This window comes from Martes martes (genome assembly GCF_963455335.1).
Source record: "Martes martes genome assembly, chromosome: 9".
In the NCBI taxonomy this organism is placed as follows: domain Eukaryota; kingdom Metazoa; phylum Chordata; class Mammalia; order Carnivora; family Mustelidae; genus Martes; species Martes martes.
Window position 1 is genome coordinate 100,259,588 of NC_137896.1, and position 143,796 is coordinate 100,403,383.

General features: G+C 42.4%; 3 protein-coding genes across 8 annotated transcripts in view; 1 reads left to right on the plus strand and 2 right to left on the minus strand.

Moving 5' to 3' along the window:
* Nucleotides 1-21,903: 21,903 nt before the first annotated feature.
* RMND5A (required for meiotic nuclear division 5 homolog A) lies at nt 21,904-81,860 on the plus strand. 3 transcript variants are annotated; one of them, XM_080813826.1, is made up of 10 exons: nt 21,979-22,311; nt 43,140-43,282; nt 58,921-59,055; nt 60,582-60,682; nt 73,916-74,082; nt 75,074-75,239; nt 77,733-77,835; nt 79,753-79,907; nt 81,030-81,117; nt 81,597-81,860. In XM_080813826.1, the coding sequence occupies exons 1-9, from the start codon at nt 22,170-22,172 to the stop codon at nt 81,091-81,093; spliced, it is 1,176 nt and encodes a 391-aa protein (XP_080669952.1). In that variant the 5' UTR covers nt 21,979-22,169; the 3' UTR covers nt 81,094-81,117; nt 81,597-81,860. The 3 variants fall into 3 exon arrangements, with proteins under 3 accessions (XP_080669951.1, XP_080669952.1, XP_080669953.1); XM_080813827.1 differs by having other exon boundaries at nt 22,033-22,311; nt 81,601-81,860; XM_080813825.1 differs by having other exon boundaries at nt 21,904-22,311; nt 81,030-81,860.
* Nucleotides 81,861-93,674: 11,814 nt separating this feature from the next.
* On the minus strand, nt 93,675-127,389 carry CD8A (CD8 subunit alpha). Of its 2 annotated transcripts, none has more exons than XM_080813828.1 (7): nt 127,153-127,389; nt 99,534-99,903; nt 99,079-99,444; nt 98,379-98,489; nt 98,034-98,144; nt 97,345-97,375; nt 93,675-94,991 (listed from the first exon to the last, which is right to left on the minus strand). In XM_080813828.1, exons 2-7 carry the CDS (start codon nt 99,580-99,582, stop codon nt 94,940-94,942), a joined length of 720 nt encoding a protein of 239 aa, XP_080669954.1. In that variant the 5' UTR covers nt 99,583-99,903; nt 127,153-127,389; the 3' UTR covers nt 93,675-94,939. The 2 variants fall into 2 exon arrangements, with proteins under 2 accessions (XP_080669954.1, XP_080669955.1); XM_080813829.1 differs by lacking the exon at nt 127,153-127,389 and adding an exon at nt 100,124-100,176.
* Nucleotides 127,390-137,807: 10,418 nt separating this feature from the next.
* CD8B (CD8 subunit beta) overlaps nt 137,808-143,796 on the minus strand; it is a 15,701-nt gene continuing 9,712 nt past the window's right edge. Inside the window, exons 4-7 of one of the 3 annotated variants that reach the window (XR_013967439.1) lie at nt 142,163-142,252; nt 140,643-140,679; nt 138,186-138,646; nt 137,902-138,129 (exon numbers count right to left, since the gene is read on the minus strand). Coding sequence is in view for 1 of the 3 variants with exons in the window: in XM_080813951.1 (XP_080670077.1) it covers nt 138,634-138,646; nt 140,643-140,679; nt 142,163-142,252 (140 nt within the window). In the remaining 2 variants the exon portion in view is untranslated. Of the gene's footprint in view, nt 138,647-140,642; nt 140,912-142,162; nt 142,253-143,796 lie in introns of all 3 variants that reach the window. The other 2 variants (XM_080813951.1, XR_013967440.1) reach the window with 2 other exon arrangements.

Consider the following 143,796-nt stretch of genomic DNA (forward strand, 5'->3'; position numbering starts at 1 on the left):
CATGGCTACTATCAAAAAGATAAGAAATAACAAGTGTTGGGAAGGATGTGGAGAATAAGGAGACTCTCATGCACTGTTGGTGGGAATGTAAATTGGTGCAGTCACTGTGGAAAACAGTATGCAGATTCTTCAAAAAATTAAAAATAGAAATACTATACAATCCAGTAATTCCTTTACTGGGTATTTACCCAAATAAAATGAAAAAAAAAAAAACATTCAAAAAGATAAATGCACCCCTATGTTTATTGCCACATTTTTTACAATAGTCAAGATATGGAAGCAACCCAAGTGTCCATTGATAGATGAATGGATAAAGATGTATATTATACATACATTGGAGTATTATTTAGCCAAAAAAAAGAATGAGATCTTACCATTTGTGACAACATGAATAGACCTAGAAGGTATTATACTAAGTGAAATAAGTCAGAGAAAGCCCAATTCCATAAGATTTCATTTTATGTGGAATCTAAAAAACAGAAATGAACAAACAAAAACAAACTCTTAAATGCAGAGAACAAACTGGTGTTTGCCAGAAGGGAAGTAGGTGGGGGTGGGGGGAAAGGATGAGATAGATAAAGAGGATAAGAGGTACAAACTTCCAGTTATAAAATAAATATGTCACAGAGATGAAAAGTACAGCCAAGGGAATATAGGTGATAATATTGTAATAATGTGTAGTGACAGACGGCAACTATACTTATCATGGTGAGCACTGAAAAAGACATAGAATTGTTGAATCAACACTTTGTACACCTGAAACTAATATGACATTGTATGTTAATTATGCTTCAATTTAAAAAGATCAGAAATCAATTGAAATGACAATGAAACACATGATACATTCTGATTGGGTGTAACACTCATGTAAAATAAAGTGTGCTTGTTTACAATTCTTTTTTTTTTTTTAAGATTTTATTTACTTATTTGAGAGAAAGAGACAGAGATGGTGAGAGAGAGCGCGCAAGCTAGAAGGAGAGGGAGAAGCAGTCTTCCTACTGAGCAGGGAGCCCAATGAGTGCCTGGATCCCAGGAACATGGAATCATGACCTGAGGTGAGGGCAGACACTTAAAGCACTGAGCCACTCAGGCGCCCCTCCTTGTTTGCAATTCTATGTATGTATTTTAAAAAATCATGTTTTTCAGATGCTGAGCAAGAACCACCCAGGTAAGCCACTCTTGGATTTCTAAACCTCAGAAACTATGTGAGATAACTAATGTTTGTTGTTTTAAGGTGCTAAGTTTGGGGATAATTTGCTATGCACAACAGAAAACCAATATAACAACTCTGTCATGACATTTATTCTCAACTAATTCTAGGTTCAAAGGGTTGGATATTGAGAGAAGAAGACCAGCTCAAGAAACTGTTAAAGAGTTTTCATTCTTGGGAGTTGTTGGATCAATGCTTTATCACTTCTTCTATTCTATGTTGAGTCATGGATTTTAGGCACTCCATTAATTAATTTTTATTTTTAGGCACTCCATTAAGTCTAAAGAAAGAACTGGGGCTCAGATCATAGCAAGAACATCGGTTGTCTGAGAGACAGCTTTTTTCTCTTTTTTTGTATGTATAGGGCAATATGTTAAGAAATTAAAGAGCATCACTGCCTTGAACCCTCATTATCAGATATTTAAAATGTAATTTGTCAAATTGCTAATTATACATTAATCTTAAAATTAAAAATTTCACTTAGAGCAAATGAAATTTATAAAATTATGGTTAATATTAATTAATATAGGAGAAGACACCTAAAAAGTTCTTTTTAGAAGATTTTGTTTTTTAAGTAATCTCTATATCGAATGTGGGGCCTGAACTTACAGCCCTGAGAACAAGAGTTGCATGCTCTACCAACTGAGCCAGGCAGGTGCCCCTAGAACTTTTTGTAATAGTCAGTACTCTGACATATTACAATTTTTGTATTACAAACAGAGTATTAGTTCAGTACTACTGTACTACTTAAACACTTGTGCTAAGTTGGGAGAGGTGCAGGAAAGAGAAAATTAAAGAGAAACCTACAATTTAGTCATGGAATGTGATAAAACCAGCTATTTTTCTCTTCCTCTGAAAGGGAGACTGTCACTTTAAATTTAATATGAAGCAAACTACTGAACCAAGATACACACTCACACACACACACACACACACACACACACACACACACTAATTTGCCAGGGGAAACTGGCAAAAGTTGTTAAATTGGTAACTTAGGTCAGTAAATAAAAATTGCCAAATTGGCTCCCTGCCTGAGATGGCCATGGGGGAGGGTAAAATTAAGGTGGATTTTCCTAAGTGGCTTAGTACTATCTTCTGTTTGGTGGAAAATAGACAAGCAATTTTGGCTGCTGACTATAAAAGTGTTCTGTGTATTTTATATGGAAAAATAGATGGAGAACAAAGTTAGAGAGATTGGAAAATTATGTGAGAAGCCGCCCAAGGTAGGGTGAAAAAAAACCTGTCACCCTTAGTGCAATTTAGTTCAGAAGCACGTAGCTGTTAACTTCTGAGCCTCAGGAGTAGCTGCATAAAATTCTTGCCAGAAAAAGTAGCAAACTTGACAAACTGACCAGAAAAGTACTTAGTTTTAGTCAGTATTCAGGAAAATTTGAAAGTTAAAGAGGTTTAGAAATAAAAACCATGAGGAAAAGAATCCACATATATCATGAAATACAAACATACAGATCACACACACATGCTCTAAAGATATATCGCCTTTAGGCAACGTGTAATTGCAAGTTGTTTTAGTTTATTTAGGTACTCTGATTTGAAAGTCTGATTTGATATGAGGTCATGTAGAAACCCACCATTTAATTCGGGAAAAACATACTCTTCGGCTCCTGGACCTTCCAATGTCAAGAATATGCAGCACTGTTTACCACCATTTGGTAGCACTGTACAGCATCTGTGGGAATAACTGACACTTCAAAACCCATTCATCTCCAAAGGTCTAAAATTGCATAACAAATATCCTGAGGGTACAGCTTTATGATAGATGCTCACTCATGAAAAGGTTATATGTTAACTAAAAGGAGGGTATTTGGTTAGGAAACAAATTAAGCACTGAGCATTCTGTCTATAGGACATCTCTCATGATGTGGGGTGGCTTTGAAGAAAAACCATCTGGGCTCTGAGGCATAGGATCAGACATTAGGGGATTGAGAGAAGGGCATTAGATTAGCAGAGGGATGGGGACAGGAGCAACAACAGTGTGAACAGAGGAAAGGAGGGGACTGATTTAGATTAGAACTGAAAGTTCATGTTAGGAAGTAGTTCTGAGAATAAATGGGTCAGTAGTGAGCAGCATAAGAAAGGTTACTAGATTTAATAAGTGGGCCGTGCAAGGAGATCCCTAGAAATGTTATTTCAGGAGACTGGTGGCCCATGGACAGACTATTTTTTCTTTAATACCTTGTTTGATTTTTTTTTTGTGAATAATATCCTTCGTAGTTTCTCATGCAAAATAATACCAGTATCCTAAAGATCCTTACAGGTTTTTTTTGTTTGTTTGTTTGTTTTTTTAAAATAACCTTTTGGGGGCAGGAATAAATAAGAACAGGGTACCAGGATCTTCAGCCTGATAAATGAGGTAGTTTGAAAACCTCCTGTTATTTAGATAATTTAAATCTAAAAACTTAAGTTAAAATCCCATAGTTTTTAGAGAGAAAAATGTGTTTTCTGGCCCACTGGACTGGGAACAAGAAAACTGATTTTAATTATTTTGCCATCCAAACATACACCTTGTTGCCTCCAGGTTCAACTCCTTTGGTTTTCCTCACGGTGTTGAATCCAGCTCTTCATAAAAAAATCCCCTTCCCCTGTCCCTTCTCCAAAAGTCCTGCTCCAAAAGGCTGCTGAGGGTCGAAGGAAAGGCTCCAGGGCAAGGCAGTTGGTTCTGTGGCTTTTGCTTATGCCTCAGAAAAATGCGGATGATAAGAAGAGGGATAGAGACAAAGAGTCACATGGTATGGCACATACCTACTGTGTTCCTTCCAAAAGGAACCTATAGTTGGAGATTGGAGAAGTGCCCTAGATATGGCTGGATGAGAAAAGTTCTATTTCAATGCAATGATGTGTTTTAGTTGGTATTTACCTTACTGGACATCCACGATCAGGTGCTGATTTGGAAAAAGGAGCTTAAAATATCTATATTCCTTGTGTGACCCGAGCCAAAATCAAGAGTCAGACACTTAACCAACTGAGTCACCCAGGCGCCCCCCAAAATCTTGTTCTTTATTACATTTTTATTTATAGAATTTTATTTGTATAGCTTAAGTTTTAGTGACATAAGATTCTCCTCTTTCATTACAAAGAAGCATATTACCCTTTTTCCTTTGATCAAATCAGTAAAAAAAAGCGGCTGTAGTTACAAATATGAATAAGATATAGTCCCTGCCTGGGGCGCCTGGGTGGCTCAGTCATTAAATTTCTACCTTTTGCTCAGGTCGACCCAGAGTCCTGGGACTGAGCCCTGCATTGGGCTCCCTGCTCAGCAGGAGACCTGCTTCCCCCTCCCACTCCCCCTGCTTGTGTTCCCTCTGTCGCTGTGTCTCTCTGTCAAATAAATAAATAATCTTAAAAAAAAAAAAAAAGAAAAGAAAGATATAGTCCCTACCTATACTGAGATGAGACTTTTGGGAACTTTGGGAGGTAAAGAGTATATTTTGCATGTGGGAGGAATGAGAATAATGGGAATAATTGGGAGGCAGCCTCTAACATGGCTCCTAATGATCCTGCCTCCTCTTATTCTTGCTCTTAGATAATCCCTTCGCCTTTACTGTGGGCTGGACCTAGTGACTCATTTCTAACAAACAGAATGCAGGAAAGGTGAGGGATGAGGTGAGGTTATTAAAATAGGGTGACTTCTGTCCTGCTCAACCTCTCCTGCTTGTTCATTCAAGGGAAGCCAGCTGCCATGTTGTGAGGTACCCTATGGAGAGGCCCAGTGGCAAGAAACTGAGGGTAGCCTCTGAGCAACTGGGGTCTCAGTCCAACAATCCATGAAGAATTTAATCCTGCCAGCAACCGTGTGATCCTTCCTTAGCTGAGTCTTCAGATAACTAGTAGCCTAGGTAACACCCGGATTGCAGTTTTGTAAGAAACCCTGAACCAGAGGACTCAACTAAGTGATCCTGGATTCTTGACCCACAAAAACCATGAGATGATGTTTGCTGTTTTAGTCATTAATTTTGTAATAATTTGAATACAGCAATAGATAATTTATACTGCCCTTAAGTAGTTTATGGTCTAATTAAGTGACATAAATGTAAAAATAAAGATAAGAGTTAATACTTATGTAGTGCTTATTATATGCCAGGTACCTTTCCAAGCATTTTACATATATTAATTTAATCCTTACAATAAATCTATGAAGTATTATTCCTATTGCCATTTTACAGATGAGGAAATTGAGGGAACAAGAGATTAAATAACTTTCTCACTGTCACACAGCCAGTGGAGCTGGGATTCAAACTGTTTGGTGTCAGAGTTTAAGATCTTTTCTTTTTTTTTTTTTTAGAGTTTAAGTTCTTAATCACTATATTGTACTATTTCCTTCCATCTTATATACCATATACCATCTTATATACCATAATAGAATTATATACTCTTCATAGAAATAGTACAGCAGGGCGCCTGGGTGGGTTAAGTGGGTTAAGCCTCTGCCTTTGGCTCAGGTCATGATCTCAGGGTCCTGGGATCGAGCCCCACATCGGGCTCGCTGCTCAGCAGAGAGCCTGGCCTGCTTCCCCCTCTCTCTCTGCCTGCCTCTCTGCCTACTTGTGATTTCTCTCTTTGTGTGTCAAATAAATAAATAAAATCTTAAAAAAAAAAAAAGAAATAGTACAGCATAGTGAATTATTATTTATCTGTAGGATAAAGGGCTCTGAAGGATTCACAGACACCTAAGCAAAATTTGAAACATGGAAAGAAGGCACTCCAGACAGATGGAATAGCATATGCTAAGGTATGGGTGCTATAAAACAACATTGTACTTGCCAAGGACATATGCTACTATTCCTTTCAGATGTTTGTAATCAATTATGTGGTCTTCTTCATATTCTGACCTTTATTTCTATTGGTAAACACTATACTCTCTGAATTCTAATAAGCCACAACTCTTTTTAGAAAAGAGTAATGCCTGATTCTCAACCAAGGGCAAAGGCAGCTTTGAATGAGTTGAGCAGAAAAATCTCCCCCCTCATTTCAACATACAAGGTGATTTAGAGGATTTGTAATGGGGGCATTTGTCTTTTGAAGCAAAAAAGCACGCTCCTTACACACATTTTATGTGCTGTCCACTAGAGAGTATCCAAAATCCATAATGCTCTTTCTGCCCTTGGGATGATGAGGAAGACCAGTCGTAGGTTTGAGAAACACAAATCTCTATACTGAAATGTAAGTCTAAATAATCTTGCATCAGACCAAAATAACCTATTGATTATTTGATGGGAAAAATGGAGAGGAGAGAAAAAGGGGGATTAAACATAAGTTAGAATTAATCACTAGAAAAAGTAAACCAGGCAACCCTAAAAACAAAGAGAAGTGACTGTAGCTATAATAATTATGGACATAGAAGGAGTGGTTGCCTTTCCCCCTTCATTATCATAATTATCCTCAAAAGGCCAATTAAAAAAAAAACAAAAAACCTTTTTGGGACGCCTGGGTATCTCAGTTGGTTAAGCCCACTGCCTTCGGCTCAGGTCATGATCCCAGGGTCCTGGGATGGAATCCTGCATCAGGCTCCTTGCTCAGTGGGGAGCCTGTTTTCTCTGCTTCTCCCTGCATCTCTGCCTGCTTGTGGTCTCTCTCTGACAAATAAATAAATAAATAAAATCTTAAAAAAAACACACAACTTTTTGAGACAACTGGAGATTCACATGTGGAGAGATCCTGCATAGTGCAATATTGCACCGAGAAAATTAACATTGGTACACTTCATTGAATTTATTGTTTTCACCAGTTCCACACGCACTTGTGTGTGTGTTCACACAAACTTTGATGCAATTTTATTACATATTAGAATTGCATGGCCACCACAATCAAGATACAGAAGAGTTCCATCACAAAGATCCCTCATGTTATTCTTTTGCAGCCACAGCCAGCCTGTCCCTGCTACTATCCCCAATCCCTGGCAATTTTCAATCTCTTCTTCATCTCTATAATTTCATTATTCAAGAATGTGATATAAATGGAAAGTTTTGAGACTGGCTTTTTTCTTCCACTCAGTGTAATTCCCCTAAGATTCATCCAGGGCACTGTGTATTAGTAGCTCATTCCTTTTTATTGCTGAGTAGCACTCTCTGGTATGATGTACCAGTTTTTTTATTTTTTTAAAGATTTTATTTATTTATTTATTTGACAGAGATCACAAGTAGGCAGAGAGGCAGGCAGAGACAGAGGAAGGGAAACAGGCTCTCTGCTGAGCAGGGAGCCCAATGCGGTCTCGATCCCAGGACCCTGGGATCATGACCTGAGCTGAAGGCAGAGACTTTAACCCACTGAGCCACCCAGGCGCCCAATGTACCAGTTTTTTAAACCAGTCACCTGGTGAAGGACCTTGGTGCTGTTTCCTATTTAAGGCTATCACAAATAAAACATCCGTGAACGTTTGTGTACAGGTTTTTGTGTGAACGTTAAGTTCTCATTTCTCTGGCATAAATGCCCTAAAGTGCACTTTCTGGGTTATATGGCAAGTGCATGTGTAGTTTTGTATAAAACTGCCACACTCTGCTCCAAAATGGCTGTATCTTTTTACATCCCCACTGGCAATGTATGAGTGATCCAGTTTCTCTGCATCCCTACCTGCATTTGGTATATCACTATATTTTATTGTAGCCATCTTGATAGGTGTGTAGTGATACCTCATTATTGTTTAAATTCTTGGGGCACCTGGGTGGCTCAGTGGGTTGAGGCCTCTGCCTTTGGCTCGGGTCATGATCCCGGGGTCCTGGGATCGAGCCCTGCGTTGGGCTCTCTGCTCAGCGGGGAGCCTGCTTCCTCCTCTCTCTCTGCCTGCCTCTTCATCTGCTTGTGATCTCTCTCTGTCAAATAAATAAATAGAATCCTAAAAAAAAAAAATTTTTTTTAAATTCTTATTTTGCTAATTGCTAATGATTGTTGGTAAGCTTTTTATGTGCTTATTTGCCATCTGTATACCATCTTCAGTGGTAAGTATGTTCACATCCTTTGCCTTTTTCTGGTTAGATTGTTTAGTTTTTTACTATTGAGTTTTGAGAGTTCTTTATATATTCTAGATACAAGTACTTTGGCAGATCTACGGTTTGCAAATTTCTCTGTCTATGGTTTGCCTTTTCCCTTCTCTTTACAGGATCTTTCACAGAGCACAAGTTCTCAATTCTGATGAGGTTCAACTTACCAATTTTTCATTTTATGGACTGTGTTTTTTGGTGTCAAATCTGAAAATTCTTTGCTTAGTGCTAAGTCCCAATGATTTTTGCCCATTTTTAAAAATTTTTGTCCATTTTTTAAAGTTTTTAAAAAAGATTTTATTTATATGACAGAGAGAGAGAAAGAGTGAGTACAAGCAGGGGAAGTGGTAGGGAGAGGGAGAAGCAGGCTCCCCGTTGAGCAGGGAACCCAATGCAGGACTCTATCCCAGGATGCTGGGATCATGACCTGAGCTGAAAACAGATGCTTAACCAACTGAGCCACCCAGGTGCCCCAATTTTTGCCTACTTTTTAAAGCTTTACATTTTACTTTACCTGTTGAACATCTAAGTCAGTAATCTATTTTGAGATAATTTTTGTAAAAAGTGTGAGACTTAATGTTGTTTCTTCCCCCCCCCACTCATGAACACCCAATTATTTTATGACCCTATTTCTTTTTTTTATAAACTTTTTTTTAAAAAGATTTTTTATTTATTTAACAGACAGATCACAAGTAGGCAGAGAGGCAGGCAGAGAGAGAAGGGAGGAAGCAGGCTCCCTGTTGAGCAGAGAGCCCGATACGGGGCTCGATCCCAGGACCTTGGGATCATGACCTGAGCCGAAGGCAGCGGCTTTAACCCACTGAGCCACCCAGGCGCCCCTATGACCCTAATTCTTTAAAAGGCTATCCTTCCTCTATTGGTTTCTTTTGCACCTTTGTTAAAATCACTTGGGCATATTTCTGTCAGCTTATTTCTGGGTTCTCTATTCTATTCCATTGAGCTATATGTATATCCCTGGGCCAATACCATACAGTGACCACTGTCAATATATATTGAGATTTTAACTGGATAGAATGATTCCTCCTATTTTATTCTATTTAAAATTTGTTTTAGTTATTAGAGTTCCTGTACCTTTACACATAAATTTTATAGTAAAATTGCTTATGTTACAAAATACCTTACTGAGATTTTGATTAGAATTGCATTAAATCCATAGCAATCAATCTGGGGACAATTGACATCTTTACTGTACTGAGTCTTCCGAATCATGAGCACAGTATATTTGTCCATTTATTTAGGTATTCTTTTTTTTCTTTCATCAGTATTTTGTGATTTTCAGAATACAGATCTTGAATATGTTTCATAAGATTTATATCTATGCATTTTTCTTTGGAGCAATTATAAATACTGTGTTTTTATTTTCAGTTTCCTCTACTAATGTTGTTACCATATAAAAATATAATTGGTTTTGTGTGTTAATCTTGTACCTTGCATCTTGCTGAACTCATTTATTAAGTTCTGGGATTTTGTGTGTGTGTGTGTGTGTGTGTGTGTGTGTGTGTACACAGATTCCTTGGAATTTTCCACATAGCCACTACTGTCATCGGTAAATAGGGACAGGATTATTTCCTCCTTTCCAATCTGTAGGCCATGCCTTTTCTTTCTTTTTCTTGCTTTACTGAATGGCTAAAACTTCCTGCCACTTCACTAGGTAGTGAGAGTAGACATTCCAGGACATCATAGGGAAAAGCAATTAGGATGGCACCAGTATTTATGACGTTAACTGTAGGTTTTTGTAGATATTCTTTAACAAGTTGAGGAGTACCCCCTTATTCCTAGCTTACTAAGGTTTTTAATCATGAATGGATGTTGGATGTTATCAAATGTCTTTTCTGCAACAATTGATATGTTCATATTCTGCAACAATTGGTATGTTCATATGATTTTTCTCCTTTAGCCTGTTGATATGATCGATTACATTTTTGACTTTTGAACATTGAACCAGCCATGTATTCCTGAAATAAAACCCTCTACATTATGATATATAAATCTTTTTATATACTGCTGTAATCAGTTTATGATTCTGTATTTTTGCAACTAAGTTCATGAGATAGATTGACCCATAGTTTTCTTTTGGCTTAACATCATTATCTGGTTTTGGTGTCAGGGTAAGACTAGCTTCAGAGAATGAATTGTAAAGTAGTCTCTCATATTTTAAACTGGAAGAGACTGTACAGAATTGGTGTTAATTGGTCCTGAAAGGTTTGGCAGAATCTCCAGTGAAACTATGTGAGTCTAGAGATTTCTTTTTTGAGAGTTTCAAAATTATGAATTCAATTTCCTTAATAGCCTTAGGACCTTTCAAATAACCTGTTTCATATTGAGTGAGTTGTAGTAGTTGGGTGTTTTTTGGGAAACCAGTTCATATAACTTGTTGAATTTATATGTATAGAATTGTAGTAGTATTTCCTTGTTATCTTTTTGATGTCTGCAGGGTCTATTGTGATATTCCCTGTTTCATTATTGGTATTTCTAATTAGTGTCTTCTTTTATACTTTGTCAATCTTGATAGAGGTTAATTTTCTTTTATAGATTTTCTCTGTTGTTTTCCTATTTTCAATTTTATTTCTGTCTGCTTTTATAGTTATTATTTCTTTACTCTGCTTGCTTTGAGTCTGTTTTGCACTCATTTTCTGAGTCTCTTGACGTGAGACTTTCTCTTTGACCCATGCATTCTTCAGAAATGTGTTGTTTAATTCCAAGTGTTTGGATATTTTCCTATTACCTTTCTGTAATTTATTTCTAGTTTGATTCCATTGTGCTTGGATGACATACTCAATATGATTTGTTTAAGTGAGAATTGTTTTATGGCTCAGGAAATTATCTGTCTTGGTATATGTCCATGAGCACATAAGCATGTGTATTTTGCTGTTATTGGGTGAAGTATTTGATTCCATTGTGCTTGGATGACATACTCAATATGATTTGTTTAAGTGAGAATTGTTTTATGGCTCAGGAAATTATCTGTCTTGGTATATGTCCATGAGCACATAAGCATGTGTATTTTGCTGTTATTGGGTGAAGTATTCAATAGATACAGACAAGATCCTGCTGGTTGTTGGCATTGAGCTCTTTTATATCCTCGCTGATTTTTTGGCTAGTTGTTCCATCAGTTGCTGAGAGAGGGGTGTTGAAGTCTCCAACTATTATTGTGGATTTGTCTATTTCTTCCAGTTCTTTCAGTTTTCGTTTCACATTTTGTTTGCAGCTCTCTTGTCTAGTGCATACCTATTTTGAATTGCCATGCCATCTTGGTGGATTGACATTTTTATCACAATGTGGCCATTTCTATCTTTGATAATTTTCTTTGCTCTTAGGTCTTCTATATGTAATATTAATATAATATCAGCCACTCATGTTTTTCTTTGTTTAATGTTTGTGTGCTAGATCTTAAATCCCTTTCATTGCCTATATCATTATATTTGAAATGAGCTTATTGTAGACATCATATAATTAGGCCATGGTTTTAAATTCATTCTGCCAATTTTATCTTTTAAGTGGCATATTTAGGCTGTTAATATTTTATGTAATTGCTGATATGTTACAACTTAAGCATGCTATTTTATTTATTTTCTCTGTGTACTCTTTGTTTTCCATCTGTAGTTTCTTTTTCCTGCCATCCTGTGAGTTACTTGAAAATTTTTGAAAATTGTTTTGAAAATTCTATTTTATTTATAGTGTTTCCCCCCAACTTTATTGAGATTCAATTGACATATAACACTGTGCAAGTTTAAGGTGTACAATGGTTTGATTTGATTCAATTACATATTGCAAAATTGATTACCATTTCTATAATTTTTTTAACTTATATATTTTTTTCCATTTTGGTAAAATAAGCATAACATAAAATTTACCATTTTTGAACATTTCTAAGTGTATAATTTAGGAGCATTAAGTACATTCACAATGTTGTGTGAACATCACAGCTATCCATTTCTGGAATCTTTCACTTCAAACAGAAATGCTGTACCACTTGAAAGAATAATTCCCCACATCCCCTTATCTGTGGTACTTTTAAATTTTACCTGTTGTATAGTTTTTTTAGTGTTGCTCTAGGTATTACATTATGTATATATATCATAGTCTATTAGTATCATTGTTTTACCAGTTCACGTTAAATATAGAAACTTTAACTTCCTTTATGTCTCTCTCCTTCCTGTTTATAGTATAATTGTCTTAAATATTTACATACATTTAGAACAACATAGTGTTATAATTTTTGCTTCAACTATCATTTTAGAAATTTATAAAACTCAAGAAGAAAAAGAGTCTGTTATATATACCAATATTTTTGCTTATTGTGTTCTTTCTTCCTGATGTTCCAAGTTTCCTTTTTTTTTTTTTTTAGTCATTTTCTTTCTGTTTAGAAAATATGCTTGGGGTACCTGTGTGGCTCAGCTGGTTAAGCGTTCCACTCTTGATCTCAGCTCAAGTCTTGATCTCAGGGTTTATGAGTTCAAGCCCCATGGAGTCAACTTAAAAAAAAAAAAAAAAAAAGCTAGGTGTGGATTCCACTTTAAAAAATGCTTTTTGGTGTGACAAATTCTCTTGGTTTTCCTTCATCTGATAATTTCTTGATTTCCTTTTTATCATTGAAGAATATTTCACGGGACATAGGATTCTTGGTCGACAATTCTTTTAATACTTGAAAAATATTGTGCTACTTCCTTCTGGCCTGCATAGGACATTAGGTGATTCATAATGGTGTTCCCCTATAAGTACTGTCATTTCTCACTGGCTGCTTTCAAAATACTTTCTTTGTGATTAGTTTTCAGAAGTTTAATTTTTGCATATTTTGGAGTGGGTTTCTTTGGGCTTGTCTTTTTTGTGATTTAATTTCTTGAATTTGCAGGTGTATGTCTTTTGCCAAGTTAGGGAAGTTTTCAGCTATTATTTCTTTCAATATATTTTTTTTAAAGTTACATTCTTTTTTTTTTTTTTTTAAGATTTTATTTATTTATTTGACAGACAGAGATCACAAGTAGGCAGAGAGAGAGGAGGAAGCAGGCTCCCCACTGAGCAGAGAGCCCGATGTGGGGCTCGATCCCAGGACCCTGGGATCATGACCCAAGCCGAAAGTAGAGGCTTTAACCCACTGAGCCACCCAGGTGCCCCATCTTTCAATATTTTTTCAGTTCTTCTGTCATTCTCTTCCAGTGACTACAGTGATACAATTTTACTTTTTTTTTTTTTTTAATATCCCATAGTCTCTGAGATTCCATTCATTTTATTTCAGACAATTTTCTCCTTGTTCAACTTGAGTAAGTTCCACTGGTCTGTTCCTCAAGTTCAATGATTCTATCATCTGTTATCTTCACTCTATTATTGAGCCCTTATGGTAAGTTTTTAATTTTACTAATGTATTTTTCAGTTCTATAAGTTCCATTTATTTTTTTTGATAATTTCTATTTCTTTCCTGAAGTATTTATTTCCAATTTGTTTCAAGAGTATTTGTAAATGATTGATGAAGTATTTTTATGATCTCTGCTTTAACACAATTATCAGACAATTCCAACATTTGATTCATCTTTTTATTGGAATCTGTTGATTATCTTTTCTCATGCATGTTGTGATTTTCTTGGTTCTTGGATTAGTAATTTTTTGACAGCTTGGACATTTTAGATATTAGATTATGAAGCTTTGGATCCTATTTAATCAATCAATCCATCCATCAATCATTTATTTATTTTTAAAGCAGGAAGTCTCCTGTTGAGATTTAGCACATGGGCTGCTGGGTATGTATGTTTAACTTCTCTCTGGGCCCTGCCAACACCACCTGGCAAAAGTGGAGCACTGACTCAACCTGCCTTGTTGCAAATGGGTGTGGTGGAAGTCCAGCTCCCCCCTTACTCCACTAACAACTTCACAGTGAAAGTGGGGTGCCAACTTCCTCTGTCTTGTTGCATCTGAGTGAGGGTATAAACTCAGTTCCTCTCTCAATCTGCTGATACCACCTGCTGGGGGAACTGGAGCACCACCTGCTTTCACCAGGCAGAAGATGGAAGGTCAGCTCCCTACTCAAGCCCTGCCAAAACCATTCTGCAGGGGAATTGGAATGCTGCCTCTCATGTCCATGGATTAGGGAAGGTTGAATGGAAAATTAACTCCTTGCTCAGCTCTGCTGAAACCATGCTGTGATTAGAGGGTGCAGTTTTTCTGTAGTTGGCTGGAGTAGAACAGAATTGCCAATAAGCTTTCCATTGTTAGGTCATTCTTTTTTCCATCCTTTGGGTAGGAAAAGCAGACTTTTCTTTGAGCTTTTATTATCTGTGCCTGTTTGTACTGGTGAGTTGGAGGATTTTGCATTGCCTGAGATATGAGAAGAAATAAGGAAACCTGGAAATTTACCATCATGTCACTCAAGTCTCCAGATTCCTATGTAGCCCAACTTCTTTCCTTCTTCCAAAGTATTACTATGCTTGTTTTTTGTACTATGTCTAGGGCTTTTTAGGGACAACTTAAAAGAACGGGATTAATTTATCTTAGTTGAACTGGAAGTCTCCTTAAAAGGCCATTTTAAACATTAGTTTAGTTTACTACCTGGAATCTCCCCAGGTTGTCAAAAGTCATGAATCTTCTATTTTAGAAATTTACAACCTAGACTCTGCACTGAACAGATGCACAGAAAGATCCATAAACAGATGACTCAAATGCATACATAGTAAGAGGAAGTAAGAGCACCCTAAGTTTTTATAGGGCTTAATGGTTTACAGAGCACTTTGTATATATAATGTACATACACAATGCTCTTATATATTTACTAATTAAATATATACATTTATTATATAAAGCATATTCATATTACTTTATAAATATATATGTATATATTACTCTCAACAATGTTGCAAGGTAGGTGGAGTAGATACTGTTATTTTAAAAAAATAAAGTCTGGGGCGCCTGGGTGGCTCAGTGGGTTAAAGCCTCTGCCTTCGGCTCAGGTCATGATCCCAGGGTCCTGGGATCGAGCCCTGCATGGGGCTCACTGCTTGGCAGGGAGCCTGCTTCCTCCTCTCTCTCTGCCTGCCTCTCTGCCTACTTGAGATCTCTGTCTGTCAAATAAATAAATAAAATCTTAAAAAAAAAAAAAAAGTCTGTTTGGTTAAGGTTCTTGCCTAAGGTTGAAAAGCTGGTAAGTAGAAGTGTTATAATTTTTGTGAATCTTAGCCCTGAGCTCCTGATACCAAACCACACTACCTAGGGTAAATAACCTTCTATTCTAGTAGAAATCCCATGCTTAACAAGTAATCACAAAGCATAATTTTGCCTTTTTGAGGGTTAGTGGCTTGTGAGTTAGAGAGTCAGATTCAAATTCAAATTCTAGCTCCACCATGCTGTATTTGTGTAATCTTGGAGAAATTACTTAACCCCTCAATATCTCAGCTTCTTCATCTGTAAAATGGGAACAACTATTTACTTCAAAAGGTTGCTTTGGATAATCACACATTTAAAGCAAAACGCCTGGCATATTGTAAGCACTCAATAAATACAAGTAGCTATTATTATAATTAGGGATAAATAAAGCAAAGCAAAACAAAACAAAACCCCAAACCAAAACAACACTGCATTTCCCTGAGGAAATAATGATTCAGATTCAAAGCTTTCAAAAGCAGAGAGGGTGCATCTGTTCATTCCTGTTTGGTTGGGTCACACCTCACATGTTGCTTAATAAACATTGGCATCTCTATCATTTTAAAACTGGAAGGACCTAAAAGATCATCTATTTCAAGCTTCTCATTTTATAGACAAGGAAACTTGGGTTGGGAAGGGTTGAAAGAATTACTTCAGTATTACCACCCTTCTTGCTGCACCTAGTAAGCACACAAAAGAGTGAGCAGGAACTAAACTATAGGAAGACACCCCAGATTCCAGAAAGGAAAAGATTTGAGTCCATAAAACCTGGAGAGGTGGGGATTAGGTCCAAAAGGTATAAATACTTCCCTACAGGTTGGGTACTATATATGACGGCAATGTCTGCATATCATCCTCATAGAAATCTCTAAGGGGGTAGCTTGATGGCCACTTAAATGCAGATTGCACTCTGCATTTAGGTGCAGTCTGCCCCAAACCACACAGGAGACATAAATGAAGGGGAAAACATTCACAACAATATTTTTTGCTTGTAGTTGTACTTTTCCTCATTTGTTAAACCAGTCTTAGTAACAATTTCCAGAAAGTATGGAGATTTTGTTTTGTTTGAAAATGATGAAAACTGACTTTTTTAAGTGATGAGAAGGAATGTATTTTGTAATCCAGTATTTCATTACACAGTTTTTCAGTTTACTCTTATTTTATATTAGCTATGAGCTAGAACAGTCGTTAATTAATAAGCTCTTTTCCACAAGGTCTTTTTAAATAAAGTATTTTTTAGCCTTATCAAGAGTATATTTTGCATAAAAGTACATTTTAAAGGCAGTTTTAAAAAATTGATTATGAAATCTGAAAGATGAAATTTTGAGTTTTTCTATCTTCCCTCTGTGTAGTTTCAGATTTCTAAGAATAAATGAAAGTAAAAGGTATAAACATGCAATATGTTGAATAAGGGTGAGTGCTAAGTTCTAGTAATGTGCAACAGCTATTAAGCATTTCAAAGGATGTCCAAAGCAGTTCTAGGGGTGCCTGGTTGGCTCAGTCAGAAAAGCATGTGCTTCCTGATTTTGGGGTTGTGAGTTCGAGCCCCACCCTGGGTGTAGAGATTACTTAAAAAAAAAAAAAGCAGTTCTAAAGACTTTTTTTGTTGTTGTTAGAGAAAAGTTGTTAAGCGAACAACAACAGTTTACAAAATGTATATAAAAAGAGCTATATTTTATGAAAATGCACATAGGGGTATATGTGTATACACAGGAAAAACTCTGGAAATTCACCCCAAATGTTAAAATCCATGAGATTATTACTTCTTTATGTACTGTTTCTTTTTTTTTAAAGATTTTATTTATTTATTTGTCAGAGAGCACAAGCAGGCAGAGTAGCAGGCAGAGGCAGAGAGAGAAGCAGGCTCCCTGCTGGACAAGAAGCCCGATGTGGGACTCAATCACCAGGACCCTGGGATCATGACCTGAGCTGAAGGCAGAGGCTTAACTGACTGAGCCACCCAGGCATCCTTTTTTTCTAATTGCCTTATGATGAATGTGCATTTTAGTCAGAAGACAAAGAGTTTCCTCTTTCCTTTCTTTCAATTAATATTGGTTAAATGTTACAAAGAATCTAACTTAAAGTTAAGGGAAGGACCAGAGCAAAGACCAGAATGATTACAAATTGAGAGGTTCTCCAGATTGAATAGAATATGGGGGAGTCCATTTGATACTGGAGTGGGGTTTTGTGTTTGTGTGTGAATTTTTTGTTGGATAGTGAAAATACAATAATTTGTAGTTGTTCTGAAAACTGATTTTTCCCCCCTTTTGCTTCTAGTGACCCTCCTCTGGGAAATCAAGGTAGGAGCTTAGAGCAATCATGTACTAGATAGGCAGGGCCAATACAAACTAAAGAGGGAACATAAAGATCTCTGCCCTTATAAGCACTACTTTTCTCTCCTCTGTTAAATTGAAAATCTCTTCTCTCTCTCTTTTTAAGATTTTAAGTAATCTCTAAACTCAACATGGGGCTCAAACTCATAACCTCGAGATCAAGAGTCCCCCATTCTAACTACTGAGCCAGTCAGGTGTTCCGAAGTCTCTTCTCTTATTATGCTCTTTCCTTTAACAATTACCTAAAGCAGTTTTTCTATGCTGCTTAAATCCCCTGAGAGAAAAAGAACAGTCACCCCAGACCTAGGAGCTAACAATCTAATCGAGTAAACAAACTAGAAAAGTTTACCAAGAGAGCACTATGCACTTCAGAATTAAATGACTTAACGCAGAGAAGTCCTATAGCAGGTCAAGGAATGGCTGGTAGCTGAACTTTTCAATTTAACTTCTCAGTGATTGTTTAGCATAGTAGCCACTAGTCACATGTGGTTAATGAGTACTTGAAGTGTGGTCTGTACAACTGAGGATTTTAATTTTTAATTTTATTTAATTTAAAAGGCTACATAGAGTTGGTGACTTACCATATGGAAGAATGCAGGCCAAGATCTAGAAGGTATCAAAAAAGTAGGACTTGTCTTGTTACTTGAAGAAAGGGGAGGATTTGAATGGCTTTGGACAAAGAAAGGCATTCCAGAAGAGGAAAAATCACATATGAACTGTGCTCACTTCACCCTGAAAATGTGAAAGTGTCTGGAGTTTGGATGGGGGATTATGATGGGTTGCTACACTGGGGAGACCATGTAGCTGAGAGTTATGATTTGAAGCTGTTTGTAATGGGGAGTAATTAGTTTTTTCTTAACTGAGGTATAATTGGTATATAACATTACATTAGTGTCAGGTGTACAACATGATTTGATATTTGCATGATTATCTCTGATCAGTGGATAATAATAGCTCTTACCATGTGTCAGGCATTATGTTGAGTGCTTTAGATGGATTATCTCATTTAATTATAACAATCTTTTGAAGGGAATGAAGATTTATTTGGTGCCACGGTAGGGGTAAGAGAAGCAATTATAATCCTGGAAATATCTCAAGGTACTGATGATGAGGATGTAGAAGTTAAAAAGCCTCATTAGGACATGAAGAAGTCATACTTAATAGAACTTGATGTCTGACTTCATGTGGAGGATGAATGAAAAAGGGACAAGTCTGCATCTCTAGGGATACTGCTGAGGACAAAATCCTGGGGAACACCAATGATTCTGGGGTGAAGGAAGGCAGTTGAATTAGTAAAGGGATCTTGGGAAGGATGTAGATGGGTGGCAATGGAAACAAGTTAGTAGAATTGAGGAATTTGATAAAGGCTTTTTGAGAGTCCTTTAGTTAAGTTAAAGATGAGTATGGAGGAGCATCCAGCTTTAGTTGATGGAGCATGTGATTTTGATCTTAGGGTTGTGAGTTTGAGCCCCATGTTGGGTGTAGAGATTACTCAAAAATAAAATCTCAAAAAAGATAAGGATGGAGAAGTGGCAGCTGTGGCTGGGAGTTAAGGTAATGCTGACAAAAATAAAGGAGTCAAAGGGAGGAAAGTCAACTTTGAAAAAAAATATGAACTTTTTTTTGACACGGTGACTAGAGGTAATGATGAGTCTCTGGATGATAATGTCTTACTAGTAAGAGAGAATGGGAAGCTAGAGCTTATGAGGCAGATCAAGGCTGGAGACGGGTGATTGTAAAGTGCTGTCCCAGGACAGCAGGTAAAGGGAAAAGAGAGGTTGAGGATAAAACCTGGAGCAAATGCCCACTCACATAAAGGGCTTAATAAGAAGAGCCAGCAAGGGAGAAGGGGTGACTAAACTATACTAGGGCAATGTCAAGGAAGAATTTTACAGATGAAAGTGAGTCAGAATTTTCTCCTGTGGCAGTGAGGTCAAGGAAAAAAAAAAAAACAAGACTGAGAAAAGAATGAGTCTATCAAGGAGATCAGGGAGGAAAAAGTATAAAAAATTTGGGCAGTCTGGCAGTGAAGGGACTGAGAGAAAAAGGGAAACAGCTTGAGAAGGGATAAATAAAGATCATCTCCAGCCCAGGTGGTCTGGAGGGAGGTGACATGAAGCCAGCAAGCCAAGGGTTGGCAACTTAGAAGGGGGAAGAGACTCTTGGTCCTTTAGGTACTTGACAACAGTTCATGGAAATGGATGGTAGGGACAGAAATACTTTAAGAGTGGCGGAGGATGCTGGAACTGGATTTTTTTAATCTTCTCAGTGAAAAAGCAATCAGGGCCATCTGCCAAGGAAGAGGAGAAAGGAAAATGGGTTAGATGGGGAGGAAAAAGGAGATTTATTACACCAACAGCTAGGGCAGCCCTTGAGAATCACGTGAATGAAAGGGTTGGGGACTAGACCAACGCGATTCCACTTTAGGCAGCCATCTCAGAAGTAAATCTGAGAACAGACAATACTAGGAACAACCACCACCCTTTATCATGTGGCTATTTCCTGCTTGCTGTGAAAGTTAACATATATTATCTCACTTAATTTCCCAAGAATCCAATGAAGTATTATTATTCGCAATTATTTCCAAATTATAAATTTGGAATATATTTCCAAATTATAAAAAAGGAAATTGAGACTCAAAAAGATTAAGCCTTAATTAAAAAAAAAAAAAAAAAAGGCTACGTCGCCGGGCACCACTCTCGGGCACGGCATGAGACAGGCAAAGGGCTTGAAGTTATGGAGATTTACCGAAAAGTAAACGAATAAATGAACCAGATCACTTCAGCTTTTAATAAATGGTGTGAAAATAAGAAAACTGGTGATATGGTTATTATAATAAATATGACACGACACTGGAGTACGGCAAGATAGAGGCTCTGTTAGTGTGGTCAGGGGAGGGCCCTCTGAGGGGACTAGTGAGCTCAGAACTTCAGGATGAGAAAAGTGGATGGGTTTTCCAGGCCCACGAAAGGCTAAGTGCAGAAGCCCTGAGGCAATTACTGATGTGGCCTTTGCAGGAAAGCTAACATTAGCGCAACTGAAGCTTAGTGAGCAAGGGGATATGGGCCAAGGTTGGAGGCACCACGGCAGTCCGGGAAGAGTTTACGCAAAGGAGGTAACTTAATTCGGATCAATGGAATAAGGCTCCCGAGAGCAGGAGGCATGCTATGCCGCTCTCCCACGCGGGTTTCCATTGCGTGAAGCTGCCCGCACTTGGCGCAGAGAGGAGCTACCGGTCGGGAGAGGTTCCAAGCCCCGAAGCCATGGGGCTTGAGGCCCGCGGCGGGTGGGGAGGGTGACCTCACCGCGGCGCCAGCGTCCCGGGTACACGGACCGTCGCACCGGGCCCGTCCCCGCCCCGGCCCCGCGCTGCTCGGAGCAGCCCTCCTCCTGCGCCCTCCAGGATCACCCCCGCATGGAATTCTCGTCACCGACCCCCTCTCGCCGCACTACCCGCCCCGCCGGGCTTGGTTTTTCTTCTGGGGCGGCGTGTCCGTCTTTCAAAACTTCGGAATGACACAAGTCTCAGGAGTAATGGGGAGATGACATCAGTTATGACCAGGGCGAACTCCTACAGAGAACACACCTTTTAATCTCTGCCTTGTTTTCCCTCAGGGCTTTCCAGAAATAACTTGCTTCCCAGTATGCACTCTAAGTCACCCCCTCCAACAGCGAGACTGTTGGTTTGGCCCCTAGACTCCGATTGGCTGAAGGTTTACGCCTCGGTCAGGGATTGGAGAACGTTGGTTCCTTACGTATTCCCCGCGCCCATTGGTTCTTTTCCCCCGTTTCTGGGCGGAGTGGTTAGGGACAGTTTCCACCCTCTTGTTTACGGAGAGCGTAGTTGTAGCGCTCTCCGAGCGCCGGGGCTGTCTCCAAAGTTCCCTATTTAGCTCCTCGGACCAATTGGATTCTTGCTCCACCCTCACCCTCTCCCTTGCACGCTTCCCGCGTGGTACTGCCCACACCTTTAGAGCGGCGGCGCGCTCGTAGGGCCGTTGCGTTCCTCCGCCCGCTCTCGCCAGGCTGCTCCCCCTCGAGGGCGCGCTTGGTACGGCCCGCGCCGCCTCTTTCCCTTGCTGGGGTGGCTGCCCCCCCCCCCTCGGGTCGGCGGCGCTTGGTGCCGCCCGGGAGAACCAGGTCATCGGTCGGTTCCCGTGAAAACAAAAACAATCGGCGGCGCCGCCGCTGGCAGCCGAACGCGGCGAGTGAGGACCAGGGGCGCGGGACCGGGTGGGGAGAGCGAGCGGGAGCGGCGGCCAGTGTCCTGGGGCCGGGGGGGCATGGGGCAGGCGGGCACGGGCTGCGCGGGGCTCCCCCGGCGCCGCGGCTAGGGCGCCCGCTGTCTCGGCCGCTTCAGCCACCCGCGCCGCCCGCCTGGGGGACGAGGAGCAGGACGCGGCCTCGGCCGGGCCCGGGCCGAACGGCTGCGGACACCCGGGCACCAGGGAGCCGAGCGCCGCCGCCGCCGCCGCCTCCGGGATGGATCAGTGCGTGACGGTGGAGCGCGAGCTGGAGAAGGTGCTGCACAAGTTCTCGGGCTACGGGCAGCTGTGCGAGCGCGGCCTGGAGGAGCTCATCGACTATACGGGCGGCCTCAAGCACGAGATCCTGCAGAGCCACGGTAGGGCGGCCCGGGTGGGCGCGCGGGGCAGGGCCCGGTCCCTCGGGCCACGGCGGGCCAGGAGTGGTGTCCTCGCTCCTCCCGCGAGGTGCGGAGACCCCCCTCCCCCGCCCCAGCCCCCTGTGACTTTTCCTCCTCCCGATTTGCCTCGAACCTGTACCTACTTCGTTGTCGATTAAGAGTGAGCGCGATCCACCCGGAAACCGAGCCCGGAACCACGGGTTCCAGCCGGGTTAAACGTGCGTGAGGGCCGGTCGGTGGCACCTGCAAACTGCCGCCGCACCGGGGTGGGCGCCCCTCGCCCCCGCCCGGCCCGGTGCTTTCTGGTCCCTGCGGGCTGAAGGTGCGCTAATTGCGTTGGACGGGAGGGTCTGGGCGATAAGAGGGTCAGTGCAGGAAGCCCCTTTCTTTCTCTCCTGCCCCAGATCCTTGGCCCGGGGACTGACTTTCCAAGTCTTTCTTTCTTTTTTCTTCTTTCCGTTCTTTTTTTAAATTAGAAAGTCGAGTGTTATTCTTAGCTGTGGATTAACAGAACAGCCGCTGCTGCAACTTCACGATTTGACTGCTGTGTGGAAGCAGCTCTTCCTCAACTCCGCAGCCGCACACACATGATTCCTAGGAAACCAGCTGAATCGAACTGTTCAGCTCTCCTGGTGTAGCCTGAGGAAGAACAGGCAACTTTCCTGAAGCAAATTGTGGCACAAGTAGTTAGTTACTTGCCTTACCTGGCCAAATTTTTACTTGTTTTCCTTTCAGAAGACAGATTTTTATAGAAGGTGCTTTACCTAGATTATTTCATGATAGCCCAAGGACCTGGGGGCAGATGCTCTGCTGAGGTTAACTTGTAGAAGCTGGTTGGGAAGGGGTTTTGGTTTTGTTTTTTTAGTAACATTTGAAGGTCTTGTATCCTCAGATTAACGTATTCATATTGGTGATTCCTCCTGATCAAGAAAGAAAAGACTTTATTTAATGGATTTGTTCAAGTTTGGGGAAGCCTTTTAAGCTCCTAGGCTGAACCGCAGTTTATGGAAAGGAAAGTTTGGTAGCTGGGGTGAAATGTGGTTACTTGGGCAGGTGAGGTGAAGGCAGGGCCTCATTGGAGCTTCTCCTCTCTTCTCTTTCTCCTCCTACACCTTTCTTTCCAGATGCCCTTCAGTGGGGAATAAGTGCTAGCCAGTAATCGGGAGTCTTAAAACATACTATTCTGAACGTGGCAGTCACTTTTGAGCTCTGGGGAAGAAGCAAGCCTGCAACCGTAGTGGGAATAGGAGTTAGAATATTAATATGGAAAAATCAGCAGACCTAGATGGCTGCCTGTGAAGGGGAAGCGGAGGTGGAGTTGGATGGGAATCCTGGGAACGCTCTGGTGAATTTGGTTTTTGGGCATGCGAGATAAAGCTGAAGGACTATGTGTACTGGTGGCTAAAGATGCAGTTTGAATTGGGGGGAAAAATAAGGTCTCAGATGGTTTCCTAGTATAATTTCTACTTAGGAGAGTGAAGGAGATCCCATGGGCTGTAGGGAGGGAACAATGTAGGGTCTAACCACACCTTGAACCTCCTCTTGGAGAGTGGAGGGCCATGGAGGAACCAGCCAAAACAGAAAAGGCAGGAGCTTAGGAAGAGAGAAGTTGGTTAGCTGGTTGGGAGTTAGTGACCCTCTGCTTACAGCTTCATGGAGTTAAAATAAACTCAGTTAGTGGGAATTAAGAAAAATAGGCAAACTGAAGTGTAAGGAGGCACAAGGCTGTTTAAGTACAGGGGTAGGAGGTGTGTGTATGTGTGTGGGGAATGTGTGTGTGTGTGTGTGTGGGTGGGTGTGTGTCTCTCTGTCCCTGTTTCTGCCTGCCTGTCCACCCACCCTTCCGTTCCAGGAAATCTATGTCTTGTTCAAGGCTGAAAGAGAAAGAATGAGTGAAGGGTCTAGACTTGAAGAGGTGGACGGAGCATATCCTTTTTAGGGACCAGGTCAGAGATTGAGGGGTTAGATAGGCAGAATATGAGAGAAAATGGAAAGTAAAATATCTTCTTAGAAGAGAGCAGGGGGTATTAGTTGATGGGGGAAGTGTGATTGCAAGCCTCATTTTAGGGAATTTGGGGCTCATCTCTGATGGATAAAATAATTGCCAGAAATTGTTGAAGCATGAGTTTGCTTTAGACAAATTGTTTTTGCTCGGTATCGGGGAACTTTGCAAGGAATATATGGTGTGAGGGTATTAGCCACAGATAATGTCATGCTATTCAAATGATCTGACTTGGTGAATTGCATATGTTTCTTTCTCAGCCTCCTATTTTTTTACCTTCTGGTCTACCAGATTGCAGTTTGATATTGGTATTTCTTTGATTTTCTTTAATTCTTTAATAATAGGATTAAGTGACTAAAGGCAGTTGTGAAACGTGAAAGAAAAATAAATACCAGAAGTGCCAGGTCTAGTTTCCCAAGTAAATTCTTTTCTCTTACGGTGTTCTTATGTGTGGAGGCAAACATCATGATTTGGTATCTAGGTTATGGTAATTTTCAAAGCAGATAATTTCTAATGTTCTTTGCCAGAGATGTGGTGGGTATTACATTTGTATTTTAAATACACCCTTCCTAAAGTTGTTTCTCCTGAAATCTGAGTTTAGAGCTCCATTTTCAAGTTTGAATGTACTTGTTTGGGCAATTGATCTTGTGGCCTCCTGTGACTTGAGAGAGGGGCTCCAATTGGGACCATCTGTCAGGGCTTTGGATCTCATTCTCTGGGGTTATTTGTGGTAATAGTCTTGTAAGAATGTGATGTGAGTAAAGTAGAATCTTGGGAACTGTATAGCTCTCCAACATGGCATCATACTGATGGTAACTGCCTGATTCAGAAGTATCTTTTTAGCTAGGGTCAGGAGATCAGTTTTGGGGGATGATTTACATTTTCTTATGTTTAAATATCTCTTTTCTATTTTTTTTTATTTAAGATTTTACTTATTTAACAGGTGGGGGGGGTGGGGTGGGGTACAGAAGCAGGGGGAGTGGGAGAGGGAGAAGCAGGCTTCCCGCTGAGCCCGATGTAGGGCTCAATCCTAGGACCCTGGGATCATGATCTGAGCTGAAGGCAGATGCTTAACGACTGAGCAGCCTAGGCGCCGGAAATATCTTTTTTCTAAAGTGAGTGAAGGACTATACTAAATGAGAACGGTTAGAATTGTTTGTGGTGGAAACATCATATGTAAATGAAGATTAGTTGGTAAGCCTGTTGACAACCCATTTCCAGTCTAACTACTTTTATTCCAGATTGTGAAACTGCTCAAAGGGGGCTTGCCTGGCAACTGACCTGGAAGTAGTCCTGTAGTGAGCCCTAACATTTCTTTCATCTGCTCTGAATTGCCTCTGTGTAGCCTGAAATTCTTTCGTATAAACTTTCCCTAATTATTTCATTAAAAATGCATTTTTCTTAATTCAAATACCTTTGGGAGAATGCAGGCTTTGACTAAGTCATGGCTAGGCATGGAGTTTTGGTGATAAAGGGGCAGCGTAGCAGAGCAAAGGGGCGGTAAAAATCACAGAAAATACTAAACAGAAGTTCTGTGGAAGGCTGATTCATTCCTCTTCTGGAGACTGACTTAACTGCTTTCTTCAGGTCGGAGGTTTAAGGTCTTCAAGGCCTAAGGTTTGCCTGGGAAACAGGGTGGTAGATTAGATGATGGGAGAGTGATCTGAGCCTGATCTGAGGTAAAAGGGATTAGAGATGACTGTCCACAGTTAATGAAAGGTCTGTGCTGAGGTGTTTGGGCTGGGAAAGGAATACCATTTTTAAGCTTAATTTGCCAGAAATTCAAGGATTGTACCAAGCTCTGAGTCTTACCCTTAGTTATTCTGATTAAACTTCAGGTTCACTTGATTTCCTCAACTCTTAGGAAGGAGGAGAGCACTGTTGTCACTTAGTTGTACCAGCTTTTCAGTGAGTTTCCATGTGCACATGAAGTTTGGTCTGATTTAAGATTCTGTATGGTTGATGCTGTTTGGTGATCATTCCTGGTGTGCCCTTGATCAATTTGGGTAATGCGCTAGTGCTTCTCAGATTTTGCTCACGCATGTGCGCTCTTATTTTTTCAGATGGATTCATGATTTCGCTTAAGTAGATTTATCCTTATGGTAGGCACTCATATCTGTGAAATCATAAGTTTGGTGTATTAGGTATAATAAACTATTAAAAGCAAATTCATAACTATTAAAATATTATTTCACATACAGCTAAAAGCACTATTCACGTCAGTGATGTGGGAACCAGACCTTGGGTAACCCTCAGTTAACAGGCAGATAGTATGGGTAAATGTTCCTGATTTGACTTGTGATTGTTTATATGCTTTTTAGCATATTTTTTTCCTATTGGCAAATATATTTTGTTTCCCATTAGCACCTCTGTGGTGGGAGGGAGAACAGAAAAGAACTATATATCACGTATTGCTGATACTCTAATTGCACATTTGGTAAATGGAGATTAGACTGAAACAATAGGGTAGCATTTATGACATGTTTGACGAGTACTGGGAAAATTAAAATTTTTGTAGGAGTCAAGGGTATGCAGTATTTTTTAATACTGATTTCTCTGAAATCTTGCCATTTGCAACGATGTGGATGGAACTAGAGGGTATTATGCTGAGTGAAATAAGTCAGTCAGAGAAAGACAGTTAACATGTGATCTCCCTGATATGAGGAATTTGAGAGTCAGGGTGGGGTTTGGGGGCAGGGAAGGAAAAAATGAAACAAGATGGGATCGGGAGGGAGACAAACCATAATATACTCTTAATCTCACAAAACAAACTGAGGATTGGTACGCGAAGGGGAGTAGGGAGAGGATGGTTGGGTTATGGACATTGGGGAGGATATGTGATGTGATGAGTGCTGTGAAATGTGTAAGCCTAACGATTCACAGACCTGTACCCCTGGGGCAAATAATACATTATGTGTTAATAAAAATAATTAAAAAAAAAAAGAAAAAAAATGTGATTTCTAGGCTAGGGGCCTCTGGGTGGCTCAGTCAGTTAAGTGTCCAACTCTTGATCTCAGCTCAGGTCTTGATCTCAGGGTGGTGAGTTCAAGGCCCATGCTGGGTATGGAGCCTCCTTTTAAAAATTTTATTTTTAGGCTGTTATAGGGAGTACGGCTCCCTGATGCGGGGCTTGATCCTAGGACCCTGGGATCATGACCTGAGCCAAAGGCAGGTGCTTAAACGACTGAGCCACTGGTTCCTCTGTATTGTAGTTTCTGAAAATGATCCTCGGTGACTTTTTTAAAATGGATTTTGTAAATTTAAATTTTGTTTCGAGTAGATAATTCGTTCAAATGGTATAAATTCAAATGACAGAAAAAGGATACCCAGTAAGAAGTCTCCCTTTTATTCTTTCTTATTTGTGGGCCACCTAATTGTCCACTTCACAGACAAAGATGCTAGCTTCCAGGAAAATTTTTAAGAAAAACCAGGTAAATAATAATTTGTCACTATTCATTTTTACTTTGAGGCATTGGACATGTAGTTCTACTTACTTCGATTTAGGTTTAGTATTATTGCAATTTACAAGTTGGTAAAGATAGCTTAATTTGTAGGAGTGGTCAACACATGCATTAGCTTCCAAAACTCCTTTTTCTGTGTGTGTTTGTGGTCTGACTGCCAGTCGTAAAACTCATTTAAACCATAATCCTCCATCTTTTTTTGGTGAATCAAGGAGAATTTAGTTACTAGTTGCACAACTGCTTCCAGTTTTTAAAATTTGAAGGTAACAAATGATAAGGTAAATAGGCAATTAAGCACGGAAGAGAAAGCAAATTGTGGCCACGTTTTAAACTAATTTCTGTGGTATGGTTTTTATCAGTAGACAGAAAACAGAGATTCAGAGTCATATGGTATGTACAACTCTTCATTATAGAATTTGAGTTGTATATATTATATATACTTAGTGAAAAGTATGCTTATTTATATATATGAATCCTTGTTCTTTTCACAGCCTACCAGGCCTGAATGTATATTCATCCTTTAATGAATATTAAAGGATCAGGGTTTGGTAGATGAATGGTTTGCTTATTCAACCTTATTGTTCGGTGTAGTTGGAGTAGGCTTCAATACCTGGTGTCTCAGTTGCCAATGAAACTTTCTGCTAAATATTAACAAGACACTATTGAGAGAGAAAAGAAGGACTTATTTATTTATTTTACTTTTTACTATTATTATTATGTTAGCCACTGTATATAGTACATCATTAGTTTTAGAAAGAAGAAAGACTTTAAATTTTGAATTGAATAAAATTTGGTATCTACATTTAACATCTAGTCTGGAAAGTAGCAGATAAGTAGTAGGTCAGAAAAGTTCGGGTGGATAACAGTAGTCATTGTTGAAATACTCTAAGAGAAGAATAGACGAGTTAGCAAGCTACTTGGGCTGTTTTAGATGGTGAGAATAATAGGTTAGTGTGTGCGTTTCCATTTAGGTCTAGAAGCTGATTTAACTTTGTCAGCCATTCCTTTCCAGGCTCTTCTAGGAGGCAATTTTTTGATATTTGGCACCTTATTCATTCAGACTAGTATATTACTTGGGATTCTTTTGATTGCAGGTGGCAGAATAGTTTTAATTAAAATGGACTTCATTGATTCATTACTAAATAGGCTGAGGTAAGGCCAGCCGGGTCCAGAAGCAGAGAGGATGTTATGAGGACTGATCTTTTTCTCTTCCTCACTTGACTGTGCTTTCCGTGGTTGGCTTCATTCTTAGAGGAGCTTTTTCCACATGGAACTAAGATGGCCAGGGAAGTTCATTATCATTCTTATATTGCTAGTGATCCCAAAGACAGGAACATGCCTTTTTTTCTGCATTTTCAAACATAAAATTACCGGGGAGTATTCTGTGCTGTCTTGGTTTGGGGTCATAATCCTCTCCCTGAATCAACAACTGAGGCCAGGGCATGGAGTCCATTGGCTACCTTGGGGCTACATGCTTTGGCCATGTCAAGAGATGAACGGCCATGTGATCATAGAGAGGAGAGAGTTCTAGAAAGGAAAACTTGTACCCAGACCAAAGTGATAGATGTCTATTACAATTGAGCAGCTACAAGTTACACCAATAACAATGTTCCTTGAGGTGTTTTCTTTCTTTCTTTCTTTCTTTCTTTCTTTCTTTCTTTTTTTTTTAAAAGATTTTATTTATTTGTTTGACAGAGAGAGAGAGATCACAAGTAGGCAGAGAGGCAGACAGAGAGAGAGGGGGAAGCAGGCTCCCTGCTGAGCAGAGAGCCCGATGCGGGCTTGATCCCAGGACCCTGGGATCATGACCCAAGCTGAAGGCAGAGGCTTTAACCCACTGAGCCATCCAGGTGCCCCTTTGAGATGTTTTCTTGACCATCCCAACCTTTATTTCTCAGTTTTTGCCTGGCCTCCTAACTATAACATTGATACGATTCAAATACTGAGTTGTGAGTGCAACTTGATTTGAAGACTAAAAAAAATACAGTTTGGTTTATATTACCTTTGAGAAGTTACTTGAAATTGCTTGTGTGCTTGGCATAGTAAAATCATTTTACTAAGGTTATTTTATCTTTTACATAGTTTCTAACTCTGGATAATAATATTGGTGAGGGAGAAACTTGCCAACACTTCTATGATATGATACTAGGGTATTTAAAGAAATTCCCCTTCTTTCCAGTCTTAGTCTCTTAGTTGTTAGGACAGTGAAAATCATGTTTTGGTAAACTGTTCACTTGGGGTGTTAAAACTGACTTGTTTTATTTGGGGTCCTGCTTCTTCAGCTGTAAAATCTTTGAAAGTGACCCCAAAATGTGATATAGGGGAGAATTATAGAAGGCTCTGGTCCTGAGCTACATACTGGAGTCCCGTTGTGCTCCAGGTAATCCCCAGAAGTTGATAGGTATCAGGGACATGATGCTATCTAAACTGGGCATTGTTCTGAAAACTTCAAGAGTTTGTAGAATGGCAGAAATGCCTGGTCTTTTAGATTAGATGCTAGTCTAATCCCTCAGAGAAGAGACACCAGAATCTGCAGCAGGACTTGAGACTTTTAGAAATAACACTGTCATCTTATTTGGGTTTGGTGATTTTTATGGCTCAGCTTAGAATGGTTCTTAAAGAACATTGTTTTGAAAGTCCATAAAGCTATACTGCAAAGTCTTTAACACTTAAGATTGAGCCTGAATACTTTCTTCTCATTTTGTGTTATAGCATCTGGCTGTGTATTATCTTTGATGAGTTTGGTATATCTGTGGGCTCCATCTAGATTTAATATCTCATTATTGATTACATGAAGGTATTCAGGAGGAGGTAAGGGATGTCTCAAAAGAAACATTATACATGACTTCAGCCCTTCAGGAACATGGAGGCTTGTTAGGGAGATAAGAAGATGAGTCTCCCACTTGGAGAGCAGACCACAAAATTTTGTCCTTGAGCTCAGGAGATCTGAGTTTGAGTCCTTGCTCTGCCACTTTACTTGTTCTGTAATCTTGTTTAACCTTTTTCCTCTTCAGTAAACTTGTAACTTACATCACAGAATTATGGGAATGAAATCAGTAAGTAATAGATGGAAACTGGCTTTAAAATCTGAAAACAGGGCATATTTGTTATTTTTAATGTCTGTGTCTTTTTTGTTTTTATTTTTTTTTAAAGTCTGTCCCTTTAAGCAACAGTTAAGCGCTATGGAAACACTTTGACTGTTAGGTATCTTTTATACTGGTGTATGTTAGTTACCATTCTGTGCCCTGTGGTCTGCCTAATACCATAGGGAATATTCCAAAGACATAACTACAGTCTTCAAGAAACTTTAGTTGGATAATGAGACCAGACTTTTATATTTGGGAGGGGGAAAAAGCCATGGCCATGGCACAGTATAAATAGCAGTGCTTCTGGTTGGTACAAATACTAACAGTTCAGGGAAATAGGAAAGAAGAAACCCTTAGAACTGCTGAGGGGTGTGTGTGTGTGATTTCAATTGAACTTCAGAGCACTTGGTCAATAGTTATTAATTGCCAATTAAATGTAGAACTAGGCAGAATCTTGTAGGAGTTAACAAAGGGCAAGCAATCGTTCTCATGCTCTAATAACTTTCTGTCCAGTTAGGGAGATGCCATTGGTGTGTTTTTAAGCAACGGTGCCTGGTAATGGAAGGCCATATAGATAGGGCCAATGCTGACTGAGTGGTACAGGCAAGAAGGGGTGGGATTTGAGACAGAGCCCTCTAACCTGTCAAGTTTCAGTAACAGAGATTGAATGTGGACAGTAGGAAGATAAGATGGGGTGCCAGCAGTGGTGGTTGGCAAGAACAAAGGTACAGAGGAGTGAGAATACAGGAGGCATTCTGGGAAGAGGGAAGGACCAGAGCAGAGAGAAATAGGATAGAAGAATTAAAATTAAATTGGAATCAGGGTTTATAGAGTCACAGGGAAAATAGTAGACTGGGAAGATGTGGAATGACTTGGGTGGGGAGTACATTTTGGACAGGGACTGGGCAGGGACATTATCTTGAGACCAGTTAGCAGCATTTAGGTTGATTAGAGTTGGGAGTATGGTTGGTCTAGAGGCAAGATGACTAGTTAAATGTCAACTTAGACTTGATGAAAAGAGGGACCTGTCTTTGGGTAGTGGTGATAGAAATATACAGGGACCCATGCATGAGATCTCCTGAGGGAAGGAGTTACCAGGATGTGGTGTGTGGATGTAGTCTGGCAGGATGGGAGAGAAGCGTCAGAAAAATCAAAGCTTAATGTAAGCTTTGAGCATGAGTGACAGGTAGACAATTACAGAACCAGAAAGAAAATAAGTTTATGAGAGGGGAAGGTAGAAATCTGAGTTTAATTTGTAAGTCTGAAATTTACGTTTAAAGACTGAAAGAAACCTTACCTGATTCAGCCATTCATTTCAGAGATACAGAAGGAGGTGGCTAGAGATTAATTCTCTATATTTTGAATTTGAAGGGAATGAATAGGCTCTCTAAAGTGGGACTGTCTAGCAGACATTCGAAAGCTGGTGCTTTGTGTCCTCTTTTTCTTCTGTCATCTCTCTCAGTTCTTGTCTCATCGTGTATTTTCGAAGCCTTCCCTTTCTTCCCTGTGCCAGTCATTTTGGTCTAGCTCTCTGCTCTAGGAGCACTCTTAGTTTGTACCATGTAATTTAGCTTTTAAATAGAAACTTTCTTTCTCTTTTCCCCTTATGGTTGGTTTTGCAGCACCCTAGGCTGTGATTTGGTGCAGTGGATTGGAACACACCTGTCTGAATCTGCGTTCTGTTCTGGAAGGTCAGGGGTTACCCACAAAATACTGTGCTTTGTAGATTTACCACCTATTAATATATTGAAAAGAGTTTGTTTTGTTTTCAGTGATTTACTACTGCCCCTAGAAAAAAACGAGTGCGCTGTATTTGTGCCTTTTCCTTCCTCCTCTAAGTGAATCTCTGTTGAGCAGCTGCTGTGTCCTAGGTGCTGAAGTAGCTCCTAAGAAGTCCCAAACTCCAACAGGCCACACTTTAATTTGCCACTCACAGTATGAGACAGTCCTTTTATTATTATTTTTTAATATGAGTCTTACCTTTTCAAGTTTCAAGTTTTTCTATTTTAATGTTTTGCAGTCTTTTCTGTGTTCACCTTGCTAGTGACTTCTTTAGAATCAGTCTTAGACCCTTTTATCCTTTGTCTTCTTTTATTCCTATCCTGAATTTCTTAATCTGTCTAACACACTTGATCTGTACCCTGAACACTGCCGACAGAGGCCTTTAGCACTCAGTAAACTGACTCTAAATCATGGTTCTCCCTTCCTTTTGACTTTAGTCTGTTTGCCTGTTTTGTCTTTGTCTAGTCTCATTTTATTTATTTTAAAATAATAAAATTTATAAAAATGTAAGAGTGGGGTAAGGGAGCCAGGGTGGCTCAGTCAGTTACGTGTCCGACTCATGATTTCAGCTCAGGTTCTGATCTCAGCATGGTGAAATTAAGCCCTATGTCTGGTTAAGGTGGGGGCTGGGGAGCCTGCTTAAGATTCTCTTTCTCCCTCTGGCTCTCCCCTTCTTAGAAAGAGTGGGATAATGTAGAATTCTTTTTCCCCTTACAGCCTTCCTTTGACTTTTTCTATTTTAACTTATTTTTTTTTAAAGGAATTAATCTAGAATGAATTCTGGATATAGGTTTAGGAGGCCTCGGTTTTCATATAGGTATAGTGAGGATTATGTTTACTAAATGGATTGTTTTGCTTTCACTTCAAAACTTGCATGCCATTTTGTTTTCTACTTAATTCCAAATTTAAGATCTCTGTCCATTTTATGAAGTGGAGTTAACTTTTAATAATGCAAAGAGCTCAAGTGCAATATGTGTAATATTTGTAAGCTTGGATATTTAAAATTTTTTCTGCCTCCATGATATTCGTAAGATTGTTAAGTCAGGTCTTAGTGATTTCTAGGGAATGCTACTCTTTGCTTCTAACCAAAATATTGTAGTCCTTAGGTGGTGATGTTTTCAGCCAGTTTGGACATCTGAATAATAATCATCATGATAATCACCTTTCTGTGTTGTGCCTCCCGTTTTTTATAGAGTTTTCTTAATTATAGGGGTCTCATCTCTCATGTGGTTGACTCTTAGGCAGCGTGTACTCATGGTGTAATTGACATGTTTAAACTGCCTCTTACAGGCCAGGTTAGAACTTTTGATTATTTGTCCATGAGCAGATGTATCAAGCTACACCATTATAGTGCTGCCTACCAACCAGCTGTTTAGTTTGAGCAGTATTATCTTTCTTTAATAGTGTGTACAGTTATTTGAGGGTTTTCTTCCCTTCTGATAGCCTAAAAATAAGTGGCAAACAAAATTGCAAATGCGAACACTGAGTAAGGATGAGAACATAGTTTTCAGTCTTAATATCTTTGTCTCGATTATGTTAGATGAGCCAAAATGGTGAGTAAATCCTGTCACATAATTGGACATATGGTTGTCTTAAGCCATGTGATTATGAAGGAAAATAATTGAACAAATGTAGAAAATGATACAGCTGTATTGAAAAGTTATTTATAAAACCAAGGTACGATTAGGAATTTTGTAATTTTTCCCTCTGTGGGAGTTGGGCACTCCTTATATTGTGTAAGTTTGTTCTATCTTCCTACATTCTGACTTGGGGTATAATTTTTTTTTTTTTAAAGATTTTATTTATTTATTTGTCAGAGAGAGTGAGCACAGGCAGACAGAGAGGCAGGCAGAGGGAGAAGCAGGCTCCCCTCTGAGCAAGCAGCCCGATGCGGGACTCGATCCCAGGACCCTGGGATCATGACCCGAGCCGAAGGCAGCCGCTTAACCAACTGAGCCACCCAGGCGTCCCATGACTTGGGGTATAATTTTATAGAAACACATTATGTACTAAAGTTGAAATGTATTTCTTTCTTTTTTTTTTTTTTTTACACATCTTGGCATAGTTTTGTTTTACAAACACAGAAACTGCTCAAAACACAAGCCTGTTAATTTTTTCCCCCAGTCTTTACCTGTATATTTAAGGTTTTCGAGGGGAGGAAATGGTCATATTTGGAAAAGGGAAGGAACTCATAACTGGGGGGACTCTGTTCTATGAGTGTGTTTTATTTGGACATTGATATGTGTGTGTGTGTGTGTGTGTGTGTGTGTGTGTGTTCGTGTGTGTATTATTTATTTGGTGTTTGAAAAATTTAGGCCATAATGCTTTGTGTAGTACACATGAGATATCCTGGAAGGGTGTAGATCAGTGAGCTGCTGAGTGTGAAACTGCTGGCAATCAGAGGGTATTGGTTCAGGGTGTTGGTAGTGCCAGAGTTTCCAGTGCTGGGCTTGAAAATGAGAATATGTAATTTACTAGGGGCCCTTGGGTGGCTCAGTCAGTAGAGCACGTGACTCTCGATCTGGGGGTCGTGAGATCAAGCCCCACATTGGGCGTGGAGCCTAAACACTGAAGATTAAACAATCATATTGCCTGTCTTCCAGTAATTTCATCAGGGCGATAAGACAAATATTTGTAATCAAGTGTGAAACTCTGATAGAGAAGTCCAGGATGCTATGGAAATAAATGATTTATTGTTTCTTTGAAACTAATGGACATAGATCCTGAAATGGCTAGGCAGCGAAGCTCAAGGGCAGAGCTTGAAGTGTTAGCTGGGCTCTCTAAAAAATGGTTTAGGAGTTAACTCAGATGAAAAAAGCCAATCTGAAAATGCTACATGCTATAGGATTCTGACTATACAGCATTCTGAGGAAGGCAGAACTATGGAGACAAAAGGATCGGTGGTTGTGGAGGGTGAGGTGGAGGAGAAAGATGAATAGGCAAAGCACAGAGGATTTTTAGGGCTGTAACAAGACTTTGTAGGATACTATAGTGATATATGCTGTTACCCATTTGTCAGAATCCATGTGCAGCACCAAGGGTGAACCCTCAGGTAACTATGGACTTTGGGTGATAAATGATGTGTCAGTGTAGGCTCATCCTTGGTTTTAAAAAAAAAAAGTACCATTCTGGGGGGTGATACTGATAATGGGAGAGGCTGTGCTTGTTGTGAGGGGGTAGTAGGTATATGGGGAATCTCTGTACCTCCCTCAGTTTTGTTGTAAACCTAAAACTACTCTTAAAAAAAAAAACCCAAAAAACAAAAACAAAAAAACCCACAATCTTTGGGGCACCTGGGTGTCTCAGTCAGTTAAGCATCTGCCTTTGGTCCAGGTCATGATCCCAGGATCCTGGCATTGAACCCTGCAGTGGACTCCCTGCTCAGTGGGAGTCTGCTTCTCCCTCTGCCTCTTCCCCTGACTTGTGCTCTCACTCACGCTCTCTCACTCTTAAATAAATAAATCAATAAATAATTTCAAACAAACAAAAAAAAACAACTTGAAAAGTACATGTAGTCACTGTATGGATGAGCACTGCCTCAGAACTATTCCTTTCATGGTCATGTATGATAGGTCATGAGTCTGGGGAGGTTTATTGCATTGAAAGACACAGCTGGGGGCGCCTGGGTGGCTCAGACTCTAAGTTTCAACTCAGGTGATGATCTCAGTCATGATCTCAGGGTTGTGAGATCCAGCCCTATGTTGGGTTCCATGCTGGGCATGGAGCCTGTTTGGGATGCCCCCCCACCACCCCACTCTCTTTTGCTCTCTCTCTTCCTCTTAAGGAAAACAAAAACAAAAACAAAAAACACCATTGGCACAGGACTTCATCCTGGGTAAAAAGTGACCACTACCATGGCCAACTAGGATTCTAACATTTACCTCACATCTAGTTTAGTTATGGCAGAGAAGGCTGTTAGTAATTCCCCAGCTTTATTTCTAGGAACTGAATCTATTTAGATTTCTTTCACAGAAAGGTTCTTCTAGAAGCAGGTTTTGTTTTCAAACAGAGAAATCAGAAGAACATTAGAACTCTCCCTTTAGGACTTAGAGGTTTGGTCTCACTCAGTTTGATTGTTATAGTGATTTCTAAACCTGTTTTTACCTTTGGCCGCTTTCCACTAAATCCATTTGAAAATGCATTAGTGGGATCTTTCTCTTTGAACAGGGCTTTCCCAGGGTTCTCCTTCAGATTATTCCATTATACTTTTCTTATACTTACAAATACACTGTAGAAATTATTTTTCCTTGGGGCATACCGAGAACTCTCAATGTTAATTAATTGACCTTCCACTACTAGAATCTGTCCTTTATAAACTTGAAGACCAAAAAGTGTAGGGTCTTGAAGAAATGACAGCAGCACCAAATTTCAGACATTTAAGTTGCTGAGATTTGAAAATACCATGCATTTCAAGGTTGGGTTGTAGAAGTTCAGTTAGTAAATTCCAGATGACCTCTGTCCTCCAGCTTGTCCTCTGCTTTTTTGTTCTTTAACCTTTTGTTTACTTTGTTGTCTACTGACTGTAGAAACAAACATGCTAGAATGGATAGGACTTATGGCTTGCATTTTTAAGATTTTTAAAATTGAAAAATTGTTCACATACCATAGAAGTCACCCTTTTAAAGGCTGTGATTCACTAGCTTTTAATATATTCAGAAATGTGCAGCCATAACCATTATCTAATCCCAGAACATTTTCATCACTCCCAAAGAAACCTCATACTTACTAACAGTCACTCTCAATTCTACCCTTTGCTAGCCTCTGGCCCCTGTGAATCTACTGCTGTCTTTGGATTTAGAGATTTCATATAATTGAATCATACACTTACGGCCTTTTGTATCTGGCTTATTCCAGTCAACACAGTCTTTTCAAGGTTCGTCTGTGTTGTAGCATGTATCAGTGCTTCGTTCCTTTTTATGGCTGAATAAATATTCCATTATGTGGCTATGCCACATTTATCCAGTCACCATTTGGACATTGGGATTGTTTCCACTTTTTGGCTAGTAGGAATAATGCTGCTATGAACATTCCTATACAAGTTTGTGTGTGGACATACCTTTTCATTTCTCTCAGGTATGTACCTAGCAGTGGAATTCCTGTATTATATGGTTATTATGTTATTATATGTTGTTATTAACTTTCTGAGGAACTGTCAGATTGTTTTCTTCAGCCACTGCACCATATGACATCCCACCAGCAATGTGTGAGGGTTCTTAATTCTCCGCATCCTCCCCAACTCTTTTTGTTGTCCATCTTTTTCATTATAGCTACTCCAGTGGGTGTGAAGTAGTTTCTCTTTGTACTTTTGATTTGCATTTTTCTTTTGACTAATAATGTTGAACATCTTTTCCTGTGTTTATTGGTTATTTGTCTTTCCTCTTTGGGGAAAAAAATGTCTGCTCAAATTCTTTGTCCGTTTTTATTTTTTAAGAATTTATTTGTGCAAATGCACAAGTTTAATTGTGCAAATGCACAAGTGAGCAGGGGGAAAAGCACAGAGAGAAGGGCAAGCAGACTTCCATGCTGAGTGCAGAGCCCCACGTGGGGCTTGATCCTAGGACCCTGAGATCATGACCTGAGCCAAAATCAAAGGGTCAGACACTTAACTGACTGAGCCACTCAGTTGCCCCTGCCCATTTTTAAATGGGGTTGTCTTGTTAGATTGTAACAGTTCTTTGTACATTCTGGATACTAGACCCTTACCTGACATACGAGTTGCAAATATTTTCTGTCATTCTAGGAGTTATTTATCTATCTCTCTACCTATTTATTTATTTTTGTTACTTGTGATTTTGGTATCCTACCTAAGAAACCGTTGTCCAATGCAAGGTTGAGAATACACCCACGTTCTTCTAAGAATTTGATAGTTTTGGGTCTTACCTTTAGGTGTTCATTCCATTTTGAGTTAATTTTTTTATATGGTATGATTCTTTTGCATGTGGGTATCTGCTTATTCCAGCACCATTTGTTAAATATGGCATTCTCTTTAACTGTTCTTTCCTTGCTTTAGTTACTGTCAATCCACATACTTATATTAATAGTGTATGAAACTGTGCAAGGCGGGGTGCCTGGATGGCTCAGTCCTTAAGTATCTGCCTTCGGCTCAGGTCATGATTGTAGGATCCTGAGATTGAGCCCCACATCAGGCTCCCTGCTCAGCTGGAAGCCTGCTTCTCCCTCTCACACTCCTCCTGCTTGTGTTCCCTCTCTTGTTGTGTCTCTCTGTCAAATAAATAAGTAAAATCTTTTTTTTTTTAAAGATTTTATTTATTTATTTGACAGACAGAGATCACAAACAGGCAGAGAGGCAGGCAGAGAGATGCGGGGAAGCAGGCTCCCCGCCGAGCAGAGAGCCCGACGCCGGCTCGATCCCAGGAGCCTGGGATCATGACCTGAGCCGAAGGCAGAGGCTTTAACCCACTGAGCCACCCAGGTGCCCCTAAATAAGTAAAATCTTAAAAAAAAAAAAAAAAAAGAAAGAAAGAAAAAACTGTGCAAGGCATGTGATAAAACTGGAATATTTAGTTTAGAATAAGAACCTGTCTTTGCTCAGGACTTACATATATCTAATTGATACTGGTGATGGAATTATACATGATATTGTTGAGTGGGATTCAATTAAGTGCTAGAGGAAAGGTGGAGAGAACAGAATTCATTAGGAATTGAGAAGACTGAGTAAATCTATGAGCAGAGAGGTTCCTAGAGGAGATGAAGGTATTGAGGTTAGGTAAGGTTTAGATACAGAAATGACCAGAGTAGAGCTATTGAAGCAGTTAGATTCATTTGGCTCAAAGTATGTATGGAATACCTTTTAAACAGATTTTGAAATTTTTCCTGAATTACCAAGTCTTCTCTTAGCCTAAATTATGTTATTAGAAGTTGGAAGCACCTGAAACATACTTTGTGCAATTGTATCTAGAGAAGAGGACAGTTTTTATTTTGGTTACATCATATTGCATTGGGTATCTTATGGTATTTTATATCTATCTTCTGTTTGCTTATCTTTTTACATCTCCCAGTGGTTGTCACTGAACTAGACTTATATTCCCTCTTCACAGTCCCTACAACTTCCTGGGGTTTTTTTTCCCTTCAAACTGTAGAGAAACTATTCTGTCCTGATCACTCATAACTTCCACATTTTAAATCCAGTGGTCTGTTCTCAGTCTATATCTTACTTGACATAGCAGAGCATTTAACACAGTTGGTTACTTCCTCCTCCTTGACACATTGTCTTTACTTGGCTGCCCCAGCACCATGCTTCATTTTCCTCCTGCATCATAGTGTTTTCGGTGGTCTGTTAGTCTCCTTTTCTAATTCTGTTTCATCTTGGAGTAAGCTTGGAGTTTCCAGGACTCCCATCTTTTATCACTTTTTTTTTTGTTTGTACTGACTCTTTTGATGTCTTCATTTAGCCTCATGGCTTTATTATTTTTTTAAATATTTGAATGTTTTAGAGAGAGAGTGCAAGAGAGTGCAGGGAGGGGGACAGAGGGAGAGGGAGAGAGAATTTCAAGCAGACTCATCACTGAGCTCAAAGCCCAACATGGGTCTTGATCCCAGGACCCATAAGATCATGACCTGAGCCAAAACAAATACTTGGACGCTCAACTGACTGAGCCACCCAGCCACCTCATGGCTTGAAACATCACCTACATGCCAGTGACTCACAAATTTATGTATCCAGCCCTGTGTTTGCTCTTGAACTCCAGGTTTATAAATCTAACACACTCCACATGTGCGCTGAAGTGACTACTTACATATCAAATTTAACAAGCCCCAACCTGAACTCCTTACCTCTTCCTTCCTCTCATACCTGCTCAGCTTTTAATCTTTATCATTCTAATTTAAGACAATTCCATCTTTCTACTTGACTTAAACTAAAAAAAAAACAGGTTTGGAGTCATCTGGGAGTCCTTCTCTTCCTTCATACTCAGTCAGGAAATCCTATTGGCTTTGCCCTCAGAATATATCCAGAATCCAGGCACTTCTCACCACCTCCGCATCTTACACCCTGGGCTGAGCCACTGCCCTCTTATCTGGATTGCTGCCACAGCTTCCTAACTTTTCTTCCTGCTTCTGTTCTTGTATTCCTGTCTTGAGTCAGAAAGACCATACTAAAATGTGTCAGTTTATGTACCTGCTCTGCTCAAAACCTTTCAGTGGATACCCTTTCATGCAGAATAAAAGCTAAAGTCTTTACAGTGCCAGAAAGGCCCTGCAAGATCAGGACCCCCATTATCTCTTACACTTTTTCTCCTCCTGTTTTTCTTTGCCAGACATCTGCTTTAGCCACACTGGCTTTTTGACTATTCTTTAAATAATCTTCATATATTCCTGTAAGGGCTTCTATCCTCTCAGCCTGGAATGCTTTCCCCCTGAAAGGGAGGAGAAATACTTTTTCTTTTAATCTTGTGAGTTCTTGACTGAGACCCCTGTAATAAAAGGCAGATTAACAAGAGAAAACAGTTTATTAACATGTATACTTTATGTATATATGGGAGGTTCTCAGAGAAAAGTGAGTAACTCAAAGAAGTGGTTTAGAGTTCAAGCTTAAGTACCATCTTTAGCTAAAGATGAAAGAAAGGTGGGGAAGCCAGTTTATCAGGAAATGCACAGTAAACAAAAGTAAGATTTGTTATGCAGATATAAGTCTGAACCTTCTTCACTGATAACGATTTAGAGCCATTCTTCTCTCTGTGGGTAGAGAGGGAGACTTATGAATGGAATTTCCCTCATAAATGTAAATTTCCCTTACAAAAGGGTGACTTCTCTGTTTTTAGAACTTTTCCTGTATCTGCTGTTTCTTATAATAATATGCTCAAAATAATCCTTATGGCAAAGAAGCATATTTTGGAGTGGCAAATTCTGCCGCCCTTCATCCCCACAGTAGCCCCATGGTTGTTTCCCTCATTTATTTCAAGTCTTTGCTCAGATATCACTTTCTCAGTGAGGTCTATCCTATCCACTGTATTTAAGATTGTAATTGTTCAGCTCACATACACTCCCCATCTCTTTTACAGTGCTTTTTCTCCTCCAATAGAATATATCCTCTTATGTTCTACTATATATAATTGACTTATTTTGTGTTGTTCACCAGAAGGTATCTTGCTCAATGAGTACTTGTTGAATGAATGGACATCCTAGGGCTGCTGTCATTTTGGGTGGTTCTTGTTCAGATTCTTCAGCCCCATTCCAGAGCTCTTGAATTAGATACAGGGGATGGAGGTCCAACTCCTTTGTTTTAACTTAGACCTGCAGGTGATTCTGATGTAAATTTGAGTTTAAGAACCACTGCTGTATCATAGTTAGTAGTTCAGCCAGATCTGTTGCTCACAGGTGGGGATATGTAGATGGATGAGGTAATTAACAAATGTTCACTCTTCTCCCACCTTCTTCTCCTCTCCTTTTCCTGAGGAGGTAGTGCTGGGAAAGATGATATAAACTGTAGTAACTTTCAGTTGATTTATCGTGTGTATCAAGGTCCCCAAGACCACCTTTACGTTCCACTGATCACTAGGAGGATGCATAGGAATCAGCATGTAGTCACACTCATGGCTAAGATTTACTACAGCAAAAAGGACACAAAGCAAAATCGGCCAAGGGGAAAGGCCTCGTGGGGCAAAGTGCAGAGGAAGCAGGAGAAAATTTCCAAGAGTTTTCTCTCAGCGGAGTGTCAGTCGCACAAGCAGGGCACATTTAATTTCTCTAGCATCAAATTGTAGCAAGTGTGAAGTGTTGTCTACCAGGGAAGCTCATTAGAGACATAGTGCTCAGGGTGTTCACTGGGAACTGATCATATAGGCACCGTCAGCGTAGCACATACTAAAATTCCAGAGTCTCAAAAGGAAAGCAGGAATTCAGCATGAGCCTCATTGTACAGTTTAGGAATAGTGAGCCACTCTTACCAGTTAAGGTGGTGGGGAACCCTGATAAGAATGGCTCACTGTGCCATATAGATGGGGATATGTTAACTCTTTTTCGGCTGTGTTCACTCTTTCAACATGGTATCCATGGAAATTTGTTGGGTTTTCTTTTCTACTTCTTTATATAGAATATAAAGCATTTAGACTAAATCTCTCTTTTAGGAAATTGAATAACAATGAAAATGTATTAAGAATGACTTGAACAGTTTAAGTGGATGGGATAACTGAGTTTATTCAGTAAGACATATTTTCTGAAAAATGCCTTGGCAGTATCATTCACAGTCTGTGCTATTTTGGTAATTACAAAAGTGGCTTATTTCATAGTAAAGTTTTCTTATTTATTCCAAAAAATAAATTAAGATAACTTTCTTAGCATTCACTTGAAAAATGTTATCTATGAATGTGACCATCTGCTTCAAAGCAGATATTTGTTTTTCTTCACTTTTCTTCCAACTTTCATGTTCTAAAGGGCCTGTTTGAAATTTGCCATCTTTGAGTTTGCTTTCGTCAGTAACCAGTCTTTCTCTTTTTTTCTTTCTTTATTTTTTTATAGGCCAAGATGCTGAATTATCAGGGACACTTTCACTTGTTTTGACACAATGCTGTAAGAGAATAAAGGACACTGTTCAAAAATTGGCCTCAGACCACAAAGACATCCACAGCAGTGTTTCTCGTGTTGGAAAAGCCATTGATAAGGTATGGTGTTGAAGGAAGTATCTGGGATTTTTTTAACATCATCCTTCTTCTCCTAGCACTGCTTTGATAATAATTCTTTTATGCTAGTCCTTTCATCCTGGCTTTAACGTTTTCAGATTTGGTTTTATTATATTACTCTTAAAGTTTTCTTTTGCTATTTAAAAAAACAAAAATAAAAACATTTGTTTGTATGACTACAGTTCCTTGTATCAAGGTGAGAAAATTTCCAAAGAAATTTTAACTCCTCTGAGGGAGTGTGTTTATAGATGTAACTTCCTACTTCCTGAATAGTTCATTGGCAGTGACTGTCTCTCTTGTGGGGTTATTAGGATAACACCCTTGCATCATCCTAACTATTGTCTTCCTGTGTGCATGCTAGTTGCTTTTCTCCATTGTTGCTTTCTGTGTGAGTGAGTGGGTTGGTTGCTAGCTGCAGGGCCAGTCCACTTCTGTTGGGCGATTGTTCTGGTGACATCTCTTGAATCTGTGACTTAGTGGTTTACTTATAAGTGGTTATTTTTAGCACTGGGCCAGTTTTGCCCTTGGAGTTCATAGTGGGGCCTAAGAGACAGGGCCTAAGGTTACTGTGTGATACTTCTGACTACATCAGCCATTGGAGAATTTGTAATGTTTATGGATTTATTTTTTTATGGATGTTTTTTGACACATTGTAAACTTGTGGGAAGGTAGGAAGAACTTTTAGGAGAGCTCTTTGTAAAAGCAAAAAAAACCAGTCCTAAGATTTGCATCTTAGTCTGAATGTAGGAGAGCTAGTAGCTATGATGTAAATAGAAACTCATGGAATCCAGGGGGTGACTTTGTCTAACTCATGGGTAAGCTTACCTTTTAGAAATTATCCTGTAGAGCAGTAGTCTTGAAGGGCTAGACTCGAGGCAGTCTAAGGCAGAACTATCTGCTTCTAAGGAGGTTTGTTAACTGGTCAGGTACAGTGTAGCCGGACTGTGTGTGGCAGGGGCTCTAAGGATTGTTTGGGTAGCTGTGGTTTACAGAAGTGTTAGTGACCTTTCAGAGAGCTTTTGCCATTCCCATAATGCTGAGGGTTTCAACTTGGCAAAAGAGGCCTGAGAAGTAGTCCTGGCAGCAGTAACACCATATTTGGATTGGTGATGGCATTTGCTAGCAAAGGCTGGGAAGGCATTGCGTATTCTCTGAAAGAACTTTAATGTTGTGCTTCCTGTTTGGAGACCCCAAGAGAGTGCACACAGCTTTGGAAGTGGCTTTGGCATCAGACCTTCTGGGGGCTATGGCATTGGAAGTCTTCAGTTGGTATGTACTAGTTTAAGGGCTCACTGGAATGGTGGCGGGGCACTTTAGAGAAGGTCTTAAATCACTGTGGGTGAGGGACCTTCAGCTGCTCTAGGTGGTGTCTAGGAAGCTTCAGGTTTTGATGGCTGACGGTGACCAAGGCAATCTGGTGATTCTGATGGTTGAAACCCTTGGAGGTAACAGAAGGCATCTGCTTGACCATCAGGCTGCTTGTAGTTATGACAGAGGGTGGGGACAGCAAGACCAGAAGATGCCATGATAGTGGGAAGAACGGAAGTTTTCATGGCAGCTAATCAGAGAAAGTATCTGAGGAGAGATCCCAGATTCGAGAGAGGTGAGGATGGCAGCAGCCATATCTCAAGTGTGTGGACTGCTGGCCACTAGGATCTAGAGCATGGGGGCCAGCAATTCACCAACTTTGTGTTCTGCCAGTGATAGGTAACTGTGTGTCCCTATTTCCTAGATTGTGCCTATTGTCCTGTCAGATTATTAGAACCTTCTTTTTACTCTTATCCACCTAACTAATGGTGACTTGTAAAGCATGTCTTCCTAATCTAGCAAGTCTTTTTACAAATATTCATAATTGTTGTCAGGTATTTTGGCTAATCTTTGAGACAAAGCATTTAAATGTATTTGGTGCTAGAAACAGAAGAATCCCTTTGAGAATGGATACCAAGGGAATGCATAATGAGTAATCTATATTCTGGCTTTTTTGGTGGGGGTGTGTTTGAGGTGAATGTTCCTAATTATATATTTTAATTTACTCATTTCTCTTTTGAGGACATTTTTGTCATGTTAAGTAATAAGGGCTTTTTCAAGTAAAAAATTTTTTGTGTGTGGTTTTATGTTGCTGTGAAAGTAGTTTAGGTTCTGGGTGACCTGGATTCCAGATTCTTCTGATTCATCCTATGAAACTACATTGTTAAGTTGATACTGGTAAGTGTTTGTTGAATTATGGTTCTGGGACACAGAAGAAAGCCTGGATCTTTTAACTCCATTCTCTACCATCTTTCAGTGTGTGTTCTCCCTTCCTACCCTTCTCTTTTTTGGGGTAGGAGCATCTGTTTACCCTGAGCTGTAACAGGAAGCTATTACCCCACTAGAACTACCTAGACACTGTGCTTCTCACATACTTGAGGAATTCTGTGTAGGCTGTTGTCATATAAGACTCCACTGACTTGTAGTCTGGACCTGGAAAATTTGTACAAGCTTCCAGGGCCACCTGTTGTGACAAGGCTGGGTGGACTCCTGTGGGCTGATGTGAGCAGACAGGATGAAGCTGAAGCCATTGTGGCCCAGGCCTTTAAGTCCCACAAACAGACTTGAGTAATAAAACTGGAATGCTGTCCAACAGCCTGTGAGCAGCACCCTGTGGTGGATCTATGTTCCCATCCTGCCAAGAGGAGGGCAAAGACGCTGGTGATTCCTTTATGAGCAGGCTGGTTTTGCGTGAGGAACAGTAGAGAATTTTTGACACACTTAATGATTTTTTTGTCCTTTAATGTTTTAATGCTTGTTTTAAAGTTCTTTAGTCATCACTTAATGTAAGCAGAAAAGGGGTTTGTGGTGTTAGCCAAGGCACTTTCTGGCTTTTAATTTTGTGAACATAAAAAATTATTGAAGATTTCTGCCTTAATGTGTTGACTGTTTTCAGAGGCCCATAGTATGATAACTATTTAAAATAATAATATCAGATATTGGTTTCTGTGGCAGATTATTTTTAGTAAAAACAATGTGTTGGCCTATTTTTAATTTCCTCTCCCATGTTAAGAACATCTAGAATTCTCTCCTGCTAGGGACTTTTACTTCAGTGTTTAAGTCTTTCAAGTTTTCTTGAGTTTACTTCTTCCTAAGTAAGAAAACTCAATAAAATCATTACTGCTTTAGATACATATGTGTGTATGTTGAAATAAATAGGGTTAAGATTTTAAACTGTCTAAATTTAGACATTGTTGTGAGATAGTTGAAAGCAAAATACATAGGCCATGTTCTTTAGAAGAGTATGGTCTAGTTCAGTCATGTAAGAATGCTACTTGTACACATGAAAGAGCTGGGAAAATTCTGAGGCAACATAAGATAAATTCGCATGGGATTCACTCTATTTATTTGTGAAGTAAAGGGAAGATCATTGTGCTCTTTAAGTGTTGCGGAGTTGGTGTCTTAAATTTGACTTCGGGGGTGCCGGGGTGGCTCAGTTGGTTAAGTGTCCGACTCTTGCTTTTAGTTCAGGTTGTGATCTTTGGAGTCGTGCTCATTGTGGAATCTGCTTTTCTCTTTCTCTCTTCCTCTCTCTCCCCCTCTGCCCTTTCCCCCGCTCACATACATGCTCTCTCTAAATAAATAAATAAATAAATAAAATCTTCAAAAAATTTTGACTTGGAAGAACAGGCAAGATTTCAGACAGCAGAGTGAGATGTGGTTTTCTGTAGTACTGAGAAAGAGGCTGAACAGCTGAGAGATGCTGGACTCCTGTGAAAGACCCTCGGGGACTGGCTCTTGGATTGGCTGCCTTATCAAGAACAGGGTTGATGGAAGGACTAAGGATTTGATTAAAGGAGGTTAGGGGGAAAGGGAGTGAATGATATAAGCAGTTGAGAATTTGCGTGACCTCATTAAATAGGATGAAATTAGACTAAGGAGAAGTCAGAGGAGGGAAGATAATAGATGTCGCTTACTGACTGTTGAGCTGGGTGCTGTACATATATTTATATTACATGCTGTCAGTGCGTTATTCCCATTTTAAGACTTAGATATTAAGTAACATACCCCAGGTGAACAGCTTGGAAGTGGTGAATCAGTATTTGGAAAAAGATCTCACTAATGAGTGCTACACTAGGAAATCAGGCCATTGCAGGACTGGTAGTGTTTTAAGGGGGGAAATAAGTGTTAAAAATAGTTTTTAAAAAGCGTCAGCCTAAACTGATCTTCTGCCAGTAGATGGAGCATCTACATGGGTGAGTTAAAATGCTGACTGTTAAAAAATGGAGTAATGCCATAAAAAGCAAAATATAGAATATTTAAGATAGTTCTGGGTGAGCCATCTGGAACTACCTTTTATGTAGGTATGACTGGGGTATAAGAAGAGAAGAAAATACCAATGGGAGAAAAGGTGTTGGATTTGGCCTTAAATAGTAGCTGAGATACAGAGTGGGTGAGATCAGGTATATACTAGCTCTAAACTTCTGTTATTATGTAATGGATAAATCTTTATATAGTAGAGAGATGTTACTGTTAATGAAGGGAAAAGGAAATTGAAATGACTAGAAATAGAAAATACACTCTGATTAAGAAAAAGAGCTAAGTTGAGTTCTGAAATATAGACAAATAAATTGATGATATACTTTTGAGTATTGAATTTTTAGAATTACTGAAAAGGAATGGTTAACAAAGTTATAAAAAAGACAACAATGATAAAAAGCCAGGAACGTAGTCCCTAAGAATAAAATAAAACACGTTCAAACTAACTCTTCTCCGTGAACTGCTAGCGAATAATCCAAGAAAATGCAGTAGACTAGGTGTCTAAATTTTGCAAGGCATTTACTAAAGGTCTCCTATCTTTGCGGTCAAGATGGAAGGTGTTGTTTTAAAATTATGTGATTTGGACTAAGAACAGCTACATTCTCAATACCTTCTGGGTTTGGCCACAGTTGCGTGGTCTGGGGATGGATCTGACCTACCCAGGCTTGGCCTGTTTGCTCCAGGGTGAGTACCTCAAAGTCCTCTCTTAGGATCTTTCTCTTTAGAGCTCTTATGGGAAGAAGGGCTGGGAATATGTATGCCTAGAAGTGATTAGTAGCCCCTGAAAGAATGTGGTCTGTTGTGGGAAACAAAATTCTTCAGAGAGAAGTAGAGGCAAGAGGTGGGGAGGAAACATCTTTTGAGGTTCAGCTACCTTCATACCTATCCCTGGTTACCTGAGCCTTTCTCTTCAAATCCAGGGTTTGGGCAAAGATTTCTGTTTATATGAACCAAGAGTCCCGACTCATACAAGCAGCTAGATGCTCTCTGGGTCTCTTCACTTTTATTGGGATCCAGTTTCTGTGAAACAGTATTGGTTTTGTCTTTTTTAGTCTGAAGATCATTCTCAAAAGAAAAGATGAGTTAAGTTCTGTTTTCTTTGCCATCTGTTACACAACATGATTAGCTCTAAGCTCTGCCTATGCTGTTCTTACTCTGCTCTGAGCAGAATGAAACGACATTCTTTAGTTGATAATGATAATTGTTTGCATTATAGTCTAGTTCACAAAAGAAAGCTTAGACCTTTGCAATCAGGTCTCATCTTAGGATAGGATCAGAGAATCCCACTGGGCCTGGAGGTGGTATGGGCCCACTTTTGCCTGAGGCTAGCAGGTGAAATAGCTTACTTGGTCTAACATCCAAGTCAGGTTTGGTTTGAGAGGAAAAGAACCTTATACCCATTAAGTTTTGCCACCTAATACAGTGTGTAATTGTATTCAGGTGATTCTTAAATGAATGAATTTGTTTTTAATGCCCCTTTAATGTTTTTTGTTTAATGTTTTCTAAAATGAAGACTCTTTTCAATGTAGAATCAGAAGATTTGATGGCAAGGCCTCGTTCTCCAATTCAGCTACTGTTGTACTGAAAGCTTACTGTGGCTAGGTCCCAGTAGATATTTTGGTGTACAATATTTAGTTAGTCTTTAGCAACACTTGGTAAGATAGGGATTATTGTCCACAGATACAGATGTGAAAACTTTGATCAAAGAACTAGAAAGCAGATGGAGGAACTGAGTAAATACTTAAGATTTTATGACTCTGAAGAAACTTCCTCAACTGGAGTTCCTTGAGAGAATTAACAACTGGTGAGTGCCCTTGGGCATCCCATGTGTGTATGAATGTCTCTCCTATGCATCTAGAGTAGTAAGAGGTATGTGCCATCTTTGGGAGAATAATAAAGTAGTTCCTCAAATTTCTGCCATCTGTTCAGATAAGGAGGCAGTTGGGACAGCAGATTGATCAGAACAGAAAGGTATGTGAAATAATATGTAAAATAATTGTGAGGGGTAAGGATGCAAATATGACAGGTAGTTAGATTACAGCCTGCCTGTCTTTTAACTTTGAAAACTGTCATAAGAGTATGAATATCATACAGAAGACAGAATGGAACGTTTAAGAAGGTAGCATCTCCATCTAGAAATGCATCTACAAATGCTGATTATGACACACTACTGAATTTATTTTCCAGGCATAGTTTGCAAGGCACCACTGGCTGGTATATGCCCAAATATCGATTATTTCATTTGAGACCATGTGCCTCATAATCAGCTTTACTAGGTTTGTTAATTTTTCCCTGAAGGGCTTATAGTAAATTACTGTCCTACCAAACATGTATTAAACAACAGTTTTCTTTTCTCGATTCTCACCTACACTTGGTATTATCAGACTTAAAATATTTTGGAATATTTCAAAGCCATCTGATTAATTTAGCTAGTTGTGTAAATTTGCATTTCCATCATCATCTTTGGGGTTGAGCATCTTTTCAAGTTTTTTACTCTCAGAATTTCTCCCTTTTGTGAATTTCTTGCTCGTTTTTTGTCCATTTTTTTTTTTTTTTCCAGTTAGGTTGTTTGTCTTTATTACCGTTTGGGAGGAATTTTGATTATTTTAGCCTAATATTGGGAGGAATTTTAAAAACCACACCTCTTTTGGATGTATGTTAAGTATGTATGTATGTATATAAAGTAGGTATCTTTTCCCAGACTGAGTGGAACCAGAATCCAGGTCTTCTTAATTCCCTGTTAAGTATCCGTTGTGGTCTATCTCTGTCCCTCACTGCTAAACCAGATTAACTGGACGCTTAGCAGGTGCAACAATAGCACATTTTTGGGTTCATACACAAATTTTCCTTCAAAAGTAGGTGGGGGAGTTTTTTTTTAAAGAATTGGTACTTAAGAATTAAAAGAAATACTGAATTTTATCATGTATTGTTACCACTGTCTGGTCAAGAATTATAATTTCAGGGGTGCCTTGGTGGCTTGGTCAGTTAAGTGTCTGACTCTTGATCTCAGCTCTGGTCTTGATCTCAGGGTTGTGGGTTTGGGCACCATGCTGGGCATGGAGCCTACTAAAAAAATTACAATTTCATAAACTATTCCAGAAATGTATTTGTTTTGGATGGTGAACAGCCAAAGCCAGTCCTCAAACTAACCAGTTTGTCAGCATGTTCATGATGTAGCCAAGGAGATAGGATGATCTGTTTAGATTCCATAGTTTCATAATGTTTATTAAAGTTATTTACTCCTCCTCTGTCTCAGCTTCCAGATTTTATTTATTTTTTTACATATATGTATTTTTACAAGGTTGTATTCATTTGTTTATTTGAGAAAGAGAAAGAGAGCAGGCGTGTGGGCAGGGGAGATGGGAGAGGCAGAGAATCTCAAGTAGATTCCACATGGAGCACAGACAGATGAGGGGCTTGATCTCATGACTCTGAGATCATGACTTGAGCCAAAACCAAGAGTCAGATGCTTAACCAGCTAATCCCCCCACCCAGGCACCCTTCAGCTTCCAAATTTTTAAACTTAAAATAATCAAAAATATGAATGGCATTGAAAGTACATACATGAGATAGTGTATGAATTAATGTATTCTTGAATTTCTTTCTAAGCTGTAACATCCTTGTCTGGGAGACACACCCTTGAATGGGTGCTCTTTGATTCTTGCTTGAATCCTGCTTTCACATTTAAGAACATCTTTTCAAGTTTTTTCTTTAAAAATGTTAAAGGAAAAAGTACAGTAAAACAGAAGTACTAATAATAGATATTTCTTTTTATTAGCCACTTCTTGGCTTGTTTGCAATGCTGCTTATTTCCTGCAGCCATGCAAACGAGTTTGGTCACCTAGCAACAGAAGCTGGAACTGATCCTAGCACTGATGCAACAGTAAGAACATACAGTTATAACAAAAGGAGTTCTAGCACTACGCTGCATTTCCTCAACCTCTTTATACAATTTTAACTTTTAATTTTTACTACATGTGAGCAGAAAATAAGCTGTGAAAGTAGTTTATTTTTCTACCCTGATAGTTTAAACTGGAAATCCAGAATGGTAGAAGGGAGCTCAGAAAATTTCATCTAATGCATTGCTTATTCCTATTTAGTTATATTTTCCAAGACTATCGAATAAGCTATAGAATTTTAACGTAGTAAAGATATCCTGAGTGTAAAGTGTTTGAGTTTTTTCCTTGCCCATATAGCAGTGACTTAGGGTGTACCTACTGGAAATAAAGGTATGTGAGGAACATAGTAAAACTGTTCAAATTTTTTAAAATATTAAACTCGTACATTTTAACATTTTCAGATAATCAGAATTAATTTTTTAATGTATAGTAAGGGAAGATTTGAAGGAATTCTTTCCTTGAGCAGTTACTATCTGATGGTAGCTATTAAAATTTGGACTTAATCTATATTGCCAAATAAAATAAGTGTCTTTTAACATGGTCTGTCCTTTGAGATGACAACTTCCAAAGTTGTTTCATTTCTTTCCTGCAGGACAGACAACTCATTTGGGCGTTGATGGGATTGGAGAATAATTATTGAATGAGTAAGTGGAAATCTGAAGGCTATGTTTGGATTGAATGAGGTCGATAGAGCAGTGAGGAATCTTATGTAGTCTGAATGATTCTTGTTTGTAGGGTACACTTAGAAGTTTAGAGAAATAAGGAAGATTCTGGAGTTTGTTATAAATTGTGTCATCTTCAGATACCCATTCATTTATTCATTTGAATGGTCATTTGTCTGGGGCAGAAAATATGGTACAGTGTCTATGCCATCGTCACCCTTATGGCCTCTGCTCTAGTCTGGAAGATGAATGGAGTAGCACCATTTCCATTTCCAGTGTTCTAGTGGGCATAGACGGCATAAAGATATAATAATCTACTCAGAAGCATTGGTGAACTGTTACAAAGTCATCTCTCAACAGGCAGAATCTGATAATCTGATTTGAATTTAGCTTTATGCAAGCAGTTGTGGCTTTTTCTTCAGGGCTAGAGACAGCTTGTTTAGTATGTGTGTAGAAGCTATTGCTATTTAGCATCTAGGTACTTTGTGTTATTAATATTCTTTAGGTTAAGTACTAGACCACTAGACCAAGAAAGAAATCTGTAAAAAGCAAGTAAATAAAAATTTAAGATTCTGACAGTAATTTTGCTTGTTCATTTTTGGTTTTTGTCCGAGTAATTCTGAGTCTTACTATATGTGTTTTGTTTTAGGCTGTTGGCTTGACATCCAAAATAAGGGTAGATAGCTCTTTAAAGAAAAATGTGCTCAGTTTTGGAGAGGAGAACTCTCCTCCATTATGGTAATTGTAAATGGTGGGGTGCTTAGCAGTTTCTGCCTGTTTTTGTATGTGCTATAAAATAATCTTATGTTTCTTGGTTTGAGTTAAGCAGTGATTACCTAGGATTGTAATATCAGTTAAATCTAAACAGTCTAGTCTAATTAAATTTACATGCTTAGAAAATACAGGAAGTTTATTGGGGTTAATGCCTATGTAAGATTTAGGGAGTGAAAGTAAAATTTGTTAGGGAAGGCTTTTATTTTTTATTTTATTTTACTTTATTTTATTTAAATTTTATTAGTTAACATATAGTGCACTATTGATTTCTGGAGTAGAAATCAGTGATTTATCACTTACATATGACAGCTGGTGCTCATCACAAGTGACCTCTTTAATACCCATCACCTATCTGGATAGCCCATTACTCACCTTCCTCCATCAACCCTCACTTTGTTCTCTGTCACTAAGAGTCACTAATGACTTGTTTCCCTCTCTCCTTTTTTCTTTTCCCCCTTCCCATATGTTCATCTATTTTCTTAAAGTCCACATATGAGTGAGATCATATGGTATTTATCTTTTTCTGACTGACGGGCTTCACTCTAGCTCCATCCATGTTGTTGCAGATGGCAAGATTTCATTCTTTTTGTGGCTTAGTAGTAGTCCATTATGTATATATACCACATATTTATCCATTCATCAGTCACACTTGGGCCCTCTTCATAGTTTGGCTATTGCTGATAATGCTGCTATAAACATCAGGGTGCATGTACCCCTTTGAATCTGTATTTTTGTATCCTTTGGGTAAATACCTAGTAGTGCAGTTACTGGATTGTAGGGCAGTTCTATTTTAACTTTTTGAAAAACCTCCAGTGGTTCTCCAGAGTGGCTCCATCAGTTTGTATTCCCACCAACAGTGTAAGAGGGTTCCCCTTTCTCTGCATCCTCGCCAACACCTTTGTTTCTTGTGTTGTTAATTTTAGCCATTCTGACAGGTATGATGTGGTATCTGATTGGGGAAAGCTTTTAGACCGCAAGGTAGACTTGTGCTTTCTTCACTCTTGATGTTCAGAATTTACTTCTGGTATCATTTCCTTCCTGTTTGAAGAATTTAGAACAGTTCTTTGAGAGCAGGTCTTCTGGCAACAAATTCAGCTTTCTTTCATCTGAGAATTGTTTTAATTTCATCTTCATTTGTACAGAATATTTTTACTTGACATAAAATTCTGGGACCATTCTTTTAGCACTTGAAAAATGTTGAGTAATTTCTTTCTAGTCTCCATGGTTTCTGTGGAGAATTCTATAAGCAATGCATCATTTTTCTCTAGCCACTTGCAAGATTTTTTTTCTTTGTCTTTAGTTTTCAGCAGTTTGCTTGTGAGGTGTCTGGGTGTGGATTTCTTTGAGTTTATCCTTTTACGAGTTTGCTGAGCTTCTTGAATCTGTAGGCTTATGTCTTTTGCTAAATTCAGGAAATATTCTTTATTTTTTCTCCATTACTCTCTCTTTTCCTTCTGGTACTGGGATGACGTGCATGTTAGATGTCTTGTCCTGTGGGTCTATGAGGCTCTGTTCATTTTTTCCAGTCAATTTTTTAATGTTTCGATTAGATAATTTCTGTTGATACTGACTTTTTCACTTCCATCCTGATACTGAGTCCATTCAACGAGTTTTTTTCTTTTGATTACTGTGTCTTCTGTCTTTGCTCAGACTTTCTGTCTTTTGTTTGAAAGTGTTTGCTCTTCCTTTATAAAGCAGTTTTAAAACTTTAAAGTGTTTAATGGGGGCGCCTGGGTGGCTCAGTCAGTTGGGCATCTGCCTTCAGCTCCAGTCATGATCCTAGAGTCCTGGGATTGAGCTCCATGTCAGGCTGCCTGCTTGACGGGGAGTCGGCTTCTGCCCCTCCCACTCCTCCTACTCATGCTCTCTCTCTCTCTCACAGTTAAATAAATAAAATCTTAAAAAAAAAAATGATTTCAAGTATCTTTGTCATCTTGGCATTGATGTCTGTTGAACCATCTATTCCCATATGAGATTTTCTTGGTTCTTTGCCAGATGATTTTGGATTGTATCTTGGACATTTTTAATACAATTGACCCTGGAACAATACCCTGCACAGTTGAAAATCCACATAAAACTTTTGAGTCTCCCAGAACTTAACTACTGTTAACTTACTGTTGGGTGGAAGCCTTACTGATAACATAAACAGTTGATAAACACATATTTTGTATATTTGTTATGTACTGTATTCTTAGAATAAAGTAAGTTAGAGTAGAGAAGATGTTATTAAGAAAATCATAAGAGAAAATACATATACAGTACTGTAGTGTATTCATCAGAAAAAAAATTCCTGTGGCAGTGGATCTGTGTTCAAACCCAAATTGTTCAAGGGTCTCCTGTATTATGTTAGAAGACTCAGGGTCTTGTTTAAATACTATGGAGAATGTTGATATTTCTCTTTTAGCAGACAATTAACCTAGTTGAGTTCAGGCTACAAGTTCTGATCAGTCTTCTGTGAGTTGTGGTTTCAGTGTCCAAGCTATTCAGAAATGTCTCGTTTGTGTGCCAACCCGTGGCCATTCTGGCATCTGGAATCTAGTTCTGTCCCCTAGTTCAGTTTTTAGGGTCTGGTATGTTGCTTAGGGTCAGCCCATGCGTGTGCAACTGGAGAGTGAGCCCAGGAGTTCATAAACAACTTTAAGGGGTCACTTTTCTGAATTCTTCCCTCTCTATGATCTCACTGGGACTTTAGGGTTCTCCGGGGCCACTTTTTTGGTCATTTGGCCAGAAAACTGGGGCTTTGTTTACCCTACTCTTCTGTACATTTACTGTGACTCTACCTGTATCTGGGGCTAGGTGGTGGAAGGACAGAAAGCAAAGATGCAGTAGAGGTTTTTTCCCCTTCTTGGGACCACAGCTCCTCTAATTGGAGAGGAAGAACTCCCTGTGCCTGAGTTTTAGGTTGCCTGCTGTGGTAGACTGGTTATTCAAACATTTATCTAGGTACTTCTTTGAAGGGACTTTGCAGGTATAATTAAGGTTACTAAGCAGCCGATCTTAAAATAGCGACATTATGTAGGTGAGCCTGGAATAATTTACAGGAGCCCTTAAAAACAGTAGAAATTGGTAGAGAGAAAGCAGATTCAGAGTGTGAAGGATGTCACCTCTGTTGTTGGCTTTTGAAGATAGATGGGGCCGTGAGCAAGGGAATGTGAGTGGCTTATAGAAGCTGAGAACAGCCCCTACAGCCAGTTAGGAAACAAGGACCCTGGTCTTAAAACTGCATGGAACTGCATTCTGCAACAACCTGAACGAGCCTGGAGGCATATTCGTGTTGTAGTCTCCAGATAAGAGCCTAGGTCACTGACACCTTGATTTCAGCTTTTTGGGACCTGGAGCAGAGAAACGGTGTGAGCCTGTTGGTCTTCTGATCTGTCAAGCTGTGAGATAATAAAATTGTGTTGATTTAAGTTGCAGTAAAAAACTAATGTACCATCAGACTGCCTTGAGCTAGAGGTGCAAGAAAATGGAGGGAAAAACCATGTGATTTCCCTTCCTCTCTGGGTGATAGGAGAAACCTATTCCTGTTTCTCATGCTAGAGGGCTTCCCCTGGAACTCTCTGTCTACATTCTGGGTGCCTAGTTCTGTGTTTGGCTGTATTGCATCCAGGCTGAGAGGTATTAGAGGGAGAAAAGTAGTAAACTCACCACTAGTCCTGTGACCCACTTCCCAATGCACTTAATACTGTAGATGGCCCCCAATTTGGGATGATTTAACTTACAATTTTCTTTTATTTTATGATGGTGTGAAAGTGATATGCATTCGGTAGAAACTGCACTTGAAATTTTGAATTTTGATCTTTTTCAGGGCTGGCAATACTGTGCAGTCCGTTACTCTTGGGAATGCTGGGCAGCAGCACTGAGCTGCAGCTCCCAGTCAGCCATGTGATCCCAAGGGTAGACAACTAGTACACTTAGAACCATTTTATATTCGTATCCCCATTCTGGTTTTCACTTTCATTACAGTATTGAATAGATTACATGAGATAGTCAGTACTTTGTTGTAAAAAGGGTTTTGTGTTAGATGATTTTACCCAACTGTAAGCTAATGTAAGCATTCTGAGCATGTTTAAGATAGGCTAGGCTAAGCTAGGGTGTTTAGTAGGTTAGCTCTATTAAATGCATTTTCAGTTTACGTTATTTTCAGTTTACATTATATTTATCAGGATTTAACCCCATCATAAGTGGAGGAAGATCTATAATCACTTTTTAGTGTCCTCAAATAGCTGCTGCCTTCATTCTGTCCTGATTTTATAACTGCATTCAGTGGGACAGATAAGGTGGAATGTGCTTACATACTCTACCCAAATTGGAACTCTTTACATACGTGTTTTTTAAACAATCTTCTAGTTTATTATAAGAGAAATATTTACTCCTTGTGTGGAAAGTGGTCATCTCCAGTGATAATCTCCGTTAATACTTTAATGTATATTCTTTTGGATTTTCTCCTAACCATTTGCAAGTACTCCTTTTTTAAAAAAACAAAAATGGGGTCATAATTTTGTAAAACTTACTTTTTTTCACTGAAGATGTCTTGGCCATTTTTCCATATTAGTAGATATATAGTAATGAACCTCACTTTTTCCTTATGAATAGTAATAATTAGAATAGTAGCAACTACCATTTCACTTAACCAATAAAGGAATATATTAATTTGCTAGGGCTGCTATAACAAAATGCCACAGACTGGGTGGCTTAAACAGACCTTTATTTCTCCACAGCTGTGGAGGCCAGAAGTTCAAGATCAAGGTGTTGGCAGGGTTGGTTTCTTCTGAGGCTGAGGTCTGTCTTCTTGGCTGGTAGATAGCCATCTTCTGGTATCTTCACATGGGGTCTTAGTCTGTTTGAGCTGCCAAAACAAAATACCATAGGTTGTTTAAACAATAGAAACTTATTTTTTTCACAGTTCTGGAGGTTGGGAAGTCCAAGATCAAGGTGCTGGCCAATTCATTTCCTATTGAGGGCAGACAACCTCCTCCTGGCTTATAGATGACTGCCTTCTCACTGTGTCCTCACAGGGTAGAGAGAGAACACTCTGGTGTTTTTCTCTTGTCTTGTAAGAGCACGGGCACTACTGGATTAGGGCCGCACCTTTATGACTTCATTTAACCTTTATCTCCTCCTCACAGACTATCTCCGAATATGGCCATATTGGTGGTTAGGGCTTCAGTGTAGGAATTTGAAGGGGGGGGTTACATATAGATATTCAGTCCATAACACATGGGTCTTGCTTCTGTACTTATCGTGTCCTAATTTTCTCTTTTTATAAGGATACCAGTCCTGTTGGATTAGGGCCCACCATAATGACCTCATCTTAATTTAATGAGGTACTGGGAATTAGGACTTCAGCATGGGAATTTTAAGATGCAGCCCATAATAGGAAGGTATTATTATTTTTTCCACTTAAGATAAGGAAGGTAAGTCTCAAAGACCTTGACTGATTTGGCCAAAATCACAGAGCTAGTTAGAGAACCAGGATTCAAACCCAGGTAAATTGGCCTCAGAGCCTGCTCTCTTAATTACCTGGCCATTCTCCCACCCCCAACCTCTACCTTGGCACAGTAGTTGTTGGGCTGTGCCTTGATTATTTAATCCTATGTTGGACGTAGGGTTTTTCTCTCTTTTCCAGTTAGACAATGCTGCACTGAATATGTTTTTATAGGTAGCACTGTACACCTGAAAATATTACTGTATTGTGTAGAACCCAATTTATTCACAGAAATGATTCAATGTATGTATTTCCCCAAAATACCCTCTGAAAATGTACTCCTTTACTCTTCTAACAATGATCAATCAATAAGAGTGACAAGTTTTAGAAAAGAGCAGTGGAAAAACAACTTCTTTCATAGGCTGCAGATGATTTGAATTGGGTCCTTACTGTGGATATTTGAGTGAAATGAAGGGCACTCTTTCTGTTAGGTGGAGTGAAAATCATATGAAGTGCTATATCCTAGTCAACTCATGAATCATTTTCTTTCTTTTTTTTTTTTTTTTTCAGAATTTTGATTCTGACATTAGCAGTGTGGGAATAGATGGCTGCTGGCAGGCAGACAGTCAGAGGCTTCTCAATGAGGTGATGGTGGAGCACTTCTTTCGACAAGGAATGCTGGATGTAGCTGAAGAGCTCTGCCAGGTAACAGTGTGCCGGCGTGTGAGGAGATGAAACAGAAACGACGGGGCTCCTTGGAGTCTTTGAATCTTCTTCTGGCTGTAGATAGATTTTTAATATTTTAAATATCCTGACCTCATTTTACTAGGAGGTCTTTTTTTTTTTAAATTGGTGAAAACTACAGTCCTAAAACTTCTTATTTGAATTGTTTTTTCCTTATTCCTGCCCTATGACATTGATCCCAGCTCATCAACCAAGGGGTCAAAAGTAATACTACTCTCTCCATTTCCTCTTTTAAATAGGGAGGGCAGGATAGCAGAGAAGAAAAGAATCTGGCCCAACTTGTAGCATTTTGTGTATCAAATGAGTTTTAAGCTAAAATTTACTTCAGGTGAGCAGCTTTTGTCTTTTATTGCTAGTAGACATGAGTTTAGGGATCTCAGAATAGTTTACCAGGATCGCCTAGTCATAACGGGGGCAGCTGCCGTGTATTGAGTCCACAAGCCAACCCCTGCCTTTATTCCTCACCACAATCCTGTGAGGTAGAAGTTGCTAGAAATTGCTTCCATTCTGTAGATAAGGAAGCTGAGGTCTGGAGAAGTGGCTTTGCCCAAGACCATACGGGTTCCTTAGTGAAGGAACTAGGATTCAGTCCTAAATTGACATCCTCAGACTCTGTTCTAAGCCACCATGCACTATTGTGTTTTCCATTTAGGAGAATGAAGGACTATAAAGATAAAATAGTTTAAAGCCAGTCTCTAAACCAAATCTTTAAGCCTTTTCTATTTTATTTTATTTTTTATTTTTTTAAAAGATTTTATTTTTATGTAATCTCTATATAGCCAATGTGGGTCTCAAACTCACAATCCCTAGATCAAGAGTTGAATGTTCTATGAACTGAGCCAGCCAGGCACCCCTTCTATTTTAAACAATTCAGAAAAACAGTAACTCGGGTCTTTCTCTGTACCTTACGGGAATTTTGTATGTGTCCTTGTACATTTCCTGAAGGGAGTTATGTCACTTAGGATTAAGTTTATTTATAAGTAACACCCAAAATACTAGTGACTTAAAAAAAAAAAAGTTTGTTTCTTTTGCAAAGAAATAGGTGGTGGTGAGCCATTCACAGCATATATAGTAGCTGTGCTGCAGGAGGCTTTCAGGGCCCTAGCTTCCTTGTAGCTCTACTGTTCCTTAGGTATCCACTGTCCTTATGATCCAGGACAGCAGCCAGAAATCTAGCTGCAGCTTTTGGTATTCCAGAAAGGGGCTAAGAGTACATGTTTATGTTTCACTGGTCAGAATTTACTCTCACAAAGTCATACCTAGCTTTATTCCATACAGTTACGTACTTGACTTTGTATGGAATACATAGGGATTCTATTGCTATTAGAAAGAATGATGGTAGGGCTTAGTCATTAGTCTGTACAATAGAAATACATGTTAAAAAATTATTTTTAATGGATCAACCCATATTTTATAATTTAGAATATATTTTTACCATATCTCTTTACCTTATTACTGCTAACAAAAGTTCATTCTGTTTTTTTCAGGAATCTGGTCTTTCTGTAGACCCAAGTCAGAAAGAACCATTTGTGGAGTTAAATCGAATATTAGAAGCATTAAAAGTCAGAGTTCTGAGACCTGCTCTGGAGTAAGTTCTGTGTTTTCCTTTTGAGTATTTGGGGAGAACTCTCTATAAGAAAACCTAATTAGAAAACACATTTGAGATTTTGAGATATACACATATACATGCATATGTACATATGTACATACATCTATACCTCTCACTTTCAGAGACTTTAGAGAAAAGCAAGGGAGAAATATTTTCTTCCTTTTAACTAAGTAAGAATGGGGGATGTACAAATAGGAGAAAATGGTTTGAGCTTTCTTTACTTATCAGTTGATCTGAGTTCCCAAGAGAGGAAAAAGGTTTCCTATATCCAAGCTTATTCCACTACTTTAGACTAGCATTATAACAGGAAGTACTATCGTTCGGGTGGTCTGAGCTTGATATTTGAACTTCCATACTTTGTGGGGTTCTATGCTAGCATTTAAAAAAAACAATTTTATTGGTTATTGGAACTAAATGATATACATGAAGACCGCAGATATTGTTATGAAGGAGTTTTGTGCTAATTGTCACTAAAATGTAATGGTTCATTATGAACTTGCTATTGATATGAATTATCTTGAATTACTGAATAAACTGTGGTACCCTAGAGCAGGATCGGCAGAGTTTTTTGTAAAGGGCCAGAGTAAATATTTTGGGTTTTGTGAACCAGATAGGGTCTCTGCCGTATATTCTTCTTTGATTTATTTTGTAGCCCTTTAAAAATGTAAAAAAATAAAACAAAACAACAAAACCCCAAAAACCCATGTTGGCCATCTGGTGTATAAAATGGGCAGCAAGCCATATTTGGATCTTGGCCATAATTTGCCGACCCCTGTCGTAGAATTTTTTAATGTGAGGATTACCAGGTTTTAAAGAAGAAAGAAAGAAAAGCTCATAAAATAAAGGAAAGAAACTGGGTGATAGAAACAGTGATACTGGTGTGAGGTTCTAGCGATAGAATTCTGGTATTTTAAAATTAGAAGTATTTGAGATCATTGTTTTCAGGAAAAAAAATAGTTGGGAAGATTCTTGTTGATTTTTATAAAATGCACCATTTTTTTCTTCCATTAACAGATTTAATTCTTCGTAGCTTAGTTTCTTTCTGATCATTTATCAGTTCTTAAAAAGTTTTCAAAGTTCTGAAACTAGCTCAGATGAACATGTAGAGATAGGTTCCTGTGTAAGTTTATAAATGATAAATTCCTGTATAAATTATAAAGATGAGACAAGTAGGTACTTTAAAAGATGTCAAATACGTGGATGGAACTAGAGGGTACTATGCTAAACGAAATAAGTCAATCAGAGAAAGACAGTTACCATATGATCTCTCTGATACGAGGAATTTGAGAGGCAAGGTGGGGGTCATGGGGGGAAGGGAGGGAAAAAAATGAAGCAAGATGGGACTGGGGAGGGAGACAAACCATAAGAGACTCTTAATCTCAGGAAACAAACTGAGGGTTGTTGTGGGGAGGGGGGTAGGGATAGAGTGGCTGGGTTATGGACATTGGGGAGGGTATGTGCTATGGTGAGTGCTGTGAAATGTGTAAACCTGGTGATTCACAGACCTGTACCCCTGGGGCTAATAATACATTATATGTTAATTTAAAAAAAAAACCTCAAATAATACCATTGTGTATGGCACACATTACCTTTACAGTTTTTTTATTTTATTTTATTTTATTAGCAGATGTTAGATTTTGACATACTTGGGGGATTAAATCCTGCCAAGTACCACTGATAACTCTTAAATAAAATATGGCAACCACTCTTCTATCTACTTTCATATTTCACCTATATGATTAAACATCTATAGAGAAGAGTGAGGGATCCTAAACAGAGAAATGTATGGGTTTCCCAGTAGTTTATAGTGATTTGGAAATATATTTGAACTGTTCAAGGTAATAGTCATTTATCCACTAATTTCTCAGGCTCATCAAACTTTTATTGAGTACTTATTGTGTGCCAGAAACTGTACTGAGCATTTAGACCATCTCAGCTCTCAAAGTACTCGAGGCTTTTTCCTTTTGGAATGAAGCAAATTTATAACACCTTTTCACTTTGTGCTTTTTCTGTAAGATCTGTTTCTTACTGATAACTATATCTTATATATCAATTGTTTGTATGAATATTTTCTGTTATTTGGAGCCTCAAGCACTGCCTCTCAGGCAAAAGGAGGGCTCATTCTGTCTACTTGGTATTAACAGTGGAAACTACTGCAAAGTAAAAAATTTTTTCAAAACTTCATTCTTTTGGGAATATTGACATATTAAATAGTGTCAGCTTGGGGAATGTAATGGCGATTATAGTCAACTCTTCTTAAGTGCTTATTATATACTTAGCATTGTTCTCAGCATTTTACATGTATTAACTTATTAAATCCTCATTATAACCCTATGAAGGAGGGATCGAGGCCTGGAAGTGCTTTGTGGAAGAAAAGGATATGGAATCAAAAGGTCACATGAAAAATGCTTCACATGATGTCCCCTGAATGTTCATCTCCAAGAGACTTTAGCACATTCCAGGGGTCATCAACAATCCTAAAGAAACTCATTTAACTTGGCCAAACTCTTGATTCCCTTGTGTATTTGACCAAAGAATCCTTATTCTTGTCCCCATCCTCCCCAAAACACTAAAACCCACAAAACTGGAGCTCTACAGAACCAACATTTTGAAATGATAGCTTAATAGAAATGTCTCTTACAGCAACTCAGACTTTTCCAGTTCTTGCCCATTACTGGTAGATACAAAGCAAGTATTTCCTCAGTATCCTTAATGTGCAAGGTATAGAGAATTCACTTCATTCAGCTTGTAGCAAAAGTTGAAAAATATGGGACATCAGTTTGGAGAATTCTGGGTCAGATACAAGGCAGAGAGTATCTTCCAGTTGTTTGGCACCTTCTGCTGGCACATGCTGGGAGGCAGGTCCTGGAACCCTCAGGAGGGGCTGCAGCAGTTCCACAAGGCAGGCCAGGCCGTTAAGGAGGCAGGGGCCAACCACAGAAATTAGTATGGATAGAGGCCATGGAGGAACTTTGGAGAACATTAACTATCATTTACAAGTAGTAGACAGTGGAAAGAAGGCAGAAAAAGAATGGTGTTAAGGCAGAGAGAAGTGGCAGAACAGCTAATTATATACACAGATCTAGTTAGGACACAGCCTACTCTTTTGTTCCTGCCCCTTATATTTCTGAGTTTGTGTACAGATTTTTCTTCTCATCCAGATTGCTTTATCTATTTTTTCAGTTCTTCTTGGCACCTAGCATGGTACATACTTAGATAGCTTATTCCATACTTCAATAAATGATGGAATAGTTTGAAGGAGAACTTGAAACAGACATGACCCCATCCTTCATGGGTAGATAGAACTGTAAAGCCAAAAGTAACTGGTTCAATGAGAGAATAATGGTAAATTAATACAAAGAGATGGAGAAATATTAGAAGAGTAGAAACTGTCCTTGTGGACATGTGCCAGATACTGACATTTTGAAAGTGCTCTCTATCTTCAGGAGAAACCAGTTGGTTGCCTTCCTAAAGGTGTTTCAAAGAGTAGTATTATCTTAGTGGATTTGCCATAGCCTAGGATCTGGCTTGCAGACTTAGAAACGTGGTTTTTTAACACTGAGAAGCAGTTCCAGGGGCTTCCTAGCACTCCTGTTTGTAAAGCCTTGGTAGAATGCTCTGAGGGAATAGAAGATGACTGAATGGTTATGAGAAGGAGAGAGAGTGATGTTAAAATAATTTTTCAGAGAAGAGAGAGATAATCTTTCTTGTTAGTTTAGACCACAGAAGGATTTTAGATTAGACAGGCCATGAGCGGTATCAGGCAGGCTATTGAAAAATGAGAGGACTCCCATCTCCAAGCCTAGTGATTGTGGGGGGCGTGGGGGCCTAGAAATAAAAACCACAGAGGGATGTGGCATGAGCTTGCCATTGTACTGTGGTCTCTTTGTGGTGTGAATGTTGGATCTTAGGAGAAGAGAATGCTTGCCAGACTTAAAGAAATTGTAGTATCAGCGAAGAAAACACAGTTTATACATGTAGAAAGGTTTTAGAAGAGAAAGATGAAGGGAGCAAGCTGTGGTACCTGATCAGAGAGCCTTGACTATCACTGGAAATGAGGGTGACAGTGATTTAGCAGTTTCTGCTGTCTGTTTTCTTGTTTTTAGTTTTGGCTTCCAGTAGGTGGGCAGTCTTGCTGACTCAGGCATTTTTTTAATAGCCACATAGAACCACAGAAGAAAGAAGGCTCCAGTAGATACGCCATTGGAGAAAAGTAATCAAAGTTTTGAACAAGTTGGATTATTTCCCAGAGTCTGAGTTTTTATTTTTGTTTTTGTTCATTTTGTTTTGTTTTGTTCAGGGTGGTTGTTAATTCTGAAAAAGCAGAAGAGGTAAGTTGAGGCATACATTTTTAACTTGCTGTGCCCATTCACTAAGTGTGGTGGAGAAGGAGCTCCTGTATTAAAAAGAAGCTGATTAAAAATGGAGAGAGGCACCCAGTGGAAAGGATACAGAAGAAAGCTCAGTGGACTATAAAGGCCAAAAGGGAAGAAATACGTAGGGTGGTAACATCATTTTCTGTTACCTGTTTTATGTTTATGGTTAGCAAAAGTTTGTGTGCAGTTCTAACACAATAGGTATTCTTCAGGAGGAGTAGGGTTTAATCCTCACCAAGGACTTGAGCATATTGAAAATAAGTGGGTGAACCATGACTGTACAGGAATTGGGAATCTTCTTAAAAAGAAGGGCAAAATGAAACCAACTGTCCCTGAGGTTAAGTGTTTAAAAGAATAAGGAGCTGAAGTAGGCCAGGAATGGGAACCAAAAGAAAAAAGTCTGGAGTTTGTTTGTAAAATGCTGATCTCTTATTTAGGTTGATTTAGGTTGTAAAACCTTTTGGGTTTGTGGTAGGAAATTAGTGGTAAATAAAGCATGTCATATTTAAGTACTTTTTTACAAAAAGATTTAATTATTTTATTTTAGAGTGTGAGCTGGGGGAGTGGGAGAGAGAATCCCAAGCCAACTCTGCATCCAGTGCAGATCCTGATGTGGGGCTTGATCCCACAACCCTGAGATCGTGACCTGAGCCGATATCAAGAGTCAGATACTTAACTGACTGAGCCCACAGCTGCCCCATATTTAAGTACTTTTTATAAAAAAAAAAAAAACCAAACATGGGGCGCCTGGGTGGCTCAGTGGGTTAAAGCCTCTGCCTTCGGCTCGGGTCATGATCTCAGGGTCCTGGGATCGAGCCCCGCATCGGGCTATCTGCTCAGCGGGGAGCCTGCTTCTCCCTCTCTCTCTGCCTGCCTCTCTGCCTACTTGTGATCTCTGTCTGTCAGATAAATAAATAAAATCTTTAAAAACAAACAAACAAACAAACAAACAAACTAATGTGTAGAACTGCTGTCCAGTATGGCGGCCCCTTGCCACATGCAGCTGTTAGAAACTCTTACTGGGTGCTGCATTACTGAGAGGCTCAGGTTAGAAATGTGTGTGTGTTGTTTTCTTAAGTAGACCCAAAGATGTAATACTATAGTTTGTGTTGTTTTTAAAATAGTATGTAAGAAAATAAAATAAAATAGCATGTAAGAAGGACAGAGATTCACACCAGTTCTGAGGTGAGTAAAATGTTTGTAGTTCCAGTGATGGACTCAATCCGTATCTGAGAAACTGCCATTTGAAAATATCTCCGAAATGAAATGTTAGCCATTCTTTTTTGGTCTCTAAAGCAAAGTTACAGGATTCTAACTCTTTTGGCTGAACTTTGATTTTTGTCATTTTTGCCGTTCTCTGAATTTTTTAAGCACTTGACTTGGTCATCAGTAACATTCAGCTAAGTCCACATCTGTGGAGTAAAGAAACGTCATTCATTTCTCAGAATCCACCCCCCCCCACCAATAGGCCCCTAAAGGAGACCAGAAAAAGAATATATTTGTGAGCCTTTAAAAATGCAGTGAAAGGGGCGCCTGGATGGCTCAGTGGGTTAAAGCCTCTGCCTTCGGCTCAGGTCACGATCCCGGGGTCCTGGGATCGAGCCCTGCATCGGGCTCTCTGCTCAGCAGGAGCCTGCTTCCTCCTCTCTCTCTCTTTGCCTACTTGTAATTTCTGCCTGTCAAATAAATAAATAAAATATCTTAAAAAAAATTGTATTAAAAAATGCAGTGAAAGGTTGTAGTGGAGTATCTGTGGGCATTGACAAGAGGTATTTTTATTTCATTATTACCAGAAATAGACACCGACCCAGATTGGCAAAATTATGAGAGGAGAGGGGTAAACAGATGAGGCTGTCAGCTAGGTTCCTGCGGGACAACAGCTAACTGTGGAGGTGGGATCTTGTTTTAATTATTTTTGGAATAACATGGGAATTCTAAATATGGAGCTAACAATATGCCAAGTCTTTTCAGAGGCCTGGCAGTTAAGATAATTAATGCTTAATGCTTTGTGGGATAATTGTGTGGATGTGGGTTGCTTCTAACTTAGTCACCGAAGTCAGTAGTATTGTTTTGAGGTCTTTTTATGGAAGAGGCACAAAAGATCTCTTTATTAGAGAATGCAGTGAACAGAGATAATTGTGACATTAGTGACCTTCCTACAGTGTTTCTTTAAACAAGAAATAGTTTTAAAGTTGATGGTGCTCTCATTGGACACATCGGAGATTTGGGAGCAGAATTTAAAAAAAAACAACAGTGATATTATAATTCATTTGAATGTTTAGTTAACTTGTTGGTTGTGGTATCATGCTAGTTGTTTTCTTTTAAAAATTAAAAATTGGAAGTTTTCTTCTGGAAATGCCGTTATCCAGAATACAACACTCTATTCCTTAATATTTCCACTAGTTTTTTATGTGTCTTGGTCATGTGTCTTCTGTTGCTTTATAGACAGCGGGTTAGGTTTTGGGGGCCAGTTACATTTCATGCTTTCGTAGTTTCCTGTGCTTGTAGTATTTGGACTCGGTTAGTACCAGTTTAATTAAGCCTATGACTGCCTTCTACCCTTTATTCCTGCTCAGTGAATCAGACACCCAAATATTCAGTGTGAACTTCTAGCTACAAAAACTTGACAAATTTTGGGACACCTGGATGGCTCCATTGGTTAGGTATCTGCCTTCAGGTCAGGTCATGATCCCAGGGTCCTGGGATCGAGTCCCTCGTTGGGCTCCTTGCTCAGCGAGGAGCCTGCTTCTCCCTCTGCCTGCCACTCCCCCTGCTTGTGCTCTCTCTCTCCCTCCCTTTCTGTCAATAAATAAATAAAACTTGACAATTTTTTGAAGAGGATTAAATGATACATGCATATCATTGTATTCCCACACAGTTGGTCCTATAAAAATCAAAAGAGCACTGAATATTTCATGGAAGTGCCCAAATAATTCTTGTATTTTAAGTATAAATTTCTTATTAAAAATAATGACTTTGAAGAATCAGTAGAGTTCATCCCTTCAGTAAATACAAATTAAGAAGCTTATTGAGTATCTGTTTGTGCTTGTCCCTGTGCTCAGTGCTTTAAACTAGCACCCTCATTTGATGCCCACAACCCTTTTGAGGTACCCCCATTTTATAGTAAGGAAACAGATTTTAGAGAACTGAGTAACAGATTGCCCAAATTCACACTGCAGAGCTGAGACTGAAGTCCATGCATAGTTGATTCTACTAACCTGTACTCTTTATCATATTCCCCCTTCAAAGGAAGGGGGTGTGCCAAGATGAGCAAGACTGAGTTCCTGCCATATAGAAGACCAGAAGCTGTCCTACCAAGTAGATTGTGAGATGAGCCATGTGAGAAGTTCAGATAAAGGACATCTAGAGTTCTGTGGATGGAGAGATTATTTAGGAAAGTTTTAAAAATGTGGCAATTGAGCCTGGGACTTGAAGTTTTCAACTCTATTCTCAGCTACTCACTTTCTGTTTGATTGTGCTTTTGTAAAAATTACCAGCACCTACACTGGGAGGTAGAATCATGGCTTCTAATGTCATAAAGCAAACAGGTCTTCTATCTAGACTAGCTTTAATTCACCTGGACACGTCACTCAGTGGTTATGAAAGTTGCTATATCAGGTTATCTCTATGTGTTGTGTGTGTTTTTCTTGGCCAGCGCCTCTATCTCCATTCTATTCTCAGCATGGCTATTTTCCTCCTCTAATTCTTCACACCACATGACAAACGCCTCTAGATCATCCTGTTGGCCAACCATTGCTTTCTCCCTCGACACCCACCCTTTTGTTGCATAACTTCCCCTCCTGGCATAAACCTCTTGGTTTTCCATCCGAGCTCTCTTCCTCTCAGAAAGAAAAGTGGAGGGACAGGGATCTTGGTGAGAAAAAGAAAACTAATCTGGTTTTCTTTCTGATTCTTTAAGAGTGGTGCCATGGACACTTGGACTTGCTCAGTTCCTCAGTTGTTGCATCTGTCTCCGTTGTGCTGCTCTGGGCCTTCCTGGTGTCTATAGAGTAACCTTCTCCCTGTGAAATGTTCTTTCTCCCCCTCTGTCTTCTCTCTTGAGCTTTTGGATTTTCGTCTCTGTACAATTTCAGTATGCCCTTATTTCATTTACCACATTTGAGATAAGTAATACCAGTTCCCCCCAACAAAAAGATTCAGATTTCAGATTCAGATTCAGATTAATATACCATAGTATATTAACTATAAGTAATTGCATAAACTACAAAGTGTCCTCCCAGCTTTGGGGTCCACAGACCACTGCCTAAATAACAGATGTGCATCATGTTCTCAGCCAACCATATCACTTTTTTACAGGTCTGTCCATGATTGGTCACTGAGCACCTGTTACCCTCAGATAACAAGTGTGTAGTTGTCTTGCCTGCTCATCTCCTAGAGTTGAACCCACAATGTATTATAGAAATGGATAGTTGAAAGAGGAGCTTGGTCAACAAAGATGAATTGCTGGAAGTGAAATTGAATGTGATTAGAAAGATTTGGAAAATGACAGTGGCCGGGTGAAACTAGGATGAGACGTAGGCCTACATGAAGTTATGATATAAGCCATATTGAAAAAGCCCAATGAATATAAAAACCAAGGTAGAGGCACTTCGGCATCTTTTAATTTAAATTGCACAAGGAACAGAAAGCTGCCTATGATTTAAACAGAACATTTACTACTAGTTCGGATTGAAGATTGTTTAAGAAAAAAAAAAAATCCTCCATCAGTTTGGCTAACATTCAGATTGTGTTGAAGTTAGTTGCCTCCTTGAAAGAAAACAGTGATTACAAGGAGAGTGGAGAACTTTACTGCCAAAGATGGTTTCATCATTTCAGAAGTCATCACGAATTGACTAATGTTTAGCTCCCTTGGGGAGGCTGCTAGTGTGAATAAAAATGCTGCTGTGAAATTTGTACCCAGATTCCAAAGATCAGTTAAGGCACGTGTTATGATTGTCAAGGAAGACAACCATCAAGAACTGAAAGAACAAAAGATACAGGATCGTGAAGTGATCAGGAAGGATATAAGGGATAGATGAAGTTGCTTATAGGCGACAGCACAAGAGTGTGACTTTATTATTTTTTAAAATTTATTTATTTATTTATTTGACAGAGATCACAAGTAGCTGGAGAGGCAGGCAGAGAGAGAGAGGAGGAAGCAGGCTCCCCACTGAGCAGAGAGCCTGATGTAGGGCTCGATCCCAGGACCCTGAGATCATGACCTGAGCCGAAGGCAGAGGCTTAACCCATTGACCAACCCAGGCGCCCCAAGAGTGTGACTTTAAAATCCATGTTTACCTGGCCAGTTGGCTGTGGCCAATGAATTGGGGTCAGGAAAATACAGTTGTGGGTACCTGGGGGTACAGTCTTGGAGTATGAGGGACAGGTACCATAACACCAGGTTTTTCTCTTAGTCCTTACTTACATGTGCTTACATGTTTGGGGGCAGAGATCCTTAGTTTAGAAGATGACACTTTGCCAGAAAAGGAGAAGCTTAGAAATCGTTAATCTAGGGCGCCTAGGTGGCTCAGTGGGTTAAAGCCTCTGCCTTCGGCTCAGGTCATGATCTCAGGGTCCTGGGATCCAGCCCCGCATCAGGCTCTCTGCTCAGCGGGGAGCCTGCTTCCACCCCTCTCTCTCTGACTGCCTCTCTGCCTACTTGTGATCTCTCTGTCAGTTAAATAAATAAAATCTTAAAAAAAAAAAAATCTAATCCCTTGCTTTGTGAGATTTAGGCTTAGTGTAATATTCAGAAGTTAAATGAAGATAATACATTGTTTAAGGATAGAAAGTCAAGAAATATGATTTAAGAAACACATGATAACTTATATTCTTGAATTTAGATTTTGCATTCTCCCCATACTCCTCCAACTCCTTTTTGTAATGAACTATCTATTTACTTTCCTAAAATTCTCATGGTGGGGGTGGAGGTCAGGAACTAGCCGTGTTAGTTTTTTCCAATTATTTTGTAGCCTTGTTTATAGCTAAATTTGAAGGTGGGTAAAAATAAGTGATGAATTAGGAACTGCATTGTCTAAGTAAATGCCTCTGCAAGTTAAAGGGGTTACATATAGTTACAGTTTGCAGAGCTTAAATTCATAATTCTTGGCTTGAATTACTTTTAGGAAATGTAATTTGCAATTATTCAGCTCTGATGAAAAAAGGAAGAACTTTTGTTTACTTTTGCATTTGCTTAAAAATCATTACCTTCTTAATTATAAAAGTAATATATGTTCATTGTAGAAAATTTAGAAAACATAGGACAGCATAGACTGTATGTTAAATCACTGTCGTCTGGACGGCTGTTAGCTCTTACTCAGCGGTGTGTCCTCCCGTTGTTTCTAGCCTCCTGGTGGTGCTCTGATAGTTGGTGCCCTGTTCTGGGTTGTCGTAGTCCCTGCCATAGCAGTTGGTAAATAATGTGTGCATTCCAACTTCTCTGGAGTCATTACTGTTAAAAATTCTGGCAACTAGAAGTTAATTTTTTCAACATATTGTAACTTCCCCCCCCTGTAATATCGTATCCTGAAAACCTGTCTAGGAAAGGTGAAATAGATTTTCTTCCTCTCTGAATTGCCCACTTAAGGACTTTGCCCTTTCTTTGCTGGCTTTCACTGTTTATTAAAATTTGTAGTTACTCTATTAGCTCCCTTCTTTTGCTCTATCTTACACATGTATTTCATACCAAAAACAGAAAAAAGAAAAAGCTTGCTGCCTCTCCTTACTTGTTAGTAGGAAAACATACTCATGCTTTTATGAATGAGAGGGAGCAGGATGAACTTTTGGTAAGTAATCTGATTTAAATGTACTCATTGGTCCAAGTGTCTGTTGATAGATGAATGGATAAAGAAGATGTGATATATATTCATAATGGAATATTATTCAGCCATAAAAAGAATGAATGAAATCTTGCCATGTGTGACAACATGGATGGAGCTAGAGGGTATAATGCTTTAAGTCAGAGAAACACAAATATCATGTTTTCACTCATGGAATTTAAGAATACAGGCAGAGGAGAAAGAGACAAACCGAAAAACAGACTCTTAACTATAGAGAGAGAACTGATGGTTACCATAGGGGAGTGGGTGGGGGATGGGTGAACTAAGTGATGGGGATTGAGGAGGGCCCTTGTCAAGATGAGTACCAGGTGATGTGGGATTGCTGAATCATTACATTGTACACATGAAACTAATATAACACTGTATGTTAACTGTACTGGAATTAAATTAAAAATAAATAAATAAATAAATGTACTCCTTGGAGCTGGAAGTCAAGAAGTTGCCTGACAAACTAGAGATTGCCAAAAGCACAGTACTTTTGGTACTGATGGTTGGTGTTGGGCATTCATGAAAGATTGCTGCCAAAAGTACCTTGTTGGTGTCGGCAAGATTTACCCCCGAGTTGGTGTTCCAGCTTGGCTGCGTTTGTGTTAGTGCCAGGCAATGATTTAAGGCTTACTTACATTTAAATAAATATTTCCAAAGTCCAGGTGATGAATATTTTTAACAATCACTTTTTTAGGTTGGAAAAGCTTCATTATTAGACTCTAAGATGTGGATACATCCACAAGTTGATCAGAATATTCATGTTGCATGTGCAACCCTTAGGGTAGGATCCTATAAAAGTACAGCTCTGTGAGGTCCAATCCCAGCCAGCTGATCCATTATGAATAACCTGAGACATTTTACTTTCGTCATTTGTAGAAAGCTACTCCAAATTTATATTCATACCAAGACAGGTTCCAATGGTCCTTGGTGAAATGGGTTAGGTGGGGACTGTTTGTCCAACTAAAGGTCAAATTAAAGGAGAATATGATAATAAGAGCTTCTACATCTTAGTATGTTTGCAGAAATAAAGTAATGCTTCCTTACCACTTGGTTGCAAATTTGATTTTAACAGCTGGCCTGGGGTACATTTCTGCTGTAGCACCCACCTGAAGTGGTAGTCCCAGCTCAAGATTGGTTATCCCAGCTGTTTGTACTATAGAGGCCCGAGTTCCTGTACTTTGGATCATTCAGAGTGGAACATTGTTCTTTCCCTCATTAGCACTGTTGGTACAAATCATTTTGGCACATATATATGTAGTTTTATATGCCTGAAAGCAAAAATCTGGACCGAAAGCACCTTGAGGCAAATACCAGTGTTTGCTGTTTATAATCTCAAAGTGTAGCACAAAATGTTGCACCCAACAAAAGTCTAAAAATAGATGGTTCCCATTCAGAGTCTTGTGATCCATTTATAACTATGCCAGGTTTAACAGGAAAAGAGTAGTGGATATGGGCAATTGAATAGTAGTGAATCTCATGGCTGACACCTGCTTCAAAGTGTGCCCTTGTATAGTGCCAGAAATACCATGTGACTCATTAGAGTCAGTTTGTCTTCGTGTAAAACCTTACTAAGTATGTAACTGTCGGGGCGCCTGGGTGGCTCAGTGGGTTAAAAGCCTCTGCCTTCGGCTCAGGTCATGATCCCAGGGTCCTGGGATCGAGCCCTGCATTGGGCTCTCTGCTCAGCAGGGAGCCGAAGTGCTTCCTCCTCTCTCTGCCTGCCTCTCTGCCTACTTGTGATTTCTGTCAAATAAATAAAATCTTTTAAAAAAATATGTAACTGTCATCTGACTTAATATTTTTTTCTTGATTTTACTGGCTGAAGTGCCTCTTTGGGTGTAGTTCTGTTTATTTTCTTTACAAGTCTCTGGGCCAGGGGGTTGATAATTACCACTGATTTCCACAAGATGGCAGACCAAACCCTTTTACTGTATTGCTAGGTTTCAAAGAATTTTTAACACTTGCCTATGCTCTTAATTGCATTAAAATCTTTTCTGCTTTTTCTTTAGATGGGCAGTTTCAAACCGAGAAATGCTTATAGCCCAAAACAGCTCCTTGGAATTTAAACTACACAGACTGTATTTTATTAGCTTATTAATGGGTGGAACTACAAATCAGCGAGAAGCATTACAATATGCTAAAAATTTTCAGCCATTTGCCCTAAATCATCAGAAAGGTGAGTCTGCAGTCAGATGTTTTTGATATTTGTTTTTGTGTTTGTTTGGATGTGGAGCCCAACCCAGGGCCTGAACTCACAACCCTGAGATCAAGACCTGAGCTGAAATCGAGTCAGACTGAGCCACCCAAGGACCCCGAATGTTTTTGATATTTGGAACAGACCTATAGCCACTACTTGGATTTAAGTTTATCTTAAGGAGATGTGATACGTATTTGCTAATGAACTGAAACAATTGTAGATGATAATCACTTTGGAAAAAGGTATGATGGGACCTAGAACAAAAAAAAAGTAAAACATTGATGCCTCTTGGATAAAAGAGACATTGCATTTTTGGGATTCCATATGTAAGAGATATGAGAAAGAGCAGGGTCACCCCCCATGCTGCTGTTACTGCCCCACAAAGTGTCTGAGGGTGCACCAGGGTGGCACCAGTGACACTGAGCGCCAGTGTGGGAATACTGGTCTTCTGACCAGTTCTATGGCCGGAGATCAGTGTGGCCTCCTTTATGACATCAGTTTTACTGCTTTAGACAATGGTAGTTATACTGTGCTCTGTATAAGAATAAAGTAACTTGAGGGGCACCTGGGTGGCTCAGTTGGTTAAGCGACTGCCTTCAGCTTGGGTTATGATCCCAGGGTCCTGGGATTGAGCTCTGCAATGGGCTCCCTGCTCAGTGGGGAGCCTGCTTCTCCCTCTCCCTCTGCTGCTCTGCCTGCTTGTGCTCTCTCACTCTCTGTCAAGTAAATAAATAAAATCTTTAAAAAAAAACAATAACTTGAGGTTCATATTTAGTGCTTTGTTTTCTCCCCCTTTCTCTCGTTGAAGGGAGAAACCCAGCTTAAGGACGAGAATTTTAAAAAAACATCGTTAATGATTTAGGCTCTGTCAGTTGGGGGAATTTTGCCTTTCTCAGCCTCCTGTCCCCAAGCCAGCCCCCGTTTCAGGTGTGATCATTCGCACTTACAAATTGCTGCTGTTTTTGCGTAGACATTCAGGTTTTGATGGGAAGCCTTGTGTACCTGAGACAAGGGATTGAGAACTCACCGTATGTTCACCTACTTGATGCGAACCAGTGGGCTGACATCTGTGACATCTTCACACGGGATGCCTGCGCCCTTCTGGGGCTCTCGGTGGAGTCCCCGCTCAGCGTGAGGTATGCAGATTGGTCGTGCTCTTGGAATACGCATTGCTTTGTGTTGGTTTTCCTTAATTTCTTGTCTAGTTCTTGATGTTAAACCTGAAGAGAATATTTGTCTTTCTGAGGAAGAGTACAGTTGGTATTTCAAGAGATCATCACAGTTGGCAGGAAACAATTTCAGAGGAGTGTGATCCATGAACCTCTGGTTGTCCCTGAGAACCTTTTCCACTGTGTTGACATTTGCAAAGGTGATGCAGAAATAATAGTGGTTTGAACTGCTTGCGCCTTAGCCAGATCAGTGCAGTGGTCCCAAAGTCTGGAAGGAATCGCTGTATTCCTCACACATTGTACTCTGCCACACACTTGCAGTTGAAGACAGACTAGCTTTACTTAACATTGTTCTTTAAAAAATGATTGGTTTTATTACATCCTGACCTTTAAGTACACATCTTTTTTTTTTTAAGATTTTATTTATTTATTATAGTCTATGTTACAAAGTGGGAAGTTCTCATAAAGCCCTTCAAGCCAAAGTATCATGCTTGTCTTAGAAAACACCTGTATGTGGGGCGCCTGAGTGGCTCAGTGGGTTAAAGACTCTGCCTTCAGCTCAGGTCATGATCCCATGGTCTTGGGATCAAGCCCTGCATCGGGCTCTCTGCTCAGTGGGGAGCCTGCTTCCCTGCCCGCACCCCGCCTGCCTCTCTGCCTACTTGTGATCTCTATCTGTCAAGTGAATAAATAAAATCTTAAGAAAAAAATCTTTAAAAAAAAGAAAACACCTGTATGTTTTATGAGCCAATAAACTAGCTTTGCTTTTTTTTTTTTTTTTTTAGTGAAAGAGTTCTTACTTGAAAGAATCACTAAAAGATAAACTAGGGTTAATTACACTTGGGTTTTTGGCAGATATTTTTCCACATGTAGGAAGAGAATCATGTCAAGGAAAGCAACTGTCTTTTTGTATCTTTTAAATTCATGAGTTTAAGCTACAAAAGAAATTTTGGGAAACTTGTACCTGCCACTGTGGGCTTGACAGCTTCCCAATACTTTTCTGATGGAATTGGTGATATTATGAATTTGAGTTTTTGGATATTGTATAATGAAATGTGTTAACACTTAGAAGATCTTAATTCACCGAGATCTTACAAAGTCACGCATAAGTAGAAGATTCATTCACAGTACGAGACAGCCAATTGGGAGTTTTATGTGGCAAGGTACAGAAAGATTCTATGATAAGGATTCAGATTCCACTTTGCAACTAACCTTAAGAAACTCTTCCTTGTTGAGTTTTGGTGTGGCATTAAAGGGGAAATATCACAATTATCCGAAAGGCAATTAAATTACCATATATCTGTTTAAAACTAGATTTTCCTTTCCCGTTGACTTGAATCGAAAGCGCACACTGCAGCAGATTGCAGAAGAGATAGGAATCCATCTGTCTTCTATCAAGCTAGGCATTAAAGAGATTTGTTAAAAATGTAAAGCAATGCCAGTCTTCTCACAAATTTATTTTTGGTTTGGAAAATATAGAAGTTTTGGGGGGGTAAGAATGTCACTTAAAACATGTAATATATTTATTATTTTAAATGAGTTGATATTTTGAAAATTTCTTGGTTATAATTCCTAGTATGATAATGGTAGCTATAACCCACAAAAACAAGTGTCTTTTGAAGATTCTTAATATCTAAGCATGTAAGTGGGTCCTGAAGCCAAGAAGTTTATGAGCCTGTTTTAAGAAAATAACTTCTTTAGCTCTCTCCTATTTATTTAATTCCTCAAGTGTTTTCAAATCCCTGCTATGTACCAAGTATTTTGTGGGCTCCAGAGATGGGTAAGGTGCAGTCTGCGTCCCACCAGCGGTTCCACCTGAGCACAGGGGACACTGAGGCAGTTAATTACACTGTGTGACCAGCCGTAGGCCAGGTTCCGGCGGGGAACAGATTGTGACGTGGTGGAGACTGACATGCAGGGGTTTAGGATCGGCCCCGGTGGGGAAATAAAAGCAGCAGGATTGGGCAGAGGGTAAGTTGAACTGTGATGCCCTTCCCTGGAGAGCTCTGGAGGTATGGTGGGCCTGTGGAATTATCCCCAGTTGGGGCAACAGAGCTGGGCTTGTGTGTCCTCACGCGGAGCAGTCATCACATGTGACCCTGGTCAGGTGGCTTGCTTTAAGTGACGACGGTCTTGAAGAGGGGCTGAGCTGAGAGTTGGCTGCCAGCGCTTCCAGATCTGAGAAATGAGCACTTCTGCCCTGGACAGGGCTATCCTAGTCTGTGTGCAAAAACAGTGTCAGAAAGTCATTCATGACTGATAAGCAAAGCCTGTTGAATCTGGTGCTTTTATAAAATGTAAAGCTTTCTTTTGGGTGCTAATTCAGCAAAGCAGAGGGCCCTGTGCCCTGTCTGATGGCCAGGGCCCTCGGCACATGGAGTCTGGAGGAACTGACATTTCCTGGGACCAGGCTGTCTGCCACCTGGCCTGGCACTGACACGTCCTCTTCTGCTCTCCCAGTTTCTCAGCAGGTTGTGTGGCGCTGCCGGCTTTAATTAATATCAAAGCTGTGATTGAACAGAGGCAGTGCACTGGAGTTTGGAACCAGAAAGATGAATTGCCCGTGAGTTACACTTCCTATCGGTTGTTTATTTTCTCCTGCCATTAGAAGGACTTGGATATTAAGAGTTTAAAATGCTTGTTTTGCCTTTTAACCAGAGAACAGCATTGTAGCCGTTCAGCCAGGATTCGTTTACATGTAGACATGATTAAACAATAGAAATGGAAAGCCAGTACATTTTGGAAGCACTGAGTTTGCTTTTTTTAAAATTCTGACTTGGGAAAAAAAATAATAAAATGTTGACTTAGAGTGGCAGTGCACGCCCATGAAGGAAGACCTCCTGGGTGTGTAGGGGGTGTACACTGTAGCTTGCAAATGTGTTCTCCAGTGTAGTGGACAGACAACTCACACTGGGATTCTTTTAAAATATAAAAGCAGTGAGGTCAGTTGGTTAAATTTAGTTTTGTCTTAGGCATTGATATTTGTGAGATTATGGGTTTGTACTTATTAAAATAGCACATAGCTGTTAAAGGTTATCCGTGGGACACCTGCAGTCGTCAGTGGCCTTCCTGTGCTGTGTGTCCACTGCTGCTCATGGAACAGACCATGATTTTAAACATCAGCTCGGATCACTTGCCAACTCTACTACTTCTCTAAACAGTAGTTGGTCCATCTTTAAAATGGGGACCATCCTTCTCTTTATGGGACTGTTAAAGACTAGAGATAACATTGATATGCTTAGGATAACATGGGACACATAGTAGGTACTCCAATATTGCTGCCATAGTAGTCATGACACGGAGTGACAAAGGTCACTGCATGTGAGTTTCCACCAGACCTCTGACAGTAAGCGCTGAAACTCTGCCTAGAATTCTCATGCCTGTTGTGGTTGTGTCAGAGATCCTAATAGGCTATATATGCATTGGGTTTTTGCTTCTTTCCTGCCACACCTGTGCACAGGTTTATCTGCAGTTACCTTCCAGCTGGTAACTGTCATTTGGTTGCCCCAGCTTCTCGTTGAAGATTTGTTTTGATTGAAGACACAGGTGCATTCCCAGTGCTGGGTGTGGGCAGGATACTGGCAGCACCCCTGCTTCATGGCTGCTCATTTGAACAAGTGAAAAGAACTTGAGCCTTCACTTGCTTTGCTGAAGCAGGTGCCTACAAGTCTGGCAGTTTCCCAGCTACATTACGGGCATCTCTGACATTTGGCACTGGCTTGGAGCGTATTGAAATCTGAATTCGCCTATAAAGCCTGTGCTTCAGGGTAGTAAGGCAATGGGAGGTGATGATCTGGCCATTTTTTCTCAGGATTATTCTGTTACACTTTGTCAGCTTTCTTGAAAGAGTCTGGGTAATAGACTTTATATTGATACAACCATTTTAGAAGGAAAGGAAACAAAGAACTGACATTTATAGAGCTTTTGTTTGTTTTGTTCACTGTGAAGGGAAATAATGGATACACCTGCCATGGGCTCTGACTGACAGATTGTGAAAGGTCTTCCTGAACTTGAGCTTCGAGTTCTTGTTTCAGCTGGTTTCTCTGGACCATTAAACACAAAACACGAGAAACTCAGATCTGAAGTTTACACAAAAGTAAACCTTGTTTAGTCTGCCTTTAAAGGAATTATTAGTACACTGAATTTTTATCACCTAGCTAAGTGTGCTACAAAACAGGGTTTCTGGTGGGTTTTGCTCTTAGGGTATATCCTGAGACGTTTTCAAGAGTGTTTGACTTCTAGAGCATTGCCTTCCCTTTGACTCCTCAAACATGAGCATTTGGTTTGAAAAGTAGTGTTACAAATAATTTTGAAGGTTAATTAAGATTATGAAGTAACACTTGGCTCCCTAAGACTATCCTTCTTTGAGGTAAGAGTGCTTAAAAAGTTAAATTCAGATGAGTAGACTGATGTTTTTGCTGCCCAGTGCACATTAACATGTTTTCTGAAATATAACTTGAGGCTTTTTACTGTTTTTAAGATTGAAGTGGACCTTGGTAAAAAGTGCTGGTATCACTCTATATTTGCCTGTCCCATTCTTCGTCAGCAAACAACAGATAACAATCCACCCATGAAATTGGTCTGTGGTCATATTATATCAAGAGATGCCCTGAATAAAATGTTTAATGGTAGCAAGTAAGTGTCTGACTTTTTAAATGTTGGTTAAAAACATTTGTCTTTTGGAACTTAGTGGGAGGGTTGTATCTGATTTTTTTTGTCAGTCTTTTTATTTGTTCATAAATTTGATGATTAGATTTACAAGCATGTTTTTTAATCTTAACTTTTGGGGTAGGCAAAACATTGTTGTCGTTCCCCCTGCCTTTACACGAAATGTAACACACCATATATGGTTCTAAACTTTGCTTTTTCTACTTGATGGTATATCTTGGAGGTCTTTTACATGCTACAGAGAGAGCCCCCATTCTTTTTTAAACCTGCAAAGTAGTCTACTGTATGGAAATGTGATAATTCCTTATCAATGAACCTTTAACTTCTATTGTTATAAAGTGAAATATTTTGTCTACATGTGATATGTAAACTGTAGAATTGGAATTGCTAATTCGAAGAGTATATACATTTATAAGTTTTGTACCCATAATGGGCACACCTTATTAAAAAAAATAAAAAGTCTCAAAAGCCTATTTCTAGCTTAGGTAATTTGAGTGTTTTTTCATTGGAGTTCATTTCAGACCTGGTATGGTAAGGTCTTTTTTTTTGAAAGAAGGTCCTGGCATGTAACAAAGCTCCCTGTGCCCTTCCCAGACCGTGCAGCAGCCCTCCTGGTGGAGCCGGATGGGCCTGGAGCATGCCTCTCTATGCACGCCCTCCACAGGCTCCGTCCTTGTTGGCGCCACAGCTTGGGTCACATTTGCTGCACTTGACTGCCTTGTGTCACCAGTACATTTGAAATTCCTGTAAAGACAGGAAAAAACTGAACTTTGGAGGGGAAGAATTGGATTGACTTTTAAAACCACAAAAACAGTTTTCAAAACCATTGTCTTTGTCTTGTTTACAAAACAGTTTTCACTAATTTCTACTAAAGAGGAGCCTTCAGTTTAGTGTCTGGCTTGATTGGTGTTTATTTGTGACCTTTCAGAGTTTGGCTGTTATATTAGGGGAAAGCATAGTTAACCCACAAAATACAGATGTGTGCGTGTGTGTGTGTGTAAGTAATTGTTAGAAATATTCTATAGATGAAAATTGAATGCTCAGTACTGATCCTGTTCCTTGATTCAGTATTTTCTTTCTTGTCTTTAGATTAAAATGTCCATATTGTCCGATGGAACAGAGTCCAGGAGATGCCAAACAGATATTTTTCTGAAGAAATAACTTTAATTTGCAATTTGTAAGTGAAACTGAATTGTGGCGTATTTCAGAAGAGAACGTTCCATTTAATGCAGCTAACTGAGGACTCCCGTGTTTATATAAGCTAATGCTCCAGAAACTTTGCCAACATTTTAGTGTACACACACTGAGGGGAGTGCTCCAGATGAATATTATCATAGGGCTTTATTATATTCTTGGTCTTCATTTTTGATCAAGTAAATACACCAGCAGTTGTCATTCAATGCAGGTTTTTGTACTTAATTATATGGTGATTTTTTTACTTTTTAAGAGCAGAAACAGAAATCAACCTCCCTGCCATGTGTTTAATATTTCTCCTGCTTTTACTTTTGTCATTTCTTGATAATTGTAAGGTTTGAGAATGTTTGTGAAAAAGTTTTACTTCCTGTTATGTATACATAATTAAATGAAAATTCTTCAGAAAAAGTTTGAAAAACTGAATTGTGGTTATAAAACTAATTTGCATTTTTTTTGCTTAAGGAAGAAAGCTGTGATAGATTCCCAATTTGCTTTTTGATGTTTTCCTCTGCTCCAGCTCTCACTGAGAAGTCAGCAGACCTGCATTTGAGCTCTGCTTGTAGCCCCAGCGGGCTGCCTGTTTCAAATTCCATCGTGAATTTAGCAGGTTGGTGTGAGAAGTCTTCCACTAGAACAGAGTGGAAGGAGTACTATTGTTTCTTTGCTTTTATTGCTAAGAGGTGCTTGTTTTAAAAGTGTGTTCAATAAAATGAAATTCTGAAGTTAGAGGTGTTCTTAAGTTAATATTTGCTCTCTTGGTCTTGGTAGCCCTATTCTCTGAAATCTGCCTTCAGGACTTGGCTGTCTGTTTCATTTGTATATCATCGCAGACACAGTGTTGTTTGTGTGTGTGTATATGTGCACCAGCATCAAACATTGTGTATCTGGAAGGGAAGAAGCATGTTCCAGTCCTAAAATGCAGTTACCAGACTCATTACTTTAAATCCTTAAAGTTAGAAGTTAGCATATTTTCTGTAGTACAGAATATGTTTATTGCTGTTTTTGTATTTGAATAGTATACTGTTCAATGCCTCTCTTCTGCAAAGTGTATCATCTCATTGGCTGTCAATCTGTATATTACTCTAATGGATACAGATGATGATCTTTTCTCTTGTGAGGTATCTTCATTTAATGCACTGTCCAGAAATAGCCATGTGTAAGAGTCTTTCTCTGTATGATGAATGAACTACATGGAAAGGACTTCTGACTTACACCTGTTAAGTCACTTCATTATGAGAAGAATGTTATACGGAAATCACCAAATATTTTGCAACTTTATTTCATCTGACTTGGAACTGAACATCACTGTAGGAAAACTTTGATGAGAAAACAAAGAAAGAAGAAAATGCAGAAGGAAAGAGGACCGTGACACTTTGCATTTTAAACTGCAGATTGTTTTCTTTTGCAGGGAGGGAGAAAACAGGTTTGGTGCTGAGTTCCCTCGAAAGTGTCAGCATGTGCAGTCATACACCGGCCTGCATGGTTTGTCCTGAAATGTTTATCTGGGAGAGCAGGGATTTGTCTCAAAGGAAAGGGGTGCTGCAGGAAAGCCCTGCTTGATTGCTTTGTGTGGTCAGACTCCCTCTGAGTGCTACCGTGCGTGGGGTTGGTTGACTGGGAATGGCGGCTGGCCTGCTCAGAGTGTTGCTCTGTCTGACCTCTGTCTTGTTGGCCCCACCAGGACTCTAGCTCTGTGTTTTGGCTTTCCTGTTGGAACCCTCCCTAAACCCGCTCTCTCCATTAAAGCAGTGAAGGCAGAGAGCAGAGAGAAGCTCCTTGGACTCCGTAAGAGAAGGTAGAGAATTCCAGACAACTCTGGCTGAGGATGTAAACCTGGTTTATGACCTATATTTCCCTTTGAGTTATAATCCAGAGTACCTTTTTTTTTAACTACTTTTTTTCCTCACTAGGCCAGATTTAGCTTTACTCACAACTTACTCTCACCTTTCCACCTCTAACACTTACGAAACATTTAGGCTTTACGTAAGATTTGTACAACATAGATGTCACACAAGAGGCTGGTGGTAAATATTTTGGGGGCCAGACACTTCACATGGTGGGCTCAGGCCACTTTGAAGGACAAAAGCCAGAACTCTGTCTTTGTCTGTCTCCCAGTGTTGGGAATCCTGTTGACAGTTTTCTGTGCAGCTCCTGAAACTTTAAAAAGAGCATGCTTTTAACTGAAGCGTTTGATGTTAGAGTTTCTTATGTAAGGTCCTTGTAGTCTACTTGGCAGGATAGGGCCAGAAATTTGAAACTCTTGATTTGACAATTTAACATGAAAATTATGTCTTGTGACCTTTAACTGAATGCATGGACTTAAAACAGTGGTGGGAAAATGTGAAGGAAAGGTGGGTTTGAAAAGGCCAGACCTTAACCAAAGATGCTGAAATACATCATGTTGTCCTTTCTGCTCTAGAAACACCTTCAGGAGTGGTGTCAGGACCTTGTCGCTGAGGCTGTGTGTGTCCGCGGTGTGGGAGGGTGCTCCTTGTCATGCCCTGCCTCCGTTTGCAAAAGGTCGTGATAGGGCCAAGGTTTTTTTTAGAGTCAGACTCATTATAATAATACACATTGCAAACAGAGTTTCAGAGTGGTTTCCTCAGCTTCCTTAGGAACCATTCCATTTATCAGTCATGGACAAAGGCCACGGGACTATGCTAAACCAATAAAACCTTACTAGAACCTTACATTCTGATTTAGCCAGAGCGCCTGTGCTTTCAAGTACAACCTGAAGGACAGTGGCTAAGTTTGTCTTTCAATCTTTTTTCTCCTTCGTGTGATCATCACAAATACCATTTCTGTTGTTTTGGTGGTGATTATGTGAGACTTCTAATACATAAATGAACGGGTATTGGTGCCTCTTGATTTTAAAAAATGTTGAAGAGAAGAGCCACCTCATATTCATAGGGTGTGTGAGTATTTTGAGTGTATGAGCATTTAATTGAAAATAAGAAAGGTATGAAGTTAATCTTTTTGATTTTTCTGTAGCAGCTGATGTATACAGAGACACTAAACCCCACACCAAATTATGTGGGGAATGAGGATCCTTTTTCTCTCCAGGTAGTCCCACAGGCCTGTAGTTTCGTTCAGTATTCTTTATGCTGTGAGTTATTTCCACCTCAGTGGTTCAGCCTTTGGGACAACAGATACTGCAGAAACCAAGGACTCTTGGTTATTCGCACAAGACAAGCTGCTGGTAGACATTAGCCCTCTGGTTTTCCAGCTCAACTTCTGATTAGCGGACTGACGGTCAAGCTGGTCAGTTTGCTTAGTCAGCAGACTCAGGTTATTTTCAGGGAAGGCATGGTTTGGTTAATTTCGTCACTAGGATGTGTAAGGTGAAGACGCAAACCAAATACCTTTCATTACTTAACTCTACGTACATTATCCTTGGTAACACTAGAATGCTGTGGTCTTGAGGGAATGTTGGCAAGGAACGCATACTTGGAAAGCTTGGGGCTCCATATGCCTGTCCGGCTGGGGTGGGCTTTATGGTGGTACAATAGTGTTTACCATAAGCAGGTACAAACTGCATGAACTGTTCTTACTGAGCTATAACTGAATAGATACCAAAAATAGAATGACAAATGTATTTTAATAGCAGATGAGGCGATTAGTTTTAGGGTGAATTTTCCGCTGTTGATTTTACTTCAAGAGATAGGGAGAGAAAACAAAGATTTGTTTTCGAGACGTTTCCCTCTACAGTGCTAAGCTGTAGTGAGCATATGCTTCGTTTACGTCCAAAGAGGCAGCAGCAGCTGGAATGGGCTTACAGCACATGCTTTGTTTCATGTTGTGGGCGAGGACTTACACTCTTACTTCAGCAGTCACTTCACGTTCTCCAGCAAGGCAGATGTGGGGTTCACTAGGATTTAGTGCCTGATCTTTTCTTTTGGGAAGGGGTGGGAGTGAATGTAGCGGGGATGGGAGGGAAGCAGAAGAAAACGGGCGTGTGAGTGAGCGTGCATGTGTCCGAGACTCACAGCCCCCCCCCCAACCTGTGTCCATCAAGGAACAGGCATTTAGTGTATTTTGCTCACGACTGCAGCGTGCATGTATTTTTTTTCCCCTCGTCCGTGTTTTCTAAACTTACACTAAAAGGATTCATCAAATCATCTTGTTCAGATGGCTCAGGATTGTATTTCTTTTGCTTACGCTGTGCTCTTGGGTTCTATAGTATTTCTATAATTATGTAACAAGAATAGTGTTGCACTGTAATCTATCATATAGAGCTATATGTATGGAAAATTTTGATCAGTTTTTTAAGAAATGTATCCTGTTTGCAAAGGCACAATAAAGTTGCATCTTATAGACTATAGGCAATAAAGCTAACAATAAACCTTATTTAACACAAACCATATTCATATTCTCTGTTCATTTGATTTTGGACAAAGTCCACCGTATCAAGTAGTTTCAGGGACTTCATTTTGACTTAAAAAGTTCTGATATACCTAATTTATAAATTTCAGACTGATATAATAGAGTTTTTGGAAAACTATAACAAATGCTTTGTTAATGTGTGTATTCCTATGTAAAACACATGGCTTCTCCTGTGTATATTTTTAAAAATTAAAGAAATGCACATTTAAAAAGTGTTTTGTGGAACCAGTCTGTGTAAACGTGACAGGTCACAGAGATACGAGGGAGGGAATCTGGAGGTATCAGTGGTAAGAAGAGAACATTGCTGCCGTATTTGCTAAGGGTCTGAGTGTCAAGAATTTAAAAAACATCTTTGTCTCCATCCTCTCCTGTTTCTGTGCCACCAGCAGTGGAAGGGGAGGTGGGGGAGGGGGAGCACCATCCCTGGTCGCTAGGAGGGGATTGCATTTGTGTGGACAGGCTCCTGCACCCTGTGTGTGCTGTATCCTCTGGGTGGCTGGGACCCTCGGGCTGGGGTGCCAGTGTATGACTGGGAAGAGGAGACCTGGGGCCACTGTCCTTGGGCTGCTGGTGGAGTGGGACACCTGCGTTCGGCATTGGCTGGGAGAACGCCAGGCTGAGTTGTCGATCGTTTAGTGACAAGCTAACGTGGTGGAGACCCAGGATCTGTTTGTGCTGCTTTTCTATATATTTTTTAGACTCATTCTTATCTGACATTTTAGAGTGTTTCCTACTTGGGAACAAGCGTGGGAACCACCCAGTTGCATTTGGAGCCAGTGGCTCCGGTGGTAGATGTGAGGCCTGGCCGGCCTGGCCAAAGACCTCACCAGCTATCCCTGCAGCATTTGGGGCTCTCTAGGACTCAAAAATGTGATCTCTAGCAGCAGCAGCAACATCACCCGAGAGCTTGCGAGAAATGCAGAACCTCAGGCCTCAGCCCAGATCTGCTGAATCCGAATCTGCATGCTTGTGAGAAAACTGGCTTCCCTTACAAGGGGCCTCTTGGTTAAGAGGCCTCCCTATTTTGTGAAGTATCCTCCCTCTTCAGGGACAGGTGAGGATCACATCTACTGAACAAAATTTACCCTTGATGACTAAGTCCTGAGTCATCAAGAAAAGTTAAATTTAGTGTGCTTTGAACTCTGTTTTAGGACTGTGATTTTTAACACCAGTGCATTTCTTTAAGCATCCAGGTGTTTGAAGGGGTGCTGTATTTGCAGCATGGCAAAATTCGTTTCCCATCCTCTCCCCACCAAAATAAGCAAGGATGATCACCAAGGATATAAATAATGGATTTTTGTAATAGCAAGATAAAGACTGAAAATGCACATTTAGACAGAACAGTAGCCCCCCGCTGGTAGGGGCTTTGGTGATAGTATCCTAGCAGACAGAAAGGTCACTTCACAGAGGACCTACCTGACTTTGTTTTCTGGCAACCAGTAAGAAACTCTCATAACCGTATACACGAAGTTTATAGTTCTGAAGCACATTTTACAAAATGAATGCTTCTAATGTGTCATAACACTAATATTTTCAGGATAGCTCTTTATTTTATTTTTTAAAGATTTTACTCATTTATTTGACAGACGGAGATCACAAGCAGGCAGAGAGGCAGGCAGAGAGAGACGGAGAGGCAGGCAGAGAGACGGAGAACCAGGCTCCCTGCTGAGCAGAGAGCCTGACGCGGGACTCGATCCCAGGACCTTGGGATCATGACCTGAGCTGAAGGCAGAGGCTTTAACCCACTGAGCCACCCAGGTGCCCTAACACTAATATTTTCAATTTGTTAATGTTCATCAAGACTCTAATTTTATGACCTGCTAATGAGTGGAGAGCCACAGTTTAAAAAAACCTTGCATTGGGACACCCGGGTGGCTCAGTCTGTTAAGCATCTGCCTTAGGCTCAGGTCATGATCCCAGGGTGCTGGGATGGAGTCCCACAGTAGGCTTCTTGCTCAGCGGGAAGCCTGCTTCTTCCACTGCCTGTCACTCCCCCTGTCTGTGCGCGCTCTCTCTCTCTCTCTCCCTGACAAATAAAATATTTTAAAAAATAAAATATGAATGAATGAAATTTAAAAACCTCGCATTAGGGGACAATGGTAGAATCCACTCACAAAGCTACTTTGAAGTCTCTGTGAAGATACGTTTGATAGAGGGACGCCTGGGTGGCTCAGTTGGTTAAGTGGCTGCCTTCGGCTCAGGTCATGATCCCAGCGTCCTGGGATCGAGTCCCACATCGGGCTCCTTGCTCGGCGGGGAGCCTGCTTCTCCCTCGGCCTCTGCCTGCCACTCGGTCTGCCTGTGCTCGCTCCCTCTCTCTCTCTCTCTCTCTCTGACAAATAAATAAAATATTAAAAAAAAAGATACGTTTGATAGAAAGAATTTAATTCATTCTTTAAAAAAAAATACTTTCCCAAAAAACCTTTCCTTATGGTGGAGAGTTTCTTACACTCCTATGAGTCCCCTATACTAACAAATAGAACATACCTAAACATTAAGTATTGTCTAAGCAAGAGCTCTTGTGCGTCAGCATTTTGAGTTTCCTTGGGAAAGTCAAGGTGCTTTATGCTGAATACTGCTTAGAATCCTTTCATTTAATAACTCAAACAGATGTGTGTATGTTAAATGCAGAAAACATTTAACATACCATGGTATGGTACCTTTAGTCATTCAACATGGGATTTTTTTTTTTTTTTAAGTGCCATGCACTGAGAGAAAACAAGGTACTTGGTATCCTGGAGCTTAGGAATTGCTGATAGATAGAGAAAAGTGGAGCACAAGCACCAAGGCCCTTGTAGTGAGGTTAGTTTCCGTCGGTATCCTAACTACCAGAGGATGGTGGGAGGGAAGAGAAGGGAGATGTAAGTTGGGTATTTTTAAGGTCCACTCTTGCTGCTGTAGTAGCAGATGTGGTTGGGGAGGAGATGAGATTAGAGCAGAGGAGGCCAAGACAGTAGGTAAAGTGAATGTTGAATATCGCAGGTCCTGAACAGTATTCTGAACAAGACAGACTTGGTCTCTACTCAGTAAGGACCAAGATAATATAAGAGTGAGAAATATAATGGAAATCTAGCAAGAGAAGTTTTTGTCATAAAATGTCAGTGCTCTGATGAACCCTTCTGCAATTCAGAGAAGCAATAGGGTGGGGTCTCGAGTGATGAGCTTCCTTGATCTGATGTTCTAAAATATATTCCCAGGTCTTTCTGTTGTCTCCATTTTCTAGAACAGTGACTTTTTTTTTCTTGTTCTTTTTTTTAAAGATTTTATTTGAGAGCACGCGTCGTGCACGAGAGCACAAGTGATGGGGGAGAGGCAGACCCAGCACTGAGCAGGGAGCCCAATGCAGGCTCTATCCCAGGACCCTGGGGTCATGACCTGAGCTGGAGGCAGACGCTTAATCGACTGAGCCACCCGGGTGCCCCCGGAAGGGTGAATTTCTAACCTCACCCTCTCCTCCTGTTGATTTCTATACCATGTGGGTTGTGTGATTTTCTGCCAATTTCTAGTCTGGAGGGGTCTTTTTAACTCCATTTGAGGACTGCATTCAGCCACTGTGCAAGGGCTGCAGTGCAAGTAAAGGGCTTTGATGTTGTTTCCCCTCTAAAAGAAAAGTGTTCTTCAAAAGGAAGCCTGTTATTTGTCAGTGTTCAGGACTAATCATTTCAGGAGCTTTCTCCCCTTCTGAACAGGTTAGAAATGCATTTCAGGTTTCTATTCATTTTTAAGACCATGTTGCTTTTAGTTGTTTTAGATCAGTGAGCTAATCGGCCCTAAAGAGGAATTTCACAGGAATTTATTAAATTATCCTGAAAGCTTTGAGAAGGAGATCAGGAAATCTGGGCGGATGGCCTTTGACTTTACTAACGGATAACAGTCAGCCGCCTGTGAGGGCTAGGCAGTCCAGGGTTTGTAGGGTGGCTTCGTGCTCTCAGGGGCCCAGGCTCCTGTCCGTTTGCACAGCCTTCACGTGTGGCCTGTTGTACCTCTTTGTTAGTTGTAACCATGATCCAGGCGGTGGGGGGGGGGGGGGAGGAGGAGGAAGGGAGCGGGAAAGCAGCAGCTTCCCATTGAGTTAGCTCTTTTGAACAGTCTTTCCCGGAAGCTCTTTCCAGTGACTTACTAGCCACACTTGGCTGCAAGGAAGTCTGCGAAATGTCTGGGCACAGTGCCACCTGTAGTACCGTGAGGGTTCTGCTGGTAAGGAAGAACGGGAGAACAGTTGGAAAAACAACCTGCAGTCTCTACCACGCTTGCTGGTGCCTTGGAGCCAGGAGACAGATGAAATTTCACTCACGTAAAGGAATTAAGCCACTGGCATCAGCCATTGGTGCAGCCTTCCACCCCCCTGAGACATGACACAAATGAGGAGTTAGCAATCACGGAACCACCTCCTTGAGATGCATTTCTTGACCCCTCGTGGTATTTGCGTTAGAAGCAGGGCCCTCACTCTGACTTCAGACAGGATCCCATTTGTTTGATTTCACAGCAGATGGTGACTTTTGTTTTGTACCTTGGGCTGCATAGGTGTAAAAACTGGTTTTAGGTGCTTACACTTGTGGCGGCGCAGTGTAACGCACACCATTGTCGAATTCCTGTGTTGTACCGTGTGTGTCCCGTTGTGTGTCCGCTGTGCTTCAGTTAAAGAGCAGGGCAGCTAGGCATTTTGGGCTGTGGGATTAGACCTGAGCTCAAATCTTGATCCCATCACCAGGCTCTAGAGTGATCTTGGGCAAACGTTCAAAACTTCCGATGCCTTAGTTTTCTCATCTGTAAAGAAGGATGGTAATCGTTCCTACTTCAGGGTTCTGCTGAAGCCCACATGAGGTGCCGGGCCCATGGTGAGTGCTAAATAACTGGTACCTGGTATTTTATTTAAGTCACTAAAACATAAGAACAAATGACACCTACAGATCACAACCATCTAAGGGAGAGCAGAAGTCGGGGGTTAGAAACTGACAGGCAGAAGGGAGGTTGTCCAAAGGGATGGGGACCTCAGGAGGTGCTGAGAGGACAGATAGTAGAGTTCATGCTGCTTCTACTCTGTCAGCCTTATCTGGCTGCTCTGAGAATGGTAGAGCTGTCTTGCAGGAGGGCGTGGGGGGACCTGGGGGGCTGGCCCTCAGCATGGGAGGCTGACAGGAGCTTCAGTGACAGAGCCAAGGCTGTGTGTATCTAGGACTGAGCTCTCTCAAGGTGAGATGGGTATGAAGGGTTGTCTTTCTTAGCACTGGGAGGCCGAGATCCCTGGGTGTATGCATAATGTGTTTCTGTCAGAAATGGTTACCCTTTCTGAGAATATAAATTGGGGGAATCAGACAGAATTGGCTGCATTCTGAGTGTAATGGGTACTATGCTGGTTTTGAAAAATGCAGTACGTTGTTTTCAGTATACGTTTGCTTACTGTGTTCCAGAAGCTCTTCTAGGCACTTAAAAATACATATAAACTCATATATTCTTCCCAACAACCCTTTGAGGTCAGGATTATCATTACCCCCATGTTGCAAGTGGGGAAACCAAGATTTTGAGACCTGAAGTCACTTGCTGGAGAACACAGGGCCAGGAAGCTGCTTTCAGAACTCTGCATTCAACTTAATCATAGGCAGTTGTGGCCTCCATCAGTTCCTTTGGTGGAGAAACATAGCTCAAGCCTGCCTTTAGGAGCAGAGTAAGTGTTGCGTGCCCCTGGTGGTCACAATATTGGGGTGGTGATGGTGGGGGGATGTGGGAGATATTTGCACACGGCCCTGGGCTGGACAGAGGGGCAGCTTCTTGCTGGTGGAAAAGAGAGACTTCTCCCTGTACCACTGGTTGAAGAGTCATGGGGGATGTTCAAGTGTGGCATGGGTTCTCCGAAGGGCAGTGTCACAACCGGAGAAACAAATGACAAAGTTCTCTGGTTTCTTTCTTCCACAAATGGAATATGTTTTTTGTTAAATGAATGAATATTTATTCACTGAACCACCAAGCTAACTGCATGATAGAGAAGTCATTTCTCTACTTCCTGTTTCTCAGGGTCCAAAAATGTGTCAGGGGCATCTTGTCCATGGGGAAATTTGTAGAGTCAGTGCTCGGGCTAGAAGCCGGCAAGTGAAATATGACTTGGACTTGAGTCTGCCAGCTTTGAACTGTCAGGTGCTCCTCCTGCATGTGCAGAATGAACAGTTGGATGTTTGTGGTCACCGGCAAGCCCTGAGCCTAAATTCACAGCCCCCTTTCATGTTTTCAGCCTCCGCCTGCAGCTTGTTTTTCTGTTTTCTCCCTGGATCTGAGGGCCAACTCTAATGAATTCCTTTATCTATGTTGTTGTTGTTACTGTTGTTTTTTTAAGTAGCCTCCATGCTCAGTGTGGAGCCCAGCATAGGGCTTGAACTCACGACCCTGAGTTGCGATGAAGAGTCGGACACCCAACCGACTGAGCCACTCAGGCGCCCTCCACCATGTTGATATTTTTAATCTCCAAAATAGTGTTCACCATTTTAGTTAGGGCAAGTGAAACTTTTCTGGGGGTATGAGAAAATCAGTAAGTAGTCAACCCTTTCCCAGCCTCCCCAGGGTGGCTTCCCAGCCACTCATTAACTGTGTTGCAGTTTAAAGAGGAAAAGCCCTTTTCCTCTCTTCATGCTAGCCCGGGTTCTTTAAGATTGGCCTTCCACGGCCATCCTCTCAAGTGTCTCCCATAAGGAGGCAAGATGTTCCTTGTCCTTCCTCCCCCGGAACCCAGGGACAGGCAGCCTCAGAGCCCTGGAGCCTGCTCTGAACTGGGTCTCAGTCCCTGCAGTGGCTCCTGGTTCTGTCGCTGGATTGGTTTGGGGAGGAAGGGGACAAGGGCAAGACTCCTCTCATGGGAACTTTCTTAGCTTTCACTTCTGCTTTTTCACACTTGAGGCACTTTTTCCTCTTGACTTCTGTTCTTTAAAAGTGTCTTGGTTTTAAAAAATTAAGGTTGCAAAAGGCAGTTTCAGGAGGGCAGGGAAAGTTCTCTGTTGACCCAGTGCTGGCTATGTAAGTGTGTTCGCTTGATGATGTTTTGGAGCTGCCGTACACTTAGGATTTGGGGACTTTTCAGTATGTATATTTTATCTCGGCAAGGGTGAAGATTTTATGATTTATTATGAAAAAAGTATCAGCTTATCCGTTACCACGAAAGAACAAAAGACAAGGTGATGCCAGGAGAGGCTAATCAGTTCTAGCTGATGGGAAAACGGGGAGTCCACAGTGAAAGTAGTGACTGACCTAATAAATTTTACATTTAGGGTTTTATCCTAAAGACACAAACACATGTGCCAAAGTTTTGGCAGTGGCATTAGAGTAGTGAAACACTGGAAACTGGAAAATTAAATGCTGAGTAATAAAGTTGGCACAATCAAAACTGGTATGCTATTTTGTCATTAAAAACGATGCCATCCTAAAATTAACAAGTCAGGAAATGACAGATGCTGGCGAGGATGCGGAGAAAGGGGAACCCTCCTACACTGTTGGTGGGAATGCAAGCTGGTGCAGTCACTCTGGAAAACAACACGGAGTTTCCTCAAAAAGTTGAAAATAGAGCTACCCTATGACCCAGCAATTGCACTACTAGGTATTTACCCTAAAGATACAAACGTAGTGATCCGAAGGGGCACGTGCACCTGAATGTTTATAGCAGCAATGTCCACAATAGCCAAACTATGGAAAGAACCTAGACGTCCATCAATAGATGAATGGATAAAGAAGTTGTGGTATATATACACAATGGAATGCTATGCAGCCATCAAAAGAAATGAAATCTTGCCATTTGCAACGATGTGGATGGAACTAGAGGGTATTATGCTTAGCGAAATAAGTCAATCAGAGAAAGACAACTATCATATGATCTCCCTGATATGAGGAAGTGGAGGCGCAACGTGGGGGGGTTGGGGGTAGGAAAAGAATAAGTGAAACAAGATGGGATTGGGAGGGAGACAAACCATAAGAGACTCTTAATCTCACAAAACAAACTGAGGGTTGCCAGGGGGAGGGAGGTAGGGAGAGGGTGGTTGGGTTATGGACATTGGGGAGGGTATGTGCTATGGTGAGTGCTGTGAAGTGTGTAAACCTGGTGATTCACAGACCTGTACCCCTGTGGCTAATAATACACTATATAAGTTTATAAAAAAACAAAAACAAAACAAAAACGATGCCATCAATGTTTGTTTATTAAACCCATTTATAAAAAGCAGAGTGCAATTGCATTTTTTAAAAGTCAGAAATATATACTTCACATATATGCACAGAAAATCATCAGGAAGTACACCACACTGTTAACAATGGATTACACCTAAGGTAAAGAATTATGGGTGATTCGTACTTCCTCATTTGCGTTTTTTCTTCCAGTGAGGACTCGATTCTTGTTCAACTCCAGACGAGAGGAAACACACGTACGGAGGGCAGCTGGTTTGGCTGTCCGCCGCCTCACCAGAGTCTCTTCCGTCCCAGCCCCTCATCTGCCGGTGGAGAGGAGGCCAGGGCCGGTGCTGGCAGCTCTGTAACCATTCTGCCTTTCCGCACCGTCGGAAGTCATGATGTTCCAGGAGCACGAGCAGATACGGTGTCTCAAGTTCAGAGACTCGAGACGACCGCCGTTCCACTGTGCTGACGCTCAGATCATACTTGTCACGGGATGGGCTCTCCTCTTTCACGGGCCCCTCTGCACTGCGGGGGCCTGGGAGAGCAATTCGGCCTCCACTGGGGGAGTTCCCACAGATTGTCTTTAGAGGTGGAGTTTCTCGTTTTCCAGGATTCAGCTTAGCCCTTCCACTTTAGTTGAGGATTTCCCACTCCATGGAGTTCCACAAGTCGTTATTTAAAAAAGTCTGATAGGATTCAACCACCTTAGAGAACTCTGTGAAAGGCAGACGTTCTCCTAGAACCCCCTTGGGGCTGTGGGTGCAGTCGTGGGCCTAGCGCTGCTGCTCAAGAAATCACCTGTGCTCCTAGGGTTTGAGACGCAGCACCCCCACACTGAGACAGACACCTCTAGAAGAAAGACCCGAATGGCTGGGGAAAGAGCCCTGAGACTTCCTGTGACTCTGCTCAAGCTGCTCCCCATCCCTGGATGTCAACCAAAGAGGTTTGGACCGCGTCATGCTGAGCAAACCCCCCCCCACCCCCCCACCCTCAGCTCAAACCACCAGATTCTGAGAACAGGGCTCGCGGTAGCTCTGGCCTGCCCACCCTTCACCCCAGTGCGAGCACAAAATGGTATCAGAGCCCTTGTGGTGTACTGTAGACGTACAGTCTTGTTTTGTGTCAACTAAGGAAAACACATGAAGAAGTCACCCTTCCCACCCCACCCCCACAAAAATAATAATGAGAATGGATATATAAGGAAGGAAGGACTGTTGCTGTTCTCATAGAATTCTGTTCGGTATTGTAGTGGCTGTCGCACAGGGCCCATCTCCATGTTAGATGTATTTCTCTGGAGGGCTGGGCTTGCCTCCTGGTCTGACCATAGGCCTGAAAGAGAGGAAGACGGTCAACCATGATTGCAACGAGAGCTCCCACAGTGTGCTAACTGCCTCCATCCACGTCTGTCCCGCCCGCCCCAGCCTCCCAGCCCCTGCGGGGTCTGCGAACTTTTCCCTGGAATACCAGCGTGGGACTGGGTGAATGATGTCAGAAACTCCATCAAGTGCCTTATGTTTGCCATTTTGCTGTCATAGCAACCTAGGGGGGAGGCCACTGGGAAATAGATGAGAGAACTTGCCCAAGTTCTAACATAACTAGGAGGTGATGGAGCCAGGATCTGAGCCCAGTTAGTCTGGCTTCCGGGGGCCTTTGTCAGGTGCCCGTGGAGGTGAGAGAGGGAGGCTGATGACCGAAGTTACCAGTTGAGCTGATTCTCGGCACCCCAGGAGGCTGTGAGCAAATGACCACCATCAGCCAAGCAGAGCTACTTTATCTCACACAGACACCCCAAATTTGATGTCCCACTAAAAATGTGCATTAATTCAGGACTGGGCTAACACCTCCTGAATGGGCTCATTCATTATGAATGTCAGGTCTATGCACACCATCCTCCAAACCTCTCTGGAAGCTGAGCTGCCCTCAGTCATCACTGAATATGTTAACTCAGGCACGTGGGTCCCTCAGATATGTTCACTCCGTGTAGCTATGTATTCCAAGGGCAGGGTTTTGTTCTCGGTTCATTTCAAAATGAGAATTTTCAGAGAATTTAAAGATAAGGGATGATTCTCCTGCCAAAGCTCCCAACTGCATCCCAAGTACTTGCAAATGCTAAAAATCTTTCTCTGTTTTTAAAGGGTCTTTGTTCCCCTTGTTATACCGTTCATAATACAGGCATTAGAATACATTATTACAATTCATTACAACACATTCATTACATTTCCGTTGTTAAAAATACTGACACATATTTTTTAAAATAACATTATATGAGATACTGGAATTGGCTTCCTGCAGAGAGATACCAAGGAGTGGGAAATGCAAACTCTAGGTATAAAATTTGAAGTATTTTCATCCACTGAAAGGAACTGATTATCCTTAAACATCCCCATCCCCCAAGCAGGAAGGAGCCTGAGCTTGGATAGAGAAGTCTGAGCTCTGCTATTTGGCATCAGTGTGGCCTTAGACAAGTCACTAAATGTCCTAACCCTCGCATTCCTCATCTGAAAAAATGGTGGTCATGGCAACTACTTGAAAGATTGTTATGAAACTTGATATTTGAAAAGAAATATATAGGGGTGCCTGGGTGGCTCAGTGGGTTAAAGCCTCTGCCTTCGGCTCAGGTCGTGATCTCAGGGTCCTGGGATCGAGTCCCGCATCAGGCTCTCTGCTCAGCAGGGAGCCTGCTTCTCCCTCTCTCTCTCTCTCTCTGCCTGCCTCTCTGCCTACTTGCAATCTCTGTCGAATAAATAAAATATTTAAATAAATAAATAATAAAAATATATAAAACAAGGAACAGGTACTCTGTAGGCTTTTATTAAATGGTGTATTATTTTGATAATCTGAGAGTCATCACGTCTCTGTAGGCTTGGGTAGATTTCCTGATCTGAGCTGCTCAGCTGTGAGATGGGACTGTGGCATCTTTCACATGGGGTTGCTGGAGAAGGGAGAACCTGCGTGTAACCCCCACCACGGTGCAGGGCCAGAGTGGGATCAGTTAGATGTTAGCACAGGCTGCCTCAGCCTAAGTTCAAAGGACAGAAAAGATTGAGACTTCTCTTCCAGGCACTGGTCTTTGTTTTTGTTTGTTTTTTTCCTGATCATCTCAGAATGATCACGGGTTGGAATTGAATCGGGGAGTCACTTGGGCTGCCAGATAGCTAACTGCTCCTCCCTCTGTTTCCCTTCTAGTCCTTGGTGGTAAATCAAGGCACTACACTGGCACAGGGAAATTAGGAGCCATTGTTTATTTGGTTCTCCAGTGAAAGACTGGCTCTTAAAAACACGAGTCGCTCAAAAGTCTAGAACAAACAATAGAAAAAAAAGTTTTCTTAAGAAAACAACAAAACTCAGTTGAATCATCCAGGTAAAGAGACCTCAAGGCTGTGGGGAACTAGGACTAATAGGGGGAGTCCTTGTTTGGGATTTTTGGAGCCAGGTCAGAGAAAATGGAGACTTACAGAAGTCATACTTCATGCTCTCCCCATGAGCCCAAACCGTGCCTCCCGTTTCCTCACCTTACCAGCCTTGTGCCGCTCTTTGCTCAGAAACTATGCTGATTTCCTGCCCCCAGAATTCTCTGCCAAGGCCTCTCTCGGGAAAGGTTCCCACCAATGGCTGCTTGGGAGGCTAGGACCTGTGCAGAGGGCTGCCCAGAGTTAGCAGCCCTAGGGGTTATAAGACTCACCTGGGACATTTGCAAACCCGTCTTCTGTTCCCTGGATAAGAAAAAGAAGGAGTAAAATGACTGGCTCCCCACCACCAATAGTCCCTCCCAAAATTTATTTCCTCCTTCCCTTTTCCTATTTCTTTAGAACTATAACTCTTGATAACCAAGTAAGAGCTGCTTTTCCATCCCTCTTCTCATCAATTTTAAAAGCATTGCAAATACACATGTGGACTAAGATGGGTTAGTACAGTCACCTACAGTGGGACCCAAAGTAGCAGGGGGTTCACCGGGAGGTGGCCTAGGGTAAATCTCAACAAGTCATGGTTTTGACCCAGTCTTCCTGAGCACTAGTCCGAGGGCCACAGGGGCACACTCTCTGCCGGGGTGGGGGGGTTGTAATAAGCCAGAAACTGCACTCTCTACCGCCTTCGCCTTGGCCAATGGAACACAATGCTCCTGCCCATCCTGGAATAAGGGCTCTGTCTCCCTAAGAACGTCCGGGAGAGTGGAAAGAGGAGTGGGAAGGGGTTTCACGAGTTCTGTCTCCAGGAAAGAAATGGGCTGTGCCTGACCCTACAGTGCAGCTCAGGTTCCAGAAACCTCTATCCTATCTCGGGGCAAGCTGCCCGGAGCAAGCAGCGCAGGAGGAGGAAGTGGAGCAAACCTTCCCCCCTTCCCCCGCCACTCCGAGCGGCCCTAGAACTTACTGTGGCTGCAGATGACGGTGATGACCAGTGACAGGAGAAGGACGGCGCAGGTCCCAGCCAGCGGTGCCCAGATGTAGATTTCACAGGCAAAGCCAAGCACACCTTTTTCCACTGAAGACACCGAAGACGCCGACGTTTAGGAACTAGTCCGGGATTCTCTAACCCACACCACCAGCTCGGGCCTGTCCCTCGGGTCTGGTCTCGGTTTCCCGACCACTTGGACAGGTTTTGGCTCTATCTCCACCATCAGGGCTGAGCCTGGCGGGGGTTCTCCCCCACCCCCGCGCCGCCCCGTCCGCACCGCCCTGGCGGGTCCAGCTCCCGGGACCCCTGCGCCGGTCTCACCTGGCTTGCTCGCTGCCGGCCGGCAGATACCAGGGCGCAGAGAGACCGGCTGCGACGTGTTTGTGGGCCCCCTCGTGGGTGGTCGCGGCGCGGGCGTAGGGGTGGACTTGACTGCGGGAGAAACAGAGCGTGGTTGGAGTCGGACAGGGGACATCGACGCTAACCCTCCGCACGGCTTCGCGCGCCTTTGCCCAACCGGGCGCCTCCTTCGCCCGCGCAGACCTCTGCACTCAAGGAGGGGAGAGGGATTGGGGACCTCCAGGATTCGCGCTCTCCTCTTCGCGGCGCGCGCGGTAGCCTGCTGCGTCCCGGGCGGGGCCAAGCGCACCCGGCGCCTCGGACGGGAACGCAGGAGCCCGCTCCCTGTCTCCCAGCCTCTCTCCGGGGCTCAACCTGCAAGCTTGGGGGTTTGGATTGGTAGCCAAACGCAGGCTCACAGAATTTAAGGAACTGTCCGGGGGCAGACAAGCACCTGAACTCGAGCCCAGATCCGCGGGACCTAAGAAGCCATCTTCAGCCCCGACCCAGCCGCACCTTGGCCTCAGTTCCATTGTCTATGAAATGGAAGCAGTATTAAGTACCCCCCACGCCCCCAAGGGCGCTAAGAGGCTCAAAAGCGGGGCTCCGTATGAAAAAAAACGGGTTCAGAGGTGAGCCCTAAACCCCACACTGAAAGGTGCCGCGCCCCGGGCGCCCGGACCTGGCAGAAAGACCGGCACGAAGGAGCTGAAGTACAGCACGGAATTGCTCAGGACAGAGCAGAAATAGTAGCCTTCGTCCTCCTTGCGGAAGCGGTGCAGGGTGAGGCCGTAGAGGGTGTCATGGATCCTCCTGCCCGAAATCTGTTTGGGGTCCAGTCCATCGGCCAACTTGCTCCGGATTTGGGAGAGGTACATGAGGAAGACGGGGCGGGCGTCAGGTTCGTTCTTCTGGAGGAGCCAGGAACAGCCCGGCGCCGCGCTGGACAGCAGCACCTCGCACTGCAGCTCCACCTTCCCTCCCAGCTGTCCGACCACCTTCGCCGGCGACAGACGGAACGGGCTCGGCCTGGCGGCCGCGGCGGCATCTGCGGGCGGCAGGCATCGAGGCTGAGCCGGGAACCCCGCGCTCCTCGTCTGCCCCGTCCCCCGCCCTCCCCGAGGGTCGCCAACTCACGGAGTAGCAGGGCCAGCGGCAGGAGCAGGGGGGTCATCCAGGAGGCCATGGCGCGCTCTGCGCTGCGCGACGCGTGCGGACGCGCGCTGGAGCGGGTGGGACGCGGAGGGGGGAAGTCGGGCCCTTCGGACGGCGGAGGAGCCAGATTTCGAGTTCGGAGGATGTGATGTCATCCGAAGCCCCGCAGGGGAGAGTCGCCCTCTTTTTCGCGGTTACCACCTTCCAGCCCAGGGAGCAGGCTGGGGTCCATGATCTGGGCCTGGGCCGTCGAAGCGGGCTTGCAGGGCAGCTGGGGACGGTTAAAACTGCGGGCTTGAGGACGAAGACAGAGGCTCGCAAAAGACCTTTGGAATGGGCTCTCCTGTGGGGGCTGCAGAGACAGAGGGTAAAGAGAGTTTACAAGAGGTGAAGAAGGTGAGAGTAAGCAGGAAAGCACAGTGTCCACTTCCTTTGTAGTCACTCATAATGGCTCTAGCAAGACCGGCGCTGAGGGCTGAGGAGGGAGAGGCGTTGGTGACTTGCACACCACTCCGCACTGTAGTCTGGGCGCTCAGCAGGAAGGAGAAGACCATGGGGCAGCAGCCACTTGCCTTGTGTGGGGTTGAAGGGCCTCTGGCGACCACACCCAGTCCTCCCCAGTGCCACACATCACCCTACAGCCTCAAGATTTTTTCTTGGGGCTGCTGCAACAGCCTTCACATGAGTCCCTTTCTTGGCCACACCTTCAGCCACCCTGCCATGATCATTATTCTCCTAAAGGGGATCTGACAGTGTCGCTCTGGCAGCCTTCTATGACTTGCAGGACAGGATGGAAGCTGAAACAGGGCTTGGTTCAGAGCTTTTGGGTGCTGGCTCCTCCTAGCCTCCGCCCAGGCCCCTGGCCCTACATTCTCACTGAACTTGAAGCTGTCTAAACTCTGGGCTCCTGTCTTTGCTGTTCCCTTTGCCTGAAATACCATTCTGTTTAAGCCTGGGGGCCAGCTACTGTGCTGTAGGACACGGACCTCATTCCTCTTTATCCTTGGCATTAGGCACTGGGCGGGGACCTGTGTGAAACCTGGGTGAATGCCTGGGAGGAGGCACTCTTCTCTCTCAGGCTCTGGCGCATCATATCCCCTTCCTTCTTGCCTATTGCTATCCTGAAGCCTTCCAGCCCCAGTGGATGCCCGCCTCTCATTACTTCAGGGTGCCCTAGCCTTTCCACTTTGAATCCCAGAACAAATACACCTCACACTGTTGCTACCTGAGTCTAGAGTCAAGCCACGTGGCATTATCTGTTCCATGTGTCTGCCCCACCCATAGATTTTGCCTGGTGAGGACTGTGTTGCAGACACCCCTCCCCGCCATGTCATAACATAACTTGGGCTGAGCTGTGTTGGTAGAACTTAAGTGTTGGATGGGCTTTAAAATAATTACTACTATTACTTTGATTTTTTTTATTACTTTGATTTTAATGTGTGCTCCCCAGCCTTCTCAAATCATCCGAGGTACTTAGCCCTAGGTGGAACATTTAACATATTTTATTTTAATTCCAGTGTAGTTAACATATAGTGTTATATTAATTTTCAGTGTACAGTTCAGTCCTTCCATCCATCATCCAGTGTTCATCACATCCTTCATCCCCATCCCCTATTTAGTCCATTACCCCCACCCCACCTCCCCTTCAGTAACCACCAGTGTATTCTCTATAAAGGAGTCTGTTTCTTGGTTTCTCTCTCTCTCTCTTCCTCTCTCGTTTTCCTTTGCTCATTTGTTTTATTTCTTAAATTCCACATATGAGTGAAATCATATGGTATTTGTCTTTCTCTGATTTATTTCCCTCAGCATTATACTCTCTAGCTCCATTCATGTCATTGCAAATGGTAAGATTTCATTCCTTTTTATGGTTGAATAATAATCCATGTATAAATGTACCACATCTTCTTTATCCATTCATCTATCGACAGACATTGGGCTACTTCCATAATTTGGTTATTGTTAATAACGCTGCTATAAACATAGGGGTGCATGTATCCCTTTGAATTAGTGGTTTTGTATTTTTTTAAAAGATTTTATTTACTTATTTGATGGACAGAGATCACAGGTAGGCAGAGAGGCAGGCAGAGAGAGAGGAAGGGAAGCAGGCTCCCCGCTGAGCAGAGAGCCCAATGTGGGGCTCAGTCCCAGGACCCTGGGATCACAACCTGAGCCAAAGGCAGAGGCTTTAACCCACTGAGCCACACAGGCACCCCAGTGTTTTTGTATTTTCTATAAAAATTTTGCTTATTTATTTTAGAAAGAAAGAGAGCATGAGTGGAGGGAGGGTCTGAGGGAGAAGGAGAGACAGAATCCCAAGCAGACTCCCCACTGAGCCTGAAGCCCGATGTGGAGCTCGATCCCAGGACCCCAAGACCATCACCTGAGCTGGAAATCAAGAGTCAGAGGCTCAACTGACTGAACCACACAGGTGCCTTTGTTTTTGTAATTTTTTGGGTAAATACTCAGTAGTTTGATTACTGGAACATAGGATAGTTCTATTTTTAGCTTTTTGAGGCACCTCCATACTGTTTTCCACTGTGACTATGCCAGGAATCTCCAGCGGACTCCCCGCTGAATGCGGATCCTGAGGCAGGGCTCCATCTCACAACCCTGATATCATGACGTGAACCGAGAGCAAGAGTCGGTTGCTCAATCAACTGACACGAGGTTGTACAACGCCTGCATTTTTTGCAACCTCCCTTTCTTAGCTAATAGTAGAAGAAGGAAAGCTCTTCCTATTAGCACATGTAGATCTATCTCATTGTTCTCAATGGGTGCATTCTCTATGGGTATTCCAGAATTTAGTTTTCCTGTTAATGGACATTTAAGTGGGCTGCAGTAGACACAATACGTCTACAGCATTGGGGACTTGCTCACTACATGTTAGATTTTCAGATGGAAGATGAGGGAGGCTGGGGAAGGAAAACGCTTTGTAATGATGGTTATGACTGTGACTCACAGCAGGGCATCCCTGGCATGTAGATGTACACATGTACAGTGTGTCCCTGGCTGTGTAGACACAGGGCTGTCCCTTAACCCACATGACTGAGGGTGACAAGGAAACAGTCAAGTCCAGGCCGGCCATCTTGGTCACCTGAAAGAGAGCTGCAGCTGGCTTGGAGGCCTTCCAGCCTTGCAGCTAAGAAAAGTGTCAGCCATGAGGGTGGCAGCCCCTTTGTACAGAGCACAACAGAGGGTGGGGGGTATGCCAAGGCAACATGTGAAACCTACCAAGGAGGCTTTGTGACCCCAATGATATTTTTTACAGAATGTGGTGGATTCTCAATGCAACCACAACGACATCCGCCTTGCAGCAGGTGGGAGAGCAGAAGCAATTTTCGAGAATTCTGGGGATGCTTGCTTGCAGTAGGGCCAGGTGTACAGAGGGCTGGGCGGGGCCCGCTCCTTGCTGCCAGGTGAGCTCCCGTACCCCAAGCTGCGGCACTCACGTGGGATGGCATGAAGGCATGGGAACAACGGCAACGACTTGCACGCTGTCAAGCAAGTCCCTTATTTTTAAAAGCATCCAAAGAGAGATGAGGTAAGAGAGTCACCAGTATCTGTGCCAAATTTAAGTAAGTCTTTGTTTCTCTCGAAGGTGTTTGTTCTTAAAACATGGAAATAAAGTAATTTTAATTTACACGAATTGAAGGCATTCGGAGCACATTAACTGGACTGGGCCTGGGTGGCTCAGTGGGTTAAGCCTCTGCCTTCAGCTCAGGTGGTGATCCCAGGGTCCTGGGATCAAGTCCCACATCGGGCTCTCTGCTCAGCAGGGGGCCTGCTTCCTCCTCTCTCTCTCTGCCTGCCTCTCTGCCTACTTGTGATCTCTCTCTCTCTGTCAAATAAATAAATAAAATCTTTAAAAAAAAAAAAAAGAAATTCATCAGGGCTCGGTACCGTGGCTCATAAGACACTGACTGCAGGGGCGACTTGGAATCAATGGCCTGCTGCCTCCTCTTGCCAATCCTGAACTGTGGAGAAGATACTGTCTCCTTGGAAGGGGTTAGCTTGTCTGGGGCTAGAAAGGCCTTTCTAGCTCTAGAGTTAACAGGGCCTTGCTTTATCTCCATGCAAATACCTGTCAATTCCACCCACCTGTGCCACTCCCACTTTTTCTGGAGAATGTTTCAATGTATAGAAACATAGTCATACCATATGTCTTTGAGTTGTGTTGATACATAGAGATTTAGTTTTTTATTTTAAATGCTGTGTAGTAGTATTATGCATATTCCACAGTTCAGTGGTCCTCCAACCAGAGGATTCATACCCTGGGGGGACAAGGAGGCTGGCTATCTTTGGGGATACACGTTATTTTTAGGGGCTCATTCCCAGATCTTCAGCTCCCATTGGTTCTCTTTTCTAAGACAGATCTGCCCAGGAGCAAATGTCTGTGTCTAGTCTTTGTGCTGATTCGCTTTCCCTGCCTCCCCTTTCATAATCTCTCTTTTCTTGCTTTGAAACAAAAAGGCAGACAGGCAGTCCTGTAGGTTACTGTGGTGTAATGCCCAGGGGGGTCAAAACTCTACAGGACAATAATCAAAGGGAAACACCCAGATAGTTTTCATTTTGTATCCACACCCTTAGTTGTGGATAAGCATTTCTCCTGGGGAAAGTTCCCAAGATCCTGGCTAAGAGGGTGTCTGGGAGAAATACTGGAGCTAGATCACCTTACCGCCAACTCCTGGCCCTCATCACTTTACTCACCTCTCTCTGTAGAGCTAGAATGCAGAAGCCAGAGAGGTATTATGGGATGTATGCTCCTTCCTAGCATGCTCAGCAGCATTGCAAAAGGAACCACACTTTATTTTTTGACACAAAGTCTGATTTGCTAATTGTTTTGACATTGACGACTGACTTTGCCAAAGAGGTTAGCTGGCAGCATTTTTATTTGCAATGAATCAAATGAGGTAAAACCTTAGCTCCAAAGTTTTGATGAAAACAAAGTTTAGGGCGCCTGCGTGGCTCAGTCGCGTTAAGCGTCTGCCTTTGGCTCAGGTCATGATTCCAGGGTCGCGGGATCGAGTCCCACATCAGGATCCCTGCTCCTTGGGAAGCCTGTGTGTCTCTCTCCCACTCCCCCTTCTTGTGTTCCCTCTTTCGCTGTCTCTTTCTCTGTCAAATAAATAAAATCTTTAGGGGTGCCGAAAGGCTTAGTAGGTTAAGCCTCTGCCTTTGGCTCAGGTCATGATCTCAGGGTGTTGGGATTGAGCCCCACATTGGGCTCTCTGATTGGTGGGGAGCCTGCTTCCCCCCACCCCCGACCCTGCCTGCCTCTCTGCCTACTTGTGATCTGTCTGTTAAATAAATAAATAAAATCTTAAAAAAAAATCTTAAATAAAAACCCCACAAAGTTTAAAGTCTGATAAAATGAAAACATTAAATTAAAATATTGTTTTGGCAAATTTGTGTTGAAATTAAAAATATTTCTATTTCCCCAACCCCTTGTAAGTTCATCAGTGAAGGCAGTTGCTTGTAGGTGAGGTAAGAATGGTGCAGTTCATAGCTACCCAATAGACAGTGGTAAAGCCTATTTGAGTCTGCTTCCAGCAACTGAGCAGTGAATAATCCTAACGATGATAATCAATCCACTTACAGGTTAGTGTTTCCCAAGTCTTTGCTTTCAACACAATTGAAAGAAGACCTACTCTAGTTGGCAACTGTTATGGGTTGAATTGTTTGTGTCCTCCTGAAAATCATATGCTGAAGTCCCAACCCCCAGTACTTCAGAAAGTAACCTTATTTGGAGATTGGGTTTTATTGGAGGTAAAGTCAAGTTAAGATGAAGTCATTAGGACCTTATTATGGTGGGTCGTAATCCGGTATTACCGGTGTCCTTATAAAAAAGGGAAATGTGGACACAGAGACATACCTTGGGGGAGTGTCATGCGGAAATAAAGACAGACATCAGGTTGGTGCTTCCACAAGCCAAGAACCCCAAAGATGGCTGGCAACCTGCTGGAAGCTGGGGAGAGGGACGGCGCAGATTCTTCCTCACAGTCCTCAGAGGGAAATAACTCAGCCTTTGTCTCAGACTTCTAGCTTCCACACTGTGAGACCATACATTTCTCTTGTTACAGCAGCCCTAGCAAACTAATACAGCAACTAATAGATCACTAAGATGAATTTCTCTCTTTTTAAAAGATTTTATTTATTTGTCAGAAAGAGAGACAGCACGAACAAGCAGGAGGAGCAGCAGGCAGAGGGAGAAGCAGCTTCCCTGCTGAGCAAGGAGCCTGACACCGGGCTCAATCCCAGGACCCTGGCATCATGACCTGAGCAGAAGACAGATGCTTCACTGACTGAGCCATCCAGGCACCCCTAAGATGAACTTCTGGTGGTAGTTCACCATTGTGGTTTTCTGTTTTGTAAAAAAAAAAAAAAAAATATATATATATATATATATATATATATGCACATATATATATGTATATATTTTATTAAAAGATTTAGCGACTCTGCTATAACAAAACCAACTATTTATAGGGACAAAATATCTCGGTGCTTACATTGTATTTAAAAAAAAAGGGGGTGGCATCTGGGTGGCTCAGTCATTAAGCGTCTGCCTTCAGCTCAGGTCATGATCCCAGGGTCCTGGGATCGAGACCTGCATCGGGTTGCTTCTCCCTCTCCCAGTCCCCCTGCTTGTGTTCCTTCTCTCGTTGTGTATCTCTCCATTAAAAAAATAAATAAAATCTTTAAAAAAATAAAAAAATAAAAGTAGGAAAGTAATTGGTGTTGTACCTTTTTTAGCAATACGTAATAATTTCTTGTGAGTTCATTAACTGGGCACTCTCCATCTCATTAAGAGCTAAAATTTCCCTCAAAGTTATTTTTTATTTTTAAAGATTTTATTTATTTATTTGACAGACAGAGATCACATTCAGGCAGAGAGACAGGCAGAGAAAGAGGAGGAAGCAGGCTCCCCGCTGAGCAGAGAGCCCGATGCGGGGCTCGATCCCAGGATGCTGGGATCATGACCTGAGCCGAAGGCAGAGGCTTTAACCTACTAAGCCACCCAGGCGCCCCTCAAAGTTATTTTTTTACAAAAATTCTTATTTTGAGATAATTGTAGGTTGATACTGCAGTTATAAGAAGTAATACAGAGCTCTCATACACTCTACCCAGTACCCCCCCAATGGTAACATCTTGCAACTCTAGTACAATATCATCAACGACTACTTTTTTATGTTTAACCCTTAATTTTCAATGTTCATAATTTATGTTCTCTTTGAACCATCTACACTACTCATAGCTGTAATAATGGCATAATCTAAACAAATTTTTAATACTTAGAAATTCATGGTTACAGAAAATTTAAATTAAATTAAATTTAAATTTAAATTTATGTGTTTTTCTGTCAGAGAAGTATGATCAACCAAAGATCTTCAAGCACAAAAACATATTACATTAGAATAAACTTCTAGGCAGGAAGATGGATAGAATTCATAAATTAGAGGGGAGAAAGGAATGATGAAAAATTTCCAAAAGTTAAAGAACTTGTTTTTGCTTTTAAAAACAGGTGATTGCTGAAATAAAAATCAATATATTATTTATTTACATTCTATCAGAAACAATTAAAAAGATTGATGGAAAGGTCTTACCTTAAAACATCAATATTTAAAACACATTGGAAACTATATATTTTATAACTATTTATGATGAAAAATGCTTGATATCAAGTTAAAATGGAGGGAAGGAGTACACTGATGTTCATAGCAAGCCAGTTGTCCTCCCCTCCTCCCCCACAGATGAAAGGATAAGTGAATGTGGTATATCCACACAATGGAATATTATTCAACTTTAAAAAAGGAAGGAAGGACATTTTGACCCATACCACAACGTAGATAAACCCTGAGAACCTTATGCTGAGTGAGATAAGCCAATGACAAAAAACCAAGTCCTGTGTAATGCCATTGACATGAGGTACATTGTGTATTCGATTCACTGGACAGAAAGTAGATTGGCAGTTGCTGGAAGCTGAGGGCCAGGGAGATGGAGAGTTATTATTTAATAGGTGCAGAGTTTCAGTTTTGCAAAATAAGAGTTCTGGAGATGGAGGGTGGTGTTTGTACAACAATGTGAAAGTACTTAATACCACTGAACTCTACACTTAGAAGTGGTTGAGATTGTAGATGTTATATGTATTTTACCACAATAAAAACTTAAAAAAAAATGAGTGAAGGAGCACATAGTCTTTCATATTTGTGGGGGATACAAGAGCAATGCGATGTGATATCTGCCACTGTTTATCCATTCCTTTGTTAATGGATCTTTAGGCTGTTTTTAGTCTTTGCTCTTACAAACAATGCTATAGTGGACATCCTGGTAAGTATTTCCTATGGTCCATGTACAAGATTTTCCCCAGGGTGTCAGCTTGGAAGGAACAGCTTCAGGAGGATATTGACCTTGAGAGCAGTGACCTACTTGGAACATGAGCTTGTCTTCAACCTCCATAGCTATTGGCAAATTTTTCTCCAAAGCGATGGTACCAGTTTATCCTCACACCAGCTGTGCACAAGTTTCCATTTACCCACATGCTTTATGATTTTTTGTTTTGTCAGTCTTTTCGATTCTGTCACTCTGAATGTCATTTTGTTGGTGCTTAGAGAACCGGATTTATTTCTGACCAGTTGTCCGGTACTAATTTCTACAATAAATGAGGCTTTAGCTCCTTTTTTTGCTTCTGGGCTGTCCTGGGTCCTGCTGTACTCACAGTTAAGGCTCTGGCAAAAAATACCCAGTCACAAAATAAACCTAAAAAAGGCTCACTTCTCCTTGTTTCCTCCCTCCTTCCCCCCCTTTCTTCCCTTCTCCCTTTTCCTTCCTTCCTCTCTTTCTTTCTTTCTCTCTCCCTCCCTCTCTCTCTTTCTTTCTTTTCCTTCCTTCCTACCTACCTTCCTTCCTTCCCTTCTTTCTACAACTTGTTGTCTTGATACGGTGTATCCATAATAGAAACTTTAGTTTTTTTTCAAGATTTTAAAAAGTTTATTTCAAAGAGAGAGTGAGCGCATGAGCAGGGTGGGGGGCAGAGGGAGGAGCCGGGAGCAAAAAGTCAGGGGAAATTTTTCTTTTTACAAAGACGGTTCATTCTTTCTTTGGACGCTGGGGGAGGATCCATGAAGTAACCTCAACTCAACCGTAAAGCTTTCACTCCCACGTTCTATAAACTGTGACCTTGCCGGTGGGAAGCCCCCCGTGCAAGTGTCTGAGGGGATCTTAGCGGTTCTCTTCACGTCCCTGCGGGGTGAGCCGTGGAAGCGGGAGGACGCAGCAATGGAAACAGTGTGAGAGAAGAGGGCGGCTGTTTCCACAGCTCACCACCAACGCCCCAGCGCCGGCGGAAAGGGCTAGGGCTCGACCTGCAGCCCGCTGACCCATTTAGAAGAGCTTTCTCCTCTGGGAAGAGGAGGGCCAGATTAGTGAAGGCAGAAAAGGAGAAGCTTGGGAAGGGGAGAAAAGACGGAGAAACCCAAGGCTTTGCCCTCCCTCCTCCTTCAGTCCTCCAGCTCCTCCTCCCTCTGTCTGTTTTGGCGGGGGGGGGGGGGGTGGGGGGGTGGTGGATTAAGAACGGGGTTAGAGGGCTTTCTAGGATGGTTTGCACCTTCTCAGTTCAGCAGGAATGAGAGAAATCAGCTGCCTCTCCACACCTCAGACACCAGCTGAACTGTCCACCAGGAATGTTCCTACATGTGCCCAGAGGCAGAACCTGGAGAGAGGACTCCCTGCACCCCACCCCCGCCCCGGCCTCAGCTTCTCCCTTGGACTGGGGAGAATGTGTCCATGGCGGTGGAGAGGAGCTACATGGAGCTGGGGTGTGGGTGGGGTGTGCAGTTGGTGTCCTGCTTCAGGGGACCTCCTCCAGTTCTGAGGGTCCCCATGCTGAGAGACACGCCAGCAGTGGGGACAGGCAAGGAAACACGTGACTCCTGATGACGGGGGTGTGCCAGGATGTGGTGGGTGCAGCGAGGACAGGAGCCTAGCCCAAGTCGCCACCCTTAGCAGGGGACGGAGGGAGGCTGGGGGAGGGCGACCAGGGAGACCTGCGCCACTGCTGTGCCTGAACCCGGCTTAAAGGAGGCCAGGTGCAGAGCTGGGGAGCCAGGCTGAAGGCACACATTGTTGCAAAGGCACGGTGGCTAGAAGCAGCGCAGTGTGTTTGGGGAACCTGCAACAGCCAGGTCCCTGGAGGCAGAGTTGATGGTGGAGAGGAGGTGGGGTCATTGTAAGGACTGCAAACCATCCACTCACTCCCCCCTCCCTTACTCCCTTCTCAGTTGCTCATTCAGCACCATTTCTGGGTTAACCCTGGCAGAAGTCTAAAATATCCATCCTGGTTGATCCAGAGCCTGAAGCCCTCCCACCATCTCCCACAGAATTCATTTTTCTGTGCATAGCAAGCCTCTTAACAGGGTAGCCAGCACACTTCCCACTCTTACCCCAAGAAACAGTGGGCCCTAAAGAAGGTCAGGGCCTCATTTTGTTAGACCACACACAAAAATAAACTCAAAATGGATAAAGACCTCAATGTGAGACAGGAATCCAACAAAATCCTGGAGGAGAACATAGGCAGCAACGTCTGTGACCTCGGCCACAGCAACTTCTTGCTAGACACGTCTCCAAAGACAAGGGACACAAAAGCGAAAATGAACTATTGGGACTTCATCAAGATAAAATGTTTTTGCACAGCAAAGGAAACAGTCGACAAAACCAACAGACAACCAACAGAATGGGAGAAGATATTTGTAAATGTCTTATCAGATAAAGGGTTAGTATCCAAGATCTATAAGGAACTTATCAAACTCATCACCTAAAAAACCCAGATAATCCAGTCAAGAAATGCGCAGACGACATGAGCAGACATTTCTCCAAAGAAGATATCCAAATGGCCAATAGACACATAAAAAAAGTGCTGAACATCACTCATCATCAGGGAAATACAAATCAAAACCACAATGAGAATCAGAATGGCTAAAATTAACAAGTCAGGAAATAACAGATGTTTTTGAGGATGTGGAGAAAGGGGAACTCTCATACACTGTTGGTGGGAATGCAAGCTGGTACAGCCACTCTGAAAAACAGCATGGAGGTTCCTCAAAAAGTTGAAAATAGTGACCCACCAATTGCCCCACTGGGTTTTTACCCCAAAGATACAGATGTGGTGATCCAAAGGGGCCCCTGCACCCCAATGTTTATAGCAGCAATGTCCACAATAGCCCAACTATGGAAAGTGCCCAGATGTCCATTGACAGATGAATGGATAAAGAAGATGTGGTATATACATAAATATATACACAATGGAATATTATTCAGCCATCAAAAAATGAAATCTTGCCATTTGCAATGATGTGGCTGGAACTAGAGGGTATTATGCTAAGCAAAATAAGTCAGTAAGAGAAAGACAAGTACCATATGATTTCACTCATACGTGGAATTTAAGAAACGAAGCAGATGAACATAGGGGAAGGAAGGGAAAAATAAAATAAGATGAAAATTGAGAGGGAGGCAAACCGCTAAGTAAGAGATGCTGAATTCCAGGAAGCAAACTGAGGGTTCTTGGAAGGGAGGTGGGTGGAGGAGTGGGGTAACTGGGTGGTGGGCATTAAGGAAGGCACATGATGTAATGACCACTGGGTGTTCTATACAACTGATGAATCACTAAATTCTACCTCTGAAACTAATATTATATGTTAATCAATTGAATTAGAAAAAAAAAATAATGGTCTCATGCCCCTGCCCCTGTAGGGCATAGAGCCCAGCGCAGCACAGAAGCTGGAACTGGGGTGCCATAGTGGGGTGGACAAAACCACGAGGAGGGGTGGGGAGAGGAAGGAGCGCGCTCAGGGCCTCTGGCAGGGGAAGCAGAGAGGAAGGATCTAGAAGGTAGAGTTGGACATAAACTCAGAAAAGACCCAGTCGAAAGCATTTATGTTACAGAAGTTCCAGGAGGGAGCGCATTTTACTACAAGTCCCTCAGGGAGGCCCTCCCTGAGCGGGGATTAACCTGCGGCTCACTCCCCACTAGGCCCACCCGTTGCCCACCTTGAATGAAAGCTCACGGTCACTGGGTCCAGCAGGGGGCGATGTTGCTCTAGTTTCCACCCGGTTGGGGGGGTTGGGGTTAGGGTGGGGGTGGGGGGAGGGGGTAATCCGAAATCAGTCGGCGCTGGACCACTAGCAAAACTGAAGCGGGTGCCAAGTTCCTACCCAGCCACGCGGTGCCCGGGCCGTTGAACCTCGCCACCCAGCCCCAGTATCTCGCGGCTGTAGCTCCCGCCCCTGCCTTTCTCTAGATCGCCACCCCAAATCCCAAGTCCTCTTACCGGCTCCTTCCAGCCCCACTTTTCTTTGCTGACCCGGATTACTAGAGGGGAGCGGGGTGGGGTGGAGGGCGGGATCTGCCTTTTTACAGCGGACCAAATGACTAGTTAAAGATGGAATTTCTGGCCTTTTGTTGGGCGGGGAGATACCTGGGTAGACTCTTAAATGGCCCCAAGTGCTTCAAGAGCCACCTTTAGTCTTTTTTTTTTTTTTTAAAGATTTTATTTTATTTGACAGAGAGAGAGAGAGAGAGATCACAAGTAGGCAGAGAGGCAGGCAGAGAGAGAGAGAGGAGGAAGCAGGCTCCCCGCTGAGCGGAGAGCCCGATGCGGGGCTCGATCCCAGGACCCTGGGATCATGACCTGAGCCGAAGGCAGAGGCTTTAACCCACTGAGCCACCCAGGCGCCCCAAGCCACCTTTAGTCTTAAGCCATCTGTGCAATGCCTCGTCCCTAGAAATAGCGTTTCAACGGAGGGTAGGAATCCCCGATTTGAGAACCCCTCTTCTTTCGGCCAGGCTAGGATTTCTCCCCATTCTCCATCCTGAAAATGGACCGACTGAAGATCCTAGTGGGCCGGGCCGGACATCCTGGGCCCTTCCAGGAGCCGGGAGGCCCGGCCGTGGGGGTGACCTGGTCGCGGCCCGGGGGTCCCCGGAGGGGACGGCTCGGCCGAGGCGCAGAGAAGCGGCGGGCGGGGATCCTCTCGCTCTCTCCTTGGGACATGCAGCCCCGAGAGGGGGTCTGGACCGGTGGGTGGAGGGAAGAGTAGGAAGAGGACAGCATAGGGCAGGAAGCGGTTGGGGTAGGTGGAGCGGGGAGGTGTGTGTGTGGAAGCGGTGGGCGGGGGGGTGGGGGGCTCGGGGAGTCCTGGGGCAGGTGGAGCATCCGGTCCCCGGCCTCCCGTGCGGGACGCGGAGGTCGCTGTGCGGAGATGAGACCCCTCGGCGGGTGCAGGCTGGAGCGCACCGGGCTCGGGCGGGTGTGGGAGAGAGGGAGACCTCGGAGCCCTAAGGTGGGAGGTTCCTTTGGCCTTTCCATTGACTTCATTCCGCGTTCGGTTTTAGTTTACTTGGAAGGCGGTGCTTGGAGTCCAGCCCCATGGTCAAAATGCGACATGCTGTCAGCCACTAACACGTCACTAGGCCCAGTCTGTTTCTTCTGGTGACAGGAATCCTCGTTTTTTTTTGTTATTCGCGTGGATCCAGTGCTGATTAGACCCGGGGGGCAGGGGGTGCAGTGCGTCTGTGGTGGGCGGAGCGGGGGGGGGCGGTTCCTGCTGCACGGAATTTGTGGTTTGGCAGATCCCTAAATCTCTCTCTGCCACAGATGTATACAATCAATATTTAACCTAAAAAGTTTTGCCTTCTTTTCCAGGCTAAAAATATTTTGCAAAATATAAAATAGAAAAGGGAAGGAAAAATAATCACCCATCGTGCCAATATGGAACTATAATCACTCTCAATAGTTCTTCTTCTTCTTCTTCTTCTTTTTTTTTTTTTGGTATTATTTTTTGTCCTTTTGTGTTCTAAGCCCGTACTGATGTGTCTTTTAAATTTTTTCCCCATCATTGTCATCATATTTTCTAATCAGATTTCTAGCCTGCTTTTAAAAATCTTATGCCATACACATTTCTTTTATAACATGTTTGTCATGAATCTCACCTGATACCTGCATAAAAGTCTGCTCATATTTTGCCCAGTTAGTCCCCAATTAGTTGGACATTTAGGGTGTGTCTATATTTGTTCATATGATACAGCGATTTCTACATAGCATGTAATTTCTTTTTTTAATTCTTTCTTTTTTCTAAATAGTATGTAATCTCAATTTTTATTTCTTAATTACCCCGAGTTCTTAAAAAGGGTTAATAATTTTTTAAGTGGATAGATTCATTTTTAATTTTATTTTTAAATTTATTTTTATTTATTTATTTTTAATTTTAAGTGGTCTGAGAATGTGGCCCATATTTAAGTTTCCTGGAATTTTTTGAGCTTTTCATTGGTGATTGATTTTGTAATTACTTTAAACATGGTGTTGAATGAATGATTGGGTACAAAATTCTTATACATTAGATGAAGCTTCGTCAAATATGTTATCCATAACTACTATGTCCTTTGTTTTTATCTATTTGATCTGCTACTTTCTGAAAGAACTGTAAGTTGTCAAACTATGTGGATTTAATATTTCCTTTTTATATTTCTAATAGTTTGTGCTTTATATATTTTACTTATTTATTAAAATGTTTTCCAGGTTTATTGAGATATAATTGACATGTAACATTCTATAAGTTTAAGATGTCCAATATGATGATTTGATATGTGTATTGTGAAATGATTATCACAATAAGAAGAGTTAACACACCCATCACTTTACATAGTTACATTTTCTTTCTTCTGTGCGAGTTGAGAACATTTAAGATTTACTCTTAGCAACTTTCAAACCTACAACAGTATTGTTGATTATAGTCGCCATGCTGTATATTACATTCCCCAGAACTTATTTATCTGGTAACTGGATGTTTATATCTTTTAATCATTTTATTTCCATATTTTAAAGTGATGCTATGTAGTGTGAAAACCACATGGCTGTTACAATGGCAAACAGACAAATTGGCATATGTATCTTTTTTTTGCTTTTAAATTAGTTTCCTTGGGGGGCGGGGGCGCCTGGGTGGCTCAGTGGGTTAAAGTCTCTGCCTTCAGCTCAGGTCATGATCTCAGGGTCCTGGAATCGAGCCCCGCATCGGGCTCTCTGCTCAGCCAGAGCCTGCTTCCTCCTCTCTCCCTGCCTGCCTCTCTGCCTACTTGTGATCTCTGTCAAATAAATTTTTAAAAATCTTAAAAAAAAATAAAATTATTTTCCTGGGGTGCTGGGTGGCTCAGTTGGTGGAGCGTCTGCCTTCAGCTCAGTGTGATCTCCTGGTCCTGTGATTGAGCCCCGAGTCAGGCTTCCTGCTCAGTGTGGAGTTTGTTTGAGATTCTCTGTCTCCTTCTGTCCCTCTCCACTGCTTGTTTTTTTTTTTTTCCCCTCTCTCTCCCTCTCTCTCAAATGAATAAAGTCTTTAAAAAAATAAAAGAAGAATAAATTATTTTCTTGGTCTGAATTTTGGAGGGAAATGGCATTGAAATCCAAATTGGCTTCTAAAGGACTTGACAAATACCCATGGTTGAATGCCACATGGGAATGCTTGCTTCATTGAACTTCACTGAACTCCACAGCAGGTGTCAAATTAACAAAGCCAAAAGCAGGACAGTTTTATTTTTGAGATAAGAAATGGGATACTGCAGGGACGCCTGCGTGGCTCAGTGGGTTAAGCCTCTGCCCTTGGCTCAGGTCATGATCTCAGGGTCCTGGGATCGAGCCCCGCATCAGCAGGGAGCCTGCTTCCGACGCCCCCCCCCCGCCCCCGCCTGCCTCTCTGCCTACTTGTTATCTCTGTCAAATAAATAAATAAATAAATAAATAAATATCTTAAAAAAAAAGAAGTGGGATACTGTGAAAAAAATTGCTTTGATTTTTATTGAAGTTGCTTTTCTGCCTGCAACTACGGTGATTATTGTCTTTGTTGTATGTGGGTTGTTTGTTCTTGTCCTTTTGTACTTCTGTTTTCTGACTTGTAACATGAGGAGGTTAATCTCTTTCAAGTCTTACACTCTAGGAATTATGCTTATGTTTATGCTACGGCAAAACACCTTATTGAAAAAGAAAAAAATCCAGCCCATCAAACCAGATACCATGAATTCTCCCTCTCCCTCTGCTGCCCGTGGTCCTAAGCAGAACTTTCAGTGTGGCACACAAAGCAGGTAGGGGTACTGTGGAGCCTCAGGCTTATACAACTGAGATGTGTGTGTGTGTATGTGTGTGTGTATGTTGCTTGAAAAGCATTTTTTAGAGTGGTGAGATCTTAGGGTAACTGGGCTGAAATATGGGGGAAAGTGATGCCCAGTGAGATTACATGATTTTCCTGGAATTGATGGATTCTTCTTTCATTGTCCTTAAGGTAAAGAAAGTTTGGTGGAGATAAGGGGAAGTAAGGTATAGGAAGCTGGAGTCTTTTTTGCTTTTTTCCGGGATTATTAAGAGGATGAGGAACAGTCCAGTCTGTCATACACAAGTAGCCCCATCCATTTATAATATACCTTCAGTATCTTTTATGGTCCACGTGATCAGTAGAGATGGCCCTTCTTTCATTTCTGGTATTAGTAATCAGTGTCTTCTCCCTTTCTTTCTTGATTAGCCTGGCTAGCGATTTATCAATTTTATTGATCTTTCCTAAAGAGCAGCTTTTAGCTTTATTGATTTTCTCTATTGTTTCCCTGTTTTCCATTTCATTGATTTCTGATCTCATTTTTCTTTTCTTCTGCTTGCGTTAGGCTTAAATTGCTCTTCTTTCTTTCATTTCTTAAGATGGAAGCTTAAATTATTGATTTTAGATCTTCCTTCCTTTTTAATACCTGCATTTAATGCTGTAAATTTCCCTCAAAGCACAGCTTTTGCTCCATCCCACACATTTTGATAAGCTGTATTTTCATTTCATTCAAAATTTTTTTTAATTTCTTTTGAGATTTATTCTTTGACTCATGTGTTTGTTGTTTAATCTCCAAATATTTAGGGATTTTCCAGATATCTTAGTGTTACTGATTTCTAGCTTAATTTCATTATAATCTGAGACCATGCTTTGTATTATTTCTATTCTTTTAAATTTGTTATATGTGCATTATGGCTCAGAAAGTGGTCTGTTTTGGGAAATATTCTGTGTGAACTTGGGAAAAATTTTTATTCTGTTGTTTTATGAGGTATTCTATAAATGTCAGCTAAATCAAGTTTGTTAATAGTGCTGTTCATGTTGATTAACTCATTACTGATTTTCTCCCTGCTGAACCTATCAATTGCTTAGCGAAGATTCGAAATATCCAACAATGGTGGATTTGCCTCTTTGCCGTCAGGTCAGTTTTTGTCTCACAGATTTTGGAAATCTGTTGTTAGGTGCATACATGTTAGATTTTTAAGTCTTCGACATTATGTAATGCCCCTTTTTAATCCTGAGACTTTTTCTTATTCTGAAGTCTGCCCCATCTGAAGTTAATGTAACTCTAAAAGAAACAGCTTTCTTTTGATAAGTATTAGCATGATACAGCTTTTCCCATCCTTTTGCAACCTATCTGAGACTTTACCTTTAGGCTTCTTGTAGACGGTATATGCTTGGATCTTGTTTTTTATATCCTGACAATCTGTCTTTTAGTTGGCGTATTTAGACCATTCCCACTGAAAGTGATTACTGATGTGGTTGGATTAATATCTATCACATATGTAACTGTTTTTATTTGTTGCCCCATGGCATCCAGTAACTATTTCTCAATGTTTTTCCAGCATGTGCCTGAATAACATTTGAAGTGAGTGAACTGTACCTTTGGTGATCCACGGTGATCCTGGGGCCAGACAGCCATGTCTCTGAGCACTTTCCAGTTCCAGTGCTGCCCTTTTCCCCAGCCTCTAGGACTTTGGGCAAATTTATTAAAGGTGGACACTCTGGAGGTCACAGGGACAGGGGTCACTGCTCACCGAGGCAGAGCTAGAGCCTCTTACCTAGAGTCTGACTCATCTAGAGTTAGAGCTAGGACTTGGGGTGGGGGCGAGGAGCCGGAACACACTGATAGGAGGGGGATGGATTCTGGTAAAAATGGGAAAGATCCACTCACGTGGACCCGCATATCTTGTTTCTGATTCTCAGGGACCCTGGGGCCAAGCAGCTGTGGTGAGGTCATAGTGTGGCTGTACTTTGCAGGTGGGCATCATGAGGCGGGGATTACTGAAATGCCTTCCCTTTGGGGCCCTGCACAGGACAGGAGGGTTCAGTACATGCCCGAATTGGTAACAGGCTGTGAGTTACTTGCTAAGAACGACAGATGATTTACTCTGTGACTCAGTTGACCAGTTCGATGCTGTGTCAACTTACAGAGAAGGAGCCAGGACTGTAGCACTCCACAAGCCTAGGGGCACCTAAGAGGATCCACCCTCAACTAATTTAGGACCCCGAAGCCAGAAGAGGCAGTTTCTGTTTCTTCTGAATTCTCCTCAAAAGGAGGAAATCACACACACCGAATCACTTATTGTCATTATGCCCCCAAAGTAAGCAAGTTCATCTCGTTTGGGAAAGGAGGCGTCATCGTGGGTTTCATCCTGTGGTTAGTCAAGGTGAATTTCAGTAGTGTGCGACTTGCAGTTTAGTTCCCTGATATGTGGGATTGAGGGTGTAATGGTGTGTATGTGCAAGAGACATCCTCATCCCTTTTTTAAAAAAATTTTTTAAAGGTCTTATTTATTTATTTATTTGACAGAGAGAGAGAGAGAGAGAGAGAAAGAGAGCATAAGTGGAGGAGGAGTAGAGGGAGAAGCAGGCTTCCCACTGAGCAAGGAGCCCGATGTGGGACTTGATCCCAGGACTCCAGGATCATTACCTGAGCCAAAGGCAGACACTTAGCCAACTGAGCCCCCCAGGTTGTCCCAAGACTTCATCATGCTTTTAAAATTTCTTCCAGCTGAGTTGTGAGGTGAGTTGGTCTTGTCATCTCAGGGTGGAAGACAAGCCAGTCTGTCCCTGACACCAGTGAACTTGTTCTGACAGAAACGTCCTCTCAGAGACAAACCATATTAGACATGAAGACACGGCTTCAAGATATCAGTGTTCCCAGCTAATATGCAGAGTCCATGTACTCTGAATGTCTACTAGATATTCTTAACTAGAATATCTAGTAGATATTCTACTAGATATTCTTAATATTCTATATAAACATCCAGTGGAAGTCGAAAGGGGCAAAAAAAGCTAAGGTAATTTCATTGAAGGGTAAGGGGAGAACTTGCTTTTCCAAATATCAGGATTTATAAACTGTAGTAATTTTAAAAGTAATAAAGTGATAGAAGAGAGTAGAGGACCCAGAAAGAAAATATCAGAATGTTTGTGTTGGTTGTACACATCAGTAGTCATGTTGCTGTGACTATTGGCTTTCCTTGGGAAAAATATAAAATTTGACCTCTATCTCCAATCATTTGCAAAAGTATATTCCTGATGGAGCAAGGTGAAATGTGAAAAGAAATGCTTTAAAATTTTTGAAGAAAAGTATTTTTTATGACATAGGATAAGGGCAAGATCTGCTGATCAAGACATAAAAACACAAACCATAAAGGTCTGATGATATATTATCACATGAAAATTTAAAAAAAGACTGTGGGACAAAAACTAGTAAGTACAAAGTTCAAGGACAGATCTCAGATCAAGGAAAGATAATTGCAATGCATAGAAGCAACAGAGGATCATGATCTGTTATATATAAGATGATTACAAATTGAAAAGAGAAAGACACGTGTCTAATTAAAAATGAACTAAGTACATGAGCCAACCGGTATCCATATAAAAAGACACTAAACCTTAAGGGATTAAGGAAAATGCAAATTAAAACAACTGATATCACTTTATACGCAGATTAGCAAAAATTAACGAGACTATTCATATCCAGTATGAGGAGAGGGCCAAAGAGCTCATAGGCAGTGTTGATGGGAATGTGAATTGGTACCTCCACTTTGGAGTCGGTTCAGCAAAATCTAGCAAAAATGAAGCTTCTCGTGATTTCCCCCTAACCCACCCTCCCTCTCCGACCCCAGCACCTGTGCTTTCAGGTTCATTCCTCAGAGAAACTGTGAAGTATAAGAATGTTCATGGAAATAACAAAGAACAGAAACTGGAAATTTGTAATAAAAAAATTGGAATTCATTTAAATATCGAATAATAAAGGAATGGACAAATAAATGGTGATGAGTTAAATAACAAAGTGAGCGAATTGGGTCCACAGACATCAACACAGATAAATCTCAAAAACGCGCCGTTCAATGAAAGAAGCGAATTTTCAAAGTGTACGTAAAATATGGCATCATTTATAAAACATAAAATCACATGCAAAATAATGGTCTGCATTATTTCCTCTCATTATGGTTTATAAATAGGTACTTATAGAATAAAAGTACTGTGAGTATAAAAATAGAAAAGCCTGAGAGGGGTCAGGTGAACCCACAAACTTGGGATGAGGATTGCTTCCGTGGCGAGTGGTAGTGGGGGATGGAAGGGGGTGAGGTATTAACATTTTACATCTTGAGATAAAAAACTGAAGAAAATTTGGTGAAATGTTAAACTGTGTAAATCTGACAGTGGGTATCCTGGGCATCTACTATAGGACTTTCAGTGCTTTTCTTTACATTTGAAATATTTAATAATTTATAACAAAGTATTTAAAAATTCTGTCCTCTTTAGAAGGTTAATAGACTAATCATGTAATGAGCATCTGCTATGTTCGAGGCACTGTTTAAAGTACTAGAATTTCCAGAAAATAAAAAATAAATAAAATAAAGAACTAGAATTTCCAAGGTTAATGAAACAGACTTTGCTGGCCTTGAGTGAGGATAAACTTTAGGCGATTCGAAATCAGCCAGGCAAACCATCTGTCTGAGAAGGGGCTAATATCCAAAAAATATAAAGAACTCACACAACTCAATAGTGAAAAAACAAACAAACAATCCTGTTTAAAAATGGGCAGAGAACAGAATAGACATTTTCCCAAAGAAGACATTCGGATGGCCAATAGTTACAATAAAAAGTGCTCAATGTCACTAATCCTTAGGGAAACGCAGATCAAAAATGAAATATCACCTTGCACTTGTTAGAATGATGCTGATCAAAAAGACAAAGATAAAAATGCTACTGAAGATATGGAGAAGGGAAGCCATTGTGTACTGTTGGTGGGAATATAAATTGGTGAAGCCAGTATGGATAACAATATAATGATTCCTCAAAAAATTAAAAATAGAACTACCATATGATCCAGCAATCCACTTCTGGGTGTACATATATATGTTTGGTATATATATTTATATTTAGCATATACTTCTGGATACACACACACACACACACACACACACACACGTATGTATATATACACCAAAGGAAATGAAATCACTATCTTGAAATGGTATCGGCATTCCCACATTCAATGCAGGATTGTTTAAAATAGCCAAGATATGAAAACAATCTAAGTGTCAATCGGTGAATGGAGATATATATATATATATATATATATATATATATATAACAGTGAAATATTCAGCCATTTAAAAGAAGGAAATCCTGCCATTTGTGACAACATGGATCGACCTTGAAGGCATTATGCTAAGTGAAGTAAGTCAAATGTAGAAAGACAAATACTGTATGAGATGGGTGAAATGGGTTGGAGGTATTCTTTCTATTTATTCTATTTCTATTTATTCACAAGGGTACAAACCCATCTATCAAAAAGCACACACACACACACACACACACACACACACAACAAAAAACACAAACTTCCAGTTGTAAGATAAATAAGTTCCGGGGATACAATGTACACGATGGCAGCTATAATTGACAATACCGTATTGTATGTTTGAAAGTTGCTAAGAGGCCACCTGGGTGGCTCAGTGGGTTAAGTCACTGCCTTCGACTCAGGTCATGATCTCAGGGTCCTGGGATCGAATCCCGCATCGGGCTCTTTGCTCAGCGGGGAGCCTGCTTCCCTCTCTCTCTCTCTGCCTGCCTCTCTGCCTACTTGTGATCTCCTCTGTCAAATAAATAAATAAAATCTTAAAAAAAAAAAAAGAAAGTTGCTAAGAGAATAGATCTTAAAAGTTCTTATCACAAGAAAATAATTTATAATTATGTGAGATGATGGGTGCTAACTAGAGTTACCGTGCTGCTCATTTCATGATATATACAAATATCAAGTCATTATGTCGTACCCCTGAAATTAATAGAATGTTGTATATCAATTATATCTCAGCAACACGGGGAAAAACAGGTAGACAGGGTCACTTGCCTGGGATCAGGTAGGATCCGAGGATGCCAGTCTTTGCCCTAAGCATCGAGCCAGGCTGTCTGTCCCCAGGACTCTGGATTCCGCCCTCCAGGCTCACCCCTTCCCCTGAAACATTCTGTATAGCTGGGTTTATCTGATTTGAAAGGGCCAGCTTAACTTTTTTTTTTTTCCCTCAAATAATCAAAAAACTTGGACTTTTTATCAGGTTACACACATTTTTCCCCAAGTGTTTCTCCAAACTCATGGGCTCGCTGTTCCTCAATGTCTAGAGGAACAGCTCCGTGATGCCCAGCAAGCATGGAGAGTAGGAAAGGCGTTGGAGTCAGGCTGCCCTGGGGTTGAATCCTAGCTCTGCGATTTAGTAAACGCTGTGTGACTTCCATTGTACTGCCGAGCCTCTCTGGGCCTCAGTTTCCTAACCTGTTAGAGGGGTCAGTTACTACCATTCACCCTGTTAGCCTGTCAGGAAAGTAAGCCAGAAAGGGAACGCACCTCTCACGGCCCGGTGCCGGCGCCTGGGAAGCCCTCAGCGTGGGGCAGCATTATTATTCTTGCTTGTCTTGTGCTGAGGCAGCAGATCGAGTCTCGTCCTGTCAGGCACGCTTGGGTTAAGACATAAGGGGTCCTCGCACCCTGGCCCAGGCTGGGATACTGGACGTGTTGAGACCATTGCAGCAGGACTTTCATCACAGAAAGCAGGTGGGGGGATTATTTTTAAGCCAGTGTGGACCTTCAAGTGGAACATCTTCCCTCCCAGGGCAAACCCCTTCAGAACCCTTGGAAAATTACAGTTTCACTTTTAGCAAGATCCCGCCGCAGTGTGGGGAGGCCCCCACAGCACCCAGTCCTCTCCAAAAGGGGGGTCCTCCTGGCAGGGCTGCACACTGCTCTCTTGCCTTCCCACCACCTAGTTCCCTAGCTCCATCCTGTCCTGCCTTCTTTATCCTTTCGGGTTTTCCAGCCCCGCTCCTCTCTCACTTTGGAGGGCTGGTGGAGTCTTGGCACTCCTCATGGATTCTGGACGGTCTGTGTGCTGTGGCCTTGGTGAGGAGCCTCTGCCCAGCAGCCTCGTATGCCCCTGCACAGCTCCATGTGGAGACTTAGGTTACTGCTTCCAAGCAGTCTGCCCTGATTTGCCCCCCAAGCACAGGTGGAAATGAACCAGGTACCCTGTCTAGGGTTTGGAGTTCCTGCCCTGTTTACAGCATAAGCTCTCTACTTTAGCTCTGTCACACAGCAGGCAGGTCTGCACACTACAAGGAAAGATGTTCCACTTGGGAAACACAGAGTTTTAAAATGCAACATTCTTCTAAGGCGTGACCCATGAAAGAAAGAATTGATAAGCTGGATTTCATTACGATTAAACACCTCTGCTCAGCTAAGACAACGCCAAGAGCGTGATTAGACAAAGACACGGTCTGGGAGAAAATATTTGCAAAAGGCATAACTGAGAAAAGGCTGTTACAAAACACTCTTAAAATTCAACAATAAGAGAACAAATGACTCAGAAAATGGGCTCAAATCTTAGCTAACACCTCACCAAAGAACATATCCAGATGGCAAGGAAGCAAAAGAAACAACACTCTGCATCCTATGTCATCAGGGGCATATGCATATTAAAACAAGACACCGCTACACACCAACTAGAATGTCCAAAGTCCAGAACACCGACACCACCAAATGCTGATGAGGGTGTGGGACAGAGGAACTCTCAAGCATTGTTGGTGGGAATGCAAGATGGCATGGCCACTTTGGAAGACAATTTGACAGTGTCCTACAAAACTAAACACATTCTCACGCCTTGGTATTTACCCAAAAGTTGAAAACTCATGTCTACACAAACACCTGCATAGATATTTACAGGAGCTTTGCCAGAACTCGGAGGCAACCAAGATGTCTTTCAGTAAGCGAACGGATCAATAACTGTTGGTACATGTGGGCATGTATCAAGCCATGGAAAAGCATGTAGGAACCTTAGAGGCACACTACCAAGTGAAAGAAGCCCACCTGGAAAGGCCACATACTCCCTGATTCCAGTTATGGAACATTCAGAAAAGGTAAAACTATGGAGATGGTCAAGGGTAATGGTTGCCAGGGTCTAGGGGGCAGGAAGGGGTGAACAGCACTGGGGTTCTGAGGGTAACAAACTACTCTGCAGGATGCTGTAATGCTGGAGACATGTCATCACACATTTGTCCAAACCCAGAGCATGCACACCAAGAGTGAACCTGAACATAGACCGTGGACTCTGAGTGATAACTGTATGCCAGTGGAGGTCGATCAGTTGTACCAAATGTAGCCTCTGGTGGGGATGTTAATCATGGGGGGCTGTGCACGTGTGCGGGCAGGAGGTGTATGGGAAATCCCTGTACCTTCCTTTCAATATTGCTGTGGACCCAAAACCGCTCTAAAAAAGAAAGTCTTAAAAAAAAATGTAGTAATCTTCCAATACAAGGTTACCATACAATGCTGAAAAAATATTTCCCACCTATAACCTGGCAGGAAAAAAAAAAGGTGATACATGTTGTGGGTGAACGTGGGGTGAAACTGGGACATGCTGGTGGTCTGGAAAAAAAATTAAAGCTATAAAATGTTTATACCCACATGCTCAGTAATTCCAGTCTGGAACATTTCTCCAGTAGATATCAATCTTTGATTAAGTACAATAGGGTATGAACAGAGATGTTAAATGTTGGAAACAATTGAAATCCTTAAAGTAACAGATTATTTAAGTAAAGTATGCTAATCCACTTAAAGCAATTTTAAACATTAAATATTTGAAGTATTATAATTATGAGAACTCTATAGGAACAAGAAAAATGGCTTAGAGGAGACTTTATGAGAACACACATTCTACGTGATTACAACTATGTAAGTAACATCTAAAAAACGTTAGAAGAAAATGCATCAAGATTCCTTTCCTTTGCTCTTTTTGCTAATGTCTTAATTCTTGTAATGCGTAGGACCGCAGTTCTATTACTTTTACAAATGGAAGGCTTAAAAATAACTCACTTCCCTTCTGGGGGACTGATGCTCAGGGCAAAGCACAACCACTTTTTAAAGCTCTTTGAGGATAAGGACCAAGGCCCTGAATCATTCTCATTTCAGACGTACTGTTTCTTTGCTCATTTATTTAGTATGTATTGTGCTAGGTGGGGGGTTGAGCAATGCTCAAGAGACACATGTATTCTCTGAGGCTGACAGCATGGTGGGACTGAGGTAACAGGGCAAGCAGAGAGGAAGGAACAGCAGAGTGTGAGGACTGGGGACTGGGAACCCCATGGGGTCTTCTGAATGAGTGGGGGAACGATCTGGGAGGAACTGCAGGGAGGAGCCCTGGGGGTCCAGGCAGAAAGAAGGGGAGCGGCCTTCCGCGTGTGTGTGTGTGTGTGTGTGCACATGAGTGCCTCAGTGCAGGGGCCTGTGGTGACTGGGGAGCAAGCCAGACTGTATTCTAGGTGTGGTGGGGAGCTGTAAGGGGATCCCCCACACCCTGAGAGGAGAAAGGGAGCACGCAGCCAACATGCCCATACCTCACACTAGCCACTGACGGCCACACTCTTTACCCACATGACCTCCTGGGCCGGGGACCCCGAGAAGCCCCGTTCCTCCAACACTGTGCTCAGTGCAGCCTCTCTCAGGGCTGCTGGCAGCTGAATGGGCACGGCCCATGCCCGCGTCTGCCACTCGGGTCTGTGTCTTTGTTCACGGCTGCCATAGAGCTGTGTGTACAGTGTCTGCTGAACGGCAGGAGGGCAATTGTCATCTCCAGTTTGCAGAAGTGGAGACTGAGGCCTGGGAGCAAGAAGCCATCGGCCCAAGGTCTTGGAGCAAGGAAGAGAATGAAGAGTGAGCCTGTCACTGAATGAGCAAACAGGAAGAGAGAAATGTCTGACTCCATCCCTCCTTCCCCCAAATTCCCTCGCAGGGGCCTGAAGAAGGGGCCCAGCGAAGGGAGAGAGAGGCCTGTGGGTGTTGGCAAGAGCAAAGTGGGGAGCAGAGGCCTCCACAGAAGATGACAAGAAGATTCTGATCTCTCCGGAGCATGCTCGAATGTGCTTTCTTGTGCTTCTTTCCCGACCCTTGTGTTGACTTGACTTCCTGCAAATGCAATGTTATGTCCTGTTTTGCCTTGATTATTTGCATAAACAGTCTGAGTCTTTTACGAAATCTTTATAAGCTCCATTTCTGAGCTTGGAATAATCATCTGCCAAGTAAATGAACCACAATTTATGAAAATTGCCTCTTACTGTCAATCATTTAGGTTGCTTTTGGTATTTCTGAAATACATAAATAATATTATTGAATAGTGTGGATAACATGAGCATCCTATTTCCTGAGGATTAATCTCCAGCCTGGGTTTCCAAGGTCTGAGTAGTTTCTTTGGGTCCTGTCGGTGTTGACCTTCCACAGGGCCTAAGGCAGCTGTGGGCAGGCGGAGGAGGCCGGGGACAGAGCCGGGATGACACTGCATCTGTGTTTGTAAATGAACTTGCTCTTTCAGGCCCAAACAGTGGGGTGGGGAGAAGCAGGGGGCGGGGGGGGGGCACTGCTGGAGCCAAGAGGGGCTGCCCTACATAGCATCCCCACATAAAAGGGCAGGTGTGCAGGTGGGACCTGGGGTGATGGCAGTTCTGCCTGACTCCCCTTGCTTGTTGGGGGGCGGGGATCACCCACATCAGCTCCTCTCAGGCCCTTCCTTGGTCTGTTCCCTTTAACTCCCTCGGGAAACAGTCCCACATTTCGGGATTCTCTGTGCATTTCAACCTGACCGCATTTGAAGCAGGGCCCCGGCGTCTGTAACTGTCACAGCAAACCCCAGGCACGCACAAACAGAGGCTTGTGGCTGGCTTGCGGTTGCTGTGATCACACCAGACTCAGAGAACCCCTCCTCGGGCAGGCGCCACCCAGCACATCCCAAGTGGGAAGAGCTCCGCGCCGCCAAGTGGATGTCCCAAGGCTCTGAGAGAGACCCCAGCCCTGGGAGCCTGGGCTTCAGCCAACTTGGCCTCCTATTGGTTGATTCCTTGGGGGCCAAACTCTTCTAGGAGGAAACCAATGAAATTCACGCAGAAGCAACTCGGGAGAAGAAAAGTGCTGTGTCCCACTCTTGCCTGCCTCCGCCGAGTCTGCATGGTCAGCAGACCGGACCGTAACCAGAGGGGCGGGAGCGTCCCCGAAAAGGCCACTCCCTTCCTAGCGTCTTACCTCCAGCCCATCCACCCCTGCCCTTTACCACCATTACCTGACTCTATCAGGCTGAGTGACTCAGCATGTGTGTGCCAGCCACCCCCAAAGACACACACACCGTGGAGAGCAGCTGCAGCCCCTGTCCTCAAGGATGGGACACCGGGCACAATTCAATCACGAATAGGAGCCACGTACCTGAATGTGTGGATACTGACGGCTGGAGTTTTGGGAGAAAAACATCGAAGACAGCTCCTCCAAGCTTTGATAACTCTGTAGGCCAAGCGGACTCAGACACCTGCGTTTTTAGTTTTTTTTTTTTAAAGAAAGTCTCATTTATGTTATATTGTTGTACCCCTGAAAGACTGAAAGGAAGTGTGGTCTTGTGGGGGAGCGCTGTGCAGGCAGCACCAGGCAGCAAGATCTGTTGTCTTCTTAGCTCTGTCCCTTGTTGTCAGAGGAGTCCATCTGCGCCTTGGGAATGAAGGCGGGTCACACCTGCCCCTTTGGTTAGCCAGTGACACCTCCCCAGTTGGGGGGCAGGGTGATGGAGTTAGAAAGCCAAATTGCTCCTTCCAATAAACAACGTAAAACAAGACAAGGAGCAGTTCTAGAATAGTGACTTTCTTGCAAACAATGAAATATTCTGAGAATCTGTGATATCTGTGGGTTTGTAAATGAAGAGGAAACAGGAACCGCTGATCGTAATGATACCATTAAAAGCGGCACTGGTTCTGGGCGAGGGGGCACCAACAGACATTCTGGGAAAGCAGATGACCCAGGAAGAGAGGCATTCCCTGTCACCTGGAAAGAACCCAGCGTACCTTCTTAAATTTCTCTGTATGGTTATGTTACTTCGTCACTGCTGGCGATTAGTGTAGCAATTAGAAATATCCACTTCCTTAAAATAAGTAGAGCAGGTTCAAGGCTATTCCTATAAAATAGAGTGTCACCTGCTTATTTGTATCTGGTAGGTTTCCTCGAGTGGGCTAGAAAGGGATGGAGTGACAGTTGGGAACTGGCCACGGAAATGGTCACACATGGACATCCTTGTGAATTTTGTGGCAGCAAAAGGCTCACCTTGGTGCACTAGTGACTCGAAACTGCAGTCGTGTAAGCCATTGAGTAGACTTGCTTTAGGAGGGGTTCTTGGAAGCTCGCAGGGACTTCCTTTGAGAAAAACACTTCCTGGTAGAATTAGAGAATGTGAGTTTCATTAATTTAAATGTGGGGAGGATGAGCCCATGGCAGGGCTGACCTAGAGGGTCTTCAAGTATTATTCTGGGAGCTGAATGAGACTAAGTTTTTTTCCCAACATAGAGATCTGAATTCTAAAGGATCAAATTTTACTAGTCACGAAGAATTTTTCATTTCGGTTGCAGTTTGCTGCTGTTTCTGCTACAATCAGAGTAGAAAAAGAGCCCACAGCATGGCTGTTTTGTAGCAATCATGAACTCTGGGCCTTCGTATGGTGGTAAGACTAGGTGAGCTTTGCAGGACCTAGGATTAAATTGCCCTTTCTTTTGTCCCCACGGGTTCGGGTGTAGTCACAGGACATCTCACTAGGTGTCACTGGGTGGTGGGACTCAGAAGAGTCCTATCCCTGACATTTGCTTTATAGCCTGGTGGCTTGGTGATGCTTAGACTTGGCATCCTGCTTGTACAATGGCAAGAGTGCATGCGTGCATAAGGGCTTAACTGAGAGAATGCAGGTAAAACCATAGATTAATGAGCACTTAACAAGCGTTTGAGAAATAGCGGAGGTGGCTGGCAAGTGAGGGCAAATGTCAAAGAACAATGTGTGAAGATATGGGTCATCTGGTCACTTAAAACTTCTGGTGAGACTGGATATGGGCTACCCTCCTCTGGGAACAAGTAGAAACGTGTGCAACATGGATGAGTGTGTTCAGACCCATAGACAACTTTTGACAATAGATAAAAGAAGTAGATCATCTCATCTATATTTTGGAAATTTAAAATTTATGTTTATTGTTTGTTATTTGATGATTGTTTTGCTCACCTCATTGGAGATTTTGCAGCTTCAGGAGATGCTCTGGATGAGCTCGCCTCTGAAGGTTAAGATGCCTTTTGAAGGGCCCTGAACTCACAGTGAAAGCCCCAGAGTAGCCGGAGATGATGAGCCTGTGATATTTGGCAGGTCATAGGTGACTTTTACTTTCGTGTTCATGCGTGTGGATTACCTGCATCTATGTGTTACATGTACAGCCAGACAAAACTATAAAGCAGTTTCAATTTTGAAAAAAAAATGTATATATGAGGAGAATGTGACAAGGAAGGAATTACTGCTTTAAAAAAGTTATGGGTGGGGCACCTGGGTGGCTCAGTGGGTTAAGCCTCTGCCTTCGGCTCAGGTCCTGGTCTCAGGGTCCTGAGATGGAACCCCACACTGAGCTCTCTGCTCAGCAGGGAGCCTGCTTCCTCCTCTCTCTCTGCTTCCCTCTCTGCCTACTTGTGATCTCTCTCTCTCTCTCTATCAAATAAATAAATAAAATCTTTTAAAAAATGTTAAAAAAGTTATGGGCGCCTGGGTGCCTCAGTTGGTTATGCTTCCAACTCTTGACTTAGGCTCAGGTCATCATCTCGGGGTCATGAGATCGAGCCCCGAATTTTTGCCATTATAATTCTGTTGCACAATCAAGTAACCTTTTCATGATAGATTGATAGAAGAGGATTTACTGGGTCAAAAAATAGACACAACTCGAAGGCTCTTGATACCTGTTACCAAATTGCTCTTGGCAATGGTGGCACCATTTATCAGTACTGTCATCTATCTGAAATATTATATTTGGGATAATCTATTAGGTAGATTGCCTTTTATTTATTTATTTATTTATTTTTTTAAATAAATTTTATTTATTTATTTGACACAGAAAGATCACAAGTAGGCAGAGAGGCAGGCAGAGAGAGAGGAGGAAGCAGGCTCCCTGCTGAGCAGAGAGCCCGATGTGGGGCCCGATCCCAGGACCCTGAGATCATGACCCGAGCCGAAGGCAGAGGCCTTAACCCACTGAGCCACCCAGGCGCCCGGTAGATTGCCTTTTAAAAATGCATTCCTTTTTAAAATTTGTTGTTTAAACAACTCTGATCTGTATTAGAAACAAGTTCATATTTAATTTTTATTAGAGTTTATTATTTACTCAATTACTGACCTCCTAGTTTCTTGCTTTCAGTATATTTTTTTAAGTATTCACTTATTTAAGACACCTAGACTCTCTTTCCATGTAAGATGTGAAGGGTGAAAACTTAATTTTTTTTTTCAAATAGCTAACCAGTAATCTCTTTATTATGTAAATCCTTTATTATATAATCCATTATTTCCCCTTGTATGTGAATGCTACTGGTGTCATGCACTCCAAATATTCTAATGGGTTCTATTCTCCTTTTAATTATTGGAATCAGTGATTGTAAATTGGTCCGTATGTGTTTAGTAGCTGATAACCTTATTGGGAGGAAGAGGCTTTTGCCTTTGAGAAAGAAAACCTTGATTCCAAAAAGCTGGATCAGTCACATTCCTCTATCTCTGCATTTTTTCCCTCTGCTAGGACCTAAGGGTAGGAAACACAGGACATCACTGTGAGGACAGAGGAATCCAGAATTCAAAACCTTGGTGACCAGTATCGAAGCTTGTGGGAAAACTGCAGCTCCCCTTCCCTCGTTGGGGGGGGGGGGTTGGGGCGGAAGGGAGGGGTGTGGGAGGAGGAGAAGAGAGCAGAAGGAGGGGGTCACAGTAAAAACTGAAGATCCACTTCTGGGATTCTGACGCTTTGAGAAACCAGCCAAGTTCTAGGATCCTGAAAAAAAAAAAAAAAAAAACCAAGAGTTTGGGGAGAAGAAGGAAGTATTTTCTTGTGCTTTTCAAGAAATTAGTAAAATAACAAAGAAATAAATAAAATGATCCACAGGGTCATGCCCGAGTAAATTAATGACCTCATTGTACCTATGCTTGAAATGCCATCTTTTTGAAGTGTAGGAACGGGCAATAGGTCTAGCTACTGTACAAATTCTACCTCTGTGAAAAAAAAAGTCTGAACGAGTGGAAACTGCAAGCTCTCACGTAACCGTCCAGGCAGCCAGGTGGTCACACCGCGAACCCACAGCCAGAGCAGCACAGTGGCTCTGGGGTGGTGAGTGGCAATTTTAGGCAAATAGAGAGGAGAAAATAAATTACCTGGAGTGACTGGAAAACCTAAAATGGAAAGAGGCGATAACACATCAAGCAAGGTGAAGGACATGGTACCATCAAACCTTCGTGTAGTACCAACGGCTCAGCTGGAGTAGGAAACGTGTGTTGAACGCTGACAGGTGCTGTCGCCACCCGGATGCCACTGCTTTGTCCCCACTCCCCATTCCATTGCTGCTTTGTCTTCTTGTACTGTTCCCTTTGTGTGTGTAGCTGTGTCACATGCCCCAAATCCCTTTTGAAATTAGGGAGTGCACGAGTGAATAAAAATACTGATTCTTAGGTGTTTTCAGTGTCTTATAAAACTGAACTTTAACAGTCAAGGTAATTAATAGGAAAAAAAGGAGGAATTCTTTTGTTTCGATGTATCCTTACTTCAGGAAAACTGGTTCCTTTTCCAGGGGAATATTTGCTTCCTAGCGCTCATGCCCAGTATTGGCGGTGAGGCTCGACTCCTTCTACGATGACATCTGCTTGGTCATGGGCTCGTGTACCCTCAGCCCTAGACATGTACATGGTTTTCCACAGGTGATCACTTGCTTTGCAAAAATAGGATCATGTTTCAAATTCTCCCCTCTGTCCACATTTTCCTCCCTAGGGATTCCTGGCAATCTCACGAAATCATTCTCTTGAGTCATTCTTTTGATGGCCACATGATGTTATTTTAGGGCATGTACAGATCACATTTTACTTGGTAATTCCTTATTGATGAACTTGGGGTTGTTTACAGTTTTTATTTGTCCCAAGTAAAATGTATAAGTATATAAATGTATAAGTATACTTACTCTTTTGCAATAATTACTTTATGGGGGCGTATTCCCTGGATTGCTGGGGTAGAGTATGTGATTTATATTAGACGTTACTAGATACTACCAAACCATTTTTCCGAAAGGGGAACAGCTGTAGTGTCTCGTGATACCACCAGCAACCCCTGTGAGTGCCCTTGTCCACGTCCTCTCCACACTGAGGGCTGTCACTCTTACTGTTTTCACCTACCCAGGGACATCTGGATGCAAATGACAGATTTCCATTTTCCTGGAAAATGTATTCTTAACCTTGACCTAGTCACCACCCATTCTCTGGAGATGAAACTGGTGTAGAGGTCATGGCAGGAGAGATGAGACCGTGTGAATCAACTGTCCTCTCTTGAAGAGCAGACGCACTCAAAGGGCTTCATTTATCTCAGGGCAGGGAGGAGGGTGGGGAGGTTTGGCGTTGACATCCGCCGCGGCTGTCCAGGCTCAGCTGTGGGACAGCTGTCCCCTGAAAGGCCCTGTGGGGCGCAATAATCAGGAACCGTCTACGAGGCAAACACACAGGGGCCCACTCCTTCTGAAGAGCCACAGATTAAATCCCAACAGTGTCACCCGCTTCCACTGCTAAGCTCCACAGCTGCCCGAGAAGATGTGGAGAACTGTTCACAAGCTCGGGCTCCCCTCAGAGCCCCGTGAGCCTTCCTTCTCTCCTCCTTCAACCCCAACGCCTCAAGGTAGGCCATGAGAGAAGGGAGGCTGAGTTTCTGGCCAGGCGGGCTCTGAGTGTGGTCCAGGGAAGGGCTTCCACGAAGGCCTGCTTGCCTTGTGGAAGTCACCCTATGTCCTCTTCCCAAACCGGAAGTGTTAGCGTGGCGGTGGGGAAAACAACGGTTGGGGTAGAAGGAAGGCACATCTCACCTCCAACTTGTCCTGCCCTGCTTACCCAGAGGCTTGGGCCAGTCCTCTCATTTGTGCTGGGTGAGCCTCCCATGGCTCTCTGCTTCCTAGGCCTCCCTGGCTCCCCAGGCATGGCAGAACCCCAGGGTGGAGTGAGGGTAGAGGGTAGAGGAACAGGAGTCACGGCCTCCCTTTGGCCTGGCCTGGCCCCTTCAGCATCCTGTGGGCCAAAAGCTGGCCCGAGGCTAGACCTAGACAGCAAGTCTAGCCAGGCAACCAGCTTTTGGCCCACAGGATGCTGACGGGGGGCTGGGGAGGGCTGTTTTGGGGAAGATGGGCCTCCGCCTCCCCACCAACACTTCAAATCTTCCCCTCTTAACTTTGTCCCCACCCAACCGCAGAGACCTCCACAAAATCTACTGTGAAAGGTCTCATACTCTTCCCCCAGCCGAGCACAACTTTTTGTCGGGTGGCAACTCGTGCCTTCTGCTTGTGTTAACATCACCTGGGTATTTGCCTGTTCACCCCTTTACCATCCGTCCAGGACTGGCACAAGATCGGGTCGCCGAGGGCACTCGCTCTTGGAGTCACACAAGTGCTGGGCCTGTGTCTATGTCCCCCATGATGCTGTGAGCCTTTGGAGTTAGGGATAGTGTCTGCTGAACGCATCGTTGGTGCCAAGAACTCTATAGGTGCTCAGTTAGTAACTAGTTTGTTGGGCATATGGTCTCCAAGGGGTTGGTTGACTGTACCTGTCAAAGCAAACACTGAGAAGTGTGGCTAAGTCTAGTCCTCACAATCTCAGGGCCCAGATAGGCTGGGTGGAGGAGCCGGTGGAGAGGGCTGAGGGGGTGCCAAGGGTAGGCTGTGTTCCTAGCTCAGCAAGTGGGCTTCTTGCTTCCTCATTTATTCACCTAGATTCTGGTTTTGAGGCTCAGGAATGCTGACTGTGTATGTGGGTGGCAGGACGGGGCCAGAGGGCTCCCACAGGCCTTGGTCCCCCCAGGAGATCAGGGACTGGCCAGTAAGGAGGGATCCGGGAGGCGAGGCTGTGTCTGTTCTGGTTTCCCCAGTCCCAGCGCAGGGCCAGCAGGACACACAGAAGGTGCCCAGAATGAACACCTTCGAATTGTCATGGAGAAGCCTGAAGAAGACAAGGACTAACCTCAGAGATCGGGCAGGTGATGAGCTCGCTTATCAAAGGGGACAGGGCGGGAGACAGTCTGCAATTAAAAATATATGAAAAGGGACGCCTGGATGGCTCAGTCGGTTAAGCATCTTCTTTTGGCTCAGGTCATGATTCTGGGGTCCTGGGATCGAGTCCCACATCGGACTCCTTGCTCAGCCAAGAGTCTGCCTCTCTCTTTGCCCCTGTCCACTGCTCGTGCTCTCGATCGCAAATAAATAAATAAAATCTTAAATATATATATCTTTAAGAAAAATCTTAAATCTTTTACATATATATATATATGTATATATATATATATATATATGGAAGGAAACATACACTTTTTTGTTCAAATTCTGAAGCCCAAGCTAAGCTCAAGATGGGTACTTGCACATAAAAGGCATTTAACTAGGGGAAGAAAACAGGATCCAGGAAAGCCCACGAAACTGTGCAGGAATAGAGTCCTTTTTCAGCCCTTAGGCGTTCGGCATAACAAGAACCGCCCCCCTCTGGGGGGTGCAGGCCTGTGTCTGTGAATCCCAAACTGATTTCGTGTTGGGGGACGTGGCTTCCTTCTGTTTGGGCTGTTTGGGCTGTTTGGGCTGAGGCACCCAGTTAGATAGCCCGCGGGTCTCCAGGAACCCGTGAGTCACAGTCAGCTAGGAGTGTGAGTGACGCATCAGGGGAGGTTTCCCAAGAAGTGGTGGAGGAAATCTCTTTGGTCCTCCACACCTGGAAAGGCCTCTGAAGACAGGGCTCTTTCTCTCTTTTCCTTTGACTGGGTGGTAGATTCGATCAGCTCTGCAGCCCACACAGGACCGGGGATCACTTTGTGAAAACAAGTTGCCCACTTCCTACAGGTAGAGAGACACAAGCTGCGGGGGCAGGGGTGGGGATGAGTAAGGATGAAAGGGAGGGGGTGGTGGAGGAGCCCCCTTCTTCCTTTGAACTGGTGCTGCTGGGTGCTGCACCTGCAGGCTGGCACCCAGAATTGGCTACCCTTGCTTCTTGCTGAGAGGAGGGCCAGCTGGGGGAAACAGCACTGGTCTCAGACCCTCCTATCTGCATGCCCCATAGCAAGGCAGAGAGACAGAGAATGCTGCTGCTCCCATGGCACAGGATGGAACTGAGGCCCGCAGATGTTACAGGAGCCTGCTCACGTTTGCACGACTGGAGACTTAGGCCCTACTGTCCGGCAGCCCCCACACACGTCACATGATTTCCATTGCTCGGATTTTTAAAAATCGTGACTTATGAACAAATCTCTCATTGATGGCTACTGGAGCAGATTCCAATTTTTTAATATTACAACAACCAGAGCCTCTTCTTAAAAAGAGGCTGTTTCTTTTTTTCCAAATTATTTTTACCCCCAATTATAAAAGTCACATGATTGCTGTAAAAATTCACACAACACAGAAATGTACAAGGCAGAAGTGGAAATTCCCCAGAGTGACTACCATTAACAGCTTGGAGTACATCCTTCTGGACCTTTTTCTATGCATACACAAATATGTCTAGAGGCATTGATATACTATAAGAGAAAAAAAATCAAATTTGCAGAATAATAAGATTTGATATTTTTATATTCTATATCTTAGGTATTATGTATTACATTTAATAAGATTTCAACTTCTGTTTAAAAGAACACATGCAGGAAAAATCTGGGAGGACAAGAAAATTTTAAGGCCAATTTTGCATATTTCCGCAATATTCTGTACTTAGATATACAAAACATATCTTTGTTGGAGTATAATCTCTATCTATTTCCATTCGTACATATGAGTTGGCATATCATGAGCACACAGCTCAGTGATTTCCACAAACTGAACACACGCATGGAAGCAGCCCCCAGACAGCGGACAGGACACGGCACCCCCCGAACTTCATACTCCCTCCTACTGAGCAACCCTGCAATAAGGGTAACCATATCCTGACTTTAATGTGTATTTGCTTTGCCTGTTTTTATTGTGCTTGAATTTTAACGGTGGCCATATATTGCATTTAAAATGAGGATAATCAATACAGATGTTCAAGCATATGCAGGTGTAGTGACTGTCATGGAAAGCCAGGATGCATGGGTCTCACTCATTCCCTAACAGCTGCATGGATTCCCTTGTATCACAACTGATCTGTCTTTTTCTTTCTTTCTTTCTTTTTTCTTTTATTTATCTTTTTCTGATGGACATTTGGATTACTTCCAATTTTTGGCTAATAAGTAGCACGACAAAAACCAATCTGATGGGTATTTGTGTATGTAACTTTGAGATGTGTTTGTGTGTGTGTTAAAGATAATTGCCCGGAGGTGAAATTATTAGTCAAAAGATAGCTAGGTTTAAACATTCTTTAAAAAAAATATTTTGCCATGATGGACCTCCAGAAAGTAGTAGATGCTCAGTTCCTTCTTCAAAACAAAAGTCAGGTGCCGGGTGCAGACCTCTTCACCGCAACCCCTGCTGCTGGCAGCCAAGCCTGCTCCAGCTCTCTGGGCAGACCAAGCTGTAGCAGGTGCCTGCGGCACAGAAAAGAGACGGAGGTGCGCCCCCCTTGCCCCCCTTCCCCGGCCCTGGTCCCCCAACCTTACCCCCATGTGAATCTGCAAACAACTAAACACGATCGCGAAGACAGCAATGGGGAGATGCTGTTATATAGCCGAGACAGAAGCGGAGAGAGGGGCCTGGAGGCCTGTTCTTACTTCCGCTGTGGCCTGGGTGTGAGCCTGTAGGGAAGGCAGGCTGCGCCTCTGGGCTTAGTTTCTCTCTTTAAAAAAAAAAAGATTTTATTTATTTATATTAGAGAGAGAGAGAATGTGTGAGGGAGAGAGAGAGAGGAAGCCAGCATGAGCAGGGGGAGGGGCAGGAACAGGGGCAGGGAGAAGCAGACTCCCTGCTGAGCAGGGCGTGGGCTCCTGGGCTCCATCCTAGGACTCGGGATCATGACCTGAGTTGAAGGCAGATGCTTAACCGACTGAGCCACCCAGACACCCCTGGGCTTTAGTCTCTTATCACTAAATGGGATGTCTCAGAGCAAGAATCCCACCTTAAACATGAACTTGAGAGTGTCTGGCCCGGCTGCCTGGGCTCCTTCTCCTCTCCCTGGGAATCTGGCAGGCAGCTTGTCCAGTTGTCCTCAGAGCTGATGGGCAGAGAGCATTTGCTTTTCTCAAGAACCTCTTGCACCAACACCTTCTCCCACCCACCACGCCTAGTTCTGCACCCTTCACTCCACAGGCAGCATCTCAGATGCCTCCTCCCCTCGACCCATCTTTCCTTTCCTGTTTTCTGTGGCTGCCAGAGGCCTCTGAGCAGAGCCTGGTTTGCCACTGCCCTTCATCAAGGGCACCTCCCAGCAGACCAGGAAAAGCAGTGGTGCTCTGTTCTCCCTTGGCCTGGTGCTTCTGTTAACTCAGCCTAAGGCTGCGCTCATTTTTGGCTCAGTACCTTTTACACTGTGAAAGCCCAGGGTGGGGAACTAAGATCAGGTCCCCACCCTGGGCTTTTTCAGAAGACACGAGATCCTCGTCTCAGCTCCCTCTTCCAGCTCAGCATTTCCCCCTAGCATTTGCTTTCCCCATCAAAGCTGAGAGAGAGACCCTATGCCTCTCACCTTTTCTTTAGTACAAGGTCAGCAGTCTGTGGCTAGGACTCCCTGGGGTTCCACTCAGTAGAACCAAACAGGTATAGTGAAGGTGGATTGGAACGGCCAGAGGTCAGCTCTGGGGCCCCTGCTGCTTGGCGCTGGGTGCTGTGGTGCTTCCCAACCTGTGAGACTCTCTCTGAGCCTACAACACGGACGACAGCATGTCGCAGGAGCAAATGAGGACAGGCACATTTTATCCTTGCTATTTCTTTTCAGCTGAGTGTCAACATCTTTGCCGTACAGATGGGCTTTGTGCTTTTCCATCACAGGACCCATTTGCATCTTTTATTCAGGGCTTTATTTTTACAACCAAGACATTTTCATAAAAAGAACAGAAAGTGACAGAGAAATTTACAAGCCATGGGAGAGCAGAAGTGGAAGCCGGGGAAATTTCTAATAGGAGATAAACTGACTTCCCATTCTCAAAGCCACAAGTCCTCGGACCCAAAAGGACGTCCCCGGAGGCTGAAGTAACGGCAGGAGTCAGGTCCACCTTTCACAGAAAGCTGGTTTCCAAGCTGGGGCTGGTCTCTGGGGCTCTCAATGGGGACAGTCAGCCCCAGCCTGGGAAGACCAAGGAGGAGCCATCCTGGGGTCATCCCATGATAAACTCAGGACTCCATGTCATTGACCTTTCAGGGCAAAGCAATTGGCGAGAAGGGGTCTGGACGGCCAACACAAAGGTCCCAGCCCAGCCCAGGGGAGTTCGGGAGCTGGAAGTGGTGTCATGGCGGCATTTTCTACTCCATCGTCCAGTGTGCACCCCCTCCCCGAGTTGCAGGAAGCTTTTGGGGGGCTCTGAAGCCTTCTCTGTGACTCCTGATGACCAACTAACAAGTTGTTCCCATGCGTGAGGCCCACAGAGAGCACTTGCAATAGTTAAAAGCAGGCAACTTCAGCAGGTCAGTGAAATTTCCACAGTGGAGTGAGTTGAACGTGGCCCTTCTCTCTCATTTTTCCAGATCTTGCTTCTTACTGACCAATGCATTTTTGTAGCAGGACCCCAAAAGCATATTTTTTGCTCATTTATAAAACCTGAAAACAACAGCAATTGAGACACCACTTATTTTTAGGGAAATGATACGCATTTCCTGTAACAAAGACAAATGACAGGTGAGGATCCAGGGCTGTATTTCCAGCCCAGGCCAGGAGTTTTCTGTTAGTCTGTTCTTAGGGTCCAATTAGTCATTAAAAAAATTTTTAAGAAGCTCAAAAAACAAAGCCCAAAGCCCTCTAGCTTTGAATAGTGTTACTTCCTGCAGGACCTTCTAAGAGAAGCTAGTCACAAATGTACAGTAAGGGGCCAGAAGAATATGGCTTGCTGATGGGAAGATTTTCCAGACTCAGCTTCGGGCTGGGGAGCATCTGCTCCAAATCGAAGTTTGAGTTCAGAAGAGCTGATCTGTGGGGCCCATGGACCCTTTCACCCACACCTGGATCATGGTAGCAAAACTAGATGTGGTTTCCAAACTTTGTTTTAGCCACAAACCCTTTTGTTCAAATGATTTCTCTTAGGCAAGTGTAACTACAGGTGGCCCATGCGGCAGTACTGTGAGCAGAGAGTGAGGGAGCTCGTGGCCCCCCGTGACCACCCCCAGCTCCTTCCCCACCTCGGCAGATCCTTAGCACCCCTAGGTTTGCCAGAGCATGAGATCCCATAAAACTGACATCAAATCACCAGGGAACAAGTTAAAATGAAGGGCTGAGTAGGGGCAGTACCCTGATGGGGATTCATTCTCCGTTAGACGTCACCATGGGGAAGATGCTGAACAGAATATTCTGCAGATCTAGGCTCAGACAAATACACTCAGGTTATCGTCTCTTAGGTAGGGGATATCTTCTAAGTCCAGCACATCAAATTGTGGGAAGGTTACACAATCAAATCTATCATTGAAAATTGCCCATAAAAGACAGCAGGCATGTTTCAGTGACTATCTCTAGTCAAGCAAATATATAGACAAGTAATAATGTATATAATAATGCAGAGAATATAATACAGAGTTTATATGGAGTTTAAATTTTAAGTAATTAGAAAGACTTTTTTGTTCCTTGGTAGAACTGACTTTCATCAGAGACATGAGTTTTGTGCTCTGACTTCATGGGACCAGGGCTGGGCCCAGGTACAGTGATCCTGTTTTACAGGTGAGGAATCAGAGGCTCAGAGGGCTTAAGCCACTCGTCCATGGTCCCACAGTCGGTGAGCGGCAGATTGGATTCGAACCCCCAAGCCCAAGCCAGAGCTCATGAGCACCAGGCCCTGTTGCCCTCTTCAATCTAGAGGCATGATGGGCTTTCTTTTTTCCCCCCCGAACACCTCTAGATGGAAGGGACTGTCATTAATGAGAGAGGCAGATGTGAAACAGTCTTTTGAGGAAGAAAATGTAATCCAAGAACACTGCCCATGGCCGAGTTGAGGCCTGGCAGTCCCTTAGGCTGGGAGCAGCCTCTAGCCATCAGCCTCTCAAGGTGTCAGCCTCTGGGGGCTCCGCCTGCACTCACACAGCTCAGGGACCTGAAGAACCAGTGCTTTTTAGCTCCCATGTCTGTGTGACTCAGCCTTTCAATCTGCCAACTCTGGGGACCCAGGCAGCCCGACACCCCACACCAGTAAGGAAGGAAGCAGTGAACTGTTTTGGCCTCCAATCCAGTCCTGCTCTTTCTTAACCCAAATGCTCTGAGCAAGTCGTTCAACTGGTCTGTAACAGTAACACTCCTATGTCCTTGCAGGACCAAGTCAAATGAAATGCTGGGTGGGCAAGGGTTTGGGGTATCCTCCTGCATTCTATGCTTGCAAGAGTTGACTATGATCATTTCTAAGAGATAAGTCCGTGCTTGAAGTACCCAGTATGTTCATCTGTTTAGATGATCTCTCCTCCTGAACTCTATGGCTCCCTCTATTTATACAGTCTAAGATTTTTTGCAGGTGGGGTCTGGCTTTGGCTCCTGCAGGTAGAGGCTGTGGCAGCAGCAGGGGCCGATACCATACCCAGGGCCGCATCACCGGCACTTTTCTGGGGCCCTAAGCACTTACTGTTTCAGGAGGCGAAGCCGGGCTCTCCTCCGCAGGCCTGGAAGACGAAGAAAACAAGGATGCGTGTTGGTGTGGGCTGTGGGGTGCCGGCACCGAGCCTCAGAGAGCGAGGAGGGAGATGAGGGGGGAAACAGCACCTCAGGCCTCTTTTCTGGTGCCAGGCTCACAGCAAACCCGTGACGACTCCTCTTAGTATTTCCATTGGGTATATGGGGAAACTGAGTCCCAGAGCATGCGTGGCACAGAGTTACTTGCCCAAAGTTGTGCAGCTAGTAAGCAGGAAAGCCAGAATTCAAACTCAGTGAATCTACTCCAGTCTGTGTGCCCTTAAACATGCCAGTTTATCCTTCGCAGCAGGTCGGGAATGGAGAGCTGTGCAGCCAGGTGGTCTCGAGCTAGAGGAATCACAGCGTTTCCCACCGGGATGCGGCAAAGAAGTGTGGGCATGTCTATCTACAGGTCTATCTCATCTTTTATTACTTTTCAGTTACGAAACACATTTAATAACATACTTACTATATGAAAAAAATACACCTATTTGCAGTTAGAGTTTAAGAGTTAACTTCCGATCTATCTGCAGCTGGGGTTCATAATTTAACAAGTTTTTATTAACAAGATCCTTGATGGGAAAGGTTTGCAGACCACTGAACTTTAATGGGGACAAATGGATCCTTTTGCGAATGGCAATGTTATGTAAAAATGTTCACATGACACATTTCTTTGGGGAGAGGGTCTATAATTGCTATCACAAGTTTAAAGAGGTCTATGACCTATAAAAGAGTCACTGATCAAGTCCATGTCCCTGCGAGCCACCCTCTCCTATTTTATAGAAGCCCAGAGAGGGTCAGTGAGTTGCTCGTGGTGACACAGGGGAGCAGAAAGGCCAGGGGTAGGGTCCGGGGCTCTTGGGCTGCCGTGTGGGCTTCCCCTGTAGCTCCCCCCTTTTCTGCTAAAGCCTGGGAGCCCAGAGCAGGAGATGATCTCATCTCCAGAGTGGCCAAGAGACAGTCATCTTCAGTCTCCCTGCAGTCTCACAAAGGAGGAGGAGTTCGAGCTCCTGGGAACATAACCCAAACCCCAGCGCCATGTCTTCTGTGTACTGCATCCATCCCGAGTGCTCATGGGAGTTCCCACTGACTGAGCTCATACCCCATGTTGGGCCCTCTGGGCAGGACTTTACCAACAGCAACCCTGGGAGGTGGGTAACATTGTTACTCCTGAATGGGGTGGTTGAGGCTCAGAGAGGCCAGGGCACGTGCCCAAGGCCCCTAGATCGGCAAATAGTGGGGTTGGCTTCAAGCCCAGGTCTGACTCCAGAGACGGCATGGTCCCAGAGACGGGATGGTCTCTGATCCCTGCAGCGTGGCATCAGGCCACAAATCACCTCCGCGGCTTCCTTGGGTTGGGGATGGGTATAAACTTCTGCCATCTGTCCCGCTTCCCTAGAGAAGGATGGACGCTCAGGGACACCTCCAACAGCAAAAGCAGTCACCACAGTGGTCCAAGAGGGCACAACTTACGGTGTAGGTGGATGGCCACTCCCAAGGACACCAGCAGAAGCAGGACTCCGGCCACCAGGAGGCCGAGGGTGACGGGGCCACAGGACGGGCCTGGAAAAGACAGACTTACTGAACATCTGAGGCAAGCACATAAAAATACAAAGAGGGAAAAATCAACTGGAAATCCCACCTCCCAGGGAATGCCACTGTTTGCATATTTTTCTCGTCTTTCTTTCTAAGTACTTGAAACACACTGAGATAATTTTACACGGAAAATGTTATGTCCCACATCACCCTTTTAAAAATTAATTAAGCTCAGGAGCTACTTATGTTCAAAGGAGATAATTTTCATGCCTGGTAAAGAGATTTTTACTATTTATTTTTAAAGCTCTTATTTTAACTACACAAGAGACAGCTGAATATATTTTCATTGTAAAGGATTCGAGTATATGGTTAGAGAGCTCCTTGGCAAACTAGCCCCCTCACAGGAGAAAAAAAACAACCAAACATGCTATGGTTAATTTGGTGCCTTTCTCTTTGTGTTTACACATGCATAATTTACACAGACACATACAGGTTTTTTTAAAGCACACAGTGGCTTATATTGTACAAATTGTTTGGCAAACCATTTTTTTCTTCACTTAAATAGATTGGAGGCTCCCCGGGTGGGGCAGTCAGTTGAGCGTCTGACTCTTGGTTTCAGTTCAGGTCGGGGTCATGACAATGAGCCCCGCAGCAGGCTCTATGCTCAGCACAGAGCCTGCTGGAGACGCTCTCTCCCTCTTGCTCTGCCCCTCCCCCCACCTCTCTCTAAAATAAATAAGGAAAATCTTTTTAAATAGTACCTCAGCACACACTTTTTCTTTCTTTCTTTTTTTTTTTTTAAGATTTATTTATTTATTTGACAGAGAGATCACAAGTAGGCAGAGAGGCAGGCAAAGAGAGAGAGAGAGGGAAGCAGGCTCCCTGCTGAGCAGAGAGCCCGATTCAGGACTCGATCCCAGGACCCTGAGATCATGACCTGAGCCGAAGGCAGCAGCTTAACCAACTGAGCCACCCAGGCACCCCAGCACACACTTTTTCTAGTAGAGTAACCTTTGCAGTTTGGACGTATCATGGATTACTTGGCCCTCGGATGGGCATTTTGTTTGCTTCCTATGTTTTGCTTTTACAAAAAACCCCAGAGAAGCTCCTGGTAACATTCTTCCTAAAGTAGGAACCTGCCTGAGGCAGATACTGAAAACAGGAATGGCCAAACCATTGCCTTTGTCCGCCTAAAGTTGCCAGACCCTGTGAAGTGCCTTCCAAAAAGCCAGCACCGATTTGCCCTCCTAACCACCAGCTGTGCACCTGGCTGATCCTCGATATTATCAAAGTGTTTGCTTTTCGCTAATGTCGTTGATTAACATGATACATCACTTCCAGTCCTTGACGATTTGTCAGCGTCACCCTATTTTCATGTATTGGCCACTTGTAGGATCTGGCCTGGCCTTTCTTGCCTTGCTCGGTTTTCACAGTCCTCTAAAGCCTAGAGGTCACCAGCCGTTCCTCTCAGTGTCATCTCAAGGGACAGCCCGAAGACTTCTGGAGCAGGCCCTGCCCCGGGGTGGCCATGTGGTTTCATTCATGATGACAAACTTTGAGCTCCAGCTGGG

Excerpts from the sequence above, each read along its gene's own strand:
- RMND5A (XM_080813825.1), top strand. The coding sequence starts at position 22,170 with ATGGATCAGTGCGTGACGGTGGAGCGCGAGCTGGAGAAGGTGCTGCAC. Across the intron at positions 74,083-75,073 it reads TGCCCTAAATCATCAGAAAG|ACATTCAGGTTTTGATGGGA; the intron begins GTGAGTCTGCAG and ends GTTTTTGCGTAG. Across the intron at positions 79,908-81,029 it reads AAAATGTTTAATGGTAGCAA|ATTAAAATGTCCATATTGTC; the intron begins GTAAGTGTCTGA and ends TCTTGTCTTTAG.
- CD8A (XM_080813828.1), bottom strand. The coding sequence starts at position 99,582 with ATGGCCTCCTGGATGACCCCCCTGCTCCTGCCGCTGGCCCTGCTACTC. Across the intron at positions 98,490-99,078 it reads CGTGCCGGTCTTTCTGCCAG|TCAAGTCCACCCCTACGCCC; the intron begins GTCCGGGCGCCC and ends TTTCTCCCGCAG. Across the intron at positions 94,992-97,344 it reads CGGGTTTGCAAATGTCCCAG|GCCTATGGTCAGACCAGGAG; the intron begins GTGAGTCTTATA and ends CCTCTCTTTCAG.